Consider the following 144,179-nt stretch of genomic DNA (forward strand, 5'->3'; position numbering starts at 1 on the left):
AGTGTGAAACAAAGGGTTTGAACTAAATGTTTAAAGATAGATAGGTCAGTCTTTGTATTAAAAAAAGGTCTTTGTTTAAAAAAAGTGCAAGGCAGAGAAGTTGATTTGGGAAAGATGAAGGTCAGCAAAGCAACAGGTCCAAACATTAGAGATGAAGAGAAGGAATGCAGCAAGAAGAGGGGAGTGTTGAACAGCTGCCTGGGGGATCTTAAAAAGGATGCTCAGCATGCTCAAAATACTCTAATTTTGCCATAGTACATCTGCTTGTGCCAGATTCCCACACAGAAAAATCTCAGTGACATGAGACTGACCTGGCTATCATGGTTTTATTTCTCTTGCTTTTTTCACTGCAAACTGTGTTTAGCTTGTAAATACACAGCTTTTCTATTCTCAAGTATTTATTGCATTCTTCACAAATTAGTTTTGGGAGTTGGACAATATGAAGCTCATCCATGAAGTTACTATACAATTCCTGTTGGATTAAAGTTGGACATTTCTCTGTTTGTTGGTAAATTGCCAAATGCTGTTACAAGTAACACTTAATTGTAATAAAATTTTATTCAGGGTCCAAAGGTGCTCATTAAAGAGAGATGTATATATATACATATATATATATATATATACATATATATATATATATATATATACACACACACACATTAGTTAAGGCAACAAAAGAATCCCATGCTGCATAAGGCCTACTCAAAAGGCAAAATTTCCAATCTGGAGGGAATCTTGTTATTTCAACTTTCATTTCTATTCTAAAACAGGCCAAGAAATCAAAATATCAATGAAATAAATTGGTGGAACTCAAATATCAGTATAATTTAGGTTTGAAAATGTCAGTAGACAAAATGCTGATGGTTCCAATTGAAAATGTAATGGTCCCAGGCTGAAAAGTGCTGGAATCCTCTTCTCTCACATGGATAGAAATCGACAATATTCTTCTAGAAATCCATGAAGTTACATTGGTGGAAGCCTTCACATGGGTCATAAAAAATACTTAGAATTACAAGCATTTGGTAAAGCCAAGTGCTTTGGAAAGCTTTACCCTTTCAAGCTTCAGGGCATAAAGCAACCTAGGAATTGGGAGGAAAACTTCATGGCTGCTATGGTGGAGGCCAGGGAGTCACACTGCCCCACCAGGGAGGTGGAGAGCACGGCTGGTGGCTGCTCAGTCTGAATGCAGGAACATCTATATTCTCTTTGTTTAGCAAATCCTGGGGCTAGTGCATACAACTCGTGAATGGCAGGGTCCAAACTGTCTGCTGGGTTTCCCAGGCTGCTGATAGACTCAGGGAGGAGGCAGCAGCCTGCTCTGCAGTGGGAAACACTGGCTGTCAGAGGCAGCCAGGCAAGCTCTGGCAACATGCTCCCGAGGAAAGTGGAGACAAACTGTCTGCCCAGCACTCTGAATGCAGAAGTCTTGGACCCATGAGCAAAGAAACTCTCTTCAGATGCTTGACTCCTCTCCAGGGTTCAGGAAATTAGAATTTAGATATATTCATTGTGAGGGATACAAGGTGTCACTGAAGAAACCTGCTCTTCTGCTATCAACTGCTCCTTTTAGTGAAAACAACACAAAACAACTCCTCCTGTTTGGGTCTTTACTGTCTGGGTTTTTTTGAACAAGATTCTTTCAAAAGGCCATAACCTTCAGATCACAAGTTAATCTTTAGCCAGCTGCTTAATTTTTCTTAAAAACCTGGTACTGACCATTACTGGGAGGTGTCACTTTGGGGAAAAAAACACAGGCATTCCCACACAAAGCTCGTTTTGCAGAGGACCTGGAGACAACTTAAGTTCTGCATGAGACAGACATCAGCAAAATTCCCAGCTGACTTCTGATAAAAAAAAACAGAAATGGAAGCTGAGTGCTGCCATCTCTTCTAAGAGTGGGCCAAAGTGTGTAAGGACATTTCCACCACCTTCCCTGAAGGTGGTCACCACATCTGGAGCCACAGAATTACAGCGATGGGAAGCTGTGATCTGGTTACCATCAGGCTTCAAATCTAGCATGCAATAAATACTATAAAACTCATAGAGTTCAGAGCTGAGCATCCAAATTCTGTCCATTCGTTTGTCCCAAATCTAGTGAGTTTAATCTCTGAACATGACTACAGTTTGTGTTTGTAGAAGCTGGTTAGGAAAAGAAACAAGAGTGACATCTGCGGGCACTTACTTATGGTTCAGCATTTTTAAAAGTTTGAGATCACACAATTTGATAGTATGTCATGCAGGAATGCTCTAAGGATTAGACCACAAGGTGAAAAAAAAGACTTAAGGAAATTAATGGCCCAACTTTAAACTTGAGAATTTTTAGAGGTATTTAAAAAAATTAAAACCCCATTGCAGAAGAAGAAAAATTGTTTTTTCCAGAGAAACTAAAGTCACAGTCCAAGAAAGAATTCAGAATACACTGAACCAAGAGTTTTCTTGATAACTTCAGAACTAAGTTGAAAAAAAGCATGTTGATTTGTCCCCAGTTATTTATATTTAGTTAAGGGTAAATAATTTCAAAGACAAATTCAGTCACCATCTGAGTGAGACAATTCAAAGGAAGGGTCTGTCAAAAAGCATCCTGTAGAGTGACCTGCATTGTTCATTTCTGACTCATTCCCCAATTCCACCCCAGCAGTCAACCTCCCAACAAACTCCATCCTACAGTCTTCTCTAGCCTCCACAGTGATTTCATAGAGTCAGTCATAATGGAAGTGCAACAAAACTGAACTTCAGGTCATTGAACCCTCACACAAAATACGGACAGTTTTTTCCACATAATTCTACCAACATTTTCCAAGTCTCAGGCTAGGGTCTTGGCCATCGGATTGTCTGCCCAGCACTAAGAAACAGCATCCATTTCAGAATTATTGAGAAAGCTGGAAAATCTGGAATGAATGAAATAACTTGTGATCAGGACAGAAAGGAAAAAAACCCTCAACTTCAGAAATCAGCTGAATTGAGCCAAAATTCAAGGCAACTGTATTTATGGGGGAAAAAAGGAAAGCCTGATCTAATCTCTCACCCAAAACCCAACCACAGTGTCTGAATTCAACAGGGTCAGGTTATTTTCTCATAGTATCACAACCACAACTAGAAATAGTCAAAAGAAGCAACTGTCCAAAGAAACCACACATTTCATTAAGTTTCCAATACATCTCTCTGATCAAAGTGACAGTTACACTTCAGTAAAGTCTTTTGATCTTGTTGATGCTCAGCTGAATGGAATCATCACGTCCTCAGAGCTGTGCACAATGAGAACATAAATTCTGACTGTTCGTCGCTGAAAAGATTGCTTGCTATTTTTATTCTGGTAGTTTTTTTCTTTAAGAGAAAAGCTGAATTCTCTCTGTCAAAACCAACAGAAGGGTTGTTTAAAGGTATGGCAAGATGCACATTCATTTAATGGAATACATACAAGAGTCTTTACAATAACTTGATGAGTTCCAGAAGTGGACTGAATACTATAGAGCAAAGTCAATCGTGCTGGTAGATACATTATGCCAAAAATGCAGAACTGCTTCAGAGGTAGATTTCAAGAATTAAAAAAAAAATCTCACCAGAAACACAAGGGAAGGGAAAAATATGAGGTGTGCATGGAGCAAATGGAGATAGCATTAGAGAATGAATGCAACACAAACCAGCTAATGGTTTAGGAAAAATTGGGAAAAATTGCAATTAGTCTTGCGCTGAAGTCTCCCAGCCAGCGGTTCCTGAGCTGTGATGTACAAACCACCCCTGGCCAACAAATCTTTGGTGGCTGACCACTGCCAACTGCCTGAGCATTGTCTTTCTTGTCCCAGATGTTACATAACACTGAAGATGCTGTTAATGGGTGTCAGACTAAACCAAGTCAGTGCTATCATTGCTACAGAGGCACTTGCAGAACTGCACATGGGAAATGAATCAGATCAAAGGGCAGAGAGTAAAACTTTATTTCACCCCTCTCTATACAGAGACACAGGGTAGTCCACATTAAAAAATCAAAACCTTCTTTTGCTGTTCAAAAATTTGCACCAGCCAGGTTGAGGGGTCAACAGTATAACAAACCACAGCTGATATATCAGTCAATACAAAGTTTAAAAGAGTTCACAAAGGAAAAAAGCAATTTTGACTCTTGACTTAACGAAATTCCTGGCAAAGGAAGAAACTATGCTCAACTCTCGAATAACCAAACACCCATCCACTGCATGTGGAAATTATTCTGCCACCATTTTACTATTCCAGCAGAGGTGGTGCATGGCCCTTTCGAAGCTTTGGCTCTTTTCAAAGGTTGTTATTTTAAATGTTTTAATACTGGGAACTGCATGGAGCTGGCAATTACGGAATTAGAGTGCAGAGTGGAGAATGTCACTTTGAAATCATTTCACTCAGTTCATTTCCTTTTCAAGCGCAATAGAAAGCAGATGGAGCAGGGAGGGCCAACGTGCCACAGAAGAACTCCCCAGGCCTTGGCCAGCACTGCCTTCCCCAGGTCTTACAGAAGGGTCACCAAAGCCCCATGGAGTTATTATTTTTTAGGAAAAACACATGCTAGAACTCAGCCAGGATCTTTGGAGCAAGTCGCTTCACTTCTAGGTTTGTGTTAAGCATCAAATGTTAGACCTAAGTTGCTAGCAAGGTCAACAGGGACACGAAGTTCACACCAGAAGAGCAGTGCAGGGAAGCCAGAGAGAGGCCAGTGGAGTACAGCAAGAAGATTAAGTGCTTTGCAAAAGAGAAGCCTTGATAGAGAGAAAGAGGCCTCCAAAGAGTTGTCCAATATGAAGGAAAGGCTGTTACCAAAAGAAATCTTTGCCATATGCAGCAAGAGTTGGCCAAGGAATTGTAATCTCGACTTGCAGCAAATATACACTGAGGTCAGGAGAACAAAAATAAATGAAGTGCAAGGTTAGTGAAGCATTGCAGCCTCAGTTTATAGTTGATGGTGCATCACTGGAGGTGTCGGGGAAGAGTTACAGGAATTTCTCCTAGGGACCATCTAGTTAAGTGTGATCTTGCCTCAGAACAAGGGGATGAATTCCAGGGATGCTCTCCTGTGCGACATCTCTTGGATAATTTAATAAATTCTGTTACAGCTTATTTCTTGTGTTTCTTATACAGAGAAAGAGGGATTCCCCAGATGAGAGTAATGTACAACAAGAGAAACAGATTCAACTGTTGGAGTTGCAGTAGGATCTAACAGAGACATTGGAACTTAGGAAGTCCAAATCCATTCCCTGTTAGTGTAACAGGACAGATATTCCTCTCTCAGTGTCAGTAATGCAGAGAGCCCAAGTCTCCCTGGCCAGGGTTACTTGCACCAAAGAGCAACCAGAGTGAGCCTCAACCTCTGAATCACCCCATGCGCAGCTCCAGTTTGACCCACACATCAAGCTCAACTCCTGTTTGCTCCACATCAATGCCAAGCATATTAAAGGTGGGCCAGGCTCTAAGCTTTCTGATATCCATTGTCCAACATGTAGGTGGCAGCAGCATCACCACTGTTCCCACTTGTTTCACCTCTGCTGAGCAAGTTGCTCATGCTCATCCCTACAGACCTTGCTTCTATCTCCCACCTAACAAAAGATCTGCCTTCTTAAAAACAGTCCGTTTGGTCAAGGCATTGTGTCAGATGGACAGACTTGTTCGGATGGACCTCCAAGGCATAGACAAGACTGATGCCAAAGATAGGGCAGTTATCCCAGGTTGATGGAACCAACATGGGACACAGTGTACCCTCTGCTTTTTGTGTCAGTCTCTTCATGCTCACTGGAGGTGAGGTCTAGAGACCATTCTCTCCTGGAAGAGCTTGTTCTTTGTATCTAGGATCACCCTCAGTGGAGGCAACACTTCATATATCAGACCAACTTCAGAGTTTCCTGCAGTTCCCCTTCTAGAAACCTGTAGTGAAAGAGAAAACTTCTGCAATTGCCTTAGAGGGATTTACCACTCAAAGTTCTCACCAGTTGCTGACAACCTGTTCAAGGCTGGCTATTACCGGTCATGGGCATGAGTGTGATAGAGGTCTGTGCGATTTGCCAGCTGGTCTGCTCGTGCAATATGTCCACTGAAAATACCAGAAGGCTGATACAAGTGTTTGCCCAATGTGCACTCTCCAGATATCCAAGCAAGCTAATGAAACTCCTTAGTATCTTCCAGAAATACCTCAAGCAAACAGATTTCCACTCTTCCCATTTCTGAGCCTTAAACAGAAGGCTCAGAGACAACCAGCAGCTGCACCAGACACCCGCAAAAGAGCAGCTATTTGAAACACTGCTCTGTGGTATGGGAGCTAGGGTTCTCTTCCTATCTCAGATACTGGCAACATAACACTTTTCGGCACGTGGGCAAACTCTACTTACAATCTCCTACAGAGATTCGGGCACTGTATCAATACAAGGATGGGTCTGGCTGCCTGCGAACTCTCAGCAGAGCATGTGTTCTGCTAGTTGACCTCAACATGACAAATCTGGGGCGACAGGCTGGACAGGTCATTGCGGCCTCTTGCATAACCCGTTCCAGGCCACCAGTAAGCCACCCATAAGCCAGGTCACCAATAAATCATTCTGGCAGTGTCTGTCTTTCTCTTCTCTCCCCACACACCCCTCAGAGGCAGTGTCTCTTTCCAGCACCACTGCCAGTCACACAGCATGTACAGAGGTTTCTTTCCACTTCTGTTCCAGCCACCGGGAGATTCAGTCCCTCTCCAGACCAGGGAGGTAGCTCCAAGACTATCAAGTATACTTGTATGTCTCCAGATCTCTAAATCAACACCATGGCTATTACTTCCTCACTTCTTTTCTGCCTACTCATCTCCTTCTCTGAAGTGTATCTCCATGTTCTCCCTCTCTTTTTTTAACCATTGCTACAAACAGCTATGCAGAAACCCCGGCCATGGAGTCAGAAAGCTTCCAGGGTGGGCTTGGATGGGAACGGCTGGCAGAGGGAGAGAGTGGAAGGTGTCCCCCAGAGAGCTGGGGCTGCAAGGATGTGAGCCAAGAGACCAGACTGCTGGACAGGGAGTAAATGCGTTAGGCTAACACTATCTCAGCCAAATAAACTTCCTCTCTGCTTGTCATGCTCACTTATTCCCACCTCTCCTACCTCTCCAAGGGATGGAGCTCATGGGAGAAAATGTACTCTCTCAAACATCACTTTAAGGAGCCACTGAGAGTAGTCTTTGTTGGATGCAAGAAGTCAAACTAGGTATTTCCTTCCTCACTGTGCCTCAGAAGAGGTTCCAGGAGACAACCCTGCTCTTGCACTTTGTTTTAAGAGAATCAATTGATTCAAAAGGGAGTTTAAAAGCAACATGGCAAAAGGACATATGACATAAGCAGTCAGTATAGTTTCACCCTCCCTCCACTGCCTCATCAAAATTAACATGACCTTCATGATGAGGAGGAATGGTGAAAAGGGTTAAAAAGAGGCAGGAAGGTGTTTGAACTCTAGGAGAATTATTAAAAATCTTTATTCCAACACATTAGTATTCATTAAGAGGCACAGACAATAATTATATGTTTTTTTCACTGAGTTATTTAAACATGAACAGAGTGCTTGGCAAATTAACATACAGAACAATACTGCTCTGGTAGCTCAAATGATAATGGGACCTAATAGGATTTCCCTATCCCTAATTCTGTTGAATCCAAGTAAGGCTGGTTTGAAAATTGTTAATGTGCAGTAGGTGGCTTCCGGGATAATAAAAAGCATGTCTGTTCTCTGTAAAACAAGCTCTGAGGATGTGACAACACATGAAAAAGTCCTTCAGCCATGCCTCTGCTCAGCACGGTTTGGGTGAGCTGAGGCTGCCCTAGTGGCAGATTTGTCATATCTTGCTTCATTTCCATATGCATTCTGCTCCTGTGGCTTTCTTGGCAGCTCCCTCTCAGCTGGTACTGCACCCCATTGCATCCACACACACAGAGCGAGTTCCTGGACTGATGAACTTGGAGAGAACAGGCATCGCTGTCAGGAGGCACTGGAAGAAATGTCCCTGCCCGGGGCAGCTCATGGGCTTGATCTCAGCAGGCTGCACAGTGTTTGAGGCAGGCACGCAGGGAGGATGGAGAGGAATGGGCAAGTGAAAAGTAAATAAGAAGTAAGGAAAAAGCTCAGCCAGCAGAGACACGGCTCAGCTAAGTCTCCTGAAAATTCCTCAGAAAATTAGAAAAACATCGCTTCACAGTACCAAAGGAACACACATGCTGGCAGGGACATGCACATGTGAAGACAAGTGTAGCTGTGGAGAGGGCTCGAATGTGTGAGTACACTTGTCTGAACAGCAATAACCTCCTAGTTCCATTTTAATGCCACATCAAAAGTAAAGCAGGTGATGGAATACATGGGTCTGTGTGTGGGAACCAGCACAACAGAATGAATCTGCACAGGCTCTCTGCAACTCCTCACGTCCAGAGAAGGTATTAGATTGGACAGAGATAGATGCAAGTTTAGAAATACAACAGACAGAAGCACTGAACAGTTTTCAGCCAAATCCCCACTCATGTAAAATGCCAGCATCCTGGACTAAATACCTTTGTTAGAAGTGATTGAATCCCTAACAGCTGTGACAAAATTACTTCACTTGTGGTCATTATTGGTGAATAAGCAAAATTATCTTGCTATTGTTGCTATTTTTAGCAGCACCCATAACACTAGCTGCTTTCCAAACAGATTTCTCTCCAGTGAGCCTGCGACAACTGTTATGTGCATGTGGACACAAAATTATTGTCTTCTGTAGTACAAGTTGCTCACTTGGCTCAAAATTCACTTAGACTCACTCAGACTTCAAAGTTCAAATAGCATCATGGTGGGTGAAACTGGAGTTAAACAACTCAAAGACTGTAACTGTATAAGGGATATAAGAGCAATGCCCTCACTACAAGCACCATTTATCCTCTGAACAATAAGATTTTTAATGTTGAAAAGTATGTTTGATTTTAAATTCATACTTAAATTCATAAGAAAACACTGTGTTACTCTATTTTTGAACTAACAATTTTGTTTTATCACTGTTAAAATTTTATTGACAGTAAAATCATCAAATACTTCTGGGAATAAAAAGTAATAAGTGAAAGCTTAGAGATTTAGAGAATAATATTTCAGGAATTTTGCCTCAAATAACCAGGTCTTTTATTTTTGTTGGTGCACTTGTATGCATGAGAAAAAACAGTGGTGTTCTGTCAAATAAAAAGAAACATCTTTCTCATTAGGACTGTGTTTATCACGCTTTCAAATGTTCTACAAACCAATGCCCCTATTTGTCACTGTAATTCAATATAATAAAAGCTGTCAAAACTGCTCACTTTGCTCACTAGAGACAAATTTGCTGAAGTTTTGCAGCACGAGCCAAATAACACAGCACCAGATCCTCCAGCTTTTATTTCACTCTGCTCTAGGCAGTATTCATACTGGTTTCTGTGCAATTTTTGCAAAAGTAAGGGCTGAAAGTTTCAGTTTTGAAAATGAGACTTTTCTAGAAATAAACAGTCACAGAAATCCCATTTACAAAGCATGTTGGGTGACTGGAATGGTACTGCTTGTGAGTTCTATCTCTGAAATACCAAGCTTATTTCCTTCAGATTATTGCAAAATACAGACTAAGTACATCCTTGATGAAACTCCCTCGAGGTCCATGAGGTCACCCCCAGGATTAAACACTGCCTGACCTTTTGCATACAGAGCTCAGAAGCACTGTATTTTGACGCCTACTACGCCTTCAGAGATGTTAGTCTGTTCCACTAAAAACAAAGATTATAGATCTCATCCCTCGTGGGAAGAGCTTTGATGAAGCAACTCTCTGTTACTACCTTGTCCAGAGACTCTGCAGGACCACACTGTGTCCTTCTGGCAATAGACAAAATAGATAGAGCTATCACTCAAGGGCAGCCTTGACTAGTGCTACATTTTCCATGGTTCAAAAAGAACATTTTGATGCATTAAATAAAAAAAACCACATTGAGAGCTTTGTGATGGGAATTGGTAGAGCGGCAGGCCATGTGAAAAGCAGCTGGGACAGTGCAAAGGATTAGAGTCAGCTGCTCTTTTTAGTCTTCCCCACACTACCGACTTGTCCTGAGTTATGGAGAAGACTTTTATGGTAAAATCTATAAATTAGAGTCCTTCTGAATTGTCTTTCTGCATCTGTACAGACTGTAGCAGTTTATCATGTGAAAACACTTTTACAGGCTCAGATAAAAGCTGCTAACTATTAACAGCTGTGGTGACCAGCAAATGCCTTTTTACCTCTTTTTGAACATGTGCCCAAAGACTGTTTGATGAAGACGTGTTCTACACCTGTAAAGAAACAGATTTCTGTGTAGACAGTGGGGCCTGGTTAGACCAGAGAACATGAAAAACAAAATTATATCTACTGATGACTGCAGCTCCTCTGACTGAATCTTTTATTGCAGCTGCGTGGACAGACCCCTCCCTGAGTTTTTACTCCAGCCATTATTCCTAACTTGGCATCCAGAAGTCAGCCTTGGCTTCCAACCTGGAAAAAAAATTCAGATAGTTTTAGGCTAACACACAGTAGCCTCCATTAAACATTCAGGGTATTGTGCATGTGATAAAGGGTTGAATAAAACAGTGGCAAAAGTCTGTTATCTTCCAAGGCTCAGGAAAATAAACCACAAAGACAATCCAACAAAGTCCTCTTTGTTCCTGAATAGAATCAACAAAATGAAAGGAATCTGGTTGAAGAGAGAAGGCAAGAAAGAGGTCTGCTGCAGGGAGCAAGTACAGACAGAATCACTCTTTGCCGGTTCCTCTGACAGAGCAAGTGCATGATTATCACATGAGCCTCACAAAGACTGGAATTAAAGGGGCTGACTCGGCTGTCACATCGCTTAAGCTGCACTGAGGTCATAGGAGTTCGGACTAACCGAGGTCAACCACACACAGCCGGGGAAGTAGAGGTCTCCTTTTCTAAGCAACAATTGCTCAGGTTGATAAAAATAGAGCCCATGATGGCTTATACACAAATGTATAATCTGGTGTCCCTTTACACCAGATCCCCACAAAGCATATAATCAATAGCTCTCTGAAAAGAATAGAACCTCAATGAAGGTGGTCAGGTGGTCACTAGAAACAAATGTAAAGGGCAAAACACACAAGAGAAGTCACCATCTGTGCTACCTGCTACAAGACCAAGGGAAAAGCTATTAAGTCTGACATACTGGCACACAAGTACAATAAAATCCAAATGCAAACAGGTGTCAGTGGCATGGCCATAGGGGAGCCTGATATTTGCAGGTCTCCACATGTCTTCTGCATATTGTTTTGTGAATCATGTTCCCAACAGAGACTTCTTCCCGCAGATTTCCAGTTATACCAGGGCTACTGATAAATGTCTCTCTGCTAAAAATAGTACCTATTCTCTCACATGCCCTCTGTCCCCTTTCAGCTTCCACTTCACATGATTCAGCTCCAAGAGAGGGGCACTGACCTCGTCTCACCAGGAATATCAAACATCTCCACAGCCTTGATGAACCTTTTCATGAGAATGGAAAAAGGAGAAATGTACACATCAATTGTGTAGTCATGTGCTGGATGGGTCTGTATACACCCTGAGATTCATGTTTAAAAGCAAAACCAATATACATCTGCCTTGGTATGCAAGCATAGAAAAGCACCTTTTGTTTCTGTGTGGTTTTGTGGGGTATTTTTTCTGGAGGCTCCAGTAGTGTTTGGACTGGGTCCACAGAAAAATCTACTATTTTTTTCATAGACATAGAACTATATCATGTTTTCCATTATCATCACTTCTCCATATTAACCATGCTTAGGATGCTAGTGGGCTCGTTGCTCCACAACATGGATTAAGTATGTGTCTCTGCCCAAAACACTCATATTCACCTTTGAATCCTGGTTTGTGAATCAGGATTTTCCATCTTGATGTTATTTGTGGTAACATGCCAAATTTTTAAAATACTTTCTACAAATAAAGTCTGTGTCCCCTTCATTCCTCAAGTCATAACACTGGGGCTTCCTGGTAAACAAACTAGATCTGCTGTGACACCAACAGAGTGAACAGAGCCAGGTTTTCAAACATCCACTCTGTCACATCTATTTGTGGACAGGTAACTTGCTAAAACAAATTCTGAAGAGCAAGACAAAGAGGGCAAAATGCATGACCTGCAGGGGATCTTCACAGATGGGCTCAAGTTGATAGTGCAGGATGAACCTGAGCAAACAAGTCCTTGGGTAAGCTCAGTTCTCCTTTACAACCTGACTGTTAATGACTATGTGTTTACCTGTCCTTGAGGAAAGAGCCTCTATTGTGGCTTATCAAACCCAGAAGGATTCCCAGTGTCCTCAGGGAGGTCTGGGTCAGAAGTTAAACTGATAACTCCGAATGCACTATCTGTGCTTTATCATTTGACAAACTTCAGACTGGAAATACTGTTCAGTGTCCAGTGCTGTAACAGCAGAGAACTGCAGGTTTTTTTTTCATTTCTGCTCTTTTAATCCAGTTCTATTGCACATTTTCTGCTCTGTTGCAAGGCTTGAGACAGTGTTGGTGCTGTGCCCCTGAGGTGAGAATCACCCTACAGAACGATATGCCAATGCCTGTTGTTTGGGGGGGGGGGGTATGTGTTTAGGCCAGGAGAAGGACAACTGTCTCCACTGATGCTGCCTTACAGGATCCTCAAGGAAGCCACACAGAGTGAACCACCAAAGCCAGCACCTTCAGTGCTAGTGAAGGGAATGGGTAAATCCTTGGACCACGGAATTTGGACTTTCTGACACAGCTGGCAAACCAATTGAGAAGAGGATGAGAAGCAAGCACTCCAATCTTGTGCATCCTGGGCAAGGTGAGGGGCTTGTGTTTAGGGACCTGGAAGTGTTCACTCCTGATCTGCTGGACACTGGGAAGGCTGTGATCCACCAAACAGTAGGACTCTCTCTTGAGCATTCTCCACTGAAAATGTTCTGGTTTTGTCTGTAAGGAAGTTTATTCTTGTATCTCCAAAGCGATGGGAAGTAATGCCAATTTCTCTTTCTGTGTTGTCACCAACTCCTCAACTCAGCATGTCTTGCTGGTAACTTATCCATCCATTGCAATAAACCAGCCTTGGTCTTTCACACCATGTTAAAGAAAATAACCAACAGAGTACTTAAACCAGGCTTGGCTTGACTGCAGATTTCAATTGAGTTCAGCAGTAAAAGGAAACCCTAGTAGTACTACTTCCCCACAGCTAGGCTTGCTCAATGCTCAGTGTTAAGATAAATTATGTTCTTCAGTGTGTAGGATGAAATAAGAGTAGCTGTCACAGCAGGATGAATTTGTCGAACATTTCTTATATCAGGCAGCAAACTTTTGTTCCCATACAAGGAAAAATTTTGAAAATAGATAACCAAGCTGATACTGGAGATGTATCACATGGGGCCATAATTCATGATCTATGTAGACTCACTTAGTGCAAAGTATATCATTTTCTCTAGCAGCCTTTAAAAGGGACTTTGACAGAACTATTATTTTCTTCTGAATGATGTATAAACAAATTCACTTCTACAACTTCATTTCCAGTCATCTCTGTTCATTGTTCTTCTATTGCAAGTATTCCTTGGCATGGTTTAAAAACTACTGAAGTATTTAATAGCAGTTTAAAAGTAACAGCTATTACTACTTAGACTAGACATAAATAGAAGACAACTAACTGGGTCATTACCTGTACAAGTAGAGTGTTTATGGAGGAGGATTTGAGAGAAATGGAATTATAAATTCAACTACTCCGCGATTCTCCGTGTTTTAAATGAGAAAGCAAAATGCATTTGCAAAGTTAAGTACAGGATAAGACTATTCTGAGTCTAATAAAAATATGAAGATACTGTTAGAGAGAATTTTCCAGTTGCTTAGCCCTTGGAGAGCCACTTCTAGGGCTGCTTAAGTAGAGATTCTTGGCTCTAACATCCCAAGTATGATCAACATTTTGCTTTACTTCTCAGTCACTAAAGGACACCAGTTGTGAACAAGAATGTATTTTCCATTCAGATGGAAAAAGGAGAAAGAAAGGTATAAGATGGAGCATCTCTTTTCTCTTGAGATCTATCCAAGATCTAAAAAAATCAACAGAAATCTTTCTGTAGAGTTCAGCACACTCTGGATCACATCCTTACAAAGCTCACTTTGTGGTCAAGTCCATTCCTTCTTCCCTGCTCTGTTGCTCAATGTGCTTTCTGCTGTTAAGATCATTTTGCAAATATTAATAAATCTGTATAATGGTTGGCCTTTAGCTGAGTCTTTTTTCTGTGGCACCCTGTTGCACTCTATGCATGACTGCACGGATGAGGGTTGCTCTGGAAATTACTCATAAAAATTAATTGTCTGGTAATACCACAGTTGTCAATATGTGTAGATTGCAGCATTCCCCCTGTGGACTATTGTAGAAGATCATAAAACTTCATTTCCAGGAAAGTTTCAAAACTTTTATTTTCTAGGCAACATTAATTATCAGAGTCCAGATGACCTGTTCCATTTCTCCATTCACTTCCTCTTTTTTCCCTCATCCGACATAGTAATTTGAAGGCAACTGGCAACAGATCACGTCAGGCTCCTGGTTTTATGCCTTGGTTTCATATCAATGTCAGCTGAAGTGTTTAAAAGCAGCCAGACTCATAAGCCTAATCCCCAAACCAATGTTTGTATGTGACCATTTCCCTATTGTTAAACTTTTGTACCAACATCTGATTTACAAGTCTGACACTTATGCAGACATGCTTTGGCATTCTGCAGGCTTCCTGAGACTCATGCCCTCCAGCACTGCTTGTTGACCATTCCTTCAAACACAGGACATTGATGGATCATCACAGTGGACAAACCACTCTGAACCTACAAAGTCGTGAAAACTCTGGTCATGTCCCCATTGGAGTTTACAGTGACACATTTTTTCACTGAGAAATTATATTCTCCTGAGATCAGACTTTTTGCAAGTACTTACAATTCCTTATGAAGCTTTTACCTGGGAAAGATTCTCATGCCTAAGATGAAATACATCAAAGAGCAAGAAAACTGCCAGTCCTCCTAGATAATCATCCTATGATCAGGGCACTGTCTGGTGGCAGTCTGCATTTCAAGTTTCTGTTCTGCAGGATGTCTGAGTATCAGACAAGCTTTCTGACCACCAATATATCAAGTTATTCTGAAGAACAGCTCCCACTGAACCTCTTTCACTTTGTATAAATAATTAAACATTGCTTGGAACAAGGGCTTGAACTTGGACTGCCCATTGAACTTTTGTATTGGTCTTTCCCCAGGCCAGCGAACAGCTAACTATTTGTAAGCACTTAGGAAGTTGCAGAGCAAAAGAGGTAGCTGAGGGAATCCCAAAAACTCAATAAAGACAAAGAAAAACTTGTGGTAAAGTCATTTAGTAGAGTGTGAAACACCTGGTTTTCAGTCCTTGACCTGAATGAGGAAGAACAAGGACTACTAGCTATTCTAGGTGAGGCTTTGTCAAAGCATCTCCAAAAGTCATGGCTCCACCAAATTTTGAAAAGAAATAATATTTAAAAGTCGTACTTTTTTTCTTTCTGAAGTGCAAAAAAAGCTTGTAGCTAAATGATCCTCTAACAAACCTCTTGTGTTAGGATGAATGTGTTAAGTATCTTTAGCATCATGATAGCTTGATTCTTAAAGTTTCTGGAACCTCTGCCCCAGACATGAAGAAGGATGTCGCTGTTACAGTTCCAAGTGGAGTGAATTCTTCTCCTGACACTCTATTCAGCTTTGCTGGCATTTTTAAAATGAAAGTTTAAGTCTATTATTTACAAACTGTTTTCACATAACAAATATGACATTTAGTCATATTTAGTCATACAGAAAGATAAATAAAAGCAAGAGGGAAAATTCAGTGATTAGTGCAACATTACTGTAACAGACCATATAAAACATAAGATAAGAACTGGAGAGGTTGAGTCCTAATTCTCTCACCTAGCCTCTAGATAACATTCCATAATAACTTTAATGATTATATTTGGTGGTCAAAAATATTTATTTTCAAGCAGCTCTTTGATAAGGAACTTCGATTAAGACCTTTGATTAGGAACTAAAATCCATGTTTTAGTCAGATTCACTTCTTTATAAGCATTTGATATCAACAAGCTAGTATTTCTGTAGACCATGCAAGGTTCTGTTTTTTCTTTAATGTCATATAATCATTCTCATAAGCACTTTCATAAATTCAGTTAAGAGTTAACCAACTAAAATATACAAATATGCGGGAGGTTTTATGAAGAACTCCAACTTCAAAAGGAGTTGGTTTAGGAGTCATGACCTTATTTTTTGCAATAACTTATGCATCATGAACTTACGTAATTGGCAGCAGATAACGTATCACATTCTTAGTTTATGTCCTTGGTTTGACAACAGTGTCAATTGAAGTATTTGCTAACTGCAGAACAAATGGAGCCTCATAGCTGAAAATGTTTTCATTCCAAAACTGCTGTTTGTACCAAAACATTCTCCCTTTATTGTTCTTTTTTAACATTACTGAATTCAGTACCAGAAATGGGTAGAGGTATACAGATGATTTTGTACATCCAAAAGTACCTCTGAATACTATTTGTCCTAGCAAAATGAAAATATCTGAGAAAGTATATATTTTTCTAATATCATCAGAAAGCACAAAAACACACATATGAAACAGCCTTGGAGCTCTAAATCTTTGTTATCTTTAGAGCAGGAGTCAGTTTTAAGATAAATTATTGGGAAATGAGTGACCTGGATTTTAAAACACTTTAGTTTAGTAGGGCAGGTTTAAGTCTACTTTTTCCTTTTCCCAGAGACTGCATTAAACAGCAGCCAAGAGGCAAGGCCAGACTGTTCCTCTATGTCGAAACTGGACACCTGTACCATCCACTTAAAAGGCCAGTTCTCTTGGGACACTGGAATCTTTGTAAGCTACAGCAGAAAATGCATAAAGCAGCAAATCATTAGACAGAAGGGAGGGATTTGAAAGGAACCTTAGTGACTTAAGGTCTTAATATCCATTTAAGTTCAATGACAGAGAAGCCCAAATTTAATGAGTTTCTTTTTGACTGATCTGAGGCTTAAGAGTGGGACTTGTTTGGGGTTGACTCTGAAATGTGTATTTTGTGGGGTGCAGTTCTCTTTCCAAACACTTCTTTCTCAACATTGAGCATATTGATACATACAATATTGAATATAATTCACAACAGTGTACAACATATAGAAAGAGAATGGTGGCAATTTTGTTAATTTGAAGTTTTCCGCTTGACCAAATAACAATTGAATGTTGGGAAACAGTTATAAGCCATCAGTTTAGTAAAGCATTTGCTGTTATTTCTGATCTGAATCTGAATGTAAACTGAAAGACAACCAGATATGTGTTTTGAAATCTGGCTCATAGTAGATTATCACCTACGATGTATACTACTTGGTAGACTTATTTTTGAGTCAACTTTATTAAAAACTTTTGGTATCTGGGAGAGTAAATTGCTATCAATTAAACTCCATGATGTAGCTAAACTAGGAGAAGTTATAAATAACAGACAAGGAAAAGAAAATAATTATAATGAATAGCAGGAGGAAGGACAGAAAATTTAAAAACTGGAAGAAATGAAATTGATATGCATAAGAAAAAGGGGCACCCATTATAGAATCATATAGTTGTGTAGGTTTGAAAAGGCCTCCAAGATCATTGAGTCCCACCACTAAACCATGTTCCCATACACCAAATCTACGTGTCTTATAAATGCTCCCAGGGATGGTGATTACACCACTTCCCTGGGCAGCCTCTTCCAGTGCTTGACTGAAGCACAATCTGCCTTTCATGAACCCATGTTGGTTGGGCCTGGTCCCCTGGCTGTCTGCACATGCCATGTGATGGCACTCCAGATGTTCTGCTCCATAAGCTTTCCCAACATTCCACATTCATTAGGCGGAAGAAATGCAAGGAGTTGCAATTCTGACAGAAACAACAAGTACAGTATGAGGGACTGCACTGTCACACAGCAAGAAAACAAAGCCCTTTGGAGCTGTCTATGCAAAGGTCTATGTAAACTCCAGTACAGATATGGTGGTGCACGTCAGAATCATAGGGGAAATTTGGCTTGAAGGGTTATCATAAACTGACCAAATCCATTTCTGTTTCTTTATGCAAGAACAATAATATCTTTCTTCTTAGTAAATTATTTTTTGTTCAGTCTTTTCTTAGAAACCTCTCATCATGGATTTTATTCAACTTCCATAGTGCTTCACTGCCCTTATCATTACAAACATTTTCCTGATGTCTGACTCAAATCTCTCTTATTGATATATAACGTTGCATTCAGCTCTGGACAACACGTGCTCAAAAAGATCTGGATTGTATCTGCACCAGCATTTAAGTTCATCCTTACTCATTACACTCTAGTTCACACAACAAAACAAACTCATACTCACAGACTTTTAGACAAAACTAAATCTGAAAATGCATTCCAGAAGCACATATAATGATCTCCAAACAGTACATACATCCAGTTTGAGGGACCAGCCAGAACTATTCCAAAACCTTAAAACATTCATGATTGTGGATGTTAAGCCCTCAGCACCAACCATTTTACTCTGTAGGTCCTGGTTTGCTTTCACTCCACACTGTCATAAAGCCACCCTACTTACTACAGTAGATATAGCTGCTGGTAAACATTCACTGAAGAGAAGCAAAGCTGTGATGGGATAGAGAAACTGATTTATTAGGAAAGAGGATGCCGGATGCACAAAGGTGGCAAAAGGAGTTTTGTAGCCATCATCTGTCCTGGCCCCTGTCACATAGAATAATTATGGTCATGCAGACTTACAGCCCTTTTCCTCAAGGTGACCAACACCCTGGGCTGGTCGGCTTGAAAACACATAGATTGTAAGACCCAACAACTATATTGGCTTTAAGAATGTCAGATTTTAATTTGGTATCTCAGAACATAATCAAGGATAAGATGTAATTAAGATAAGAAAAAAATAAATACTTAATTTCAGAAGACAATGTACTGGCATGACATCTTTTAAACAATGGAACAGTCTCCCAGACTCTTCCCAGTAATGGATCCTGTTGTTTGGTGCTTTTATAGCCAAATTGGCAAATGCTAGAAAACAGCCTGCAGGATATAATCTTGTTTTGGCAAGAGATTGGGCTGGATGATCATTTCCATCTAAGCTTCCTCTGAATTCAGGCTAGAGTTCTGGAAGCAGGATCTCTTTCTTACTTTGTATTTGCAATATGAAACCATATTTCGGCTGGAGCTCATAGGTATAACACTTAGCCACAACAAATTCCAGTTAGAGCTCTTGGGATACGATGCAAACCTCCTTAGAGACAACCAGACTGCTTCCAATGCTTTGGGAATCCCTCAGAACAAGCCTTTGATACTCACAAAAATGGATGCATGTCTGTGAATGTGTGAGAAGTCAGAGCCACTCTTTCCTTTATGTTACCCAAGCTGGCAAGAAGCAACTCAGCATTAGCAGAAACATTGTGCAGCACCGTGAACAGGTGACTTTGCCTGAGCTACTATTTCCTGCTAAACAGTGGAATGCTGACACAGTGACACAGTTTCTGAGTTCAAGCTGACTTGTACCTTGTCAGTCTACTCTGCACTCAGAGGAAGATTTCACCTGCTCTCATAGGAATGTCTTTACTTAATCTCTATGTTAGCAAGAAAAAAAATCCTGAAATAACAAAACAACTTCTCCCCTTTAACTCCTTCCATGTGCCTCACTTCTTTAATACCTGTCACCAGACTGTCAGTACACTGAATCATGAATCACTACTATTTAATGTCTAATACAGAATCAAGCAATCAAGCATCTTGACCCAACAAAAGCAACAGAAAGCAAGGGAACTGCACTGCACTCATAGGGACCATTTGAGAGTTTTGCTGGTCCTTTGGCGCCAGATTGTCCTGTTAAAATTTCCGTAATGTTGAACTTTCTTCTCTAAAATTTTTTTTCTTAAAAATATCCCAGTTTAGCCACTCATAAATGGGTCATCTAAGCCTTACCAGTAATTTTGAAAAATTACAGTCGCATTCTTGAATGGAAAGGCCACATTTTTGTTTCAGCAACATGGATATAAATTAGAATTACTCCTTCTCTCTTTCTTAAAATAAAGAGTAATGTTCTTTACTCGGCTATTTACTGTACCCCTTCAACACAAATACATGCACACTAAGACCAAGACCACCAACAGCAAATGCAGAATTATTTATTGCCATTTGAAAGATAAGTATGCACAACAGAGCAAATAGAAACAAAAAATCAAGACGAGTTTTAAAATTAAGATTACAGAGCAGAAATAACAGGAGAAGAACTTAAACATGTTGCTGTCCCAAGCGGATGTGAATTTCAATGGAAAATAACTACCAAATGTTTCCAAAGCCAACCACAAAAAATGAAATAAGACTTAACTTAAATGCAATTTATTCTGACGATTTTGTTATTATAGAGTCACATATGCATGTAGTATTCATGGTTATTTCTCAAAAATTAAACTCTTCTGGGCTCAAATTTGTGTAACACCAAAAAAGGATTTTAAAAAGAGAAATCCCTCTATTCTGTGAAACAATTTCTGGGAACTTTCCTGGAAATCCCAGCAAGACAAGCCAAAGAAAATTATCTATGGGGAATTGTGATTGTTGCAGCAAATGTGTGCTTATACTCTGATTCATTTAATTAAGCCCTTCAAGTGAATAATGGGATACAAAACAAGGGGCATACTGAAGATGAGTAATCAATCTGTAACAAGATCTCTCCAGTTATTAACTGTACATTACACAAACCTAAATCCAGATCAGCAAAAAAAAGGCCTACCACACTTACATATGATGATTTTTCAATAGAAGCTTTAAAGTAGCATTTGTCAATGGTGTTAATTTTAAATTATATGGCTAGTGACAATACTGTATACCACCCAAGATTTCAACATGCTGGAAAAATCTCATTTCTCTTTTGAAGTTACATTTCGAAAAACCCAATCATTTGAAGAGTATTAATGAGTATGGAGTGAGAGAAGAAAACACACAGTGAAGAAGTTAAAAAAAAAAATAGATGTATAAGAGACATATTATACATCCAGATTCCAAAGCCTGAGACTTTTCATCTCTATTTCAATTTAAATGAATAGTAATGTGTGATAATTGTACTAGGAAAATAGAAACTGTTCTCTCATAAGCAGTACTGCTGTTTCCAAACAACAACTCCACTGTTAACACATTCATTTGTATTGTACTGTATTACTAATAGTCAAAATTTTTTATGAACTTGTGGTTATTGAGTGAAGTGCATTGATAGCCCCAGTGAGTTCCTTTTGGACAAGCACATAAGACACTCAGCAACTATGGATCTGTGGCTATTATTAGAATTGTCTTTGAGTAGGTCTGCAGTTACATTTGGGTGAAGACTGGTCTCCAGTGGTCCACAAGCAGATGTACATCTACCCATGCTTATTGTGTTACAGTTTGGAGAAGTGCCACTTTGGAGAAATGATATTAAATCCTGGGAAGAATGTGTAACAGGAAGAAGTGCAATACTCAGAGATGGAGACTGAGATGCTGCTAAGCTATAACTGATGTTGATAACCTTTTAATGAAGCACAGCAACACAGATGAAAAGAGACACACGTTTTATATTTGTCTCTCCAATTTCTGATGCATCATTCATAACACCACCAAAATCAGGGCATGTCAGCTTGGACCAGGACTTCCAACAGTCTTTTAAAAAAGTATGTTGTCTATCAGTATGGCCTTGAAATTTTGTCTTACTTACACCTTGTGCTTCAGATTACTCATAGATTCCTGTGACGTTTTTATGTTCAAGTTGGGAGAGATCGAACAGGCCAGCTGAACAAATTTAATGCACTTAATTTTTCCTACTAAAAAAATCAAACCAAACAAACAAACAAATAAAAAACCCACCAGACATATTTTAAAAAGAAGAGTTGTATTTTGGGTGTTCATAACACTATCCAGTTACAAATACAGGAAATTGTAGGGCAGTTTTACACAGTTTAATTAGAGCAGAGAAGGAAGCAAAAATTTGCAACCCACACTTCAAATGCACATGGGCAGAGGAATTCTGCATTTGCATAAGCTCTGTCTTATGAGGAAGAGTGTGACTTTACCCCCAACACACAACATATCTGAACCAGCAAAAAGCTGCTAGCAACCTATTTAGTGCTGTCATCCTCATGTACCTCAGGATACACGTGCCCAGCCTGAACTCCAAAATTACATTGTTCGGCACTCAAGTGGCAAAAACCCATCCAGAATTAAAAAACGGTGCACCAAATTAACGTGCAGTAAGTAATGAATTTTGCAGTCCTTACTTAGCAGAACAGTTTCCTCGCGTTACCTTTCCAAGAAAGTGAAGGCTGCGGCATAATACGTGGTGCTAAATTAAACCTCACACAAACATCACTGACATGCACAAGTCAAGTGCTTACTCATCGAATGTGATTCGAACAAATGGCAAGTTATTGGCGGTCAAGGGCAAGCATTACATGAGGATTTTTCAGCTATTCAGAGCTGTGAATCAAAGGTGATGTATTGTTAAATTCAATATCCATACAAGAGGGCTGTGGTTACGGAATTTTATGGCAATGAGCGCTGTACTGAATATAAATGTCACCTTATTTACCATTCTGTATTATTTTTAGAATGTTCACTGCTAGGAAATATACTTATGCAACTTTATACTAGAAAGCTCTGTATAAGAGAAAAAAGTTGAATCCAGAACTTTTCAGAAAAAAAATATTTTCAGTTTCTATAGTTCCCACAGCTGTGAAAATAAGCACCTTTTCAACTACAGTCAATAACAGTATTCATCATAACAGGTAATTTTAGGAAACTTCCATGAAGATGTTTAATAGATTATGGTTTGATGTCCTAATGGAAAAAAATAATGCATCAAACACCAAATACAGTAAATCATTTTTGCACACAGAACGCAGGATAAATGTTTTATAAAGTCCTTCTCTGACTGATTATAGCCTAGAAATGAGAAAAAGTTCCAAACACCTTCAAAAGTAATTCATTAAATGCTGGTGGCTGCATCACTGCCTCCTATTGCCACATGCTCAAATTTCATCATCTCCTGTCAAAGACCAACTGGCCAAAGTGATGGTGTCACCCACTAGTTAAGCAACTTCTGTCCTGATTGCCCAGATGATCTGCTGCTCTCTCACCCAAAACAAGGCTGCTCAGTACAGGATCCCTTCCTGTTTTCTCAGCACACCTGCTTTTCCAATCTGGTTCCCCCCTAAAATGGTTTCATATCCATGGAGCCAGCTAAGCCTAAGTTTGGGTGGTTCTTGACAAGAGGTAGATAGATATTAGCATCAAAATATTCCCATTAAATCAGCCAGATCTAGGATCCTCCCCTCCTTGCTTCTTAATTGTCACCATGACAATGTCAACACTTCAATCATCAGTACTGAACATATGCGAGATGTGTCCCCGACTCTTGGAGTCGTTACCTAGGCTGCTTTCAGATGCACTACTGCATTTGGGTTATAATCTTCAGTTTTCTTCACAGCCATAAAGCTGGAGAAAGTGGATGGGAACTAGACAGCCTTTGTGGCATAGAGATATAGCAATGTAATGCCCAGTTCTTATGCTAACAGAACGAAACTGTTTTAAAGGCCAACTTCAAGGCCACTGCTGAAAGGGATGGATGTCAGGACTGATTGTTGCAATATCCCTCTGGTATCTCACTCATGAAAGAGGTGCATTTTTTGTCACAACAGCTGGGGTCATTATAAGTCATAAGAGGAGCAGCTGAGGGAGCTGGGGTTGTTTAGCCCAGGAGAAAAGGAGACTCAGGGGAGACCTTACAGCTTTCAACACCTACCTGAAAGGAGGTTGTAGCAAGGTGGAGGTCAACCTCTTCTCCCATGCCACCAGCAATAGCACAAGAGGAAATGGCCTCAAGGTGTGAGAGGGGAAATTCAGGTTACTTCACTGAAAGGGTTATCAAGCATTGAAATGGACTTCCCAGGGAAGTGGTGGAGTCACCATCCCTGGAGGTGTTCAAGAAACAACTGGACATGGCACTTAGTGCTATGGTTTAGTTTGCATGGTGGTGGTCAGTCAAAGGTTGGACTCAACAATGTTTCAGGTCTTTTCCAACCTGAATGATTGTGATTCTCTGATCGGTAAACAAGGGGAAACATTTCTAACAACGGAAATCTAAACCTTTAATATTGTAGCACCTTCAGTATTATGTTACACCCTTAGTGTTAATTTGGTCTAAGAGTAACTGTTTCATAAGCGCAGTTGTATTTTTAAGCAAAGCTTTTGGAATTCTTTTTAAAGTATGTTTCCAGTAGCTAAAGAAAGATCAAATTTTAAAGGTACATTTCTAATTACGTTCTGGCAGTACCTTAGCTGGGAACACTACCAGCACTATTTTCACAGCAAAAGCTATGACAGTTTACATCAGCTAAGGTTGTCTGCTGTATGCTGAGTTTCAAAGTACAGTACAAGAATATGGTCAACAGAGATGACATAGAACACTGGGGAGCAAAAATTGGGAATAAACTTATGAAATCTATGAGTGTACAGAACAGGACTGGGGTATTTCACTGGAAGAACTAAATGACTTCTAGGACTGAAGCAGTACAAACAGATGAAATCCAGAACTGCCTAGCTCGAACTCATGAAGCTGGCAGCAAAAAATATCACAATAAACTGGGCACTTGCCAGCTGCACGTGGAGGAGAAAACTAGATGGTTCAGTCAAATTCAAGGCTAGCACGAGCCCCTAAAGAAATGCAGCAATGGTAAACAACTACAATTCAAAAACACATTGGGTGTTTCCAGCAGTGAGGGGTGTGCTGGTCACACATCACTAGAATATTGTGTAAAATTTAGGTCACTCCTTTCAAGGACAGACACAGCTGTGTTCCATATGGGGGACATCCACAGCCACAGCCCTGTCGCACGGCCCCCTGAGCATGTGCCTGGGCTCCCATGGCTGTGTCTGGGAAATCCCATGCCATGCACTGCATGAGCAGGAAATCCACCCTGTGGGAAACGGGAATGACACAGATGGCCAGCGAGTGCACAATCCGTCTGATGCTCTTTGGTCACACCGGGCTCACCAAAATGGGTTGACTCTATGTTGTGTTGGCTGATACAACAAGAGAGGTTCCAGAACTACTGTACACAAACTGTTCATTTGTCGTTTGGGTTTCAGGTAGGTCCAAGCCATATTGTACAGCAGCACTCAAAAAACACAGCACATGTAGGGCACACCCAGCATGACCTCAACATGCCACGCTCCTTGCCCAGGTGTTCAGCTGTCAAGCTGCATCTGTGTTTGTCTGTGACTTCCAGATGTCAACCAGACTGATGAGAATGATTGTGCTGAACCAGTGACCGTATGCTGTGCCAAACAATGCTAATGCAAGGAAAAGGAGGGTAGGAGCCATCTCTTGTTCTCCAATTAATTTCTTCCTATATGATGCAGGAAAATAGACTTGACATGAAACAGGTGCAGGAAATTGCTTCTAGAAGGATAAGAGAAATGGAAAATCCATCTCATGAGAGCAGACTGTGAATACATCTGAACAAACAGGTGCAGACCAATGTGAGCCTCAGTTGGCCTCATGCTGTCCCAGAATCCACATGGTCTGAATTAGTTCAGTGCTAATGAAGTCTCCAGCAGAACTCACGGGCTCAGGCTTAGCACTACACTGCCATAGCCCTACAGGCACCCTACAAGAGAGGGCCAATTCGCATCCCAGCTCACTCACATTGTTAGCAGAGAGCCTGAATCTGCCTGTCCCCATCAGTGCCAATACACCCCACAAGAGTTTGTCTTGTTAGTCTCAGTGGAGTGGTGCCCAAGGGGGTAGGACTGCCTTCTGTGATCTTAAAGGTCTTTTCCAATCTAAATGATTCTCTGATTCCTTAACTCACAGAGAAAGGGGAGGCAGGAAAACTACCTAAACAAAGAGACAATATTGGCACATGAACAAGTGGTGTAAATCTGCCATAGATATGTTTAAGCTGAAAATATGAATAATTCTATCCATCATGGCAGCAAGATCCTGGAACAGCTCTCTCAAGTAATGGGGGAAATGTGTAACTAATTTTGAGATGATGCTTGATGTTTCTGAACAGATGTCTGTAACACAGAGGTGTCTGAAATATTCCTAGATGCCCCATAAGACCCCACCCCGAAAATCCCTGTTAGCTGTAAAATGCAAACCAAAATCCAATTGAAATCAGAAATTTAATTAAAAGCTGCACTTCTGAGCCAGCTGCTGGCAGGCATTACACTGGTAAAAAGTGACAGCTGCTTCATTGGCAGTGCAATGTCAACGACTGTAGAAGAGGCCAAGGAATAGGCACAAGCTACAACTGCCCGAGGACCACCCCACTTTGAGAAAGGTATTTCTAAAAAAGCCTTCAGAGATTTCTGACTATGCTTTAATTTACATTTTGCTGCTGTCTTCCTTTTTTTTTTTTTTGGCTCAGTGTGAACATAATGCTAATTAAAATTAGTTAAGAAAGAAAATGTCGGGTTTTCCAAATACAACATAATTGTTCTTAAAAGATGTCCCCTCATTACCTAGTAAATTCAGGGTTTGTTTGCAATAAATGTGCATTTCAGAGCTCTTTGCCCTTTATACAAGTGGACTTAGATCACTTTGAATAATATACTTCCATTTTATTTGCATGTGTGAGTATATGGAAGTATATTATTCCCATTTAAAAAAGGGTTTATTAATACCTTTTCTAAAAGGTAGCATTTTCTTGTTTTAATAAATTCAAACTTAAGGTAAGACTGTGTAGCAAGAGATTAGTACTGTCACAAAATTAATTTTATTAAAATGTCCAAAATAAAAGTGTAGTTGGATTTCAGGAAAGGAATTGGCACATATGTTAATATTCAGAAGCAATTTGCAGGCCTGAAATTTAGTTTCACAGGGGAGCGTGGGCCCGTCCAGGTATCCAAAATAATTCAGGCATTGAAAAGAGTGAATTGGAATCCAAAATTTCATATCTAAGCTTAAAGTAACCATTTAATCTTTGTTTGTTTTTTTTCTGCCAGAGCTTCAGGTAGAAGTGATGGGCCCTCAGAAATGATGAGCTGTATCACACAGATATGCCTGTCACAGTTTTTCCCTGTGAAGAGACTGTATTGCTCAGTCTAAGAATAACTTTAAAATTCACAGAAAGCAAGAACAGTTGAGCAGTTAAAAATAAAAAGTCATAGGAGGACACACTGTTAGGCATAAACATTGAGACCCTTCGAATCAACTTGAGCTGTTGAGCTAACCTAAACATTTTGAGTCGGATCCTGATCCCAGTGAATTCAAAATTATTTGCAGTGATAACTAATGTTTCTCCTTCTATTTCTGTTTTCCTTCTAATGAGTATCAGATATAACATTGCAAGACTACTCTGTAAACAAAGTGGAAAATTAATCGTTTTCGAAGGAACACTTTATTCACAGTAGGCTGTTTAGGGAAGGAATTAAGCCTAAGTAAATAAATGATGAAAGTAAATAAGAATATACAGAGAAAGCAAAAATAAGAAAATGACAGTTAAAAAATTACTGGGTATAATGATAAAAGCAAAATATACTGCTTACGAGGAAAATTCAACAACGGAGTAAAATGCTGAGTTATTTCATCTGTGCGTTAAATTACTTCCAATTTCCTGAATAAAAGTAAAATATAGAACAGAAATTCAGGCCCTTGTTGTGCCAAAGATCTTTTCTTCATCCAAGAGCAGAGGAGCTAGAAGGTTTACACAATTTTATGTCAATTAAAATATTCCATATAAACAATGCATACTTGTCCAAACTAACTGACTTCCACTTCCAATTCTTTCTGGGCAAAGTCTGAGAAAAAAAAAATACTGCATTGCAATATAAAATAAGCAAATTTCATCTATTTTGGAACAAGTGAAGAATTACATGCAGTTCAGATACATCAAAATCTTTCTATCTGGCTGCAGAGGCCTATTATTAGGATGTGTTAAACCTGTCCAGAAACTTCTTTCTATTATCTATAAACAATCCACACATTAAATTAGGAGATTAAGACATGTATTCCTTCCAGTTCTTATGTGTGTTTGTCATTAATCCAAAACAACATTGCCAAACCTCGACCACAGAAATAGTAAAAATAAATACCAAAGGTCTGGGAAGAGAAATCCTGAGGTCACAAAGAGAAGGTAACTTCAAGGGAGTATCCTGGAAATTAAGTCTTATAAATCATCATGGGCTGAAAGAAACAAATTCAGCAATTGCATAATGCCATTTTACAGGGCTAAAAATAATAAGAGTCATGGGGTGAATGCCAGGAAAAAAAAATCACTGGAAAACTTCACAAACATTAATGTTCAAAGAAAAGGCTTCAAGCAAGAAAGTTATTTGATGAGAGCCTCAGTGCACAGCAATGGTTCCCTCTAGGATCCTGCTTGACATGCCACTTGCTTCGAACTGGTCAGTCACGCTTACAGCAATCATTTACACAAACCCAGACCTCACTATGTTCATAATATACATTTTAGTGATGTTGGGGATAAAAGGTCTGTAAAATAATCACCTCCATTCTATATTCAAAGCAGGTTGATACTCCTGCCTTTCTGGGTAAATTCCTCCATTCTTGCTAAAGTGTTTGTTCCTTCACTCTACAGCTTATTCAAAGCCATTAAACCACTGCTGGGTAAAACCATTATATTGTAGAAAATGAGGGTCACCCTGAAAAAGATTATCCTACACATGATCCTTACAGATTTTTCTTGAATAAATGGGTTTTTTAAATGCTATTTTTCCTCCCTCTGAGTCTGTTAGAGATTGAAAATCCAAACATGTGTATCAGTTCAGGCAGGGCAGATGCAATCTGCTTAAAACCTGAGAATTATTAAATCATATTATTTTTAAATTCTTGATATTTTACTGCACTTACTAAGGAAAGTGAGATGCAAATTGGACCCTGTGTCTTCAGACCTCCTTTTGTCTGTTATCATGCTACATGGCTTGGGCAAAATCGCAATCACAAGGAAGGCACCAGGAGCTTTGCTGCTGATCTTTCACAGCTTTCACCACACAGACCTTGGGGCTCTGAGAACCAGCCTGTGACAAAGACTGCCAGGCAGCAGTGAGACCCCTGCAAGGCAAGGGACCTCAAAGGAGTGGTGTTCCCTTTACCCTAACAGAGCCTGGAGCCTGTCTTTCAACTCAAAAGTATCCCCATAACGATTTGAGAAAATACCCTTGCCATGCTGCCTTTTAAAAGATGAAAAATAACCTGAGTTGTCAGCCTGCTGTGCTCATCTCTCTAAACAGTGTATTGAATTTTTATGTCATATGCTGAAACATATTCTGTTATAAAAACACTGCACATGGTGAATTTTGTTACAATCTTCTTAGAGGAGATTTAGATTCAAGCAAATTGCATCTCCTTATTCTCATCTACATCACACCTGAAACCAGTACTAACAAAGACAACAGAAGAAGTATTTTCTCTTTTCTGCCAAGGACTTCATCTGTATTCATTGTGTATAAAGTCACCACTTAAGTATAACTCTATGGGGTTCCACTTCTGGACTAGACTGTTGTCTTTGCTGCAGAGCAAACCATTCAGATGACTGTAATTATACCATGCTACCAGGGGGTCCAGCCTGAGCTCTTGAGCCACAGCAGCTTTCGAGCTGTTTGCTTGATGGGTAGCAGGGATATGCTTGGCACGGGGGTTTATGGATAATCTGATTTCCTACTGATGGAAGTGTGTTAGCAGCTGCTGCTGAAGTTGACATTGCTGGCTCACCCCAGAAGCCGGCTGTGCACCCCGTTTCAGCTACATTGCCCAGCAGGACCCTGTGACAGCCACTGTCATCTCCTGTACATCTCCTATGCTCTTCCACTACACAAAAGGCAAAGACTACATACATTTGCAGTGAAGCTTGTTCAGGAAATTTCTGCCCTTAACACATTCTCACTATGCAGTTCTACCCAGGGACAGATTGATAATATTGCTAAGGCAGTCTGACAGGATGGTCCTGTTAGCCCTGCCTTGGCTGCAGGCTGTGGCCATTTCTCTAGTGCCTCCCCTGTATCACAGGTGATCATTTCATTTTGTCATTAGCAAGTTTAGAGAACTAACCTGTCAGGAAATAACTCTTTTTTTCTAAAGTCAAGCTTCTCTGCCCCCTAGTCCCCAAAGCAGGTCACCACAGGTCACTGCAAGGTCACCCAAGACACAGTGCAAGCAGAAATGAGGAAGGATTAATGGGATGGAAATTCGCACTTTTTGTCATTCATCAAGTTGCACTGGAAGTTCTGCTGTTACACACTATTTTAGGGGTCTCAAAGTGAACTCAGTCACCAAAATCACCTGGGTTTAAAACCAGAATTTTGGTTATCTAGTTTCTACCCTAGCCTGATGGTCTGCTAGCACAACAGGGGCACTGGGGAGCAGCCATGTAGAGCCAGGTGCAGAAACCCATTAACACATGAGGGGAACTGTACACTTGGTCACACAGCAAAGCCTTGGTAAGTGACTCACAGATTCAAGAAGATGTTGATTTCCACTTACCCAGGGTGAGACCTGAGCGTTGCACTAACAGATCTGTGGCTGTGGAATCAGTCCTCCCTTCAAATTAAACAGGTCTTTTCTAATTCAACCCAGAGCCAGCAAGAAATGAGGGAAAAAAAGAATTATAAAGCTTCAGTGCAGGGAATCTCTTTGTCATATATGACAGACTTGTCTCATATTCAAAGGTGAGAGTGCCAGGGTCAGGTAGGAGATTCAAAGTCCATGTGTCTGCTAGTGATTTTGTAGACCAAGCTGCAGCACAGCACTTTTTTTCTTTCAGTACTCAAAGCTACTCCAAGCATTGGCTAGGTGCTTGGGTTTGCTTTTTTTTTTCTGAGTCATATATATATTATTTTAAAAAAATAATTAAAAAAAAAAGGCAGCAAAAGGGAGGAAAAGAAAAACAGGTGTCATCTAAAAGTGGTGAAAGATTAAGAGAGAGGTAGATCCAAAGACAGCCAGACCCATGCACAGACTCCAGCTTATGGTAACTTTTTTCCAGAGGTGTCACTACAAGCAAACAACTCCAAATGGAGTTTATCCACCTCCAATTTCAACAATATAACATTTACCCACTTCTTACAGATACCAGACAGGTGAGTAATTTACCACTGCCCCACTGCACCTCTCTTCAGTCAACGGGTAGCCACTTACATGAGTAGAAATTGTCCAGCTCTTATTTCAGGAAAGTCTTTTTCATTTCCTTCACATAAAGTTCTAACACATTAACGACATGTAGCTTAGATGACATGAGAGGTGGAACTCTTCCAAAATACATTTCGGTTCCTGTCAGAAAGTATTGCGTGCCTTTGTGCAGGAAATTATAAAATAGAAAATAAACATGTAAATATACCATTTCAACACATCCTCTACATCAAAGCAGGCCTGATGGTTTTAATTTTGGCTTTTTGAGGTTTTGTTTTTATAAGTTGTTGAATTTATTTTGTAGCTCCTGTTTATGAAAAGAACTTTAAAAGAGTTATAAACTACATTTATCAAATGAAGGAAAACTACAACTATAAAGTTCTCAGAAAAAAGGAAATAATGCAAACCGTGTATGTGCACTTGTGCAGGGACACACACATACAAACATATATTTTTGAGCTGGTGACTGCTGAACCACAGACCACATGCAGAAGAGTAAAAACCACCCATAACCAGATGTGCCACTGTAAATCCCATGGTTTAGGATATATTCTGAAATCCTTAGTGCTCAGGAAGATGTAAATTCCCACACTATTTGTATCAGTGATATGGATTCCTAGAAAGACCGACTACCTTCACATTTCTAAAAATAATCCAAGCTCCAACTGGGAGATACAACCCTTTTGAAGTAAAGAGGGGGGCTACCAGAGTGTAAACATGTGAATTGAAAATCATCCAGCACAACACAGAAGTGAGAACAGCAACAACACATCACTTCAAACCTTCCGAGAACCAAAGGGCTGCAGAAGGAATTCCACCCTTTCCCACAGAATTAATACCTGAGCGTTGTACCTCAACTGAGCATATCAGTGCATGGCTTGTAGAGCCATCATTTGTTAAACTGTGAAAAAAGTGGCCTCAGATTATACCTGAATTTTCCTATGGCAGGAAAGTGTAGCATTAGGCAGGTGGAGAAAAATGCTTCAGTTCTTTCTCTATCCACAGCTGAATAGGAAACCCCAACTCAAAGGTTTCCTTCAAGCTATAAAAATAAAGCAAGGTTGTTTCCACAGAATGGAGAAAAAGTCATTTCCAAAGTCCCTATCCATCTACAAATACAATATATAAGACCAAATAGCTTTTTTACCTTGGAATATCTCTCACTGATCTAGTAGAGCAAAGTTTGTTGATATTCAGGGTTGCAAACCCATCTGTTTACTCAGGCTTTTGTCTGTCAGCATAGTTTGAAGAGGTCGCTTTGAAAGATCAATTTTTTTTCCTGGGGGTTTCTTCAGAGCTACCACAATTTGTTATTGTATCTGTTTAGAGGCTTTAATTTGTGGTTTTTAAGATTGCATAACAGCACAGAGAGGTGGTGAGAGGCCCACATGAATAGTTCAAAATAAGTCTGACAATATAGCAAACATCTACTAATAATTTTCCCAGGACTGAACACCATGGAATGTCAAAGAAGTTATTAATCAGGCTGGTGTATGAACATGGCTTTATGAGGTCTGGGGCATATACTTCCATTCAGATGCTAAAATGCAGAATTACCTTCACTTGCTGTTGACACCTAGTAAAGACAATGCACCGTGAGGGCTGCAAACAAGGCATCTGATTGGATTGCTCTAAACCAGCCTATTCGAAACTAGATAAAAAAAAATAAAATGAGATTTTATTTTTGCCTTTTATTCAGAGTTCTCATAATAAGTTACATAAAAATGAACCAAGCTGCCTAGACTCCCATGAGGAGGCTCAGCACTCATTTTTCCATTTCACAGATGTTAGACGAGAGGCACAGACATGCACGGTCACTTTTGGAGAAGCACAGGCTACACCTGGGGGAGTTAGAGGTCCTCAGGCTCTCTGGGAATCTGCAGCCAGAGACCTGACACTGGCCACAGGCAGAAATGGGGTGCTCAGGACCCACTGGCACATTGAATGCTTGGGTCGCATGTCCCAGAGTCAGTGTGGCAGGCCACCTGCCTGAGTGGCAGCAGCAGCAGCTCAGGGATGCATGAGCTGCATTTGCATAGCAGAGGGCAGTGTTCAGCACTTTTGACAACTAATATCCCTTTCTGAGGAAGCTGGTGAGGAGATGATGTGCATGCTGCAAGCAGGGAACTCTGCAACAATGGAGGGGCAAGGTTGTGAGCAGAGACACCAAACTAGATTCAAGTTCTGTACCTCCGGGACAGGTCTCCATCTAGTTCAGCAGGAAGGAATCTACAGGCCATAAATTCCTCCTGATAGGTGAAGACTGAAGGTGGCCAGTCGGTGCTCAGCCCTTCGTACTGCAAGCACTTTGCTACTGATGCACAACCCCCCCAACCCCAAACCACTGTGTGGGCAGTACACAGGTCTACCTGGCCGTGCCCATGAGGTGACGCTTGAGCCATCTGTTTAAGGACTTTGCCAGACCTACTCCCATGAGAAGCTTGTGTTTATACGTCGCTTGACAGGTGTAGAAGAGCAGTGCTGGCTCCTCTTGGGACGCCGTAAAGGAGCGCCCGCGCTGACCTGCTGCTCACCTGGACGCAGCGGGACCCCGGTGAGCAGGGGGACACCGCAGACGCAGCGCTCCCTTAAGTGTCCCCCGTCCGCCCTGCCCACCCACCGTGGCACGCCCGGCAGCGGCGGCCCCGCGGCGCCCGCGGTGACCGTCCTTCCCTCGTTCCCTGGGAGGCTGAAGGCAGCAGGTGGGGCCGGCCGGGCCGTTGAGGCGCGGACACCCCGGGCCGGGGCGCGAGCCCCGCTTCCCGCCGCCGCCGCGCGGCTTCTCGGCCAACAGCCCCCTCGCGGCCGCCGCCGCGCGCGCCCCTCCTCCGCGCGGGCAGCGCCCGCCGCCCGGCCCACCGGGAGCCCCCCGCGCCGGGGCCGCCCGGGACGGCCCGCCGTCGCGGCCGGCGGTGCCGGCTGGCCGGGGCGGCGCTGGGGCAGCGCCCACCCCCGGCGGCCGCCGCGGAGGGTCGGCGCGGGCGGCGGACGGACTGGAGCCCGGGTTGCCCCTGGCGGCGCGGCGCGTGTGGCGGCCGGGCTGTGCCCGGGGGATACCGGTGCCGGGGCGGGAGGGAGAAGGAGCGCGGGAGGGACGCGGCGCGGGAGGCCTCCCTGTCACTGCAGGCGCTGCCGGGACGGCCCCGGCCCCGCTTGCCACCCCGGCCCCGCGTCCGTGCAACAGCCCGCGGGGAGCTGGGCCGGGGGCGGTCTGTGCCTGTTGCATTGTCCTTGGCGGGGCTGTCTGTGAGCGCCTGCCGCTATCTGCGGCCGGGGACCCCGGCGGTGCCCTGCCTCGGACTCTCTGCCGTGCCTGATATCGCCTGCACCCTGCTCCGTTGCACGTCCCTCGCGGCTCCCGCCGGGGCTCTCTCCCCTTTTGTCTGTGTATTTTTAGGTCATTAGAGTGGAGGGGTAGGTAATCCCCAGGCTCAAGTTCCAGAGGGGCGGGTTCTGGCCGGAGGTGGAGTCACTTTTCATTTAAATCCCTGACTATAAAATGGGCTTAAAGAGAAGCGGGATCTCAGCTGTGCTGCACAGACCCCGGCACGCAGGGTGCGTGGGGGCCCCCCGGCAGCCAGCGCCCTGCAGCACAAGCCGCTGCGATGCTCCACTCCCTCGGCGTTCACACCTTGCAGCTGCTCACCCAGGCGGCCGCCTGCATCCTCCTCTTCCCCCGCTTCCTGCTCACCGCCGTGATGCTCTGGCTCCTGGATTTTCTGTGCATTAGGAAGAAGATGCTGACGATGCCCACGGCGGAGGAGGCGGCCAGCACCAGCGAGGGGCCGCCCCCCGACGACCCCCCGGTCTGCGTGTCCGACTCCAACCGCATGTTCACGCTGGAGTCGCTGAAAGCCGTGTGGCATGGGCAGAAGCTGGACTTCTTCAAGTCGGCGCACGTGGGTTCCCTGGCCCCCAACCCCGAGGTGATCCAGCTGGACGGGCAGAAGAGACTCCGGATCCTGGACTTCGCCCGCGGCAAGAGACCCCTCATCCTCAACTTCGGTAGCTGCACCTGACCCCCGTTCATGGCCCGCCTGAGGTCCTTCCAGCGCCTGGCCGCGCACTTCGTGGACATTGCCGACTTCCTGCTGGTGTACATCGAAGAAGCACACCCCTCCGACGGCTGGGTCAGCTCGGACGCAGCCTACAACATCCCCAAGCACCAGTGCCTCCAGGACAGGCTGCGGGCAGCTCAGCTGATGAGGGAAGGGGCGCCCGATTGCCCCTTGGCCGTGGACACCATGGACAATGCTTCCAGCGCCGCCTACGGTGCCTACTTCGAGAGGCTCTACATCATCCAGGAGGAGAAGGTGATGTACCAGGGAGGCAGAGGACCAGAGGGCTACAAGATCTCGGAGCTGAGGAGCTGGCTAGACCAGTACAAAACCCGGCTCCAGAGCCCCAGCACGGTGGTCATCCAAGTGTAAAAAGGACCTGGCAAGAAGCGCAGGGGTGGAGAGGCGAGGGAGGGCGGGAGGAGAGGTGGGGAGGGAGAAGGCACTGCGTCGCGGATGGCAGGAGCTGTCTTCCCGCGGGGACACTCGAAGGAGGCTGCTGTGCGAGCTTTCGAGCAAGATGTGCCATAGTCCTTTCTCTATTCAAATCATGTTGATTTGCCAGCCACGCTCTGTCAATACTGTATTTCCATGTGCGTTTTGTAAATAACTCTTTTTTTTCTTTTTTTTTTTTTTTTGAAGCGTTTACTATTTTTTAAGGAGGCTCTCTTCCTACGGGATCTGTTCCCAGCTGCGTGTGTGCGCGGGTGTGTGTCTGAAAAGTTGTGTACAAGTGCTCCATGCTGCCTAGCAAGTGCTAACTGGGATTTCTAGTATTTCTTTGTGATGACCGATTTTGAAATGGATTTCTCTAATGCCAGGAAATCGCGTCTGATGTTGTCAAATACTAGAACTGCCAATAGCCAGAGCTGGACGGAATGTCCTATTTATGTGGGGGGGTTTTGTAAGACGGTCGTTCACCTTCCTTTTTTTTATGAATTTTTTTAAATAATAAAAGTTGAGTAAATACACGTCTAACCTTGACTGCCTTTCCCTGTCTTCAGACCGCTGCGTTGACTTTCACTCTTGCCTATCTCACACCACCCTCCCCCCAGCCGAGGAGGGGCAGGCGAAGCTGCAGGATGCGCTGCTGGGGGCCCGGGGGCGGCGAGTCCTCCCTCGGCGGTGGCAGGAGCGCGCACCGCCCGCGACCCGGCTGATAGTGAGAGTGCTGGGTGTCCCCAAAGGGAAATGAAAACCTCCCGGGCTCCCGGGGGAGGAGACCGACCAGGAGGACCGCGCGCTGCCTCTGTGACCTCGGCAGCCGCCTCGGAGTGCGAAGTGGGGCTGACCGGCGTCGGTGCAGGCAAGTGAGTCCCGGCCAAAAGCATAGGCCAGGAAAGCCGTCCTGCGCTGCATAGCCGCCCGCCGGAGACGCCCCGTCTCGGCACGCAGGCAGTGCCCAGACCGGAGCCCGGCTCGGGGCACGCGCGAACCTCCGCATCTGCGCAGCGGGGCTGCGGGGCGAGGGCAGGAGGGCAGCCCCCAGCCCGGCCGTGCGAGGCTCAGCCCCCTCCCCGGGGGCCGGCAGCTACGCTCCAAAGGGTGAGGAGTGAAGGACTTTGCTCCCTCGGAGCCCGAAAGGTGAGACCGGGCGTGGAGAGCATCCCGAAGCCGCCGCAGGAGCTGTGCAAAGCCACCCAGAAACAGCGGGTCTTTAAGGACCTCCCATGGCGCCTCCGAACGCCTCCTTGTTCTTCACAGCAGCGGGACGAGGCGCCCGAGCTGTTAAGCCCCTAAGTTTTGGAGAGGGGTGCACGGCCCGGAGGCAGCGCAAGCCGGAGACGCTGCTCTCCGCAGCTGGGCACCGAGTCGCGCCCGCAGCGCTAAACTAAACCTGCGGAAAGCTGTTTGTTAGGGCGTAATAGTCCCTGTCTTGACCGTGACAACGTTCCTCTGGACCCTCAGTGTTCCTGTCGCTCAACATTCACGGTTTAGACTAGCGTGCGTAACCGATCCCGCCGCCTCCCATAAGACGAGCAGCACAGGCTGGTCCCTCACAGAGAAACCCAGACGCTCACGACCCCCGCTCCCCCCTGCCACCTTTGCCCCAAAGCCCCCGCCCTGGGTGGAGGGGGAGCGCAGCGCCCCGCGAATCGGGCGCTCTGTTTAGAGTGTCAAAGGATGGCGCTCAGGTGCCCCGCTTACGCTTCCGACCGCCTGGCCACCTGCGCCTGCTCTGACGGCCTCTAAATCTATTCGCCCCTTCACTTCCCGCTGCCGCCTCAAGGCGGAAACCCCGGCACTGGGGCTCGGGGCTGTACGAGTTCCGCCGACTCGTGCGTCTCCGGTTGATGCTGGGGCGGTGGGACGAGAGCCCACCTTGAGGTGGGCTTGCTTCCCCTGGCTGCGCGCTGGGCGCCAAGCACAGATCCCTCCGGAGCGGAGGGGAGCCTCGGCGGCAGCCCCAGCAGCGCAGGGTGCGGCAGGGCATCCCCCTGCTCCTCCCGGCGCGGGCAGCGCCCGCCCAGGTCGCGGCCAAAGGAGCCAGTGCCTGGAGGCCGCTGCCAGCACGAGCCTCGGTGCCTCCCCGCCTTGGTGCACGGGCTCACCAGCCTCGGCTTCCTCCAGGCACCCTACGCGGGACGAACGAGTGCTCTTCCCTGGGGCCAGACTCCCCAGCACCAACAAACCTGGCCCTGCCCCGCTGCGGGACAGCACAGCCCCCGCTCTGCCCCGCTGCCCACGGCTCCCAGCGCGGCCCTGGCCCTGCCCCCGCAGCGCCTTTCCCAGCCCCACGCACGTCGTGCCTCCAAAACCAAAGGCAGAGGAGCAGCGGGTCTCCTCTCGGCTACAAGGGCAGCCTCTGTGTACGCGATTACTCTTTTTCTTTTTTTTTTTTTTTCCTAGAGCTTAGTTTTCCTCACTTTACAATAAAGCCATTCTTTGCTTTCTCACCTCGTTATCTCTTTCCCTTATCCGCTTTTGGCACGCTTTAGTTGTAATCCGAAGTTACGGGCAAACCCCTGGCACGTCCCCACCCCAGCCCGACCCCCAGGACATTTTACGGTCATACGGACTTCTGTGATCACTGTCCTTACGTGGGCTTTAATAGTAACAGAAACAGCCTCGTCTTTACTCTGTACTACTAGCAGATTTTGGTCAAAGGCTATCTGAGGTCAGGATTTTTTTCCTTTTTTTTTCCTAAATAAGTCAGCTTTCTAAAGCTACATTCCTCCTTTAAACCGAACACAGAGCTCTTATTTATCACTTTCTCTTTAATCACCAACAGAAGAAAAAATTGCTATGAATTCCTGGAATCCCTGAAAGAGATCACACTTTTCCTTTGCACAAATCAAAGTTATCTGCTCCTATTATATCCTTCACTTAAAATGAACCATAAGCCTCCATCCCACTGAGCTTTCTCGGGGATACTTGTTTAGCACAGACGAGAACAATACGCTGTAGATCTAAAGAGCCCAGGGCGGCAGAAGCCTCTCTGGCTGATACAAAGGATTGAGAAACGTCCTATCTCTAAAACGCATTTTTAGTGCCTTTCCACCTCCCTAGTGCACGACAAACAGAAGTCAGAGAGCAGGAAGATATTTATCAGAGAAAGATCTGAGTGGTGATTACGTGTCTGTCAATAATTAATTGAATTATGTCCTCATCATAATTACATACAGTCCTCTAGCCAGGAGGAGAAAAAAAAGAAGGAAGTTGTGGTGTGGTCGAAGGGGGATCTCAGGACATGGTTCCAGTCATTAAAAATGTGATGTAACATTGCAATCTGGTGTATTCTGAGGCACAAATGGGGAAACACAAACGAAACCAACTACTAAAATATTATTTGCTTTACAGCAGGGAGACAGAAAAAGCACTTGCCTTCATTAGTTGTTTTCATTACTACTCTCTGCTAGGGATTTAAAGGTATTTTACAATGCAAAAAACAGAGCTATTACTCATTTGATCTATGAACTATATGCTTTAGGGTTTGTATTGTTCACCACATGATGTCTGACTACACTGGATGTTTCTGATGTTTGAAATAAAAATTTTAATTGGTGCAGAAATTAAAATTAGTCCAGCAAGGCACCCTATATTCAATACCAATGTAGAAATGACACAGTCAAAGAATCTTGCAAGCAAATTCTTACTCTGACACTAATTTTTCTGTACTTCTTCCAGTCATAAGGGAGATCATAATATCATTATTAATTTATTATTTACTAAGAGCTGTTAGAGTACTCTTTTGGTACACAAATGCAAGCAAACAAAGAGCTCAATTCAGTTCTAACACAAGTTTTGCTCTGGTGTAACTTCAATGACACGGGTGTAGTCACTTCAGAACCACCTGGGTGTAATTATGATAAAAATCTGGGCTATTGCACTTCCTCTGCTTTTCTAATGGTTCAAAACCTCTCTTTTCCTACAGCATGCTGTGGAAGACAGACATCTGTTTGAATACAGAGCCCAAAAATCACTCTCAAGTTCCTCCTCACTGGCAATGCCAGTGTCCTATATCCTGCCAGAATTCAGGCATGTCAGCACATTTCCTCACTGCTCTGCACTCTCCCTACAGCATGAGAGTTGTAAACTCCATCGATATGTGTTTCCTTCCACTTGTTAAGGCACATCCTCCTGGTGTCTTGAGCTTTAGATCAGGTAGCTTTTCATTCTAATTGCTTTTCAGCATCCAGCTGCCAAGAGAAATTTGACACCTGCTTCCTTCTTCGCAAATTTCTCTTTTCAAACAAATGTTTGATGATGCCTCTTGAAATGGGGTTCATTTATGACCTTCACTTAATTGGCTAATTCATGTATTTTTCTCATCTACTTGGCCTTCCACCTGCTTCTTCAGGGATTTTGGAAGTGGTTTAGAGTGGTAAATGCACTAACAATCAACAGCCAAAAAATCTTAACTAGAACAGCAAACAGTATTCAGTACTCCCTGTGTGAAAATGCAATACAGGACAAGGTTAAAATCCTTCAGCTAATATGTTTTGTGTAAGAACCCTTCTCAGGGTATAATGCTTACCCCCTCAAATGTAAGGATCACTCAGTCTGGTCCATGGACTTCCTGTGCCCATCAAACTTAGAAGATCAGGCCTGTCTGATTTTTCTTCTCTCTTTTGCAAGTTAGTAGATCCATCCTGGCTTTTCTTATTCCCTTCCAAGTAATAAATATCCTCCATCTTAAAAGGACATTTAGGACATGGCCATATGGGGCAAGGTAGCTCAACCTCCTGCATGTCACTCCCCCAGTGCCCAGAATTACCCCAACAGAGGCGATCCCGGAATCTCTGATAAAGATATCCAAGAACTGTATTTTTTACTGAAGACTCCAAGAATGAACTGGCACATGGTCCCTGGAAGAAGGGCATTTCATTATGCATTATAGAGTAATGGGCACTATAAAAAAACTATAAACAGATTTAAAATTTACTGAAATCCTTAGCAATGAGGTTAAGAACCATGGCAAAGCCTTTGATATTTTCTGCCCATCTTTTCCCTCTCACCCTCTTAGGTTTATAAAGCAACTAGTGCTTGAGCAGTCTTCATTTGCCTGGACTTTCACATCCATTCTAAGGCATCCCAGTTGGATTTTTAGGGTCATATTTCTATTTTCTTGGTGTGTCTTGCTTTTTTTGCCTGAAGAGTCAGTCAGGTATTGTCTGTAGTAGAAAAAATTCAGTATAGTTATTTGATCACTACAGGTTATCAGGCAGAAGTCCTCAAATCATGTACCACAATGTGGAATTTAAATGAGGTGTCATAGCACAGAACCTCACTTTAAGTATCATAAACTCGAACATTTCTGATTCAAAACATGTTTCAGAGCTTTCTCTGAGTTCATATAACTTCACAAACATAATTATGCCAAAGATATCATTAGTGCCAAAGACCTGAGAGTAGAAATAATTTCTAAGAATAAAAAAATCATTTAGTAACCTCAGGATAAATTTTAAAATATGTTTATGAAAAAATATGTTTTATTATGTTTTCAATAAAATTTAAAGGTATATATTATGACTTTCAAGAATTGTTATAATGGAAGTGACCCTAAAAAAAAAACTATCGGACTGAGCTGAAGAAGTTCTGGAAGTTGCACAATTCAATGCAAGAAAAAAAATTAAGTTATTTGTTCACTTTCCATTTGCAATGAAGGACAAGAATGAAGGACAATCAGAAAAGAATAGGGCACAAGGCTGCTGTCAACTGGATTTGCAGCACATGCACACAGAGAACATACTGTGCCACACAGACACATGCATACAATGGCAGAGATCAAATTAGCCCAAAGTGGTTTTGGAACACTGAAAAGGGAGAGGCAGGGAGTTATGTATTTTATAAAATAAAATAGTTAATTCAAAAAGTGATAATTATACAAAAATTTAAACAAATTAACAAGTTCATTTCTATTTCTTCTCACTCAAAAGTGGAACACATCCACTGCACGTATGTCAGTGAACAATGAACAGTTCTGGGGAAACAGAAAATGCAGAACTCAGTTGTCTTGTTCTCTCTATTTCATTTAATCTTTCCTTTTCACTGTATATTGCCTTCTCTAGAAGGCATACCACTGGAATGATTATGCTGAGCTCTAGTCTTTTTGATGTTCATGCAGACCTATAGGTGTTTCAGTTGTGATGTATCTCTGATACAAAATAATCTACCACAACATCAAACTGAGTCAATAGTTCTATCTACCTAATTAGAGCAAAGGTCTGGTAAGCAAAACCAACAGAAGAATCTGGAACTGTTCCCCAAAACTGACCTGCAAGACCTCTCCTATTCCCATGAGATGTCTTCACTGCATTTATTCAGCCGAAATAATTTCCAGAAATTATCTATTGAGAGGAACAGAAAGGAAGAAAAAAGAGTAGATTGAGGAAGAAATGTCATGGATCTTGCTTTTCGTTTTTGCCTTTTTTTTTTACTGTCTGAACCTTAAAGTCTTCAACTGCATTCTCATGAACACAAATACAGGTTTGGAGGAACTCTGTAATGATTTACCAGTAGAACTGAAACAAATTGGTATGTACCACAGAAATGCATCTGTGTTTTCTTAAGTTGGATAGGAACCTATCAGAGAGATGCATATTAGTCCTTCCTGCAGACACTGCTGGAAACTGGAAAGATCTCCTTTGTCTCTTACCACATATTCCGTGCTACTATGAACTCACCCTGGAATTTTTTATCTGGTTAACAAATCTAATCCCTGGAAAAGAGACTTGACAAAAACGCATATCAGATTTTGTTTTGTCTTTGGAGTCACTGAACATGCCTGCTGACTCACGAGTCCTTTCTAGATCTGTCGAGCTTCTCTTGCTCAATGCAGTAAGACAATGGCTCATGGGCCAGACAATGGGGAAGAAGCCACTGAGCCTATGGGGTCTCCAGGAGAGACTGCAGCACTGTATTACAAATGCATGGGATAAGGCCCAAACTGTGGGACAGTGAAAAGAGGGAGATGGTTATCTATTTCCCATGCACAGCACTGACAATTGACAGATGTGCCCAGCTAAATATTGTCTGTGAAACCCAGTACTATTTTTAATACCAGGTGACCAATCAGGGCATTCATTGTAATGCCCAAGTCATTCGTTTTTAGGCACGGATGTGTCATCATTGCAAAATGGAATTTGGGGTTTTTTGGAAAAGAAATCAACACTTAAGCCATACTTTTGAGCAAGTCAAAAGACACCCAAGGGTATGATTGCCTTGTATGCTGCTCTTTTTAATAAGGCCAAGGAAAAGCATCACTGGATGGGATCATCATCATCTGCTGCTTTAATGCAGACAATCGAAGAAGGCTCCTTACTGATGGCTGTAAATTCATCATTATGGATACCACTCAGAGTCATTTGGCATGACATTTTTTATGCACAGAACAGAAAAGTGCAGTATTAGCTCCTGAGTGATTGGATGAGTTGTGCATCCATTAATGGGCATATCAGAAAATGTTTCCCAGCCCTGACTTATCTCCTACACAAATTGAGAAGATGCAGATTGTCTTGCAGTTGTTTACTCAAATTTTTGGTGCATTTTTTCATTTTGTCCAAAGTCTTGTTTATTTGAGAACCTACTATCATCATGCATTGCAGATTTTACTGCTGACTCTGAGATAATAACAGCCTGGCTGTGTACACTTACTATGAAATCTACTGGATGAGAGAAAACTAGTTGCACTAACCCCATAACAAATAAACATTTCTCTGTTCACTGCTTTGGGAAATGAAGGAATTGGTAGATCATAAGCCCAGGAAAGCTGGACAAATTTTTGACTGAATTTTTTATCCACCTATATTGGCATTTCAATCTGGTTAAAATCTGTGTTGTCCCTCTGAAAACTGCAAAATTATTTCAGCAAGAATTCAATATAACATAAAAACATTAAAAATAGAAAAAAACCACCCATGCTCATTTTCATAATAGATCACACTTTTCATTTAAGATGTTTCATTTCTAAATACAACTATATTTAATTTTCCAGAAAAAAATAAAATAAAATAAAAAATTTTAAAGTTTCATTTTCCATTTTGGCCAACTCAAAAATCTACATTTTCCTGTTATGCAAGGGAAATAACATACACATTATTCATATTCCCTGTTCTGTAGTCTTTCTTCCCATTCATGAATTGTTCAGGAACTGGTTATGATCTGTTAATTTATTCTTTAGCCACACACTTCATCGATCAAATTACATGAACAAATTTCAGTCAAGAATATATCAACTAATTGTTCACTTAGGATATTTATTTAACTGTGGTATATAACCATCACTTACACAAATGGTGTCATATTTGCTCCCCTGCTGATTTTATGACTTTTTTTTTTTCCACAGAGGAAATACAAAATATCAAGTCATGGCATTTCTCAGATGTAAATTATCAGATGAATAATCATTAAATGTTTAAAAGATATACAAAGTTTCTATCTAGACAGCACCATTATCCACATTTAAGCCATCAACACATTTTCAGAACTCTGAACCAACATGTTTTAATTAATAATATGCATAAACTATAGTTTATAGGAGAAACCTAGATACTAAGAATGCTCTTAAAAATAATAATAATAAAGCCTAGATTTCAGCATTGAGGCTTCCAGCATAAACAATACCTTTTCACCCTGTAAGCAATAGAGAGAAATCAATCCTACCTCAGCTGCCAGACAGGATACTCACTTAAAGGAGGATGTTCTGGTACAAGACCAGCCCATGTCCATGGATCTGAACCTGGAAAATTCATATCCTGGACAATGTGAAATACACAAACTGTTTTGTTGGAACTTTAGGGTTGATCAGCACTTGTGGGGGATGGTGGGAGGAAGACTGCTCACTTTCCTAGCAAAGCTACTTACTCAGGATATAACTCAGTTGTGTTACAGTATCAAGCAAAATATCAGGTACATGCCATAACTGTGAGGCTACTGTTTAATTCCAGATGATCATCATTCTTCTTTATTTTATTCTGACCAGAAATTCTATTCTGACTTGAGAAAGCTTCACAACATTTAGCCAATACACTCCCTCATAAAACAGCTGAATTTACCAGAAATTTGCACAAACTCCAAACAAAACTCCACAAAAAAACCCAAAAAAACACAAACAAATAAACAAACAAAAAAAAAAAAAAAGGAAAGTTTTACTCAAAACTTTTAGATCAGCTCTAGGACGGGCTTTGGGCTTTTGGACTTGTGTGTAACTCCTTTCATTGTCTAACTGGTCAAAACATGGTTACTTATCTCTCCCTGCTGTGCATATGACCAAGAACTGTGTAGGCAAGCATTCTGGCCAATAAAACCTCAAAAAGCAGTGAAACACTCCCATCAGTGCAAGCAACAGTTCTCAGTATAAATAATTGTCTTGTCATATCTCCCCAGGCCCACTCTCTTTCCTTTCTTTCCCTCTCGCCTGCATTTCCTCAGAGATGTTTTCTCCGTCAACATAGCCTCATGTTACTTCTCTGCAGCTCTGCTGCCCTCCATTCTAAAATCTGGCATTACAGTGAAACTTCCAAGAATTCCATTCTCTGAAGCATTATGAGTCACACTGTAGTCCTCAGCAATATTTTTAAAACACCAATGTTTTTTTAATCACTCTTGAGACCCACAGAAGAAAGTAAGGATATTATCTTGCTAACTTACAGTGGTGGTTGTTTTTTCTATTGCCACCCACACTCTCTCATCTTTCTCCAGATACTCTGCTCCAGTCTCTCAATAGTGCAGGCATATGGTGTTCAAGCATGCCAGAGTCTGACTTCAAGTTTTAGTCATTTTTCTTCCTGTAAAAAGGATGAAGGGACATTAAGCCTATGACCCTTTGAGAGCTTTCTTTATATAAAAGTTTCATTAGGGTTTATACTTTAAAAAAACTTATATGGCCTCCTGTAAAACTAACAGAGAAACATCAGGTCTGAGACATAATTCATCATACCTGAGTACCAGCAGTGCCAGGTGTCTGCTGTGTCAGAGGCAGCACAGAATTCCCTAGTGCAACAGTGAATATAGGAAGGGGAGAATTCATGCCTGCTCCTGGCAGTGATTTCCAAACAAGCATTTTAAGAGAGGAGATGGTTATCTTTAGGAGCTGTAGATGTAAATACTATCCCTGATAATAAAAATATAAATCTTTATTCTACTGTTTGACGAACTCTCCATTTTAATTAGAAAAAAAAGAAATCAACATTACTAAGCTATAGTAAAGTTATCAGTTCATTTTCGTTGTATGTTTCAATGCTTCCTCCTTTCTCTTGAGCACGAGGGATGAGGCAGTTTGTATTATGAAAGAGTTGTTTGCAGCTCAGGATCGAAGTTCCACAAATTGCTGTTATCTGCTCTGCAGATGCTCATGTGACACACTGAGTAAATATACCTTAAGGTAAGCACATAACACTGCACAATGGGCATTCAATAAAGAAGATTCCTAAAGACAACAGTTATCTGAATTCTGTAGAGATCAACTTCTTGCATGAAGCACTCAAGGATTATGAGGATGACAGGTTGCTCCACGATAGTCTCTGGAAAAAGCTGCCAGGAAAGAAGAGGACAAAGAGACCTAGATTTCAAATTACCAGCCGATCATGTTAAGAAAAGTACACTTGGGTCTCAAAAGTTACTGAAAAATGGTCAGTGAGCTTGCCTGTGCAAGAGATGGTTGAGAGAACTGTGAAAATAAACACATCATTGAGAAATGGAGGTAGGATGAGTGAGATTTACTTAAGAAAAGGTGAGAACAGTGTTAAGTGAAATAGAAAAGAATCCATATTAAATACTAGCATTAATGCAGTAAGCCAGGAAGCTACAAGTGATCAAGACTCCTCAAGAATCACTTGGGTGAGGGATTTTATACACACTTATAGATGTATTTATTTGGCAACATAAAATAAAACACAATCATACTGAAACTGCTCATTTTACATCCAGCTTCTATAGAGCTTTTCTGTCTCACTGCCTCATACCCACAAGTGTGGCAAAGCAATAAACTTGCCTTTCATTTTAGTAGGATTTTTCTTCTACTCTATGTGTCTTTAAGAAACCTTGACCAATTTTTTTAGTGTACCAATACTAAACTTTTTGAGGATTCTGTAACTCCTGGGCTGCATCAAAAGCAGCATGGCCAGCAGGTCAAGGGAGGTGGTTCTACCCCTCTGCTCTGCCCTTGTGAGACCCCACCTGGAGCACTGTGTCCAGCTCTGGGGTCCTCAGCACAAGAAAGACATGGACCTGTTAGAGCGAGTCCAGAGAAGGGCCACAAAAGTGATCAGAAGGCTGAAGCACCTTTCCTACCGAGACAGGCTGGGAGAGTTGGAGTTGTTCAGCCTGGAGAAGGGAAGGCTCCAGGGAGAATTCATTGTGGCCTTCTAGTACCTAAAGGGGTCTTGTAAAAAGTAGGGAGAGCAACTTTTTACACAGACAGTGATAGACATGGGGGGATGGTTTTAAACTAATAGAGGAGAGATTTAGATTAGATATAAGGAAGATATTCTTTACCCAGAGGGTAGTGAAACACAGGAATAGGCTGCCCAGAGAAGCTGTGGATACCCCATCTCTGGAAGTGTTCAAGGCCACATTGAACAGGCCTCAGAGCAACTTGGTATAGTGGAAGGTGGCAGGGAGTTTGGAACTAGATGAGCTTTCAGGTCCCTTCCAACCCAAACCATTCTATGATTCTATGATTCTAAGATGCTGTCACTAGCAGCCAAGATGTTTAAAAATTGCTTTACTCTTTGTGGGTGTTTTTTTATGATGAAAAAGAAAAATTTCTAGGAAATAGGGCCAAAATACTAGCACAATTATTATCCTAATGTTAAACTTTTAAATCCATGTTTGGTCTTCCAAGTCTCAATAAAGTTGTTACACCTCAGTGACCAATATCCACAAATCTCAGTGAATGGCTGTGAGGTACAACCTGGCTAAACATCACACTATCTATCAACTCATTATCATTATAGATTCAGGAACCTATTTAAATATGTCATCCAGTTTTGAACATTTGTCATAAGAGTGTAGCAGCGATCGGCTCAGATATTTGGTAACTGCTGACGCCATTGACCAGCTGTAGAGATTTCAATTTTTCACAGAAGCTATCAATACCAAAAAGGCACTTCCTTAAGCCCCTTCTATTTCCTTATTTCGTACTACTTCAAAGAAAAAGAATATCCTCACCCTCTCTGAACCCCCATCACTGTGATTTTGTGCCTTGGACAGGACACAGTGCAACAGACACTACAAACAACCTGTGGTCCGGGCAGCACACAGCGGGCTTAGCAAAGAGAATGTCATCAGTCAAAGAGCAATAGCTAAAGTTTCCAGGTTACTGTGAATCATACTCCTGAGTGACCCTTCATATTACCTCTTACTGGTTTTTCAGGAATAATTAGAAACAGGTGGCAGTTACACCATTTCTGTAAGTTTAAAGCAAGCTGAAAATCAGAATTGAGTTGCTTGTTGTTACATTTTCAACAGCATACACTGTCAACAGCACAGGCAATTTTTGTCTGAATGTACCAATGCTTTATTCAGTGCTTCACAGGCAGAAAAGCCAACTGACACAATAGGGAAATCTTGCACATACAAAGTATGAAGGCCTGAAAATGAAGACTGTTGTGAAATTTAGAAACGTGATACTGATGTGAATGTGCATGTCTCTAAAACAGTCTCTTCTGTTACAGATCTCAGATATGTATATGCCAGACATAGCTGAACAAAAGCCAAAGCCTAGATTAATTCACTTTCTATAAAAGTTGCCTACATATGTATGTGAAAATCAAAACACAGAAAGTAATATTAGAGAGCTCAAAAAGAAAGTCATATTTAATTAGTTACAGGTTAGTAACTAATTAGTACAGATTCAGGAACTTAACCTTGAAGGATTTTTTGTCTTGGTTTGGGGCTTTTTTATTCCATAAAATAAACTTCTGGAATTTGGTTTTCTTTATAAGCATTCTTTAATGAAGAACTGGTAATGATTTAGTCAGAAAAATACATGGTATTTTGTTCACTCTTACCTTCTTTTTCCACAAAATGTCCCCTTAATATCATTTATGAAAAAAAAAAAAGCAAAATACTACTTGGGGGAATCAAAGGTTAAGTATCCAAATAATTTAGAAGACAAAGGCCACATATTTTAACAAGCCTACCCTAGCATGGCAATATGATGGGAGTTACAGCTGTAACAGAGATTTTAACTGGGGAAGAATCAGTGCAGATTTCCTGATGGAAGTCATGTCTCAAAAATGTACTAGGCTTTTCTAAAGGAACACGTGGACAAGATGACCTGGTAACTGCAGTGTTGCAATTCCACATTTGGATACTCTGGTGCATGTGTCTTGGATTTCTATGAAGCTTTGGGAAAATTTACAGGTCTTTAAAAGAAAGAAGCTACTATGGCACAAGAGGAATGGTCCTCTTGAGTATTGTTAGCTTTTTTCAAGTTAGGAGAGAAAAGAAGGAATGAATGGTCAGTTGTCAAAGGGGAAAAAGGTTGTTCACAAGGTGTGCCAAGATCCCTGCTGGAATCTCTGCTGTTCAGGGTGCTCCTAAGTGATCTCAAACACAGAGTAAACAGAAACTTTATACATTTTGCTGATGACCTGAAATTATTCAGGATAGTCAAAAGTGAAGTTGTTTGAGGCAAAGTATAGAAGCACCTCGCAGTCCCAAAAGACTCGTAAAGAGACAGATGAAATTAAAAGCTATTTCTAAGTTAGGAAAAAAAGGTGTGTACACATTTTTGCACATAGGAGCCACCTGATGTAACTCTGAACAACAAAGTCTATGAAGATTTTAATGATTTAATGAAACTAACTATTAATTTATATCAGTGATTCAGAGTATTCCTGACAGTGCCTTTTAATTTCATTGAAAGTTGGTGTCTTTTAGACCACCACAGTATTTTTTATAATTCCATTTGGGGATTGATCTTTTCTGTCATTACACTACTTAAGAAATACAAACTAATTATCTTCACACTGTATGAGGTCGATAAACTGTATAACTCTCTCATGGAAAGAATATTGAGGTATTTTAGTTAAATTAATTGCACAAAGTGCTAAAAATGTGTCAAGTAACTCTCCAGTAGGGATTCATTTCCATTGAATCCCTTCCTAAAAGGAATTAAATTAAATTTAAGCTTTCCTTGAGAAGGTGGAAAACACTTCTAAAATGTAGATATATTTCAATCAGACATTTCTGGAAAAGAAAGGTTCAAATTTTCACATTACAAAAAATTACAAGTGTTTCATTGAATGTCTTTATTTTAGCCAAACACTACAGTTCAAACAACTTCAAGTAGTAATACACCGAATCTTTTTTTTTCCTGAAGATGTTCAAGAATTTGTCTTTTTTGTTCCTACTTGGGAGACTTTCTTTTACAAAGTATCTTTTTTTTTTTTTTTGAGAAACGAACAAGTTAATTCCCTGAACAAATCAGAATCCGTTTGTCCATTGCATGCCATCGGTTGACAACACCACAAAATCTACCTTTGAGGAATTTTTAATATCTTTTGTGTAGAAACAATATCTGTTTAGTAGTATCTCTTCATAGATTAAATTTTCTGGGTAGAGTATGTCCCTGTTGATTAACAGTACCTGAAACATCCTAGAAGTTTGTATGCATGTAGGGGATACTAAAACAAAACAGAAGTGTCCTGCCCCAGACACACCCAGGCTGAAACTAAAACTTATACTGAAAGATGAGGAAAAATACCAAAAAAATAACCTAATTGTAATAGAGAAATTTATATAAATTTTAAAGTTTTTTATAGTAACTGCACTGAACCATGATCTGAAAAGATAGGCTTCACCTGCTCAGTCAATCTGTAATTCTACATACAGCCCAGCTAAAGCTCCAGGCATATGAATAGATTGTATTAAGTAACTACCTGTTTTCAGATTTCTTCAGCTGCCAGTCTTTACCCTTGCAGGCTCTCTGTTACATATGACATAAAAATGTCTTAAAATAACCCCATGCACTAAAAAATGCTGGGAGAGGACCAGCTGGAAAGCAGCCTGGTAGAAAAGAAGCTGGGGTCCTGGCAGACACCAAGTTGAACATGAGCCAGAAGTGTGCCCTTGCTGCGAAGGTGGCCAAAGTTATCCCAGACTACATCAGGAGGAGTGTGGTGAGCAGGTCAAGGAATGTGATCCTTCCCCTCTACTCAGCACTGGTAAGGCCACACCTGCTGCACTGTGTCCAGTTCTGGGCTCCCCAGTACAAGGGGAGACACAGAGATACCCTGGTGAGGGTCCCACAAAGGGCCATTCAGAGGATTAAGGGACTAGAGCACCTCACATGATGAAAGGCTGAGAGAGCTGGGACTCTATAACCTGGAGAAAAGAAGGTTCTTAGTGTGAATAAATACCTGAAGGGAAGGTGTACAGAAGGTGGAGCCATGCTCTTTTCAGTGGTGCCCAGTGAATAGGACAAGAGGCAATGGGCATCAACTGAAACCTGGAAGTTTCCATCTGAACATCAGGAAACACTTTTTCCTATGAGGGTGACTGAGCAATGGCAGAGGTTTCTCAGAGAGGTTTGGAGTCTCCATCTGTGAACATACTCAAAAGCCATCTGGAGATGGATCTGGGTAACTCTCTCCCAGCAGACCTGCTTGAAGAAGTGGGTGGGATCAGATGACCTCCAGAGGTCCCTTCTAACCCCGACCATTCTCTGATCTGTGATTCTGTAAAATATTATTCAAATTGACAAAAGATTAAAGAGAAAAAAATGAAAAAATACAGGAATAATTGAAAAAATTAGTCTTTAACAAGCAACTAGAGCAGCAGAATCTTTCTGGTACATTTATTTATAACAAGTACTTAATAAAAAAGCTAGGAAAAAAAATATAAACCAGAAGGAGGACATACAAATCCACAGATGATAAAAGAATTATATAGCTAATTTATGAACCACTGACAATTAAAGTGGTATGCTAAGAGGAGAAGGTAATGAGAAATAAAAAAAATTCAAAAGGAAGAAATATGGTTTGCACTTGTCCCATGAAGTCCAAGGAATTCTAGCACTTGCTTTTCAGTATCTCTCACTTCTCCTTTTAGAAAAACAATTGAATATATGTTATTGGGGGAAAAAAAGTATGTACCCAAAGAGAGACCAAGAACATATTAGAACCATAAGCAATAGAAAACAAAAAAGAATAGGATCAAAAGATCACAGAATAATTCATGTTGGAAAGTACCCCTGAAGCTCATTCAGTCCAGCCTCCAGCTGAAAGCAGGGTCAGCTATGAGATATGACCAACTTATTCAGATGCAGCTTGGTCTTGAAAACTTTCAAGGACTGCACAACCTCTCTATTCTGATGGTTGACTGATGGCAGCATAAAAAGGTTTTTCCTTAAATCCAGTTTGACCTTGTCTTGTTTCAACATCTGTCCACTATCTCTTGTCATCCCATCACACAGCACCGTGAATAGCCTGGCTCCATCCTCCAAGGTCTCCCAAAATCCATATCTTCTCCATGTTGAACAAGCCTCTGCTTCTCCTCCTGAGGCAAATCCTTCAACCCACGACTGTCTTGGTGGCCCTCCACTAAACTCGCTCCAGTTTTAAATTTAAATGACAAATCCTGGGTAAGATAAATAGCACAATCACTTCAGAGATAACCATAATGCAGTGATGAATAGTCTTTTTAGAATAGTTTGGAATTTTGCATCTTAGAGAACTGATAATATACAAAAGACACAATTTGAATAGATCTCCCTATTCAGGAATGAAGACAAACTTTTGCTTAACTTTTATTGAGATCAAAGTCCCACTTAGACAATTATGTTTAAGAATCTACCTGCATTTCTTAACAGGGATAAACTTGAGCACATGTTAAAGCACTTTCCTGAATCTGGGCAAGAGAATGCAGAATATAACCTGTAACTGGACTTTGTATCTGATTACAGTGCCTTTCAAAACTTTACCCACAAATGATTCATATTTTCCCAAACCCTTACAAAACCTGATGAACTGCAAAGCAATTAAAAGACTGAAACAAAAGGTAATGGAAGAACATATACCAAGTCTGGAAAGAGGTGGTACAAGACACAACAGAGTTCATTTTGCATTACTAAAGATTTCCATTAACTACCCATGGTGACAGATAAATAGCACTTACACTTAGAAATGGCATTGTACCATTACAAATGGTAGTGAAAAGAGTGAAATACATTGCAAAGAAGTCTGAAAATATCAGACTATGGAAGCCAACACTGCTTGCCTTGCTTATACAAAATTCCCATTAAAACCATAAGGTGTGCAGAATTTGGCTCCTGGAAATAGGAAATAAAGGAACAAATCCAAAGCCCACTGAAGTCAATAGGAGACATTCTTCTGACCTCAATGGGCTTTGGACATCACCCAAAATGAGATTCACTCTGGAAAAACGCAAGCTGAAGGAAATAATCATTCAAAAAGTATCTGGGAGAGAGATGTTTGGAAAACCTGGAAATCAAAGAATACCTAGGAGACTTTATGTAATTTATGATACGTGACAAGAGCTTATGAACACAGTTACAAGACTGTACCTTTTCTAAAAGCTGATTAGTCTAGGAATGAAGACAGAATATAAGAGAGAAGGAAACAATCAATTCCATCCAGTTAGGGAGCAGAAGTCACAGGGATATCATATCACAGTGCACATAGGTTGTTTTGTATGGAATTTAAAATGTGCCAATCGTCAATTAAAAACACAGCACCAAATTATCCCATTTGTGAAATCCCTAATTTCTCAGCTCTTTTCCCAGATACAAGTCTGCATATAGGAATCCATAGTCAGACTTCAACATGATAGAAGTGTCATATTTTTCATTTGGTCCTCTTCTCATTTTAATGATGAAGGTCAACGGAGCCTTTTAAGATTCTGTCTTTCCCATTACACATGAATACCTCCTTCTTTAGTGGAAGGACACCCACTTTCTTTCTCCTGTGCACCTTGCTGCTGTCAGATGGAGAAAATTTTTCAGAAGTATACATACACCCAGTAAAATGAAGGTCCGACCTTATTCTCAAGATCAAATAGACTCAACATGCACACTATGAATTCTCAAGATACCTATCCTCAACTGGATAAGGACATCTGTAAGCACATGCTATAGAGCAGAAAATGATAAAGGTGGTTTCCCCTCATCTGGTCTTCTGCTGACAGAAGCACATGTCCATTTATTCAGTGAAAGAACCTACGAACTGAATAAACTGATTGTATTGAAGGCTCTGGCAGGCTGACTAACTCATCTACTGCAGTTCAGAATATCTTGATCCTTCTCTGCTGTCACTACTGTTGCTTCTGAGGAGAGGAAAACTTTATTTCTCACCAAAAAAAACCCCAAACAAGCGCCCCCAAACCTAAACTCCAATACAAACCATGTGTGGCTCAATAAATAAGATTCGTGAGTTTTTGCAATTTACTGCTTCATTGGTCCAGATCACCTCTATATAATTTTTGCTTGTAAGACATAGATAAGAAAAAGGTGAAGACAACCAGACATCCCTGAATAAATGTATTGGAATAAATAATTGTAAGATGATTATGATAACAATGACACAGCTACAGTTCATTTTAGGATGTCTTAAGGTTCATACACTGTAGATTATGTGCTATTTGTACCATCATTTTTGGTTTAAGATCTTTCTATTCTTAGATTTTAAAACAAGAATAATTATTTTTTTTGGAATTGTATAGCTGACCCTTCACAGAAAATGTTGGAAAACATTTTATTTTGAAATATTCATCTTTATGCTTCATAGATTTTTGGACGACTGTACATTTAAAGCTCATTGGCTTTTGCTAGAAAATCATGCCTCAACATGACTGTAATTCTTTCAGTGGGCTCAATCCTGTGAAATTCAGAGCACTAATTTCTATCAGTTCTCAGGTTTTCCCTGAATCTGATCTCTTGTGACATCATAAAATGTTCAATGGAATGAAATCACAAAGAAAGGATTAATTCTCATGGGTAGGAAGAAAAAGGAACACATGGATTTTAAAACACAAAGCTTGTAAAGAAAGTTCTTTAACAATAAAAAGGGAAAAGAGAAATTGCGGATAACATGATACACAAGAGAACCTTTCCTAGTAAATTGTATTGCAAAATCTTTTTATGAAGCTTCAGTAGGTTTTTAGAAAGTAGAACCCTATGCTCTTACACTAAATCCTCCATGATTTTATAACACTGATCCTGGAAAAATCAAATCTCTTGCCTGAAAGCTCTAGTTTCAATTAACAAGGATGTTAAGTATTTTTTTTTCAGATACATGAAAAGAGTGACAGGATTATAGACCACCAAATTGTTGGTATTTTAAGAATCTGACAGGCTCAGCACCATGTGCCATTCTAGCCTCTCTGTGTATCCTTTGTGGTTAAAACTCTTAAGCACTTTAAATTCTTTTGGTCAGTATTTTTTTCCTTTTAGGGCAGACAACTAGAAGCACATTCCAAGTAACCATTTATGGTGTACAGAAAATTATAAGATACTAAAATCACCTCTTTGAAGGTGTTTCCAGGCATTGGATAGTAAAACAAATATTTTATTTATAAAAAAAAAAAAGGTTGTTGTTTTAAATCTAGATTATCTATGTTCCAAATCAAATGAAAGACAGTAACAGCACAAAGACAGAGCAGAATAATACTTGTCAAATCCTAGAGTATTTACTTGGACAAATCTCCCATCAAGCTTTGGTGGCAGCTTTGCCTGACGAAATATAGCTAAGCCAGACCTGAAATAAGCAAAAATTTAAGAAGGTACACCACTGGAAATGGTTATGGAACAACAAATGAAATGTTTATTTTTTTGTCTGAAAAATAACAACAATCAATATAAAAGTGGAAGTCCACTAAAACAGTAGTTCTCAGATATATTTATCCAGTTACAAAAGAGGACCAAAAAGATGTTTGAAGAAACAGATGACTTTCCAGAATATTTGATACAGGCTGGAAGAAATATGCGAAGAAATTTTTCAAATCATCAAGCTTTGGCAAACAGAACTGACTGTAGCTTTGCATAACTTCATTTACAAGTGGCTCAGTTCTCTCATATTTCTTCTTTTCCAATGAATAAGACAAAACTGTGGACTGGTCCCGTGCAGGAGACGCATCTGCGTGTTGGGGCTCATGGTGGGGAAGAGGCCAAAGCTCCTGTGCTGCAGCCATGAAACCTGCCAGGAAGCAGGTTCCTTGGAGCCCAACACCCAGGGAAGAGCTGGTGGACATGCAGCCCAGCAGACTGTCCCACTCGGTGGACCAGCGCACCGGGAGGCAGGGGATGAGGGGAGCTGCCAACCACCTGCAGCTGGTATGTCAGGTCATGGAGTAGGAGAAAGATTCTGGCACTGTGCTAGGAAAGTCTGTAAGACATACCCCTATCTGTGGGGGTGCGTGGATGCTGGAGCCAAATCTGTGAGTCTCACACTCAGTGCACAAAAACTTAACAGCTCAGATGGATGGGTAAAATCTGTATCAGTGTAGAAACTGCATGGGATGAAAGCTTTACAGTTCTGCAGAGGAATCTGGTTCTGCTCTGTGCCATCTGTGCACCAATTGTGTGGATTGTTTGTTGAGCTTTGTTTGTTTCTTTTTCATTCAAGAAAGATATAGAAGTCAGTAGAAAGAATGCACTTCAGGTCAGTTTAACTCCTGAGCTATTCTTTTTTGCCCTCACCACTACTGATTATAGGTTCCAGTTCCATACAAGAATTAAAAAGAAGATTCATGCCTAATTACTGTTTTCTACAATTTACTTAATTTCAAAGACAACAAGTTAATTTCAAACTTTGTTCACATTACCAAGGGAAGTGGAGAAAACCTGGAAATACAGAAACGATAAGATTTGAGGTCCAATTTTCAATATTAGATCCTTACAGCTGACAGTATATTTGTATGTGCATGTAATACACACACAGTCTGTTTGGAACCTAATGACCATGTGATAGTAAACACCTGTCAGATCCAGACCTTGAAGTGGATGCTTTCATTAGATTTGTGCTAATACCAGTAATACCATGACTTGGTCTGCATGTATTCTTACAATATACATACAAATTAGACTGGATGGTTCTTAGAAACAAATGCAACAAGAGAAAATAATATAAGCTTATACATTAAACATTTATATAAAGATGCCCATTCTATGCACATAATAATAAACACATTTCAGTTTCTGAACATGCAATAAACGCATTTCAGATGAAGATTTAAAATCTCAATGTTCACAGGCCCTGCAAACTTGCTGTGGCAGTCATGGAGTGAAATCTGAGACTACTAAAAACAAATAGAAGCCTTACTTAATCAGGGCTCTGCAGACTGCAGAAGTCCAGAGAGGCACCCAAGAGAATCCTTGAGGAATATGACAGCACGGTGAAAAAAAGGCATGTCTTATCTGCTTCTCCACAAGCTTCTCTTGACTTAGAGGAAACATAGCTCTCAATTACACAGGAAACTGTATGCTCTCAATCAACAGAAAGCAACAGTGGAAGAGATGGACTAAGACTTGCATAACATTGGTAAATGTCTTACAGGAATGTTTTTTAAAATCTTGATGTTCTTTTCTGGCTTCTGGGGTTTTGGCAGGAACTCTAGGCCCATTTCTGTGTACACACTTTAATGATGGGCTTGATTAAGAGACAGTAATTCCCTAGAGGTTTAGCTATCTTATTTATTGACACGAACACGAGTACAATGCCAAAATCAAATGGTTACTTCCCAAACCATTGGAAAATCACAATGCAAACCCATGATGGATTCTTCATTTTCCAGGTTTCATGTATTTCTACCATTTTCCGCTGTACACAAGCTTTATTATCTAAGCAAAAGCCAACCTGGCCATGCAAGAGACAACCTTCTGCCAAACAACAAGCAGTAGCAGAAACATCAGCCTACATCTGCCCATGAGGGAATTACATTGAGGTTCAGTTATATTTGTCCCAGTAACTCTGTCTGCCAAGTGAGCCAGTTTCCTTCAAATGACGATTTAAAGGAAGAACACAGATGTTGGCTCTGGGATAAACTACGACTGCTAAAGAAAATTTTAGACAATGAACTCTGTTACCGGGTAGTTCAGGAGTCAGCCTGAAAGGAAAACAAGGCAATGAGTTTATAAAAATTAACTTGCTGACCTCTAGTCTTTTCCTACACGGGATTCCAAATTTCCAACAAGGTCAATAGGATTTGCAGGCATACAATACATCTCAGGACAGGACTTTATGTGCAAAGCTTACCTTATCTCCATGAAGTGCAACCATTTCTGAGATGACACGTGGCACTAATACAGTAGCAAGAGAACAAAAAACTAAGGCATCTAGCAAAGCAAAATGTGGGCAAGGAAGTGAGCTTAGTACTTATGAAAAGTACTCAGGAATCATTGCTGATCACAAATTCTATATTTCTTTGAGAGTATTTAAAGACATACATAAAAATACATTCAGGAATAAAAGCAAGGCTTTTCATAACTGAAACACAATATGAAGAAAACATCCTTGCCATACCCTGTAGTATACTAATGGCATTGAACTTCAGACTAACTGATAATTTTCTTCTTTCTCTCCCTGTCAGACTCAAGGAGAAGAACCCTTTCCTATGGTTCCACATTCCAAAAAAATTCAGTCTCCTGAAGTCTTCTCTCTTGCAGGAGAAAGTGGAGATGATCCACATCTTGCAATTCTACCATATATTCTTTTACTAGAATAAGAAATGTTTCTTGATCAACAACTTAAGAAGCCAATGGAGTATCTGTGTGCCAACATTGAAGTCTCTTTTCATCTGTGAGAATTCCATGCTTTTTAAAAGCCTTGCCTTCTCATAGGAAGATGGCCAAAATCTCACAGAAATAGGAGTTTGTGGCAGAAATCTACAAGTTTTGATCACTAATTACATTATTTCTGCTTTTGAATATATCTCAGTGTACATGTATACATTACTCTGCATGTCTTCATTTCTGTTTTATTATTTTCTTTAGTTTGACTTTGATCTGCATTTCAGTTTATCATGAAATTGTGAATGTTTTATTTTTCATTCTTCTTCAGTCTTGTGGTTGTCCTCATTCTGGCATTTAGTGACTTTTCCCTTCACTTGTTCCCTTGTATTTCTTTAAGGCAATAAGCCATTCTTGTGGTGCTGGATGGAGATGGGGAAAGTTGCCAGCAAAATTTTTCGTGCACGTGCAGTAAAAGTCCTCTCCCCACCAATTCAGGCTTGTAAAAGGTAATTCGAGGTGGAGTTTCTACAAACAATGGTACATTCTATTCAGAGGTAATTGTAAAGCCTTAATTTGTCTAAATTACTTATATATATTATATGCATATATATTTTTCGCATATGATATTGTAACAAGTACTTATGCATATTAAAAATATGAATATGAGTGCAAGCATAACATTGTTCAATATTCCAAGCAGCACTATGAATTCCTAAACAGCCTGGTGCTTGCAAACACTATTACATGAACAGAACAAAAAACAGCTGTCAATCAATTAAAAACATTCATGTACAATAAAACATTATTTTTTTTTAACTGATTGACAGCTATATATAACTTATAACTTTAGAAAAATTTTAGACAATGATATTTCTCATGTAAAAATACTTTCATCGAATCTACCTATATGAAATTTGATATTCCATTTGCTGTAGTAGAAACTCAACAGTGTGATAATCTTAAAGAACCAAATAGTGAAATTAATTAGATACAGAAAATCTTCACTTTCTGTTTCATTATTATGACAAACTGCGAAACCCAAATATTGAATCTGAGAAATATAAATTCTGTTGTACTTAACATAAGTGTGGTGCAAAACTCACTGATATCTTTGGAAAACAAATGAGTCTCACAACTTACACAGAAAGCCATCAAACTGAGAATCTAGTACAACAGGGAAAATAGCTGAAAAACAGCATAAACTGTGTAAAGGTTAGTGATGGTGCAATGAATTTTTGACTATTGTGTCCAATGCCTCTTCAAGAGATGTTTAGCTGAAAGAGAAAGGTGTCAAAGACAAGTAATGAAAATGTGGTTACAGGCAAAATATGACCCTATTATAAGAAGAAACTGCAATGAATAAGTGATAATATGACACAGGCATCAGATAATTAAATTTTGGCAGTAAATGCCAAGAACACAGTTATGTCCACAGTGTTATTTGACAGGAATTCTCAGCAAAGAAACACATAAAGGAAACTTCATGGTTTTGATCACTACTGTAAATATAACAAAGAAAGAAAATGGAGGGGCTCAGTCACAACCTTCAAATGACTGCCAAAGTAAACAAGAAGGCGTTTGATTTTCAGCCAATAAAGATGAAGTGAAATATGAAAGTGGGAAAGTTCTGGGTAGAGCTTTTTCTGGTAGAGAAAGACAGGCAGATGTGCATGATATTTTATTTATGGCTTTGGTAGAAAACAAATTATTGGGAAAAAATGAAGTATTTTTAAAAAATATTAAAAATTAGAAAGTATTAGTTCTTCAGACTTGTGCTGAAGATGTTAAAAAAGGTATAGAAAACTTTAGCAAAGTGGAAATTCAATTGGAAAAGCGCACTTTTCATTATCAATGCTGTTTCCCATGGAAGCTGAACTCAGCTATGGGATTGAGCTTCCATATGGATTACCAGATTACTAAAGATACATTTTTCAGGACAAGGCTACCAGAGACCACTGATGGATGAGGAAGAGCCAGTAAGACAGACATGAAATATTTCTGGAATTAATCCCTTGTACAACAGGATATAAAACTGCAAAGTAATAAATTCTGCAAAATAATTTTTAAGAAGTTTCACAAGATGCTAATTCATATTTGCCACAGATGCCTGACAAAAGTAATGGCACTTTCCATTTTGGCCATCACACAACTCCCTCAGCTTGGTTTCACAGTTAGCCCTCCCACTGCCTCTGCACATGGATAAATGATCAGTGTTTCCTCCAACTTTGGATGGGGATATGGCAGTCACACCACTGCATGCAAAGTATACTTGTTCTGAAATCAAAAAATTAAGGTAACCAGCCATAGTTCAATGCTGGAAAGGTATTTTTTCTAAAATAATTCACCATTTAAAGGCCATTCTGAGGCAGAAGTCAACAGTCCCCAGCCCAACAAGACTGTACTACATTGTATAGCAGGAGAGATACACTGTTCATAATCAGCCTGCTGTTTGCCCATCTCTTTCCCTATTTCCTACCTGGTTTTCCCCTTTATTTAATGATTTCTTTGACATCCCTTATTGGCAGAAAGGTAGCAGATGACTGTTCATTGTTAAAAGTGATAAAGCCAGCAGTGATCATTTCCTCTTGTTTTAGAGAAAAAGATATGGTCCATAGGTAGTTGTCTTATTAAATTCTTTTGACTGTTTGACACCATGACACATTGACTGCAAATACTCCCAGACATTTTGTCTCCTAGCCAAGGACAAAACTTAACACATTACTTCATGTCAGAATTGAAAGGTAGAAAACTGGAAGATGCAGAGTGAATGGAGAACTATTGCAAGACTGTCTTACATTCTCCACCGTGCTTGGTATCATATCAATTAAAACATGCTTATCAAGAGACTTTCTATATCTTTTCACTAAGTAACTATACCATATGAGATGGCATACTTAGGTCACCTATGAGATGACCTAAGAAAGCACAAGACACTAAATTACAAGGAAAGCCAAGATGAAGAAATTATGGAAAGAAAACACTTAAATAAGCAACATTCATCACCAGAGAATCTAGAGAAAGAACCAGAAATTATGACCACCAGAAATCCTACAACTATTCAAGAAGAAGTATTTAAAAATAATTTTTAAAACATTTTACAGTGGCACGTATTTATCTTCCACATATTGAACACAGTGACAAACAAGTGTAATACAAGAAACAAAGCCAATTCTAAGAAAAAAAAAATGTTTGCTATTCAAGCCATGGATCTGGTGACAGATGGAAATTGAACCTTTTAGGCTGTTCTTACCATAATGACTACTTGGAGAACTTACTAGTCCAATTATAGCCACAATTAGCACTTTTTAAGGACATAGATGTATAAACCACTGAGAGAGATCTAACAGCAAAATAAAGTACCCTGTTTTTTGTCATATTGGCTTATCAGACTCCGCAACTGGAAAAGGATTCATCTTTTTCACCACTTCCCCAGATTTCCCCAGTGTCCTGGCTTCCACAGAATGGGTTTGTCTTCGTGATTTTTAGTGACACCTTCAGTTCTGTAAGAAAAATGCAGTAAGCAATTTTTTCCCCATGGTGCAACCCCAGTATAGTGCCCTCTATCCCGTTTATCCACCACTAACAAGGCACTGGGCACGATCGGAGGGCACAAAATGAGATTTTCCAGTGGCTGTTATACCAGCCCACGGGGGCCATAGGCAGTTAGCCTTCCTTGGGACTTGGACCAACTCAGAGCACTCTTTTACTATCAGAGAACTTAAGCAGAAGTCTCTTCCTTTTCCCTTTGGCTGCACCACAACATATCCCACTTGCAGCTCAAGGTCTACCAGTGTCTCCTAAGCTATGACAATACAGCCAGAATCCTCGTGCTGTTTAGTGATTCACTTACCAACACACTGACCAAATCCTAATGTAACTTTCTACACCTCCTTCTCATAGAATTTCTCACTATGCCATTTATAGATACATATTTTAGTAATTGTTAAACATTATCTGGACAAGAGTTATTGATCCACAAAGCAGAGACTGAATGACTCGTAAAAAAAAGAACATCTGACATCAACAGGTTGTAATGGTGTTGCTGCCTATCACACACAATTATTGTTTATTTAAAGAGCTTCTGAGAAACTGTGAGAAGGCTCATTGCTGTTTATCCCAAAGCATGGATGTTAGCCTGGAGCTGGAATGGAAACAGACTAATGTTTCCAATGAAAAAAACCCTTCTAGCCAAATTTTAATTGAAGTTAGATAGCAAATAAAACATTTTTTCTCCCCTGGGAAATAGAAGACTCTGAAAACAAAATTGTATCAATGAATTTGGGATTATTTTTATACCAGAAGTCTAAACAATACAAATGATATACAGAAAAGTATTTAGAAAGTCTTTAGCGAATAAAGAAAAGCCAAAACTTTTTTCCAGAAAACACTGAGGTGGATACTGGCGTGTTTTTCCAATGTAAAGATACTTATCTATTAGCAATCTGATATCCCCTGCTCTGCCTGTTCATGATCATAGACTAATTCTCAAAATTAATCCTTATGATTTTCATTCCATAGTTTTAAACTGTCTCCATGTGTTCTGAAGGTTTTATTGTCTCTGAGAATTTCACATTAGTCATTAAACAATCACCTTTCATTTTATACACTGTGTACCACTCATAGCAATATTTATCTTTAATAGATGATGGTCCAATGAACATTCTGGAACAGATTAATTGTTCATCACTACAACTCATTGACTTGATTAGTAATGAAGAGATACTGCTATTCTGTAATTTGGTAAAATAAAAATATAAGCCACACAAATATGCAATTATTGTCTTTTTGTGTGTTTACAGACTAAAATTTATTCAGTAAAGCAGTTTGGAGTCATTAATTCTTCTGGAAAATACTTCTAGGAAAGCTTTGTACAGAAGCTTCTTCTGTAATTCATACTTACATTCATCTATACACCTTACTAAATCTTAGCTAAATAGTCTGGATCAAGACCATAGTTGCAGCATTCTGTAAACAAGGATTGTCTGGAAAAATTACCCTTACAATGTTTAGATCTCCAGAAAATATCAGAACTAGTTACTTTAAAGTTTGCATAAAACCTGAGATTATGGTGAAATTAAAATGTAGTCAGTAGCTATGCAAAAAAGTTGTGGAGGCTCGGATGGGAAACTTACATTTGTGTCTTAGCATCTTAGCACTGCCCAGACCACAGACATTATTCAGGAATTCCATCATGTTTAAAAGAGAAGAAGATCACGAGCCCTGAAGAACTATTTTCTAAGGGTTAACAGTAATGCCATAGAGTATTGCCATTAGGCACTACCATCTACCCCTTTCAGTAATTAATTAATTCTGATAAAAGCCAGTTTGTTCATTCTGAAATACTGGTTCACTTCCTCTCTCAAGTACTTTGATTGCTGGACATGCCCAAGCCAGCATGTCTAGCTCACCAGTTTTCTCAATAATCTCTTTTAGTAGCCAGATACTCCACCCAAAATCTGAGTACACAGTGTAGAAAATAGGGGGATCCTGCAAGTTCCTTGTCTGGAAGGATACATAAATCAAGGACCTAAAATGAATAAGGCATGGCCAAGGCCTACAGTCTTCAAAGCCTTTGGAGGCACAGACCATCTAATATTAGTAATTAGTAAAACATTGTTCCCTTTGCAACAGAAGACTCCTGGCAACCAGAACTGGTCTAAGAATTCTTTAGACTTTAGAGTGGAGTTTAATTCCGGAAATGAAAATGAAGGAATGATTAGACACCAAATTCTCAACAAGTATTGTATGTCCTAAAGGGACCAGCGCTCTGTAACTATGTAAATCACCACCACTGAACAGGTAACACAATAGAAAGTGAAATTATGTCTGCCATATCAAGAACAGTCTGGAGTGATGTCATGGCTGAGAGACCATCTGGCCTTCATTATAAAAAGAAAAGAAATATTAGGACAAAAGAACACAGAGAAGAAGCCATTTGAATCCGTGTCTAGAAAACTAAGCCAAATAGTTGAGCAGCCAACACTGCAATGATGTTGAGAAATAAGCAAGCCCACTTGGACTGATGAGAGGGGAGATTGATCCACATAAGCCAGTTCATGAAGCAGGCAGCCTTGGAGTAAAACACATATATACCACTGGGTAGGGACATGGAGAATTTAGGCTCCTTGGCATAAGCTCTTCTTTTAGTAATTAGAGAGAAGATGAAAATACAAAAGCCTTCTTAAGTCATGAGAAGAAAACTTCAGAGTCTTGCTGTCTTTTGCACCACCACACAACCACCAAAGCGAAAACCTCCGAGAAATGTGGTCCTACTTGAGAAAGCCAAGGTACCCCACATAGGCTTGGTCATGGGATGTAACCTTTGCTTGTTCTGCAAAACTGAAATGAGGTTTTGGACTAAATCCTCAATGCAGAAGAGGCAAAAGGCAATATACTGATTGCAAAAGATCTGCAAAGCATTCCCTTTCAACAAGAGAACTTCCCTGTATGCCATATGCTGAGTATTGTTACTCAGCATGTTTTGGAAAGGACCAATAGAACCAACAGGACACTTCTATTAATAGTGCAAAGACAAAATCTTGGATCTTGAGTGCCTGTGCTGTAGCAAACCCATTATAATAGCTAACATGGACCCATTTCAAGAACTTGTGGTTCGAGGACAGATATTGGTTAAGATCAGAGGGCATATCTGGGACTTCACTTTTTTCCCCAGCAACAATAACCTTTGAAGAAAGAGTCTCTAAAGAGGTTGATCAGGTAGTAAATGGAAACAGCAGGGCTAAATATGAAAGGCATTTTTGGGGGTCTGTTTCTTCAAATAAATATAGATTTAGGGCAGGTGCCAGACTTAGAGGGGATAACAGAAAACTGGGGACTGTTCCTCATCAAAGACATTATCAATAATAGGGAAATACCAGGAGAATCCTCTTCCCACAAGGTAAACTGCATGTCTGTTCTTTCCTTAAGCCACAACCAACATACCATGCCTAAAATATGAAGTTGTTCAAAGGAATAATGACACATTCTTGTTGCACACAATATCACCCTTAAAACTGTGCAACACCAATGTATGTTAGGAATTCAGCACTTAAATAACACTGAAAGTGTAAGTAGTGCTACAGGTTTTATCTCTGTACTTGATCACACAAAAAAACACCCCAGTTAACTTTTTATCTTTCAATGTGTCCAGCTACACATTGGTGTCCAAGGTCCTGCTCCTTAGAAACAAGGTCAAAGCAGAAACTCATTAATTTCAAAAATGCAGGATCTGATTCTACACGTAACACTAGATAAGAGGCTGTCATATTTTCAGGCAGATTATTAGTCAAAGACCAGTTGCTTAAGTACAGTATTTTTTGCAATCTACTTTTTGCAATATTGCAAACTGTTTTGCAATACCGTGTGGACATAATAGAGGGTTAAGTAGAAAGATTTTAAATCAAAACACTTATCAGTTCTTTCCACTTTTATCCCTATTCATATCATAACTCCTCCAAAATAGTGAATTATTTAAACTGTTGCAGCTGCTACAGAATGCATTTGGAATACCCATGAATTTCTCCAGCTTCATCAGCAGCATGCTTTGGCTTAAACAGTCAAAGGATGCCTCAAATTGCATTAATCTCTTCCTCAAATTAGTGTTTTCTACCTTGTGTGAAAAAAAAAGTCAAAACAAGCCAAACAAGCCAAACAAGCCAAAGTAGGAAATTAAACAGTTTGAGATTTAAGAAAAAACATAAGCTACATTTGACCTGAGAAAAAAAGAATGAAATGATCAATTAATTGAGGTTCTACAAGAACTTAAAAGTCTGATGAACACTAATTGGCTTTATTATTTCAATTAAGTCTAACAGTATATGGACAGAATAGGAGAAAGTATTATTGGTGATAAAAATCAGCCAGGACAGTCAAATCTAAAACTTACTCCTAGCATTTGCAGGAGAATTCTGCAGGAGTACTTCCTGTACTGAGCACGGGAAGTAAAATTCATTAACTACAACAACGGTATCTCTGACTTTGGAATTTCCTGAACTGCAAACTGCTGGAGCTGAGGAGAATATTCTGACAAAGTAACAATACATGATTGCCCTGTTCTAACTTTTTTTTCAACAGCATTTATTTTAGCTAGTGGTAAAGACAGGAAAGTCATTGAGGTGCTGGAGTGTGTCCAGAGAAGGACAATGGAGCTGGGGAAGGGTCTGGAGCACAGGTCTGATGAGGAGCAACCAAGGAAGCTGGAGGTGTTTAGCCTGGAGAAAAGGAGGCTCAGGGGGCACCTTATCGATCAACTACCTGAAAGGAAGTTGGAGCCAGGTAGAGGTTGGTCTCTCCTCCCAGGTAGCAAGTGATAGTACAAGAGGAAGGGGCCTCAAGTGGTGCCAGTGGATGTTTACATTGGATATTAGGAAAAATTTCTTCATGGAAAGGGTGATCAAGCATTGGAACAGACTGCCCAGGGCAGTGGTGGAATCACCATCCCTAGAAGTGTACAAAAAAACAAGTAGATGTGGTGCTTAGGGACATGGTTTAATGGTGGGCCTGGCAGTGTTAGGTTAATGGTTGAACACAATGACCTTAGTAGTCTTTTCTAACTTTAATGATTTTATGTTTCTGTGAAAAGAAAAACAAAACACACCAAGATACTTCACTTTAAAAAAAATCCAGAAGATTGAAAGAAAAAGATAACTAATATTAACATTGACACAACTAAGGTCATTAATGCAACTAAAGAGGCCAAGAGAGAAAAAGAATCTGGTTTTTGTTGCTCTGCAAATAGTAAGGTTCACCAACAAAATTCTCACATAGCAGGTGAGAAGCAATATTAAGCCAGATGGACCCTTAGTCTCATTTCATGTGATTGATCTGATAGTTTGAATTACATGAAGTAAATGAGGTCAAGAACTTGTATGTAAATATTCATATGGAAATAATATAAATAGGGTTGATGCTTACAATTATTATGTTTATTTGTATTTATTTTTATGGAAAGAGATACTAAAAGTTTAATCAGATTAGCAATTACAGTTCAGGAAAATGAGCCACAGTAGCTTCCTGTACATTTTTACACCTTCTTTTGAAAGCACAAATGTATCAGCAATTTTCAGAGATGGGATATAGGACCAGATGGATTTCTCATATTCAGATGAACATAAAGTACAAGCCTTTGAAGTTCTGATTTTTCACAATTTCTGAATAATTTTCATCTCACAGAGCAACATATTATTCCAGGCAATGCATTTATGAGGTCTTGTTTATTGTTCTGTATTGCTGGTGTTTCTCAAACCTATATCCCAGGACTATTTCTTTTAAAATGTACTACTTGTCATGTCCCACTGCCCAAGCATACCCATGTTTTATTTTTTCTTTTAAATTCCAAAAAGACTTAGGCACACTGAGTAAACAGATTTAATAAGCTGAACTCAATCGTGACTTCTCCACTTACATTTTTTGGCAGAAAATGCCTTTCTGAGTTTCTATTTCAGTAAGATTCACTTAATACATCCAAAGCTGAGTAGGCTTTGATCCACAATTACAAAGTTAATATATATGGAGAAAGAATAATGCTGGGAAAATGCTCTCTTGGCAAATAGAAGCTAGAACAAATTAATCCCACAAATTTCCCACCTTTAATGAGTTCAAATCTTGCCATTATTAATAATACTGAAATAGTTATTAACATTTATATAAATATAATGAGAGAAGGTCTTTGGACCTGCCAGTAGGATCGAAAGCTATTGGAACTTCTATCACATGAGCGAGATCAAAACCAAAGCAGCTATACTCCTTTTTTTCTTTTGCTTTAAGTAACTCCATAGCCCAAGCATCTGACTATCGTCTTGACTTAAAGTACTTGGCTACAGCCCAAAGACAGGTTCAAATAAGGTTCTTTGATTCCACACACATGCACATACACACGTTCTTTCAATCCACTCTCCTTGCATGCAGGAGTCAACAGGACTGGAGGGCAGCACTTCAAAACATGCTCAGCACTTTGCAGGATGTGGCCTTTTATCCTTATTTGCCCCCTTGTGCTTGCTCAGTTCTCTTTTTACCAGTTCTACTAATGATGTTCCTCTGCAGCAAAAAATAGAGTCCAAACCCCATTGATGCCTATTGCCATCTTTCCTTGAAGGCCTACACAGTCTCTCTCTCCTAGTCCCTACACTCCATATCATCAATCTTAGAGACTAAAATAATTCTGAAAAACAAGGCAATAAAATTCTCACTAAAATTTGCAAGGTTGGAAAATTCTTCAGTAAATACAGTCCTTATTTTTCCCTGAGATATTGTTCTATTGTAAGTCTGTAAGGAGATCTATTTATTTTTAAAGATATTAGGACTGAATTCTCATGGCTCATGATCCTAAAATGTGGATTAGAGTATACCCTTGTCATCCAGCTATTCTAATTTTGTTCAGACCAGAAAACTGTCTAAGTTGAAAATTTTCTGCCTGTATCTTTAGGTTCCCATTCAACACAAATAACAGCATTAGATCAACGGGAGAGAGGAAGGATGTACTCCTAGAGCTTGTTCTGACAGTCACTTAGGATGCACGTCTGTATCCAGGAGCCCACAGACACCACAGTTAAATTCAGCAGATTCTGCACAACGGTTCTACAAAATTAGTAGTGATGAGTACTTAGAAAATTCATGAGTCTTCTGGACTTGGATCATCAAATGGACTATTAAAATTTACAGCAAATCAGCCACTAGTGCCCAAAGGCTGCATTCCTAAATACATGTTTAGATACCAAAATAGAAGTGACTTGAACATTTTGAAAGACAGTCATCATCGAGTTGGTTGTTTGCGAGCCTGCAGTGATGTTAAGGAGTCACATTTTAGCACCTAAGCTTTCAAATACGAGTTCAAATGTTTTGTACTTTATTCTTAGAGATCATAGTGCATTTAACTGCATAAACATTTGACTTACTAATTCCTTAAAATGTATGTTTATATTATTAAGATATATTAGATGATTCCTGTATATGTTTGTCACAAAAAGTTATGGTGTGCACAACAAATCAGACATTACAGATGTTGGGTGACATTACAATATTCCAGTATATTGTATTAAACAAAGTCTAGAAAATGAACTAAAATAAAAATATGAGTTGCAATATCCTGTATAAGCACTATTTTCCCTGTCTTTTATACTACAATTATTTTCTATTTTTAAGTATATTTTAAGAAATATAATTCTACAACCTGTTTTAAAGGAATTAAAAGACATATATTAACGATGTTCATTAGAGAGTTCTGGAATCACCAAAGCCTTTGGAGGCAAATAGTAAACCTGAATGGTCTAACAGTTTTTTTTAATCAAGAAGTTAATGTTCTTATCCCATGCATGCACTGCATTTTAACATACTCCACAGCTCATTCCTTCCATTCCTTCTCATTCCTTCCAATGAATTAGCGATAGGAATCCTAAAAAGTGATGACCACACTCTTCTCAAATTTGATAATGTTGCACTACTGCTGATCTCAAAACATGCAATTGATTCACCTTGATACAAACATACTTTTCATTTTTACCATGTAAAGACATTATTGACAAGTCACATATCTGTCACTAGTTTTGGAGTATTTAAATGTAATTAGTTCCCAAACAAAAGGCTATATTCACACTCAAACACACACAAAAATTAATCCAAAGCAATTAGAAGAAAATAAAAATAAAACTACCTCAATCTGGAACAAACCCCATCATGTTACATAAGTTATAGGCACACATATCCAAAATACATAAAGTTATTAGCATACATAATTACATAATTACATAAAGTTAATAGCAGATATTCTTTAATTCATCACTTCCCTCATTCTTGATACCACTCAGTTTTCAGAATTATTCTTGTGATATGAAATTAATTTTTCTGTTTCACTGAAATCAGTAAGGAATTCAAAAAATGAAGAGGCAATTGAGGAAAAAAACACAACCCTTGCATTTACATAATCTTCAAATTATATTAAACTGACAAAAATAAAGTGACAAAAATTTTAAGCAGTTAAATAAATATTAGGGGAAGTTAAAACATCAACATTCAAGAAAAAATTAAGTTGTAACTGAGACTCCAAAAAGCACACGATTCTTCATTTGCAGACTGGTTGCATGTACTGAAAATTCGCAAAGATAACAAAACCAGGAGTGGAAGGTTAAAGAAAGCACGGTAAGAACCAAATCTTGGGCTCTTCATCCAGGTGTTTTTCTTCTACTGATAAAACTGAACGGAACAGACAATCTCCTTTAACTAGTCAGCTACTCTAAGTCACCTTTGGGGGCACATTTTGTAATTCAGTCTGTTCTCATGACACTGCTTGAACAAAAGAAAAAAAGAAAGACTGGATACCTCTCCAGATAGAATTCTCTGATCCCAAAAATCATTCCCAGTTGGCTGGTATCCAGTATAACCAACTCCTACAGTGTAAGTTAGCAACTAGATGATCTTTAAGGTCCCTTTCAAACCAAATCATTCCATGATTCTATGAACTGGGAAGCAAGCACAGAACACGAGCAGAACAGTTCCAGCTGGTGGACTGCCTCATGTGGATCATAACTAAGGTGAGGAGTGTGAGTGTCCTTTTTTTGTAATGCTGCAAGATCTGACGTAAAAGTGAATTTAAAATCTGAAAATTATTAGGTTCTCCCTGCTGGTCCTTTGCCACAAAACCCAGACCCTTATTATCACATACTGTAAATCTTCAATCAACACTTTCATCCTACAGTTCTTACACAGGCAACGCTTACAAATACAGTTGGTTATTTACAGTAGTGAAGCACAGACAACTAAAATCCTACCCTTGGTCCCCACCCAGGCATCCCCTACTATAACATAGTAGTGATTAACAATTCCAAAGTTTTTTGTGCAGCTCTTACATGCATTAGTAAATAACAAAAAAAAAGCGCTGTCTCTGTAAGCAACGGGAGCACTGTTCTACAAATCTCAAATCTCAATACTTTTTTAGAATGATTTGATAAATCTGTCAATGCCAACGAGAATTCTGATTCTGCAAAGACAGCCACATCATGGACTAGTCAGGAATATGGAAAAAGCAGAGTACTGTGACTAATATTGTTAACGCCTCTTTACACAAGATTACAGAGTCACATTCTCAAATCCTGAGGGGAATTTGGCTTAGTAGCTCACTCTCTCTGATACTTTTAAAGAACAGAATGTAAGGTGCTAAAAACATTTATTTGGCAAGAAAATAATCTGAGACACTCTTAAGGGTAAAATAATTTCACAGTAGGTGGGTCCAGGCACACGAAGCAGTTTGGAAGGTAACGAAGAAACTGAAGAGTGTTATGATTAAGAGACACAATAACATTATGGAGTCATGTTCTTCATTGCTCAAAAGAAATGTGATTGATAAAAATCTTGATGCATGACATCTCTCAAAGTATCCATTTAACTTATTTCTTTTAAGCAGTAAATTAGTTTTAAAAGTGGTATTATAAACAACAGACATTTAATGAAAGAATGGTTAGAATGTTGAATCCTGTGGGATTTTTTTAAATGCTGTAAAAAATATTAGTATCAATGAGTTAGTTTTATAAGCTAATTAAACAAGCAAAAAAACCACACAACATATAAGATTAGTATTTAGTTAAATGTTTCCAAAAATACATTTGATTAATGTTGCTAATTCCTCTATCCACAAGTTTGTATTCTCAAATTGTAAAGAAGAATGTAGAATTTAATGATTCTTTTTAAAGATAATGTCAATGAATAATAGGTATTCTGTCCTGAAGAGAACAGGAACTGACATAATTACTCAGACAAAATTTAAAAATTAATATTATTTTAGATTATTATAACAACACTACAGCACTATTTCAGTTAGGCAAAATGCTTATTATTCTTAAAGCACTTAGTCCTGTTACACTCAGTTACCAACAATTTTTCTAGCTTGTTTTCCGAGGAGAGACCTGCTGAAATACAGAAAAAAGCACTCCCTGGAAAAGCTGTGTGACTCCTCTGTCTTGTAGCACTTTGGTTATACAATATTTTGACCAAAACATTTAAAACCCTTGCATAATTTAATTTTTTTTTTTGCTTCTGTTTGATTTGTTAACTTATTCAAATATAAAAACATGATCTCCCATCCCAAACCTGATGACTTTAGTACCATGTCCTTCAGTGGCTCCCATAGTCAGCAACTCAGATTTCAGAGAAAGCCAATTAAAAAATAAGCACCTGGAAATGGTGTCACCTTCAACTTGAAGAATCAACTCCCCCCTCACATCTAAAGGTTCTCAGCTGTAAAACATAAGGCACCAAATTTGATAGCTAATGGCTCCCAGAGCCAGATTATGAATAGTTTTCCTTTTTCACAATGATTTTCCTTTTTCACTTATTGCCTTACATAGTCCCAGTACAATAAATAGGACTACTAATTGTTTATTTAAGTGGCCACATTCTGGCCTTCTGTTTTACTTGGTAACAAACCAGTAGTTTTGTCATTTCATGCTACTGACAATATGAAATATCATTAAAAAATGAGAAGTAGGGACATAGTTTCTTTGTCAATATCACCAGTCAACTTCTCTTTTTCTCATATGAGGTTTGAAATCTCTTCATCAGCATATACCTGCCTGTGACCTACATCTGTGTTGAATCCAAGGAGGAGCTATGCCTCTCACAAGCCAAATTCTGATTTATACCATATCTAGAGACATTTATTTGAAAGACTGCAAAGTGAAAAAATACGTGGGTTTTTTCCCTCACAAATTACACAAAGGTGTACATTGAAAACACTTTAATTTTCAAAAATTATAGTAAATTAATTGGTATGAAAAATATACCATCGTATAGTAAAGTATTTAGTTACAAAATAGCCTTTCTTAGTAAACACACTTTTTTCTGACTTCATATTATGGGTAATCATAAGGCTCTTTTATTCTATAAAGATTAATCAGTTGATGAAGAGCCTAACTGAGCAGAGGATTCTGCTCTCTGTAGTTCTACAGTAGAAAAACTACTTTACAGCTACCCTTCATTGTACTTTAGTGTTTAATTTTTTTGAGGCTCTTATGTAGCCTATTCAGTTCAAATAAATTCTCAGCACATGCTTATATGATCTGTCCATTCAATTTATATTAAAAAGTAATTCTTAATACTTTCCAGCTATTTAGCTTGGGCAGAAATACACATCAGAGCAAGTTGATACTTATAAAGTTTTGCATCAAATGTAAATGACAGCAACTGAAATCAGTGAAGACAGATTTTCAGATTTGTTGTCATAGCTCTGCCACATAGAGTTGGTCTGCTTTCTCTAATTTAAGATCTCAATGCCCTTTTTTAAGACTGATTGCTTCCACATGTATGGGATAGTCTCAGTGGAGAGAAAGTGAAGGCATAATTCCCACTGATGTAATTGAAATTGCAGTGAAAAGCAGCCTCAGCAAATCAAAGTCAATCCCTTCAATGTATTTGTTTACCCTGTCCTATGTTACATGCTCAATTTTTCTTTCTTACATTTTCAGTCAAACACCAGAAAAAGAGAGACATTTTACCTGCACAGTTTCTTAGCCATAGGACTGTGTTTCCTGCCCTATTTGGGGTGAGACTATATCTTTATTCACTGAAGAACACCTGTCCTAAAGAATTGAATTCAGTGAAGCCGTTTGTAAAGTGACACATTCACCCCATGGCAGAGCTAATATTCTAAGTACTGCATTGTGATACTGTAACGGGCTGGTTCATGGGGTTAGTAGTGGAAACAGAGCATAACTCTGCTAGACTGCGAAGTTCACATTCTCCAAATCATTGATATGTAACTATACCTGCACATGATGTTGTAGCTCTTCGGTGACCTGCAAGAAATACATACGATGATTTTATTTCCTGTATTTCTTTACAGATTTCTAACAGAAGAGAACACTCTGCCATTATTGGACTCTTTTTCGTGTAAATGAGCAAGCAGCCCAAATTTTAAATGGGCAGACAAAATGAACCATCTTGTAGGTCAACAGAGAAGGCTATTATCCAGGGAATTTGGGCTATTTTTCCTCTGTTGTCTGCCCTACTAATTGAGTTCTGCAGACCTAGCAGTCAAGACCCATTTGAAAATATGGTATTAGATAAGAAAGTCTGTGTTTATTACAGAGTTCTTCTAATGTCTAGTCTAGAGTTCAACAAAACACTGAGAAAAACACTGGACTAGAATTCTAAACAATAAAGCATAAAACTGTAGTGCTTCATAGCCAAATATAATGTTTTCAAAGGTTTCAGAATAATTCTTATATTCCTATATTTGTATTTAAGGCAAGATTCTTGTAATTATGAATATATGAAACTGTAAATCGTAGTAATTTGTTTTTATTGTACTTCTTATTACATAAACACAGTATTATTATTCTTTTTCCCAGAAGAAAAATGAAAGCATTGGTAAGCCAAGTATGAGGTCCTCTAACTGGACATGATAAGACAAGTGAGCTGGCTGTGTGTTGAATGGTCTTTGAAAGTAAAATCAGAACAACGGAAATATCAACATGTTCATTCCTCTCTCTTCTGCTCCTCACTTGCAGTAATCACTCCATATCAAAAGCTAAAGTTGTGTCTTCAACTGGGTCTTCTCTGTTTCCTGCTTTCACTTTGCCTTGGATTTACGTGAGGCACACATGAACAGGAAGCATCAAAACCTCTTTATTCCCAAAATACATTATGGAATATTTAGATAAAATGTCTCCAAAATGTGTCAGAATATCAAAAACAAAACAAACCATAAACAAAAACAAAAAATCAAAATAAACAAATAAAAAAACCAGCCACCACACACACACACAAAAAGATTACACAGGATTTTAAACACAGACAAATTTCAAAACTTCCAGAGTAGGAACATTTTTAGGAGATGAGTGAGAAATAATTTAATTCTTCACATCTATCTTCACAGTAACATCTATCTTCACAGTAAGTAAATACACTTTCAGCCTAGACCAGACCTTTTAGTGGGTGAGTTTAAAAAGTCTAATGCATTGAAATCTTGGAGTTTATTTTCTTACACCAATTTTTTCCTTGCACTGGGTTTTTGAAATTTCAAACTGAAAAAAAGAAATTAAGGCTATTTCATGTGTTTATGGATAACAATGTCTAGAGACACTCTCACTGTGAGAGTTAGATTTTAATACCAAAGTTCAAGAGAAGACTAAAAACCAACTAGTGGTCCAACCATGCTAAACACCATACAACCATAAAAAGCAACCACAGTAGATTACAACTGTGAAAGTTCAATAGTCTGGAAAATCATAAGAAATCATATATATATGCTCTGATAGTCACATATGTAGTGCAGCTAATACTGGTGGTTGAAGCATGTATGCATTGTATGCAGCATTTGGTTAATTATTCCTTGTTATCTAAATCAAACCTCTGAATTTATAAATTATAACAAGCCCAACACACCATCTTTTCAACACACATAAGCCAGTTCCCATTGATGTAGATTGAACCTTGTGTTAACACATACTGCCACTAGAGGATAGTGTTGTCATATTACTATGCACACACATTAAGTACATGAAATTACTGCAACATTCAAGTTACTTATTTTCTAAAGCCAGAAAAAAATAATGTATTTCAATAAAGAAATACTTTCTTTGTGACAAACCCTGAAGCCTGTTTTTTTGAATAAATAAAAATTAGAGAGCAAAATCACATGGCATAATTGCTTATTAGTTTATATTTACTAACAATGTTTAATATGCTATTCGTTTTCAAGTAAGTGGAATTAATGTATCTCAGACAGAGTGTGCTACCTGGGAATCTCCTGGAAGGAGACAGGCCTTGTGCAAGGGTCTGACATACAGCAGATAACTGAATTTTATTCTGGTGGTACTGGATATTTGAGGGAGTGACAGGTATCGGACTTGTAAATTGACTGACAGCCTACTGAGGATTAGGAACCAGATCAGACCAAGCTCAAGAACACTCACTTATGGCGACAACAGGGAACAAGAAACTCACTCCTGTAATCCATTACTTATACCCTCACTTCAGCAAAGTAGAGATAAATAAACTGCAGACTTCAATTAAAACATGCAGACTGAATGTGGGAAAAAAACCTGCACAAGTTTGAAGAGTACACTGTATCAAATAAAAAGCCATGAAAAATTGCTGTCATCAGGAACAAGAAAGGAAAGGAGGAGAAACTGTCCCAGTCACCCCCCCCCAGCTCCACCTGATGCAGTATAGCTGTAAGTTTCTCCATGTTCAAAATAAAAATTCTAATTTCTGGGAAAAAATAAAAATCTAACTTTAGTCTGGTGTTGATGTGGATATTATCATTCTATTGAGAGAGCCAGAATATATTTTACACACTTGTTTTCAGATGGAAATCTACAGTGGAAGACAGTGAACTCATTTAGACCTAGGATGACCTTATAACCTTATTTGACCCATTGAACACCACACTCTTCAGAACTAGAGAGCATTTTTCCTTAATGTTTACTATGTGCTTACATTACTAACATGAAAATACTTAAATTAAGGTGTGTATTTACTGAGTTTTTTTTGATTGCTTTAATTTAAAAAGTCAATAGGTTTAGTAATTGTTAGTATTTAGAGAAGAAAATAACAGTAAATGTGGCTTAGAAAATGAGATTTATAAGTGAAGAATCTGAAAGAGTGCAAGATTTGTTCATTCTCTTTATACATGTAAGATAGTTATAAAAAGATGATCACCTACTGCTAGGATATCCACTAGAAGGAGGACTAGAAGAAGTACAGGAAATATTAATTAAATAGTACATTGAGAAGAATTAAAAAAATTATGATGATCATTCTGCCAAGGAACAGACCCACTAAGAAGGCTGTAAAACCTTCTTTACCATTTGCAGTCTTACTAAAAATCAATGCTAAGTGGGAAAATGGCATTGTACCTGAGTGGTTCACTCATTTTATTAGTAATAGTAATATGACATTTTTAGGAAAAGGGATCTGAATTAGGTATATACTAGCTGTTAATAATTAAGAAAAAAATCTGTCTCCATTATTGGTGTTTTTTTTCAGTTGTAAACACATACACTTAGCACACTTCTCTATCCTCTTGTGCAAAAATCACCATGTAAATAATTCTCTTCTCTTTTCCTAGCTATCAGTTCATCAATAATATCAGACAACTCCAAATCTTGGGAACTCTGCTACCAATTTCTGAAAGTTTGTTTACAGTACTGAAACCAGTTACTAGAAAAAGGAACTAGTAGTTACTAAAAACAAAAGAACCTCAGATTCTTCAGCTTTGTCACCCCACAACAGAAGCATTAGTCTTCCAAACAGAGTTATTTAAATTCAGTTAGAGTGATACCTTTATTAAATTTTATTAGGTCATCTTTTTAAAAATGAATGGAATATGAGTAATTTTGAACCCAGGAAACTCCAAAAACATTTTGCAAGGATTTTCCTGTGAGCTGCTTCTTTATGCCTTACACTTGTACAGATGACATCACTTTACTATGGTTGTTTTCATAAACATATTTTACTCCCATTTTAGTAGACTTTTGTATTAACATATGTTAATATTACAGCATTACACTTTGCTGTTTGCAGATGATATTTAAGCAATAAAATTCTGTATGTGATGCCTGCATTCTGAAGAAATCCACCAAACCCATCAGACCTTCTATAGTATGAAATGCTTCATTCAGATAAGGGTTTGGGTTTTTGTCTATGACTGCTGAAACTTGTTTTAAGTTGTAGTTCTCATTTCCTTACAAATTAATTTCATTTTCCTTGAAACATTTACAACAGCTCTTTAATTGCATATAATGTCAGAACATGTGTCCTGGGTTGTTCAGTCAAGTCATTGTTATTATTATTACATAATATTATTATATCTGCACCAACAAGGCTCTTGGCTGAAGGTATATGTGTTCGGGCACATTCAGTTTTGTTTTTAAATGCACATGATTAAGCAACTGTGAAAAGATAACTGCTGGCAGATGATCTTTACAGAAATGGCCAACAGCTTTCACAAAAAGAAGTCTAAATACATTGTTAACAGAGATACTAAACTCTGATCTATAAAATATTTTAACCAGCATTAATTGGGGGGGGGGGGGCAGGTGATGACAAGGAGAACTGAAACTGAACTTCAGGTTCTGGACCATGACCAGTCACACATTACCCAGGACATCAGTTCAATTTTTCTTTAAATTTAATCAGCAAGTTGCAGAGATATTAAGAAATAATTTTCTCCTGTATTTCACCTTTCAATCTCTTGGCTTTTGTTATACTGCTATGAAACATGTCCTCAAATTGCCAGTGACTATGGAGCACCTGGATTTTTAATGTCAGGGTTGCAACCGGCTTTCCCTAATTCACATACTCTTAGCATAACCTAAGTAAAAGAAACAAGAATGCTTCATATCCCACCTTAATCCCCATCTCATTTTTTATATAAAAACTATGTCTGAGGTTGAGTTTGACTTCAGACAATAAGGGTTGTGAAAAACACCCTGCTGAATGAGCTAGTTGAGGTGGTAAAAGTGCTACAGTAGATGTAGCAACACTGATACTAGCAAAAATGAGACACAATTTGTCTCACTTGAAGAATTACAATAAATACAACTGCAAAAAAATCCCCATCTAAACCAGTCTAGGACCCATCTGTACCTGTTTATCTATATAACCTCTTCAGACTTTCTTACAGAAAGTTGAATACTAGGAACAGAAAAAGCCTTGATGCTGGTCCTTGTCCTGAAGGTCAAAGCCAAAATGAGCAGTCAGACCAGCAGGGAGACTGGTGTGCAGCAAATCCTTAGAGATCCTGTAATTTATGCTGTCAGTTACCTACCAGGCACTGGTTGCCATAGCTATAGCTCCTCAGTCCCTCTGTACTGCAGTAACACAACATTTAAGTCACAAAGGCATGAAAACTACAGAGATCTGTAGAGATAAACAGCCAAGCTTTTGGTGGTTTTGGCCAGTTCGTGCTACTTGATATTAAAACAAATATTTTTTGAAAAAATCATAGACAAAAAAGAACTTTTATTTTGCAAATGTTTTGGATCAAGGATGAAACCTGTGTGCCATTTTCTTCCAGGCACATAATTATTTTTCCAGTGTATAGAAACCACCCTTTCTAAGGAAAAAGAATTAATACTTCACAAAAAAGCAAGACTTTCAGACACATTAAGAACTTAACAGCTAATACCACCTTGTTTTGGCTGCAGGCTTTCATCTGACAATTTTTCAAATCATATTGTTCCACAATATAAAAACAAAACAACTCCCCACATGATAAGACTCTAAATTACAGGTTTGAATGGCTTGAGTTCTAATGCAATAATTGTAATGTATCTGGTGAAACCATTAATTAAAAATGTTAAAATGCTGTTCAAAACAAACAAATTCTCTAGATATTTTTGGCTATTTTACTAGCACTGACATTTCCTCTGACAGAACTGCAGCAATCTACGTAAGCATTTGGCTTCTTAAGTCCAAAACATTACATTACTCGTTTCATAGCATCAAGCAATTTGTATTATCAAGTACTAAATTAGTTATTAATTAACTTATTAATGTAGCATAGGTTCTTATGAAAACACTAAGCAACCTCATATTCATGGACCAATTCTATTGTTACACCATGTGTTTTAATTCTTTTTATCCCCTAAACCAGAAAATACCATGAAACTTGCCATGGCTACTAAGGAGATGCTAGAGCTCAGAAGATAAATAATGCTGGGCTAGCTCATGCTGGAAGAACTAATAGCAACATAAAACCTAGAGTACAATCTCTAAATACATTATTAATGATGTTTTCTTCTCCAATCAGCAGATGGACACTGAACAGCTCAAGTGACTGGTAATGGGATACACAGCTTTTCATCTCAAAGTATCTGCTTCAGGTCTGCCTCATGTGGATTATGACAGTTACTGTTTGACAGGTATTCAATAACCAAAATGTAATAACTAGTCCCAGTCTAGCTTTTCCTGTGCAATCTGGTTAACAAAGTTGGCATGTTGTTTTCAAACTCGGGGCTGAGTAGGCCAGGAGACTTGATTATCCTTTTAGGTCTAAAGGTTCAGTCCTTCAAAACAAATTTGAAACCCAGGTGCAAACAGGACAATGGACCTAGTGGTCACTTTCCATTAGTGTCCATCAGGTGTTTTTTCAATGACTAAATTAACTTTTAAACACATAAACAACAACAACAAAACCAGATAGAAGAAAATCAACCTGAGATGAATGGAAAAAAAGTTACTGTAATGAGACAGACTACTTTTTACATAAAGCTTGGCATGAAGGACATGATGTATTCCTTCTTTTACATGTACAAGGGGCAAGAATTTTTAGTATGGATACAAACATATAGTATGCAAGTAAAACATCTGTACTGTCCAAAAAGAATTAGTAAATTGATAAAAATCAACTGATCGTAACTCCCTTTTGCAGGAAGCCTGGTAGCTGCTTTTCTCAACAAAACTTACCATGAGCTTTGAATTTTTTGTAGGTTTTTTTTCATGTTTACCCAACACACCAATCACACTTATGTTTTCACTGAATCCAACCAAAATTAGGAGTATTTCAAACTAGATCCAAAGGCTGCCTACATCACCTGGAATCTGATAGCAAAATTAGTCATAATGTAGAAGAACTACCCCTGTGAAAAGAAAATTTCCATCAGGGTATATTTGGAGTAAGCCTAGCAATAGCCATCTCAGACATAATTAATCAGTAAATTTCAAACATAAGGTCAATATCATACGAAAGCTTTTTTAATGAGAATATTTTTGCAAATGTATCAGGCATGAAAGGGAATTATACATGTAAAAGTGCTGCAGACATCTAGTAGTAGGTCATATGTTGAATCAGAATTGTTAAAAATACAACCATGTTACCTCCTTGACATCCATGGCCATTATCTTCAAGTTTTATCTTCTCTCAGCTCAGTGCAGAACATGAAGATAGATGCTAAAGACAGCTCTCCAATAGGATTAAATTCTTTAGGTTAAAGATGGCTGAACACGTAATTTAAATCTGGATCTCTGTTTATCTACACAAATCCATTACAATCATACTTCAGTAGAATGATTGAAACTCAGTTTGTATTTAAAGTTACTTGTTATCACCATTATTAGAATCGCAGTCCAGATTGCCTTCTTCCTTATTCTAGGCACTGTAGAGACAAATTGCAGTAAAGGTAGACTAGAGAGATAAAAGATGTGAAACAGAAACAGAAACATAGAGATTAACTTGCCAAAATCACACTGCAAATCAATGGTCACATTAAGAATAGAATCCAGATCATTCAAACCCCAGTCCTTCGCTGAGCTCACAGAATGCTCCCTTGGGCATCTTTATTAGCCATCAGTGTTTACCATTAGTAATTAAAGTTAGACCATAAAAAGATCTTTTAAACACAAAGCATCTGAACTTACCATCCCTCTGTAATGTTTACAGAATAATCAAAAGTTGACTAAGAGGCTCCTGAATATACCTGCTGTACCATGTATATTCAAGGTTCACTCAGGCCTATTGGGATACAGTGAACAGCATGCACAGGAATACAAGGGTGAGCATCAAGTGGTGAACTTTATCCCTTCAGGCCAAATTACACTGACCTATACACAGCTGAGCAGCCTGGAAATGCACAGTCAAAGGTTGAACACACTCACCTGAGTGACTAGCAAGCCTTTCTATCCTTAAGAAATGTATACCTAATAAATTTTACTTTTTAATTGCTCAGCTTTTGACAATTTTCCTCTCAACTCTGGCTTCAAGCCCACAACTTATGCATATAGTTAATTTAGCATTTCACTGAATAATCCTATATATGAAGAATACTGTTTAGGAAGTACATAGCAAAACCAGATTTTACTGTGAAAAGGACATTTCCTTACCAGTATTTCGTGTACAGTGCTGTAATACTTCAGTCTTCAATTAAAACCTTTGGTTGGTTCCATAATACAGGTAAATTTTAAAAAAAACTCTTAAAAGATTAGCTATTAGTTCATCTAGTTTCTGACATTTTAGATAAATACTAAAATGCCTTCACATATTTAGTAGAACTAAAATTCAAATCCAACTTACTACAGTCAGAAAAAATCTAATTAACTTGGGGTGATGAGTAGGATTTCTATATAAATGTATGTAAAGAAATCTTACTTATGTATCTTACATACCTTATCTTGTTTCTGTACACATTTTGTTTACCTTACTGCCATTATCCTCTTTACATATAAGAAAGAAGCTTTAAATGTAAAGTACCATGAGAATTATGAACAGGCACTTACCAATCTGCTTCTTTTGTATGCTAATAACAGGGATTTTTCATTTCAATTTATTTTGAAAAGCAGGTAACTTTCAAATGACTGCTAATTCTTTCTCTGAAACAAAAATAAAGGAGTCCATAAAGAAATCTGGGCATTTAGTCTGTAAATTAGAAAACACAATATAGACAATGGGCTGCCCATAGAACTACCTTGGTAGCCACAGTGAAGGGAAAAATAGATCTCACAATTGAGAATGGAGAATAGATCTCACAATTCTTGTATCAATGTCACATGTATAAGGACACTTCTCTAAACAGCCAACAAACGTATGAACTGAGAGTCTTCTGACAAAGTTGAAAAGAAACATGTAGGATTGCAATAAAAACAAGAGCAGATACATACAGCATGCTGGAGACAGGAGCTGATTTGTGAAATTAAACTCTATAAGAACAGTTGTGGTTAATCAGCTCTGCTGACATCAACATACACACTATTTTCACAGACAGTAAAAAACTGTGGACAGCAAGAAAAGAGCATAAAGTTAAAACACCCATGAACCTCTGTAAAGGAAACGTGTCATGTATAAAGATTATGTGCTATGCTTCTATGGAATGCATGCAGGCAAAAAATCTGTGTCAAAGGCCTTGTTTTTTGACATCTCAGTAACTGTCCACACATATTATTTTCTGTCAGTACTTTTATTCACCTGCCTGGTGTTCAAAAGACATTCTAGCGTATCTAAGAAATTATGATAAAATGTAAATACAACTCACGACTATGCAGAATTTCTAAAATAAATACTGAACACAAGATGCAAACAAATTTAAGTCTAGGGCAAAATCTGTAAGGGCATACCAGATAGACAGAACACACCATGATATAAATACAGATGGAAGAGAAATCTGCAGTTATGTTGCCCTAACACCTCCTATTGTAAGGTTCTAGTTTGAAATGCTTATAAACTTTGCCAATGTTTAATTGCTGCATCTAAATATTTTCAGAGTATCTGATTTTTTTAAACCTTCAGTAAAAATGGAGCTGACACCTTCTAAAATGTGACTAAGCAAAAATATTCTGATTTGCCAAAGTGGACAAATTCTTATAACACTTATAGTGAAACACTGAATTTAGAATGATGAACTCCTCAGTACAAGAGAGACATGGAGCTCCTAGAGTAAGACCAGCAGAGAGCTACAAAGATGATTTCAGGACTGGAGCATCCCTCTCACAAGGAAAGGCTGAGGGAGTTGGGCCTGTTCAGTCTTAAGAAGAGACAAATGAGAGGGGACTTCATCAATATGTACAAGTATTCAAAGGGAAGGTGTCAGCAGGATGGAGCCAGGCTCTTTTCAGTGATAGGACAACAGGACAAGAGGCAGCAGGCAGAAAGTGATGCACAGCAAGTTCCACCAGAACATGAGGAAGAACTTCTTTACTGCGCAGTGACCGAGCACTGGAACAGACAGACCAGAGAGGGTGTGGGGTCTCCTTCACTGGAGATATCCAAGAACTGTCTGGATGCAATCCTGTGCCATGTGCTCTGGGGTGACCCTGGGTGAGCAGGGAGGTTGGACCAGATGATCCACTGTGGTACCTTCCAGCCTGACCCATTCTGTGACTCAGGAGTTTTGCCATCCAGTAGAATCTACAGCTGAATTACAGACCAAGGCTTCCAACATAGCACATAAGGAGATTTTGACTATACCTATACTATCATGTTGAATCATCACCTGTTTGGTTCCAAAGTCTTCTTTATTAGCACTCAGTCTGTGCACATGCTTGATTATTCCTGGAATACCCTCTGAAGCAAAATAACAAGGTTTCCTCTTAGACAAAATCTAGAAGCCATTCAGTAGCTAGATAGCTCTAGGAAATGGTTTGAGTACAAAGTCTCTCTGCACTTGATCCAATCCTCCAACATCATCCTTGCAAGCCTTTTGCCTGGCATGACCCCATAACACATCTCTCTGATAACATGTTTCAGTAGCAGATAAGTGGTGTGCGCAAGCACTTCTCCTTTTATCTTGGGCAAACAAAATAGGGTTTCGTTATTAAAGAACCTTTCAAAATTGTTCAGATGTCTCATATGAAAACATAGACTTTAAAGTGCCAAGAGGGAGCCGGTGTGGCAGAGGACTCTATCACAGTTTTTGAAGATAAAGGACCCTGACTACCAAAACAGACGTGGTAGGACAGCTTGATGCTGAGGGGTTTCAGTGTAGCCCCAGGCAACGATATTTAAAAACAAGCTTCACCCATCTTAAAGTACACAGTAAGAAATGGCCTGATCACAGGATGTGAGCACAGTAGAGGAGCGATATCTGTGCTGTGCACGCAGAAAGGCTGTGGAAAGGCCTGCAGAAGCCTACAAGACTCCTGCAAATCCTGCACGGTGTAGCAGCAGGCAGCCTGCCCTAGGGGGAGCAAGCCAAAAGCTCTGTTGATGGAAGCTACTCCTCGCATTCTGACAAGGAAGCACGGATTGCTCCTGAAAATCAGAAATGCAGCGTATTCATCAGCTGAGAAGATGGACACTTCTGAGCATACATAGAAGCAGCCCCTCATGCACAAACCCATGGTACTTCCAGGGTTAAGTCCTGAGTGTGCCTTCTGAGTGTGTCTTTCAACTCTTCCCACACTGAGATAAAAATATACAGCTATATTAGCTATGACAAATCCTAAAAAAGGCAGAAAAAAAATATGAAGTGTTGAAAGAGAAAATCTTGTACGGCATCAACAGGAGGTACAATTAATTGGATCTCTTCATTCATTCTATAAATATCAACTTAAGTATGATAAAAATGAAAATGTAGGAGTCTTAGCTGCAGTCACCTTTATGTTACTAGTCTCACTCATCTGATACAAAATTAATCTTCCCTTTGATATCATGTGGGAAGAAGGAATCCTAGTACATGTATGGGAACATTGTACTTAACGCAGCAAAAACCCAGAATGAACAAAGACTGCTAAAAATTGCATCAAAATACACCATAAAAATACTCAATTTGGATATGAAAAAGAGAAGAATTATCAAAAATAAACATGTCCCTGCCACCCCCTAAATTTATTGGCACAGCCAATAAATGTTAAACAGATTATTATATCAAATTTTCAAGTATCTCTTAACTCATTACAAATGCAAAAAATAAACCGACAAAAATAATGAAAATGTGACAACAGACATCCTGGTTCATATATGTTACCAACAGAGTTGCACCTCTCTGAGTTTATTCTCACAGAAAGATTCAACTCCATGACATGCAGCAAAGTCTTGCTTTTACGATCCTTTTATTTGCTTCACTGAGACAGAAGAACACCAAGCGATTTGTACGAAGTGTTTTAATGTTACTATTTTTGTAATTCCCATCTCTATGGAATTTGGGTACCAGCACACAAATGCAGGCACTTCTCATTGGAATTGGCATTCTGGATAAGACAAATGGTTCATCCGGCTTAATAGCCTGTCTTTTACTTTGATCATCATCTGAATTCCCACATGTAGGTCATTTTAATACTTAATAACCACTGTGCAAACTGTGGCCACAAGCAGATAAAAATGTTTTAACTGTCATTAGATAATATTAGATATTTTTGTTATATATAATTTGTCCAGGATATTACTGAACCTCAGTAGTGATGCCTGCCATGTAGTTTAACCCCCGTAGGCAGCTAAGCACCACAAAGCTGCTCGCTCACTTATCCCCAGTGGGATGGGGGTGAGAATCAGCAGGGTAAAAGTGTGAAATTTCATAGGTTGAGAAAAAGACTGTTTAATAATTAAAAAAGAGAGAGAATAAAAAAGAAATATGCAAAAAACCCCCAAACAATTGCTCACCACCAGTCAACTGATGCCCAGCCAGTCCCCATGCAATGACAACCCCTGCCAACCTCCCCATCCCTCCATCCAGCTTTACTGCTGAGCAAGACAACATACACTATGGAATACCTCTTGGGTCAGCAGGGGTCAGCTGTCCCAGCTGTGTCCCCTCTCAATCTCTTGTGCACCCCCAGCCTCCTCACTGGTGTGAGGAACAGAAAAGGCCTTGAGGTTGTCTAATCACTGCTCAGCCATAACAAAACCATTCTTATGTTAGTAACAGTGTTTTCGTCCCAAATCCAAAGCACAGCTAGCCCCACTAGAAGCTACTGTGAAGAAATGTAACTCTATCCCAGCTAAAACCAGTACAATGCCTTAGTAACATTCTGCGTGAGTTTTCCATACTCATTATTTATGTTTTTTCACATTCATTTTAAAATTAAGTTGGCCCAGACAGAAATCCAGAACCCACGTGTTAATTAACATGGACAATGGTTACTGGCATGCAACAGCAGGCCAGTTACCAGTCATATGTAACAGTATTTCCAAGTGGTCCAGGAGCTCTGTTTAAGCTCTGGCCTGTGCACCCAAACCTGGCCCACTTTGTCCGAGCTGTATCTACATCCAGCCCTGACTCTTTCCAGCAGGGCTTACTGACTGAACTTCCTAGGTGGACCTCAGGTGCACACTGCAGGTACCCCATTCTCTCTGGCCCTGGTCTCCTGGATGAACCATAAACCTGTGTTATAATAGTCCTCTCTCTGGGCTTGTCTCCTTGAAGCTCAGATCTGTGTTATAGGAAGTCATGTCTCCATTTTGGTCTTTGGTCTCCTGTTTTTCCTTAGTGGATTTCTTGGATAGACCGCTGACTTTTTACCTTGCCTTGTCTCAGAGTGGTGACTATCACTATCCTGACCCCACTGAGATGGTACCCTGGTCAGAGAGGACCTTGTCTTTGCTGTAGCCATGTTCTTTTCCGAACTCTTTCTCTCTCGTGGAACAACTCTTGCTGCTCCCCAGTAGAAGATAAGCAAGGTGACTTCTGGTTTTGCCAATAAGCCTCTGGGAGCTTACTGAAAAGGGTGTGCAACATGAGTTTCACTACTTACCTGAAGGAAGGAGAGTCATGATTTTATTTTTTTTTAAAGTGAAAAGTCTCATAGCAAACCTTTTCTGTAATGCTATCATTGCCTAAATAATTGACAATGTTGTTCACTACATTCAAATGAAATCTTATCAATTGTTTTAAACATAAGAGGCAAGGAAGAGAGTGAAATGAATTAAGACCAGACAAAACTCAAAGCAATCTGTATTTCAATGTAATAATTCCATGGTCATTGAAAAGTCATAAAGTTGAGATTTAGATAGCATAATTAAATATCCATGAGCATTTTTTTTAATTTTTAACAGTACAAACTTTACAAAAATATGCATCAGTATTACAGCTAGAGGGTATCCAATACTGACACTACTACACATACATACGATTAATTATGGTTCTGAATGTGCATCTCTAGTTCTGTGTTAAGTGATGCCATTTGTAACCATGTGGTCACACATAGACCTAAAATATCACGCTGTCTACATGCATGAAGCTCCAAATTTGACCCGTTATTCATTACTTCAAAAGAGTCTGACTTTTATACAGCTTTGACTAAATTGTTTTGCAACCTTTACAACACTGCAGATTGTGACAGCAGGGCATCCAACACTAATGGATTTTAAAAGAGTTGAGAATTAAAGCCATACAGTTTAGATTGAGAACAGCACAAGAATTATTTACTGTAATTTAGGGTAAGCAGAATGAATCCATGCTAGTGGAGAAAGTTCCTGAAAGATGTTTAAGCTTTTTTTGGGAGTTGAACATACTGGTTTTGCAGCTTTTGATGCTAGGCTGCATAGAAGCAGAGACTATTGCAGGTGCTGATGAAGTAGTTTATTCCCTCAGTTAGTTCCTTCAGACATAATCTGGCAATCACTTGCTCCTGACAGGAAAGTTACCTTAAATAGTAGTTTGACCTGCACAAGCATGAAAAAAAAATTTGTTTAAATTTCAAGCCATCTATTCCAGCCTTCTTACTGGCAGTGGTGCTTCCATTTTCAATTCTCTCTTTACATCTGACACAGAGCCCCAGAAAGCAAGAGATCTGCTTCAGTCAGTGAAGAGATGTTTGGAGAAACAGCCTGACAATGTTTGACAACTATGTATAATGATGACAGTTCATTGGCTTTTCAAACCTTGTCCACAAGTGCAGTTGCATAGTTTCAGTTGAGCCAAATTAACAGCTTCCTAGTAAAAGGTCTCCTTGTCTCCTGTCTCACAGTTCAGTTAGTTTTCTGCCATTTTAACAAGCTGAACTGTCATACCACCCAATTAAACTAGAGACAGTGCATGGGAAGCAGTAAAGTCATGCACCTGGGGATGGAAGATGTTATCCATCACAGTGACAGTGATCTGTTCAATAAACTCAGGCCAGAGTATGACAACAAAACAAATGAAAAGCAAACAAACAAAAAAGAATATCCAATACTTCTGGAAAAGACTAACTATGTAAATATTCCCCTTTCATTGGCACCCTGGACACTTGGCCCAGTTTCAAGCTATTAAATATTATCCAGGTGTTTTACACAATACTTGACATTATCTGGTGATTTAAGTTTTGCAAGTTTAGACAATTTAATCACTACAGCAAAAAATGTAAATTGGAAGCTATGCTGTATGCATTAGTTTTTGACATTTTAATTACAGAGATAGTTCTGAATCTGTTCTCATTTTTGAAAACAGCTAGTTTGCATGAAACGTTCAGAAGTTAATGCAAATATTAACACAGCCATATTCACACTCATATTACATCACCTTATTTACATAGTTAATTCTGCTCTGTAGCAGAATAATTAGGCCCACAGTGACGTACCATTGTAGTAAAAATAAGATTTTATCATGTAAGTCACTTGCCTTATTCTCATGTTTTATGAAGACACTGGAGCATACAGATGGAACTATTTTTCTTGTAAACCTCCTCCACCCACTGAGTATTTCATCTAATACAGCAGGCCTTGAAAAACAATTGCTTTCTGTTACTGGTGAATTGGACTCTGCAGCAAGTGCAGTGAGGGGGAGTCAAGTTTTCCCAAGAGTTTCTACATCTGTGGTCACAAAGAAAACCTCCTAAATGTTAACTGAGTCAGCACCATCTTTTGAACCTGTATTCAGTCCAACGTATCGATTCAAGGTTTCCCAACTAACTGCAAAATAAGGACAGACGATTTTTGCTGATGCTATTCAGAAGCACTTGGGTAACATCGATACTGACAGAGTTTTTCCATTATTTGGAAAAACTATGAGCACTAGCAAGCACAAAGGAGGCCAAGAGCCAATGAGAAACTCATTAAGCTGCTTAAACCGATCTAAATCTAGGCTGTTGAGGTCACATCCCGCCCCCGCCACATATTTCCACCCCCTTCCTTCAGCCAATGCTAGTGTTTACAGAAGCAGGTGGTGGTGTGCCAGTTCAAGAAAAAAAAAAAAAAAAAAAGGCAAAAAACAAACCAAACCAAAATCAAACCAATACATTGCTTTGGGAGGACAGTTTTCAACCTAATCAATTCTGTGAACAGGTTTAGGGAGCTGCACAGTACCAGCATCAGTGCAGAGGAGGGAGATAGGAGCACAACAGCTGGGAATTAAGAGTAGTTTAAGCTTCTATGAAACTGAAACCTAACAAAAAACTGGAAGCTCTTGAGTTTATTCTTAGCTGTCCAAACCCTTTCACACACTGATCAAACTCCAGACTACAGATGGAGGTAGATTTCTTTTCTTTACTGTCGCTCAATATGTTCAAAATCCATTTATTCTGTCGGTGAGAAATCTCATTTATTAGTCGTAACTCATTCATGACTGGCTATTAACAGAGGCACAATAGTGATAACTGCACTGCATTTATAAACCCTCAAACCAGAGAAGATTAAGGAAAGGATAAGAGGCAGACATAATTTGTTTTCCAGCACTTAAGAAGCAGGAAAGGAAGAGGGCTGATGTAAGAGGAAACAGCTCTCCATAGTGAGTAGACTTCTTTGCAGTGCCTGGAAAAGGGAAAGTTTCTGTGTCCTTTTGCCACAGCAAAAGCAATGATAAAATATAATGGATACAAGCTGATGTTAAGAGACCATCCCTTCAGACACAAGTGGTTATTAGAAATCCCACTTCCCAGAAAGGAGAACATAGCTGTTTGCTCATGCTGGCTTTGATACTTACAGGTTGGGTAAGGAAGGAGACCAATTGCACTTTTATGCTGTATTTATTAAGCTGTAATTTTTCTATCCTTTAGCAGTACAGCACAATTAGAATTTAACAAGTATGCCCAACCTAAATTTTAAATGCTTTATGTCCTGGCATTATTATGAGTATTAAGGTCCCCTGCACATTTTACTCAACTAACAGTAATTTGGGGCTTAATCTGGCAGTGCGAGAAATACAATTTGCAGATTTTGCAGATGAAGTATCTGCACATTTCTTTTGTCCAAGATTGTTCTGATTTTTTTGCATTCTGCCTTTGAGAGATTAAAAAGCGATTTGTTAATTGATAATTTAAAAAATTATCTCTGGTTCAGGCGGTCACCGTGAAAACACACAGACACCTGCACCCAAGCTTTTAAAAGGTAACAAGGGATAAAAATACTATCAGGAAACCAGGCTGCAACTTTGCAAAGCTCACCTTTTCCTCACGCACCACACACTGCAAGCATGCTCTGAAGTCCTCACACTGATGATAGGCACACTGGGTTTGTACCAGAGAGCCAGCGTGAGTCAGGTATGCTCTGTTGGTTTTTTTGGTTTTGTTTTTTTTTTTCCTTAGCATTTCCGCTCTCCAGTGACAGGCGCCCGGAGCCACTCACTACCCAGAGCGGCTCAGGGCGGGGGGTGCAGCGATCACTCGCTTCCCACGGGCTGAGGAAGAGCCTACTGGAGGCTCGGGGCGCTGAGGACACCTCGTCTCGCACCGCTGTCCCCGCTCAGCCCGCGGGGCCACCTGGAGACGAAGCTGGAGCCCGGGAAGACCGGCCGGGATCACCACACGATCCGCGGCGGGAGCGCCCCGGACGCGCTACGGAATTACGAGGGGGGGCCGGGCGGGGGCGCCCTCACCCGCCCGCACGGGTTTGACGCGGCGCGAGGCGCGGCCCACGTGAACGCGCGCAAGCCAATGGGCGGGCGCGCCGTCCCCGCGGCGGGGAAGGAAGGGGGGGGCGCGAGCCGCCGCGGAGCGGGGGAGCGGGCAGCGGCAGCGCGGGCGGGCGCGGGCGCGGGGCCGAGCGGGGCCGGCGGGGGCTGCGCCTACCGAACATGCCGAATAAAAAACAAGAAAGGAGAAGTGAGTAAGCGGCGGGGTCCGCAGGCGGGGAGGAAGGGGGCGGGGGGCGGAGCCCGCGGGAGGCTGTGGGGCGCAGCCCCGCGGGGAAGAGGAGGAGGGGCCTGGGCGGGGGGCGCAGAGGCGAGCGGAGCGCGGCTCCGCTCCCCGGTGCAGCGGCAGAGCCGGGCGAGGGGTACCCTCCTCCCTCACCGCTGTGTGCCGTGCCGCCCGCCTCCTCCCAGAGCCGGCGCGTGGAAGGGGCTAGCTCCCGCGGGGCCTAGGCCGGGGGTGCCGAGGCGGGTCCCGATGTCGCCTCGGTGGGGGCGGCCGCGGGGTTCGGCGTGCGGGGGAGTGCGGGAGGGAGGGGATGAGAAACGTGTCCTGCTCAGTCCGCGGCTGGTCGGAGGCTGAGTGGGAAGAGGAGGTCTCGCTGAGGGGCCGGGGGTGCTGGGGGAGCGGGAAGGAGTGTTTTCCAGGCAGGGCTGCGTGGGGGGTCTTTCCCCACGGCTGCTCGCCCGCGCCCCGTCCCGGGAAGTTTGGCTGCTGCGTAGCTCAGGCTGCGGTGGGAGTTGTGCTTGGGGGATCTCCTTAAGTATCCCAGGAGCCCTGATCGCCTCTCGGGAGTCTTTCGGCTCCTTTTCCTGACAATAGGAGAGGATCTTTGGCCCCACTTCGCCTCAGGCTCCACCGGCGCTCCCGGGAGGGATTTGTCTGGCGGCCACGAGAGGGGCTTGCACAAGTAATGATGGCAGAAAACTTGTAAATCCAGCAGGAAGTTCGCTGGATCGCACTCTGTTTTGTGAGAGGCAATTAGCCATGTGAGTGGAAGTCAGAGACAGCGAAGTGTGCTGTCTGCCTCATCCAGCTGCCGGCCCTCCCGACCGCTCCTGTTTGGTGGATCCTGTTTGTCTTTTAGTTTGTCAACATGACTTTAAAATGAGATGTGGGGAAATTGGATGTTGTGGTTTTGGGGGGTTTGTTCGCTTTAATTTTTTTTCCAATATCCTTGGCACCTTTGACGTTTAAAAACATTGAAACTTTCCTTCACTTTTCTGAGAGTAACGAATGTCAAAAGTATGCCGCGAGTGAAGGATGCAAGTTAAGTAGGATGCTGTGAGGGAGAAAATTGAGTTGTGGGCCTACTTCTAGTACGAGACTTTCTAGTCCCTAGAACAGACAAAATAATGAAGTGTAAAATGTGTACTATACTCATGCTGGTTTCAAAGCTAAACTAAATATAAATATATCTGAAGCTATAAAGGGAGGAGAGCAAGGTCATAGACATCGTTCAAATCACTTGCATTCTTTGTCTCTGCCTGCTCACCTGTGTGAAAGCTTATCTTTATAGGTGAATTTTGAGGCATAAATAAAATTCCAAAGCCTTTCTACAGATAAAAATGTTTAAGGCAGCTTTGTGAAGACCGATAGTTCAGTATTAAGATCTTCCAATAAAACAGTATCATTTTCGTTTTGTCAATTTTATTACTTTTAGTGAGTGTCTAAATAAACCTGATTTCTTGACTTGAAAATCTGTCTAGATCTCCTTTTCAGAAAAACTGAGACTGCAAAATTATTTTTTTTTAAGGAACCTACAAAATCAGTCAAGAGTGGAAAAAGTGGCAAAGATGGACAAGATAACCAAGACCATGAGGTAAATATTATTAAAATATGTAGAGTTTTTCCATGCTAATTTGTCATGACTTTTAAAGAGTGCTTTAAGTTTATCTAGATTGTTATAATTTTGATGTGATAGGTGGTTTTGAGGGATAATGGTTGTGGAACAACTGCCTTGGTATTTGACAGGATAAGAGAAGAAACTTTTAAGGAAGTCAATTTTATTTAGAGTAAATAAATATTTACTTGCTACAATCTTAAATGCTCATCTATTTCCTTTTTTGGTCATGAGATGTGCATCTGTCTTATTTTCTAGTGTTATTGTGAGGGTTTGGGCTTGTCTTCCAGTTGCTCACCGTAGTTTTTATCATTCTCTGTAATTCCCAGAGGTCCCTTCTCTCAGACTGTCGATGTTGGCATGTCAGTTAAGTGTCAGTAGCCTGTTATACTGTCAGGAGACCTTAGGCTTAATCACAGGCTGCCAGCTGTTTTGTTGTGTGGTTTCTTTTTATAGGTATACAATGGAGTGATCCATTTTTGACTGATTATTCTGTTGTAGATGCTGATTTTTTTCCTTCTGCGTTGCTCTCTGTTTTGTCCACCAGCAAGGCACAGCAACTGGAAAGGGGTCAATTAAATCATTATTCACTTCCTTTCCCATATTAATCCAGAAACTCAGAATTAGTAGTTCTTCTGCATTTGGAATCCACTGTTCAGGTGGATTTCTTGACATTTTCTTTCAAATGTTCATATTAGCTTGAATGTAAAGTGCTGTACTGAAAAGCTTATGTATTTCAGCCTCTAAACTGCATGTCTTGATGCCAACAGATAATGTTTGAGAACAAAATACTCATCCAGCTTTCCTGTTTTTCCCGCTCAGAAATGACTGTCAGGGATAGGTGGGTGGGAATATTTATTATATGCTTTCTGATGCATTTCAGTGAGTTCTCATTTCTATGTTGAGGAGAAAGATTTGTGCTACTGTCATAAATTAATAAGATTATTAAAACTTGTAAACTATGGGTCAAAGCATTTTGGCAAATTTCAGTAAGAGTGATTGAGTTTTGGTGGAGGGAACCTCGGTGCTAGAAGGGATCTTACCTACTATGGAAGCTCATAGAATGAAATGGGAAATATATCAGTGTAGATGTTTATAATAACATATTGTCAGATGTTCTGTCTTTACAGTATATTGCTGTGATTTTAAAAAGTGTCACTTCTTGACCATAATTTTAATTCCTGTGCAGTTATAAGGATCATCCTTATCAGCATCTTTGCTAGATATTTGTTGATTACTTATTTTCTCAAGCTTCTGAATGAGAAGTTGCTGAGAGCAAGACTGATTTTCTTATTCCTTCTTGGTGCTCCAGGACAGAGTATAAAGCTCCCATAGTTAATAAGCAAAGAACTTTAAATGTTAGCTGAAAGTGTGTATGTGGGTTTGTTTGGCATTTCTTTCTGTGTTTGCGGATCTGGCTTTTTATTTTTTGAACTTAAAATGTGAGAGAGATGAGTCTCAATAGGAGAATATGTTTCAGTGTTCATCCACTGTTTTTTTTGTCCTTCTGGGTAGAATTCCCAGTGACCAGTACAGTTTACTTGTCTGTGATACTTAATCATATGAGAATAGGGGTAGAATGGGAAAGGAACTGGGAATGTGACTGGCACATGTAGTACGTTTGTAATTCCCAGTGGACATTAGTCTCCATACAATTCTGAACACCTCAGTGCTTGACTCATTAACTTAATTAATAGAGTAATTGCACACAAATAGTAATGTAGACTTTGCATTCTAACGTGGCTGGCTGTAATCATGATGTATGTTAGCTGGGGCTTATATGAGCATAAAGGAAGCTATTTGTTAACATAGTGAAGATTAGTAAATATAGAGAGAATCTGGAGCACACTCTAATACATTTTTACATTTCTTTATTCTTTAAAGAAGGTTTTCTTCTGTTTCCTTGCACATATGTTTTAGCATGGCTTTTTAGAAATCCTCTTCTAGACTATGAGTAGGTTTGGAATTATGCTGGTTCATTTCAGCTTTTTGTTTCTCAGAATGCATTTGATGCATATGCATTTGATGCAAATGAATTTAATGCAAATGGCAGATTGTAAAGACTAGAAACCGTCTGCTATTCAAAGAACAGGGACAACACAAGCAGCAGCATCCCACAAATACTTTATTTATAGGCACTTTTATAGCACTCAACAAAATTCATGATGCCTGGAACTTCTATAGATAAAAAAGTACAACAGATCTTAATATTTACAAAAATGAACACGTGTTTTTCCTGTCTTGCAGTCAGGGAAATGAGATTTCAGTTGATTGAAGCTGTAGAGCAAGTTTGAAAAGGGATTGAAGTGATTCCTGGTACGCTGGGTCAGAATGCTCATGCTGAAAGAGGGTGAAAATGCCTTAAACTGAGGGTTCTTGCATTGGCTGTGCCTTGGTTACTTGATGTAATACTAAGAAAGCCTTGCAACATGTGAAGCATGTTGCATGGACCTCTCTTCTTATTTGCTGTGTGGACAGCAGTAAATGCTGAAGGGGAGAGATTCAGAAACAGTAAATGTGTGGTCTTCCATTCTGGTGTACTTTTCTTTAAGCTGGTACGTGGCTTAGAAGGTTGCTTAACTGAGTGTTGTGTAAAATTGATTTCATATTATTAATGATGTAATTGACTTTTTTAATATTGTTATATTTAGATATTCCCCCCCAAAACCCTGCTTAATCTCCCCTAGATGGGAAGACCTCTGTTACTTTGATTGTCCTTCTCTGTTTCCATCCTCTGTTCTCTTTTTTGTGACAGAAATACCGGAAATGCACTTGCCTCATGGATAAGCTTTGGTGTAGAGTTCTGTTTTGTCACAGGAGTGTGGAGGTCTCCTTTTGAGTTAAGGCAGGAATAACTTATGGACTGTCTAATTTCTAAAGAAAGAGGTGGCTTGGTAATAGTTAATGATTGTTGAGAAACATCACCTTTTTCTATCTCTAGCAAAACCCTAACACTTATAATAATTCAAGGGCAGTACTTTAGCAGTGGTTTTCAAATACTGCCACAGGGGAAGAAAGTTAAAATTTGAACCCTATATACTCTTAGTTCTGCAGGAAGGTGTGTGCTAAATCTTGCATTTTCACCAGTCACTGAAATGGTCCAGGAGCACTTGGACAACTAATTCACTGCTGTGAGTCCCCTGGAGGATGGAAGGGCCAGAAGTAGCTGGTAACCTTTCATACAGGACAACAGTATGTGTTGTGATGATGCCATCACTCCAGGTGACTGGGAGTGATGGCATCTTTTAGGTCTGGCTGGACTGGCTTTAGAAGGCGTGAAACTTCTAAATTTAAAATTGTATTAATTTAGCTTCTGAGTAGTCTGTAGAAGGGAAAGAGTATTTTTGTTGTTTAAGAAAGTATCAGCTTGTTGACTTTCAACAAATGAGAACAGGAATCGTTACTCATTCTTCGGCCGTGCAGAGCAGCAAACGGAAGACTGATGTGGTTTTGAGGAGCATATGTGTGTTTGTGTATTCTCATTGTTTCCATGTGCTGCTCTGGTTGCTTCTTTCTACTCTAAAGGTATTTTGTTGTGGTTTTTTTAATACAGACAAATCAAAATTAATTAAATACAAAAAAGTCATTGGCCTTTTTTCTTGCTGTGCAAGAAACAGCTTGATTTATTGATAGCATGTTTTGCTCATGTTGGACTGTAATCACTATTGAAACCAATTTTAAAAAAATTCTGCCGTGCCACTGTCTCACAGCCATCACTTTTCAACAGGTGTACTAAACATTGTTAATAGCTTGCAGTGCAGCAATTTTGTCAGGCTTTGTTTTCAGAGGTTTTTCTTCCCTGCTTTTTGAAGCCCTTTTTATTTAAAAGTTAATTTCTGAAGCTATTCAACATAATGGTAATATTTTTTGGTAATAAAATTGCCAAATAATTAAAGAAATCTCTCTTTAATGGGCCATCTTCAAAATACTTCAGCAGAAGTAAGGATTTTTGTCTTTCTGAAAGAACCTTGAGAGGTGTCTATTCAGTCTTCCATCATCTTTCCTGTATTAGCCAGCACTTGGTGGGGAAAGACTATCAGTATTCTTGCTACTACTTTTACTGATTCCTGATTCCATGAGCACTTGTGATTGTCACTTTCCTTAAAAATAGGAAACTGCAAAAGGGATGGGGAAGCAGAGTCAATGGGTTTACTGGAGTTTCTTAGCAGAGATCATATGTAGAAATATCCTAAGATTTAAACGAAAACAACTAATAGACAAAAGCAATAAATTCGGCATTTTTGTGTTAACAGGTTTCTGTGATCATCAGCAGCAAGCTATTTAGAAAGTTGACTCAATATCTTCTATATACTATTGCTTATTTTTGTCATGTTTACTGTTTGTATTTTTCACTGTGGTGCTATTTACCCTGAGAAACAAATGTATCTGATCTTGAAGATGTTGCATGGAGACTGTTATACAGTGTCCAGCTTGTGGCTAGGTTTTTCTACTTCAAAATTTTTTAAGTTATACTTGAAAGTCTTGGCACAAGTAAGTACTAATTAGGTAGCTCATTAGGGACCACAGCAGAGGAGCTTGAGGTTTGGGGATTGGAGAGGGGAGAATACCTTTCCAAAAGTTCTGGCGTTGTTTTGTGTTAGGACTACTCCTACATAATTTCTGGAAATACCTTCTTGTCACAGATACATATTTATTACGATTTATATAAAGCATCCATCATTTAGCTCTTTTCAATTACTGTTTTTCATTCACAGAATGGTTTGGGTTGGAAGGGAGCTTAAAGGTCATCTAGTTCCAGCATCCCTGCCATGGCCGGACACCTTCTGCTGGACCAGGTTGCTCAAAGCCCCATCCAGTCTGACCTTGAACACTGCCAGGGATGGGCATCCACAGCTTCTCTGGGCAACCCATTTCAGTGTCTCACCACCCTTGCAGTCAAGAACTTCCTGATATGTAATCTAAACCTACTCTCAGTTTAAAGCCATTCCCCCTTGTCTGGTCAGTACATGCTCTTGTAAAACACCTCTGTATATCTTTCTTATAGGCTCCCTTCAGGTACTGGAAGGCTGCAGTTAGGTCACCCCAAAGCCTTCTCTTCTCCAGGCTGAACAAACCCAATTCTCTCATCCTTTCTTCATAGGAGAGGTGCTCCATCCCTCTCATCATCTTGGTGGCCTCCTCTGGGCTCACTCCAACAGGTCCATGTCCTTCCTGTGCCGGGGGCTCCAGAGCTGGATGCAGCACTCCAGGTGGGGTCTCACCAGAGCAGAGTAGAGGATCAGAATCCCCTCCCTGGCCCTACTGCCCACACTGCTTTTGATTCAGCCCAGGACACAATTGGCTTTCTGGGCTGTGAGTGCACATGGCCAGCTCACATCAGCCTGTCACCCACCAGCACCCCCCAGTCCTTCTTGGCAGGGCTGCTCTCAATCTGTTCATCCCCCAGTCTGAGTTGATAACTGGAGTTGCCCTGACGGAGATGCAGCACTTGGTCTTGCTAAACCTCATGAGATTCTTGTCAAGCTTGTCCAGGTTCCCCTGGATGGCATCCTGCCCTTCAGGTGTGTCAACCTCACACCAGTTAGGTGTTCTCTGTCACTCAGTGGCACAGCATTTTTGGATACATTGCATTCAGCATCTTTGAGGTGTACTTGTTCTTCATAGAAGCTGGTGTCCTTTACTGAGAGATGTATTTAGCATAGACTGGATTTATATCTTTTAATTAATGCCTGAAGTTAAGTATTAATTTATTTATAGCTTAAAACAGTGTATTAAGGATTTTAATAGTACTCCCTACACACTCTCAGTTTGAGTTATGTAGCTCTCTAGATCAGGAATGGCTGATAGCCTGTAATAAAACCTCCCCAAACTGCCAAGTTTTCAGTGGACCAAATCGCTGTGCTGTGTTTGTCTGGTGTATTCATCACTTACCAACCCTGGCTGAACCCTCACTGTTTCTTCAGTATGTGTTCAGTGGAATGCCCCAGCTGGACCGACAGGAAGAATAGCCAGTGCTGTCATGAGTCAGTCCCATGCAGTAGATAAAGCTGATTTGAAAACTGGTGGTCTTTCACTTGGAAGGAAAGATACATTATGAAATAAAATTGAAATTTTTAACAACTAATCCTCTCAAGTTTGAATCACAGAAAGATTATAATTGGACAGCACTAGACCTTCTGTTTTGTGAAGCTTTCTGAGTATATAGTTCTGGAATTTCACTTCTAACATTAGCAAAACAGGACTCGAAACCAAAACTGCATATAAAGTTGGAATGGATTGTCTCTTGTATCAGTTACATAGCTGATGGGAAATAAAGTCTGTGGGCTTTGGAGTGGGTTTGTTTGGTTTTCAACTGGTGTGCCAACTTCTTGAAAAAATTAATTTGAAAACTAATTTTTGGTCACAGCTCGCAGTTCTGATTTTCTTTCCTAGAGAAATTATTTTAATGGGTTGATATAACTATTAAAAAATACTTAAATGTAGCAACTGAATGCACCCTTAGTACTAAGTGAGGTGCTGTTTGCTGACTAGAAAGATGCACTATGTGTTACTTTTACAGCCTCTATGCAACTTTTTGTTTGTATTTAACTCCTGTAATTTCCTATTTCCAATTTTTATTGACATATTATTCCTTTTTTGGTGTTGGAAACTGGAATTTCCTTCTGTATTCAAAGCAAACACACCTCAATACTGACTAGTGGAGAAGGGTACCTTAACAGTGCTTGTCATGTAACTTTAATATTATGCTTTTAAAATTAATGGAAATATTAAAATGTACCAAACACTGCTGCATACAAGTATTTTGTTACCTAAAATGAGATGCTTCTGAAAACAGGATCCTATGCCCTTCTACTTCTTACACAAGACTGACAACTACTTGTGTAACATATGAGGTGTGAGGACTGTGTGGTTGGTTTTAGTACTTGCTATCCTCTGCTTTCCAGTCATGTTTTCAAACGCTCTGAATCCTTCCTGAGTAGAAGCACAGCAATAAAGGCAAAGGCTATTCTAATCAAAAGCAGCAAAGTGACTTTTAAAAGTAGATATCAGCATTTTGTAAACTGAAAGCATCCTTTTCATCCTTTTTTTTCAAATTATTTCTCTTAAGTTTTTTTGTAAAGGCCTACCACTCCTTAGAGAGGACTCAGGTGTACATTAATGCTTGTGTAATACAGAATTATTGATGTAGTTATCCCAAAGAGTATTACAAATAGTAAGAAAAACCAGGTAACTTTTGAATCCACCCATATGTTCAGACTTTAAAAACATTATATCTTGTATTTCCTTCCCCCCCCCTAAATTTCATTTGAAACCAGAATAAATTTGTAATTCTAGAAGTGGGATGATAAGTTTTGGTTATTTTTGTTTGTGTGTTGTTCCCCCACAACAGGCTTTCAGGGCCATTGGAAAAAAAAAAATTAAAAAATAACAACCTAGGAAAAAAAAAATCTTGGCCTATTCCAGAATGTACTTTTTAAAGGATTAGAAGATGACTGCCAAATATTATAATTTGCTATACCTTTATAGTGACTTTCCTATACTTCCTCATCACTGCTTAATTTAGAGGTCTGAAATACTGACAGGTAAGCTTTTGCAATGACATGTAAAATAAAAGCATGACATGAGCCAAAGATAAAATGATTTGGTATAACAGTTCTGTAGAAGTGGTTAAGGTTGTTATTCATAGACTCAGAATGGTCTGGGTTGGAAGGGACCTTAAAGATCATCCAGTTCCAACTCTCCTGCCATGGGCAGGGACACCTTCCACTGGGTCTGGTTACTTGTCATGGGCTGTAACTCTCTTAGCTCTCTAATACAAATACCAAATTGGTGGGCAGGAGGCAAAGGAAAAAATATTTCAGCATGAGTGTGTCAAGTGAGAAGCTTCTATGAATGGATCAGGGAGCACAAGAATAGACATCAGTGGTAAAGCCACACATACAGGAGCCTTAGCTTATCAGTAGCTTTATATAATTAACATTTACAGGAGGGTACAGGAGTTGGTGACTAAAGCAAAAGAGCGTGTGTGTGCTTTCCTTCAAATGTGGGAGCCTTTTATATGTGTGTGTGTGTATAAAGAAGCACAAAGGTAGTTTTTGTTGGGTTGGGGGGTTTTTGGTTTTTGTTTTGTTTTGCTTTGGTTTTTGAAAGTAAAAGGGTGTCTCAGGTTGATGAGAGAGAAATTACAAATGAAAATAAAGAAATAAAGTAATTTAAGCCAGACCATCATTTATTCAGATTTGTCATCCCTGTATTTATGTAAAGATTTTGAAATAATACATAGGACATGATCTGGTTTAAATCACATTTAATTAGCTAACCCGTGGTTGCAGGTAACAATTTTTTTTTCTAGGGCCATTTGTTACTTTGAAGTTTCATTATAGAAGATACACTAGGAAACAAATGTTGCATTGCTGTCTGTGTTTGTGAAGTACCAGATGCTCACTGATGGTGGTGTTTCAGCAAACGCAAAGCAGGGTGAATCCTCTTACAGCCTGAGCCTGGGTACCCTCTCATCTTTGCCAGTGCTCTGCAACCTCAGGCTGCAGATCTGATCTCTGACTGAAATGAGTCAAATATTGGTTTGTTCCTGGAGTAAACTAGTTAGAATAAAATTAAGTTTACAAGAAGCAAATGGAAAACAAGCCTTATGCTACTGATATTTAATTATGAATGTAAAATTATAGTGCATTTATGTCAAGGATGCAGCATGCATCAGATTGGTTTGGTGTGTTGCAAGTCAAGTCTGTTACACAAAGCTGTGATGATACAATTCTTTAGAAGATAAAATTGGAGCCCTGTGTATAAGCAGCTAACAGGAAATACAAGCAATGCTTTGTGTTATGAAAAATAAACAGCAACAAGAAAGGCAGAAGAGTTTCAGCAAGTTGTAGATCAATCTTCTAAAGTGGTTTGTGACTAAAGTTTCCTGTGGGCGCTCCACAGTGTGGAGGCCTTCACTGCTTATAGGGCATGTCCCAGTCATTGATGCAATTCAACATGCTCCATGCTGTCTGGGACAAAACACTGATGGAACTCTGTTGTTAGACATCAGGAATAGCCAGCAGTAGCATTGCTGTATGTAAAATGCCAAATCACAGTTGCTAAACAAGTACTACAACATAAATCCACAGATGCTGATTACAGTGTGCTAAAATATAAAAACTTTGTCATCATCACCCTGCTGAAAGGTTAATCTTTTTACTTATCATTATAACAACATGGATCCTCAAAGCTTTAGGATGCAGTTCTTGATGTAATAAAAACATAGTAAGTGCTGCTGAGACTACCACTGGACTATCCAGTGTATGTCAGCTACTGAGACAGTCTTTAACAATAGTAAGTATATTTGCTGGAAGGTCAGCTGAAAAGATCGTTCCAGCAGACAATCCAGGTATCATTCTGGCAAATGATTTTGTTGAGGAAAAACAATAAACATCTAAAGTACCATTTGTGTGAAACCAGCCAAAGCCTTTAGCACCATAAGCTGCATCTCCAGACTCCTCCCTAGGCTGTCTGTCCAAACAGTCTTGTGGTGGTAAAACTGGTGAACAATAATGGCATTCTAGCAAAAATCTTCAACAGAGAACCTCAGAAACATTTGCCATCCAAAATGGTACCCAACAAGCATGTCATTCCCCTGCTTTTTTTAACTGTGTTGTTTATGGATCAGTGCTTCTTTTTGTTACTGACTCCATATCAAGCTTTGTATAGTTGGCACTGAGTGTAGATTGAAAATACTGATGCTAAGGATCATGGCTAATTGCTCCATAACAAACTTCTTACTGGTGGTTGGACACCTGCATGAACTAGAAGTGCTGTAGACTGTCTGGATAGCTCTGTCAGGCCTACCTTTAATACCATTAATAACAATAGTTTATTCTGATGTTAACCTCTTGGAAGGCATGTTGAACAGCTGCTATTAACAATGTGGCATTGAAATCAGCTGACAAATAGTGCTCTCCTGGTAGTGTCTGCCTTGAACAACTTGCCTTGGTCCCAACTGCTGATCTAACACCACCAGCCCACCTCCTGCAGGTATGCTGTGGATGTATTTACCAGGTTGATGGCACCTGGGCCATATGCCAGATAGGATCTGTCCTTGTTCCCACCCCCAAAACAGTAAATGAAGATCTGCAAAGAAGAGAGCTCCATGGTAGTGTTCAAGATTCCTGGACTGTTCAGAGATTATCACACTACTTTGAAGTTACTGCAGTGGGAAAAATACTGCATGGAAGGCTCTTTAACTGCTCTCCACCCATTTTGACTCCTTGATCTTTGATTTCAGTTCTCATCTTAAGAAATGAAATTAAATTCAGCTTCTCAGCCTAATTACATTGATTATGTATTAGGCCTCAACCTGTTAGCCAAATTATTTTGATTACATACTGGGCCCTCATACAGTTCTGAAAATCAAGTTGTTAATGTCCCTTTCATGTTTTCTCACGATCTTTGTTTAGTTTCAGTAAACTGTATTTCAGTTTCATTGTTAGTATGTTTTAGATGTAATCCAGAATGCTTTCATAGCATTTTGAGTCTGCCTTGGCAAGAGATGTGCTCTTCTGGGTGCTATAGATCAGACCTCTGTTTATCTTAATGAAAAATAAGTCCATGGAGGCTACTTACTATACGAAAAGGAAAAGAAGGAAGGGATTAAATCTGCATTAAAATAAGCATTTTTCCTCTCTTTCAGATTCAGACTGATGATTCTTTTAAAGTATTCTGTGTGTTTGCTCTGTGTACTTGCATTTCACAGGGAATCTTAATCATGTGTTAATTACTGCAAGGTTCAGCTATCCAGATTTCATATTTCGGAGTTTTTTCTCAAGTTTTTGCTGATATTTGGCTTGCTGCTGCCATTGTGGTATGGTAATACCACAGTGATATAAACTTGAAATCCCTCATTAGAGGGAAGACATTTGCAGATTAGTGTTAGACTGACCTGTGTGGAGAAACACCATCCAGGGTGCTGCCTAGCACCATGTCTTCTTCAGGCAGAGACTCTCTCTTGCCTTGTCCTTATATTGTCACTAATAAACCATGCAGTTTTTTAAATCTTTTAATGACACAGGGATCCAAGTGGTTTTACCGTCGTCTTCAAATCCTCACCCTGCTCTGACCAGTTTATCTTAGAAAGCAACATGCAAGCTTGCTGCATCATTATAGGGTTGATACCACTCTAGGCTTGGCTTGGCTTTTGATTTTGTGGAGCAGAAGGCTTTGTGTGCTTTGCTCTCATTCAGTTATTAGCAAGGGTGTTTGGAAAGGTAAGGTCAGACAGAGTTCTTCTGGTTGCCCTTGTTTGTCAAGGTAGCTTGAACACCATTTTGGGGGGACTGTCAGAAAGGCAAGGAGAGGGTCTTCTAACTTATTGACATAGATGGGATGAGGGTGGACCCTCCTTACAGGTCCTGGTATGGTCTCTTATGTCTTAGCTAGTCAGCCAGAAGTAAAAGTTGCATTCTGAGATGCTTGATGATGATCAGTTTAATTTTACAGTTTAAAAAGAAAAATTGGCCGTAGATGTGCTTGGCCTTTGTTTCCCTGGTTGCAAACTTAGCATTGTGCTCTGACTTGTCCTTATCTGTGTACTTGTCAGGGGGTGAAGGATCCAACTTCACTCAAAAAAGTGATGTTGAGACAAAAAATGTACCACATCATGCCTGATTGATGCAGGATAACTCAAGGGATGCAAGGGCAATCTACCTTGAACTGTTGTGACTGGCAGGAAACCTTCTCCCCTCCCTGTCTTTCACTCTCTTGGATTAATTTTAAGCTTAGTCAAAGGCACTGGTGAACATAAACCATATACTTTTGATTGTTAAAAACAATTTAAAAGTTGGAATCACACTGTTACTGATTGTCTTAATGTTCAATGAAGTATGTAAAGCTCTGATTTTTAAAAATAAATTGATGAGAAAAACTGAGGGTTGTGCTTTAATCATGATCTGAAGAAACACATTCTTAATCTGACATTTTTCAAAGTAGTTTGAACACATTTTTAGAGGTTTATCAGCACTTTTGGAATTGAATGTGTCTGTCAATATACAGACATTTGGGTAGGAGGGAGCCTTTGCTAGAACAAGGGGAAGAATAGGTATTTCCCATTCTAGTCACAGGAAGAGAACTGATAAAAACATACCTGTAGTTTGACTGTTCTGGTGTCAAATACATTGAATTGTTCACTGATGTAGCAGAATATCCATTACTTATTGTTAGGAGTTGTGGTTTCTGAAGTAGTTTGGTTTGTTACTGGGAGTAGGAAGCTGAGCACTGAGCTTGGATCTTTGATCTGAACTAGCAAGCGCTGTACCTTTCATGAAAAGTGTGTTACCTTGAAATCTTTAGCAGATGAATATACAAAATTGTTAGTCTAAATTTATTTGGCTTTTTTTAAAGGTTTGGTTAAAATTGCTGAGCTGTGTGGCTTAAGTTGACTTAACTCATTTTCTCCAGTTGCCCTTCTATCCAAGGGTTGGCTGGCTGCAAACTCTGGAGGCCAGTTCTCTTGTGGTAGCACCATAGTGCCACTTGCAGAGGTCATGGAGTAGGGCTGTGTGGCTTTGAAGTAGTAATAATGACTTAGAAACTGTTTTGGCAACCTTCTGGTATGTGCTGGCTGACTAGAGCATGACTGAAACACAGGGATGATCATGCTTGATGGTGGGAAGGAGGAGGAAATCTGCTGGATAAATGGCCAGTGATTCAGGGCTAGAATTACTCTGGAGTCATCATTTCTAGATGGGAGGTTGCCATAGCAACAAAAAATGCTTTCTTTCAACATTTCTAATTAGAAATGGTACCCATCCTCTTAAATAACCATTTTGGCTAATTTTAGAATTTATCTGCAGTTTAGAATACTTGCCTTCCTGAGGTATGTGCTACCTTAGGATACCATAGTGTGTGCATGTGTGCAGGCACATGTGAGCACCTGTTAATCTGAAATTGAGAATTTGTTTGGGAATAGAGGAAACAGGAAAATGGCTCTTCCTGTTCCAAGTAATGAACAAAATGCAGGTGGCAGTGGAAGGTAGCCACAGAAAAATACCATTAGGCTCAAGCACAATATTGAGAGTACAGAATCCTGTGCAGTAATAGTGTTTATAATGAATCCTAATAGCATTTTTTTTCAATACATGGGAAGTCATTGCTTCCTAATTCTTAGATTTTCTTTCTGCTTAGTCTATTAGCATTTTTATTTGTAATGCATTTTTTGAAATTTCAGTTAGTAGATAGAAATTACCTTGCAGATCACCTGTATTTCAGCAAAAACACTTTTAAGCATTTAGTGCTTGGGATTAAAAAGTGAAATAGTCTGAAAAATGTGATGTAACAGGTAATGCTGTGATGTACAGAAATGCTTTTAACTTGCTCATATATGCCATTTTTATTGAAACAAGTTCTAGAGTGTTTTTGGTAACTGAGACTTGTAATATTCAGTGTACTGTCTCCCCTTATTTGTTCTATAAGGCTGTAAGGGGGTTTTATGATATGAAATTTTCAAAATGGGCATCTTAAATCTGTTTAATGAAAACTAAATGTTACTTTCAGTTGCTTTCTTTGATATCTTAAGTACCGTGTGTATAATACCATACAACACAATTGTTAATCTATTCTTGAAACATATTATTTCCCAGTTATGCTGCTAGGACAAAATCTGAATAAAATTAATGTCTTGGAGACTCTAAAGGTAGATAAATTTATGTATGGTAACATTTCAATGTGCACTGAATGTGTACACTCCCAGACTATGCAAATTGCTGATGAATAAGCTTTTCTGGAAATCCTTTCTAGAACCTAAAGAAAATTGGTTTCTCTTATTTTAGCAATAGCCCTGTGAAAATGCCACTGATGTTATTTCAAGCAGGAGGGAAGCACTGCTTTTATACCTATTATACTTAACAAAATTCTAATTAAATCAATTCAAACTGCTGAAGTACCAGCATTACAACTTGATTTGCATCATGAATTTCATTCCCATATGATTTTTTTCCTGTTTCTTATCTTGTGGGCACTTTCTGAGAATATGGTTTTTCTTGTGAGGAAAAAAAAAAGCCAAGGTATATTTTAAGATCTGTGTGCTTCTAGCTTGCAAATTTGAGAGACTTCTACAGCAAATTAAGGGCCTGCAGAATGAATTGCAATATTGCAGTAAGATGTCTTGATCAGCTGTTCCTATACTTTTAGTGTAGATCACTCCTAGATGGTTTATCATTCTTGTAAAAAATGTCATGACATTATTCATATTTTAAAAGTTAACTATTGCCTACTTTAAACCTGCTTTTCCTCCTTCAAAAAAAAAAGGAATGAGAAAGGCAGCATTACAAGTTCTGACAGGCTTTTGTTAATGATGCATTTTATTCAGCTTGAGAGAGAGCACTGTCAAGTGTAGTCTGGGAAATAACACCAAGCTGGAAACCTATAGTGGGAACCATTTTTCTGGTTTTATGTTATAAACTTCATGCAGAGGAACAGTGACAGTCTGATAAAGACTATTACAGTAAAAGCAACTTGCTCTGAGTAGGCAGTAAACTGCTACACATCTTCATGTGTGTTTTAGAAGCTGTTGAAGCTACTGCAATAGTAAGACACTCCTTCTAACTTTATATCAAAGCCTGAATGCCCCAGCCAAACTTGGGACTCTGGCAGCAAGGTACAGGACAAATAGGCAGTGAAAGGTTCAGCTGGTGTAAATAGACAAGTTCCTGTGATCCCTTTGAAGCTGATGTTGGATACCTTGGAGACCTGGAACTTCTCAGAGGGTAGAAGGTGAGAGTAGCTAAGGAACTACATTATTTGAAAATTTCTTTTCAGTTGGCTGGTAACTTCAAATAAATGGGCTAGTGCATGTGCCAGGGTGATCTATTCCCATCTGTGTGAGGGCTATGGTACAGGAATGGACACTGAAAAGATAAGCAGAAGAAAAGGTGACTATACATTCAGAGGATGATGAATACAGTAATTTAATTAAGAGCTTATTTTGCTTCAATCGTTTCTGTAACAAAAATCACTTTTTATAAGATTTTCTCCCCAAGTTCAGCTGCAATTAACTGTTTTAATTTCTTTCTAAACAGGTGTCAAACAAAAAATCAAATAGCACTCCTCCCCCAGCACAACTATCTAAAATCAAAGTACCAGCACCACAGACAGTAGTGAAGAAGGAAAAACGGCAGAGTTCTTCAAGGTTTAATGTTAGCAATAACAGGGAGCTTCAGAAACTGCCAGCTTTAAAAGGTATGTCTTTCTAAACTAGAATTACTCTTGTGGGGAAACTTGTGCATGAGACTGAGGAGCATTTCAGCTATTATACTTACATCTGGACAGCATACATAATATATTGTGTATGCACCTGTGCAAATGGCACATACTTGCACTGGGGTGGGTTTTTTTGTTTTGTTTTGCTTGATATTTGAGGATTTCCAGTGTGTTGCTTTCTTGGCAATCACTATAGGCAATGTCTGTGTGACAGCATATTCACTCATCTCATGTAAAAGCAGAATATTTGGGCACTATAAGCAAAATATTAGGCGTCTGTCCTCAGTGCAGCATGCTCTGAGCAAAACTCTGCTTTGTTTGTGCTAAAATTTCTCTTGGCATTATGAGAAGACCTGGCCTATGACTATTTGTGGGTCTAGTTTTCCTGAGCCTGGGTCAGAATGGCATCTTTTAGTGAATATGAATTTTTCCTTTGTCGATTTTAAGGCTTTGTGATATCTCAGAATTCTATTTACTGCCATCCGTGATGAAAAGATGATGATAATTGGTGTGTCTTCTATTACACAGCTTTTATCTTTATTTTAGCTACTACCTGTTGGGTAGATACATGTTTGCATAGTGTGCTGTGGTAGCTTGTAGTACCATGTGTTAGGGTAGAGTTTTCCAGGTGGGGTGAGAGGTACTGATCTATTGGTTATGAGCTACTAGATTTGCTCTGAAGGTTTATTTAGAGAAAAAAAAAAGCTGTTTTGAAGTGCAGTCTGTACTGCTTTCCAGTGTTCAAAGTTGGCAGTGAAAACCTAATTGATCACTGAAATGTTGAGTAGTACTGGTGTAGGCAACGTGAAAATATTGGGGATAAAACTTCTTTCCTCCAGTCATTGGTTTCTTATTATAATGCATTACTGTTTCTTGGAAATAAACTCAGCTTCTCAGACCATCTGAATTATGCTGCTTTTCATACAAGATCAAATTAGTTTGCAAGATTCTTCTCTTCACACAGATATTGCTTTTACAAAAAGAATCTGAAATACTCTCCATCATGTCAGTATAGCAGCCTATATATACAACATGCTGTTAAAGTTTTTCAAGACTCAACTGCTTAGTTAGTTAATTTCAATCTATTTATTAAGTTTGTTAATAAGAATATTTAGCACCACAGAATATGATTAACATATGTACACATATGAATAAGATATTCTGTCTTTTAAACTGACATAGTGGGTTCATGCACAAGCTGTGACATCGAGGGCATGAGTGACATGAGCAAATGACACTGAATGAAACTGGTGATTTTTATAAGAAGTTAGGCATACAGACACCTTGATTGGAGTAACCTTTTGTTCAAAGATTCAGCCACAAAGAAAAACCTTAGTTACTTTGTCCTATTTTAAATACAGTGTTTCTGGTCGTGCCTGGGACTGCAGCTCAGGGAGACCAGAACTGAGCAGAGTGAACAGTGAGCTGCAAATGGGAAAATGAGTGCAGGTGAGAGAGGGGGGAAGGAATCCATCTTGCAGTGAGTGAGGTGAAGTTTTAGATCTGTTTCCACCTTGACTGTGTGTCAGTTTAAACTAGTAGGCCAGTGAAGGGCAGAGGAATACCTGCTTAGGCTTAGAGAGGGAAGAATTAAAAAAAAAAAAAAAAGTCTTAAAAACCATCTAAGGTGTTTTCTGAGAGCATTCCAGCATTTTTGACACAGTGTACTTAGATGTGAAGAAATGGTAGGAGTGTTGTTATGCATGTGCACTGTATTTGCCTTTCAGTCTGCAATCACTCCCCTGACTCTCAGGTGAAATGAAAGAAAAGATCTGCAACTTCTCACTGGTGGATGCCTGGTGCTGTGTGTATGTCCCCAGGCTGTCAAGGATCACACTGGTGCAATTGCTGATCTAGTGATGGGTAGTAATTGCTACCTTTTATTAGTAAAGGTAGTAATAGCTTTATTAGTAAGCTGTGTCCAGTCTCATGGATCACAGCAGGTGTCTGTATAATTGCTCTGCTCACTGCATGTGCTTACTCCTGACATAATTCCAGCCTGTTATTGCTGAGAATACTTTTGGCCAGTGAAGCTGTTCCTCTAACATGTGCAAAGATACTTGTCTTGATGTGCATTTAGTGGGTCAAGTGAACCTGAGAAACTTTCTTTTTGGACAGCTTTAAGTGTGTTGTTTAATGCTTGTGTCTGGACAGGAGTTAAATTGGACTGGCAGGCTTTAATTTAAAGGGCTGAGATTATTAAGGCAGGTTTCACTTCTATGAAGTGCTGGGAAGAACATAGTGTTTCTTCAGGTTAACTGTGTTTAACCAGCTTTCAAACTCCTGTAATTTGTAACAGGTGGCTGTATTTCTACAGCTACAGGAAATCTTTCTTTTGTCTATAGTAGACCAAGAGATGTGTATTTTCATATAAATGTTGCATTGACTACTATGTGGTGTGATGTACTTTACCTGAGACTGTATTTTAAGCACAACAGTAGAATGGTGTTGTCTTTGCATGCTTTAAGGTCCATATTAGATATGTGAAAGCTTTTAACTAGTAAGTTCTAAATGACCTGCAGCATTGCTGAGATAACCACCTTTCTTTTGTGCCATAGGGCTGGAGATGAGGTCAGCAGATCACTTGAAATAGTGAGAAGGGAAAGGAGGAGCTGCCAGAGTGGGTTTTCATCAAGATTTCATATTTAGGAAATACTTTTTTGGTCTTCAGGCATGCTGCAAACTTTCTCTTGGGCGTTGCACAAAAGTGCTGATGATAAGCTTCTGGAAATACCAGCATATTTGCCCTGGTGTCTGGTATTAATGTGGTATGATTTGTGTTCATTGGAGCAATTTACAATTAACATTGTGCACCCTCAGATTATACAGGAAATGGAGGAGCAGGACAGCTCAGATAATGCACAAAGAAAAGGAAATAGATTACGAATCAAGAGGCTCTAAGAATAGAGCTGAACATAGAAAAGAGAAGTCTCTGCAATTTGTTTGTGGAATATCAAGATCTATATATTAGTAAAACTACAACCTAGTGAAGCTCCCTGCAGCACAGTGCAATGCAGTGTGATTTAGTTTAGGTAGAACAGGTAGCTTGTCTGCCCACAGATAACCCAGAAGTATCTCTGGAGAAGTGCCTTCAGGATGGTGTCAAACATCTTGAAAAGATCTTACCTATTTTCATCAAAAAGATAAATTCTGTGCCAATAAGCTTGTGCTATGTTGATTTCTGCTTACCCAGTTTCCTTTGTAGCTAACATTTATAGTATGGGTACTTCAGTTACAGAAAGTTGAGTTTTGTTTTAAGTTGTTTATTGGAAAAAATTACTTATTGGACTTAAAGGTGTGTTTTATTTGATTGTGATGTGAAAGCTTGGAGATTAATGCTTTGGTTTTATCAAATATAAATGGCAAAGGGTGCTTTGGCCTTCAGACACTTACCAGTTTCTTCATTTTTGGTTTCCTAAGAAAGCAGTTTGTAATTTAGGATAGATTAAAATTGTTTAAAAATTTATGAATACGTTCTGTATGAGATAAGCGGCATAGGTGTTCAGTATTGATATTTTATAAATATGTTTGAAAAATACTATATCCAAGCTCATATGTACCTGACCACTAAGACACTGAAGGAGTTTGTGTTCATTGCAACTGATAAAGTCAGATTTATGCAAGAAACTTGAGTTCATTGTTACATTATGGATAATTTTTTCATTGTAAATTAGCAAACGGTTCCACAGTGTCTGGGATTTAGTTTGTCGTGTGCTGCAGTTTATTTCTGTTGATGTTGATGGGTCATCTTCATTTCAATGCTTGATTCCAGGTTACTTCCATGAACCCAAATAGATCATATACTGGAAAAAGCTCTAGAGCTTGAATCTGAGGGATGTGTGTGCTACTCATCCTGCCGTGTGACTGTGTTATGTTATGAATTGCATGCTCTTTGCTTGGGCACTTGACAGCTGCAATAATACATTTTCCCTTCAGCTCTCATGGAGTTAGTATCGACACCATCATACTGATCAAAGTCTAAAAATTCTAAACAAAAAAATGGCCTGAATTTAATGCTGAGGGAAAGGAAGGGTATGGGTTTTTTCTTTTTTTTTTTTCCTAGGTTTGATTTGGGATTTTTTATTTTTTTTTTTAGTTTGTTATGAAGTAATTGCATTTACTTTCAGATTTTTTTTTCTTCCCTTACATGCACATTAAGAAAACTTTACCACTTAAACATTTGTAAATTCTACTCACTTAGTTTGCTATCTAAACCTTTAGGAGATCAACTTCATGTTTTCTGAATTTTTCCAGGAGCGTTTTTTGTAACCATTTTTCATTGTTGTGGTTTTCTGGTTTGTTTTGGGTTTTTTAATTAAAAAATAAAATTCTGGTTTTGCCCTCTGATTTTACTGAGAATGTAATTGTCCCTTACCACATGAGAGTAGTGAGTGAATTTCAGCATCTGCACATCTGCAGGACTTACATTGCTGCTGTGATGGACTTGCTGAATAATTGACCAAGATCCAAAAGGACCATTTCACAACTGGTTAAGTAGCAACCTAAATGTTAATGTATTTCAGTTCAATTCAAGAATATTAATATGGAAAAGCAAAATTTAAGTTTAATGCTTCAAAAATGTACGTGTTATTAAAAATGAGAATTAATATTCATAAAAATTTATCATTTTACTAATACTTCCATTGCAGTTTGGCATGCATTTTTCTCCATGGTGCAATTTTGCTAATTTTGTGTTTCTAAGATGCTCCCTTACCCATTATCTACATTTAGTTTATATGCTACAAGAGATTTTTAGCTGTGCAAACAGGTTAATGTACTTGTATTTGTACATGTTATTTTGCAAGAGTGTGCTAATTGCAGTAAACAGTAAATGTAGTAAACTGTAAAATAGAGAACTTGTCCAGAGTGGTGAGTTTTCTAAGGATGTGGTCTGAATCTTTACAGTATGTAAAAAAAATGTTGCAATGAGAATTCTTAAATGCAATATTAAAACACCCCAACTGGGATAAAATGTCTTATACAGTTGTGTCACAAATCTAACTTTAACCTACGAGTAATAGTCATTAAAAGAATGTTCTCTGTCAGTCCTAGAATAACAAATTTGATGCTTAATATTCTCAAGTGCTGCAAACTTTCCCAGTGAACATATGATAGTCATGCATATGTAAATTTGGGCATGATTCAAAAATATGCTTTTTTGTAGCATTTCTGCATATACTTTTTTAAAGCTGGGTAAAATCCTTTTATAACCATGTGGAGGACTCCTGGGATTCCAGTGTCGTGATTCAGTTCATGAGTTTGGGTTTTTTGTTTGGTTTGGTTTGGTTTTCTGGTTTGGTTGGGTTTTTTTCAGATAAAAGTGAATGTTGTATGATATAATCTTAAAGCTAGTGATTGCAGTTCAGCTTTTATTTTCTAATACAGTTCTGAATATTTTAAAAATTACTGTTTACCTCCTGGAGTTGGATTTTTATTCTCAAAAATGTGGATACAATATTCATATAAATGTAAATATTGAGGCAGGAAGAAATGAGTTCCATTGACAGCCTGTGGACATACATACTGACTTTTAGTGCTGGGAAGTATAAATTGTTTTCTTAATGTAGAATAACTGCATGTAATATGATTAAACAGATTCTGGTATTCTGTTGTTGAAGATCTTGCCATGCATGTTGATCAGTCCTGGTTTTGATCTGCTGGTGGAGATGCCAGTTTCTGCCTTAGAATGGTTTCAACATTAAAAGTACTATCAGTCATATCTATTAAAAAAAACCAAACAAAACAACCAAAAAAAAAACAACAAAAGGGGGGGAAGAAATAATGAACATGACAAGTCATTTTTCTGAGCACATTTCATGCAGAAAGCATGGCTCCTTTTTTTTTTCTTTTTCAGGCAGAGACTTCATAGCTGTGCCAAATTCTGACTCTGTTCTGTGTAAAAGAACATCAGGGTAGTGTCTCAACTTGTCTGCCTGTGATACAGAACTCTGATAGGCAGGCAAGCATTATTAAAGCTTTCCTAATGTTTTTAAGCCATAAATGGCTGTCTAGGAGATAGCTCTGTTTTCATTATCTGTACAATATTAAAGTCTGATGAATCAAAGTTGTAGAAGAGGTGATTCTAGTTTGAGTCTGATACCTAAAAAAAAAAATAACAATTGAAACAAATTTTGATTGCTAAAACTGTTGAAACCACGAGAAAGGAGGAAAAAGTGAGAATTTCTCAAGAGGTCAGAAATATAAGATTATGTGTTTTTCTCAGTTGCAGAGTAAAGATAAGTAAGCAAAACTGATATCAAGTAAAGGAAAAAGCAGATCAAGTATTGTTCTCTGTGCTGCAGAGAAATTCAGCCATATATGTTGATAATTTCCACAAACTCTTCTTGGAATATGTTTAAACTTAAGCAGAGTGTGTTACCTGTTCATTTGAAACCAACATCTGTTTTCATGATACAAAAGAGACTGACTGGACATGTGCAATGTAATTAAATTTATGGGAATCATGGTGCTAATGGACTGCTTTGGGATTTTGAGGAACATTTTTCTTCTGTTGGGAATGGAGATCTCAATGTTTAATATCACTTTGATTGCAGAAACCTACTCCTGCCACTTGTAATTTCTGTAGAGAACAAAGATGCAGTACTTTGGCCTTTCTGGATTAGTCATGCTTCTTGTGGGCCTGTGTGGCAATTAAGGAATTGTGTCCAGCTGCAAGGTGGTTGCATGACTGTTTAGATAAAAGTATTTTATGCAAAGTAAGATGGTAGATTAAACAAGATAATGCTACCATAAAAGATCATTTGACCTAATTCATAAGGCATTTAAAAGGCAAAACACTGAGGCAAAACAAATTCATTCTCATGCAAAACATCAATGAATGCAGTTTTGTGAAACAGATTATTCTCTTCTCTCCTGTACCTGAACTACATTGGACTAACTCAGTCTGCTAAGTGCTGTCCTGATCCTGACTCTGTTCGAGCTTTTAAAGGTTTTTTTGGCAGCCCAGTATTTAATTTATTAAAACAAAAAGTCCATAGTGGAAAACACTGCAGAAACTTGTTCTTTCCTACATCAGTATGGTTAAGTGTATGGGTTGAATCATGTGGAGGAACTGTGGAGGCTCTTTGTCCTGTTACTTTGTCAACTTTGTCCTTGAACTGTGATCTTAAAAGCATTATCAGTGTTGCCTAAACATACGTTCCTGTATTTATTTTTCTTTTGAATGTTAGAATAATTATTAAAATGTGTGCAGTAAGCATATACATTTCTAAAAGCAAAACCTGGAAATTGTTTAGTGTTCATACAGGAAAATTAGATCTCCCAAATGAGCAAATATTTTAATAATAATGATTTTTAAATAATATTAAAATAGTTAGAAATTATCCAGTCCAAATTGCTACATACCATTTTAAAGATTAAGAAACACGATAGCTAGTGAATGAAGAACTACCAAAAACAGGTTGTAGAGAAAAATACTTTGCTTGAGTGTGTGAATTTTTTTTTCCCTTAGCTAGTTTTACATGAAATCATAGGCTTGGACTAATGAACCATTTTCATTTCAACTGCCCTATCAAACACCTACTCATTAGTCAGCAGCTGAAAGTGTTAGAAGAATGTGCTACATCTGTCACTGGCAGCATTTCCTACCAAACTTGTTTCTACTGAAGCTTGGATAAAATCCATAAAAACAGGATTTAAAATGTGATATTGTCTTATTTTCTGTATTCTGACCTGTCTCTGAATTCAGTTTAAATCTCTCTTAAAATGTCTTTTATTATGCCCTTGTTTACAAAAAGAATATTTTGTTCATTGTATAGATCTCCTTATAGTCAAACCTACACATTTTTGCTGCTGCACTGAACTTCTCTCTTCTTAAGACCTCTACAGATCAAACATTGAATGCAATATGTAAATGTAAATACATGTAAATGTAAATCAGTGTTTGTTGGATAACTAGCATGCTCTCAAATTTTTACTCCTAAATGCAGTTTTTTATGCTTAATTTCTTGAAAGTGCCTTGTGTGATCTATGTAATAAGGCCACAGACAGGAGTGAGTTTGGTGGTATTTTGGTGGAGTTTTCACAGGGCTTGGTTAAAATAGTGTGCCAGTACTTGAAATGAGCTTCTGCAATCTGCCCTGGGAATTATGTTTTTGTACCAGATGCTATTTTTAAAATACATTTCTTTTAAGATAATAATTTTTTTGTGTTGTACAGCTTTCTGTACTCAACCAATATCTACTGATTTCTCTCCCTACCCCCCACTTGCAAAACCTTTCAAGTATACAAGATAAGCTGAAGGAAAACTTGGCACTGTTGAGCCTATGTGCTACAGTGACCATGCAAATATTGGGAAATCCAGATAGTGACAAATCCAGTCACAGGCAGCTGTTTGTTAATTCCACTTTTAACCAATTTTAGCTGTACTAGAAGGAGTAAGTACTATCAGTTTCGCCGTGCTTCAGTCTTGAGAATTCTTTAAGGAAGCTGCATGATAGTTCATACCCCTTTCATTTATCATCCAGGTAAGGATTTTTTCCTTATCTGTTTTCTTTTGATAGCTTGATATTAATATGGTGTTGATTGCCTCTGTTTTCTTGAAGAATTTCTTCTTGGCTGTCTTTTGGAATTGAATCAGAACCCCGTAGGACAAGCCCAGCATCATTTCTATTTCTATGTTTTTTTCCTCCAGAATGTGTAGTATCCAGTACCTTTTCTCCTTTAAAACAAAGTTATTCTCTTTGAGTTCAGGGTTGTGATGAGACCCTTATTTTCTACAGCCTGTCATCATTTGTGAGAACAGTAAGTTTTGCGTAGGCTGTAATTGGAGGGGGGGAAGTAAACTACATTGCTCCTACCAGAGAAAACAAGTCATGTTTATTCCTATCCCTTTTTTGGGTTGCTGTCTGGTGGGCCAGATAATGGAATCAACATGGCTCAAACTCACTGTTTTTCTTCTCATTTTAACTCTGCTCAGGATCCCTAATCTGGTTCGACCATGCAGCTGCACAAGCCGTCGTGCAGCAACTCCAGGCAGTTGTGCACCTGTGCCTCAGAAGAGATGGGATGGCAGCAGTAGCTCATATAGGTTTAGCTCAGCTTAGACTGCCATGGAACACAGTCTAACTAACCTGACAATAAAGTAGCTTTCTGTTGGCTTAGTGGACTGCACCAACTCAGCTGTGGGTCTAATGGCAACTGAAGCAAATGAGAAAATAATATTTTCAAATATAAGGAGAGGAATGCAGGAAAGGGCCTGAAGCAGTCTGCAACAGGGCTGGCTTAGGTTGCTGAGGAATAGCAACTTCAGCAATTGTGGAGCTATGCCTTTAGTAACCTTAGAGCTCAGACTAAATACCCTCCCCTCCTCTCTCAATCAGAACATGAAAACTCCTCCTACAGTCTGAAAGGTAACCAGCCAAGGTGTCTTAATGTCAATACAAGTTCATGCAATTTTAATTATCTTATGTTGTTGATTCTGTCACTCTCAGTTAGAATAGCAGCTGGTTTAGAATGGAAATAAAGGCAACCTTTGGGCAGGTGAATTCGTTGTGTGTTGTAGGGGGATGGAAAGGGGGGGAGGAGGGTTGTTTTCAAAATCACAACCCAAATGGAGTGTTTGTTTTTTTAAAAGTGCTACATAGCCTTCAAGTGTAAAGAGTATTCACCAGCTGTAGTGCTGCATGCTAGATGATCTTTAAGGTCCCTTCCAACCCAAACAATTCTACGATTCTATAAATGTGACACATTAAATTACATCCTGAGAACTTTATAGGAATTTTCCTTCATTCCCATCATCAGAAAGTTGGAAGCAATGAGCAGGGTTGAGAGGAAACCTGTAATTGCTAGTTTCACTATACCATCAATGTTTTTTCATTCATTTAATTCTAAAAAATGGATAGCTGAAGTTAATACAGTTTTTCATTCTCTCGCAACACAAGTGTCTTCATAAATTTGTTAAAGTAAGCTCTTTTTCCTCCCATTGATAGTCACTAGCTCTGTTCCATTTGCACTGTGATATTCTTTCCCTTCCCATTAGTATGTCAATTCCTAACTCAGTTTTCTTTGCAATTTTTTCCCAAATGAAGTTGCTCAAAATAATTCAGCTTAAGTAAATATTTTCCTTTGGTGGCAAATCAAATATTTTAAGGCTGAAACAAAGGGAGGGTATACAAACCTCCTGAGCAAAATGTACCTCTCGATCTGTAGGACTGGTGAGAAGATTGCAGATGTTGTTAACAAGTAAAAGGTCTTGTAAAGATAAAAACACTTCAGCTCCACTGATGTCCTGTCAGAATTACACCAGAAATACACTGAATTATGGCTCTTGTAACCAGTTTCTTGGTGGTTTACTAAGTACTGGCCTCAGTTCTAACACAGTCCTTCAAAGAGGAAGAAATGGGAACAGGGTATGTGGTTCTTGCAAAAGAAAACTTACTGAATGTGACTTGGTGTTCTGCCAGTACGACTGCTGGCACCACAAATGTCACATTTACTCTCTCTAGTGAAGAACACTGGAGGGGGGTTGAGTCTTAAACCATTACCTAAAATTTTCTAATGAACCTCCAACTTTGAAAGGCATGCTTTTGTATGAAATGGGAAATGAATGGCACTGAAACTAAAGCAATATTCCCTTTCTGCTCTGTTGTTGTGTCCCATTGGACCAGTAGTCTTCACAGCCGTTTAATCTGTGCAGGGAGTTTGAGAGAGATACACAAGCAGCAGCTGACCATTAAAGTAGAGAGGAGGAGTGATAGAGCAGCTGCTCTTAAAGATATGGTTACCAGATAAGCTGGAATTTTAAACCTAATTTTTTGCCATTTTATACTGCAGTTTATCACTATGGAACGATCTTGTTGTACTTTAAGATGGGGAAAAGAAACAGAATTTGCCACAAGATTCTACATGTGAAAATATTTCAAGAAATTACTTGAGTTGTTCAGTTTTCTCCTTCATCCATCAAAATCTTGTAGAAAAGCTTGTTTGAGGTCAGTCTTGGTTTTGGTTTTAAATCTAGGGGTTTTTAAAGGCTATGGTAGCTTTTTGTTTCATAAGACTAAAGCTCCACATTGAAGGTTGTACTTGATGATCTTAAACGTCTCTTCCAACCTTGATTCTGTGATTCTAAGGTATACCCAGGGGATATACAGATAAGAGCCTGACATTTTTGAGAATACACCTTCCCTGATTTTGCCCAGACTGGAAGCATAAAGGATTTGAATCTCTGTAGTCTTAGGGAAAAGGTTTAAAAAGGCATCAGAAATTCATGTAGTCTATTTTGATGATCTCAAAAGCAGGATCAATTACGTATACATCACTCATTATGTTTGGCCATTTTTTAAATTATTAGAAAGTATACAGTCTTTTATTTTGTTTCAGTATGCTAACTGTGAGAAGATTTCCTTTAATTTCTAACCTGATCTTCCTTGGTGGAGGATGCATTTACTGTTTGTACTGAATGTAGAAAAACTAATTCCTTCCACCTCCATAATTACTCTTTAAAATACTTGGATGTTCTCAGTCAAGTCCTTTCTATTAAAAAACAAACAAACAAACAACCACATCAAAATCTCAGAGGAGCTGAAGTTTTTTTAACTAAGTAATATTTTCAAGTTTTGTTGTCTTTCTCATTTGGAAGGTACTACTTTACCCAGGAGGTACTACTTCAAATTGGGCCTTGTCAGCAATCACTAAATCCAATTGATTTCTTTGTGTCTTATGGGTGATGTTCCTCTTTTTTGTATTGCAGTTAATCTTTTCCCTTCATCCAGTTGAATAATATTCAGAACAACTCTAAATCACCTTTGACAGTGTATTATTGTAGTGCAATATAATTTTCCTAACCAGGTATGTATATGCCCTATAATTTGTTTTTATTTCAAATTTTCATCAGCAAATTACCTAAATGAAAAGTGTCTTATTTTCTGATGTATTCCATTTTTTTGGAGCAGATATGAGTTAGGACAGTGTGATAGAATAAGTAATCTAAATGCTTATTAAAACCAGTATGTCCCATACAGTATTTGGGGAGAAGCACAGATTAGATTTGGAGATGGTACAAGTGTAACAGTACCAGTTTCTCTGCACATCACTCCCAGGGGTGCAGTACCTAGGAGACAAAATGGTCCTTCAAATAGCTCCCTGTAAAAATAAATGTGCAAGTCTCATATGATAAAGAAAAGGTTCCTTACAGTTTTGTTCCAAATATCTTAAGTAATTGAACTAACAAGTTTAGGAATTGTTGTGCTGTGCTTTTTTTTTTTTTATTTCTGGGATTATGAAGCAAAACTGTTTTCATATGCTTATATATTGGTTCTTAGTCCTCCAAGACTGTAGTTTTTAATAATAATCTAAAAAGTTACTTATAATTACTGACCTTTCTAGAAAGGAAAACCAGTGTTTTTCAATATCCAAGTTTGACAGCATAATCTTAAGGTAGTTCCTTTTTTAGACTGAAAGAAATATTCAGGTGCAATTTTACATTGAGGTTTACATTTCTGGATTGAAAGAAATATTCAGGTCCATTTCTAGATTGAAAGATATATTAAGCATGGAACATGAGGTTTTCATCTCCTGCTTGTAATGTGGACATATTTTTATGAATAAGGTACATAGTAGCAACCGGTGATAAAACAGTTTATGGAATGCTTGTGAGGTTTTGTATTTCTAAATCATCAATAATAACAATTGAAAGACCTGTATCTGACTGCCAACTGCCTTTTATTATGGCCCTTGAGAGGTAAACTTGTAGATGTTGCCCTTAACGCTGTGATTTTTCACGGTTAAATTGAACTCCGATTTGGTAATCCTGGGCAACCTCGCTGAAGGAAAGGTTAAGGAGAGAGGGGCGGGGGGCTGGGAAAAAGGCATGCGCTCTTTCTAGCAGGTGCTACTGAATATCCTCGCGGGGGCGGGGATGTAACAGCAGCAATGAGATCATCCTGGTTTAACAAAAAAAATAAAAAACTAAATACCCCCCCCAACCACAGGCAGCGGCCCCGTCATCTCCGCAGCCGCTCGGGGGCGCGGGTTGCGGGGAGCCCGCACCGGCCGCCGCTCATTCGCGGCCTCCTCGGTGTCATTTGAAGTTGCTGCCGTCGGCCAATGGGGCTCCTCCCGCCCGCTGACATCACTCCCCAGCCAGTTCCCTCCAGCTGCAGAGCGCTTCAGTTTCTGTCTTTTTTTAAACTAAAATGGAGGCTGGTTTCTTGCCTTAAGGAATACAGTGCTGTGCCTGCTGGAGCCTAGATGTTGACATGTAACAGAGCTGGCAGCAGGATGGTGGTTGACGCAGCCAATTCCAATGGGCCGTTCCAGCCCGTGGCCCTTTTGCATATTAGAGGTGAGTTATTGTGCGGGTGAGAGTGATTCGCGACCCTCTGACGAGCGAATAAATGGCTATTGTGGAGCTCGGAGAAGGGGAGCAGGAAGTCCTTTGTAGCCCGGTCCCTCTCGGTTTGTTACAGCCGCAGTAAAACCGGCGGAGAGCAAAGCCCGTTTTGCATTAACCGTGTTTGGGGAAGGTTTAAGAATTCGGGAAGGCATTGCTTACATAGTTAAAAGCAGGTTTTACTGCTTTCTGCCGTAACTCTCCCATCCCCCTTTCAAGCTGTGCTGATGTCAAAGGATGTGAAGTCACTACCCCAGAAAGGTACTGAGTGGGGGAGGGAAAAGCCAAGTTATCCCTATACCGTTTCTGTAGAAGAAGGGCAAACCTTTGGTGTGCTGCGAAGCCTTTTTTTTGTGTGTGAATCGTTCAGACAGAGCCCCTTTAAAGTGCTCTGCAGCTTGTAAAAGAATTGGAAGTGTTGTCGAGGAGGAAGGGGGAAAAAGATGTGACATTCATTATGAAAATATCCTTTATGTATTCAGAAGGCATTTCCCAGAAGAGATGCATTTCGGCTTTAACAAGGAACCTCTTATGTGCCTATTGCGTTGTGCAGTTCTGAATGTTCAGTTTCTTCACGGAATATGTTCTTTTGGGTTTATAGAATTTGTGCATTGCAATTCTACATTTTATATCATTTGTTGGGAAAATACACGTTGGTATGACACTTCTGTGTAACACTGTGTATCTCTTGTTCTGAATTTTTTTTGCTTACTAAAATTTTGCATTGTTTTGGGTGTTTTTGATGTGTTTTTTTAGCTGCTTTTTTTTTAATGCCTTCCTTAGGGTCGTTTTGCTTTAGAACTTTATGAAAGCAGAACATGTATTAGCTGGGATCAGCACACCTTGAACAATGGCATTTATATTCGAGAAACACAGCTGATACCATTCTCAATTACCTTTGCTTCTCAGCTTTCACCAGTGTAGGCTAAATGTTAGTACTGGAAAGAATATTTCTTTCATTAATATTCCATACACTGAAAAAATTTTGCTTTGAAAGTTTATAAAACCCCAACTGTTCAGAAGTCTGCTCCTTTAAGTAGTAGCCCTGGTCTTTGTGTATTAAAAAATTTTACTTTACCTTTTAAAAGAGCCATATCCTTCTCTGTCTGAAGTGGGACTGGGTAAATTCTAGAAGGCTCTCATTTTGGTCTGTGACTGGGGAGGAAATGCAATAAAATTCTCTTGATTTGGAGTAAGGACTGTGCTTGTTGTCAAGGGTATATAAATGCAACTGCGTGACCTATGGACAGGCCATCGCTTTTCATCCTGCACAAATCACCTTAATTCTCAAATAGATGCTGCTTTTTGGAAGGGGAAAAGCACCATCTTTTAAAGATGCAAGTCAGGAAAACAAACCAAGGTTGGAATCAGAATGATGAAGTGTTGTAATGATTGACCTTAATCATCCTTCGTCTCAATATGATAACAAGGTTCTTGTCACTGGACTTCTTATCCCTGTTGCTGCTCCAGTGAAATACGTAACTGTGGAAACAATGGATTTTAAGAAACTATTCTGAAATTTCCTTTCCTAACACCTACATTTTTGGTACACTGGACAGTATAATAGTAAAGTAGAGGTTAAAGGGGGTTTATGATTTGGGTATTTTTTGGGTGGTGTGGTTTTTTTCTGTTTGTTTGGTTTCATTTTTTTAAGTAGATTATGAGAGTAGACTTTCTTATAAGCAATTAAAGAATAACTGGGAGATTGTTTTTCATTTTTCAGGTGGTAGGAAATAAGATGGGTCTCTGTAATTATAGCCCAGAGGAGTTTCTTGACATTGGGAGAGCAAAATCTTCTCTTCCATACACACATGTATACAGAAGTTGCTTTAGGTTTTTTGTGTGTACCTTATCTTCTCATCAGCTGCAGTGATGCTACCAGTAGTGGTGCTTCCAAAAGGAAGCCTGTTAGAACAATATATACAAAATTAATGGCGGTAAAAATTAAGTGGTAATTCTGAACCCTAATGACACATTATTACCATTTGTCCCTATGCATGCTTCTTCTACAGTTGTCCTTTTGCTTCATCTGTTGCATTATAAGATTAAATTTCTAGTAGAAGTGCTCCTCTTGGCAATTGTAAGAGCTAAAACTTCAAGGTCAAGGACCAGTGGTAGGGGCACATGCCCCGCAGGTGTTTTTGGTGGATCTAGTTGGTTGAAATAGAAAAGATATTTCTTTATCACCAATTTCATACAATCTTTAAAGTTTTGAGATGGTGTAGTTACCATATTTGACCTTAATGTTACTTCTAAAATAATATGTGAAGCATTGTAGACTACACTGTCAGTACTTCTTTGAAAATAAAAATTGCAGTCTTGCTTTTAAAGTTAATTCTAAAACATTCTCCGTACCTGGATCATAAGGACTATGTGATGTTTGCAGAATAAAAAGGAAATATTCAGCAAACTCCTGTCCCATGCCAGATCAGAACCTTTCTCCTGCCCATCCTGAGCTGTAGACAGCTTCGTTGGCTGGGTTGCTTACAGCTTTGCTGAAAAGAAGTAGGAAAAACAGATGCAGGTGTTTTTTAAAAATGATGTTAAATTCTTGTGAATAGGAAATAAAGGTGTCAGAATTTTACTGACTGCTGTTGCTGACACCAGTTATCTGCATCATTGCCAAAAGAAGGAACAGTAGGTATTTGTAGGATAGGAGGTGTCAGGGCCCAAATACCCCATCTTCCAGCAGTTTATTTGGCTGCCGGTGCTCAAGTTGATCTTGGATGTGGTGCAGCCATTTAATCCTGATTCGAACTGCTCTGGAAAGAGCTGTGAGAAGTCTTGTCAGGGTTCCCCTTTGCTTCAGGAGATGTCTTTAAGCTCAGGCCTTTGGCCTTGGTTGTTGCCTCAGCGAGGTTGCAGCTGTGTGGTTGTCCAGTCACATGCCTCGCTGATGTGGATCCCGATGTTTTGGCTCCCAGTTTGCTGTGCTGCTTCACCGTGCGCTTGTTCAGCAACCACGGGACTGTCGACTGCCCCTGATTGCTGTCACACACCTGCTCTCCCTTCTTCATTCAGGTACTCTGAGACTGTGCCCTTTGTCACAACCATAGACTGTTGGCAGCTGTTCAAGACCAGTGTGTAGAAATCAGATCTGCAAAAAGTGACTTTTGACCCATCACCGGAAAAAAACAAACATCAAAAGAGACTAATCCATGCTGAACGCAAGTGGTGTGGCACCATTGCTGTACATTATTTGCTTGTGCTGAAAGCACTGGCTGAGAGAGTGTTTTGCCTTCTGGGTAGTGAGCCCTTGGTCATTGCACCTGCCACAGGCTTTCCTGGATATCCGAGTAGTGCTACTACTGTATTGATCTTTCTGGAGTGCAGAGATAGTGCATAATGGTCGACTGAGTTGCTTGTCACTGATTTTCAGTGACATGAACCGAAAACTTAGTTGTATTGGAATGATACAAAGCTTCCAGAAAAATTACAGTTTCACTTTGAGCAGCTGTTATGGCCTTGGAATAACAACTGTGGTTTGTGATCATGGGTAGGGACTTGAGCTTGTGAAACAAATGGTGTAGCTAAAGGAACTTCTCATGGGATATTTGTGTGAAGAGCTCCTTTAGGATCTTTGTGCATCGACAGGTCACCAGCCATGAAAATGACATTAGGACAGCACAGAGGGTTATTAGGTATCAGGAATTTTAACATTTTTGCAAAAAGGAAGGAAGCAGACCTGGATGGATGCATCTTCCTCTTTATAGAGCTCTTCTGGCAGCTAAAGCCCTACCTAGGGTGATGGAAGTGCACTCAAGGTCCTGACTGGAGAATCCACATTAATGAGATGAAGCTTCAGGAAGGGAATCAAGACCTTTTGATTTCCATCTCAGCACTTCAAGCAAAGCAAGCAGTTGTAAAAGCAGCATGGATTAGGACAAAGAGTAAACTAGACTTAGGAGTTACCAGTTCATATTTTCTGTTGACAGTTGGCCTGCTCAAAGCCATAACTGTATGTACAGAATGCAGTTACAGGTAGAAAATAATTGTATTTCATTCTGTTAGGCAGAATATGAATATTCATGGCTGGGCAAACATTTTTCATTAGGAATACAGTTTGATGTTGATAAGAAAATCTCCTAATATTGTTTTGTCAGTGCATAGAAGTAGCCCAGATGCCAGTGTTTTCATGAACTCAAGTCACACATTTGAACAAAACTCTGCTCTGACCTGGCAAAGTTAGCAGAATATAAAAGTTACTTTAATGGATTAGTTGCTGACTGGCTGGGACTGGTAATGTCTGTTCATGCTTTTCAAAAATTATTTTGAAGTTGTTTTGCAAGACATACTGAAAGTTGTGTGGGAAGAAGGGTGAGAACACCCTGATATTATGTTAACTCAAACTGATGCTTCCTGTAGGCTGTAACCTGTATCAAATCTCTCATTGTCCATCCTTCTCCTCTATCTTCCAGGGCAGCAAATGTTTTTTGTTTTGTAACTTCAACTTGTCATTATTGAAGTTACTTTAGATTTTGTGAAAGATGCTTTGACTTTTTTTTTTTCAAAGGTGATGTGAACTTATTCCATTCTTTCTGTGTACTCCTTGTACATATTCATCTTGAATAAGGGATCATGGAAGGTTCCATCTTTGCATCGTTCTCTTCTTCAGGGCTAAAAATGTCAGTAGTAATGTTGTTGTGATGCAAGTATCTGAGTGTTTAGATAGAAATTTGCGTGCTCCTCAAAGGTGGTGAAAAATTGCTGTTTTGTTGGGCAATTTATTTCTTAAATGAGAAAAGCTCAGCACTTTCATTTTAGAAAGAACTCAGGATGTGGCAGTAGCCATTCATCTCATGATGTACAAAGGAGGCTGAAAGGCCTGAGTTTGTTTGGCCTGGAGAAGGGAAGGTTGGTGGGAGATCTCATTTCGAGTAACTGTTTGGAGGGTTTACAGCACAGAGCCAGGCTCTTCTCAGAGATCCACGGGGACTGAGTGAGAAGGAACTGCTGTGAGTGGCAACACCAGAGATGGCAGTTGTACACAAGGAGAAAAAATTGTCACCGTAGAAGTGGTTAAACACTGGAACGCGGTTCCAAAAGGGGCTGTGAAATCTCTGTGGTTGGAGGTACTTTGAGTGGACAATGCCATGAGCAGCCAGGGTTTTGTAGCTCACCCTGCTTTAAGTGGGGGGTTAGACTAGCAGAAATGACTGTCTCTTCTGGTGAAAATGATTCTATGATTCTGTCACTCTTTGGTGCATATGAATCCAAAAAAATGACTGGACTTGCTGTCACTTAAAATATTACGATATCAATTTTAGTGTATTTTTTAAAAAAAAGTCAAACAGCAATATTATTATTGTAAACAGGTTTCTTCCCCTTCTTTTCTCTTTAGTTACTAAGGCAGACTTTTTAATATGTTTGGTGGTGGGTGTGCCTATTACTTTTACCTCTGTTAACTCTAAATTTTTTGTGTTAATGGTGTTTTAAATGATTTTAAATTATTTTTACCATGTTTCAGCAAACTGTTAAAGATGGGTGACTTGAACCATGTGCAGTATTAAAAATATTGGCACACTAAAAGGATGTTTTGTTCATTTCTAAATCTTTTGTTAGGAGCTCAGCAGTAGTAAAAAATGTAGCAGGTATGTGTTTTTCAGAACAACCATAACTCTTCTGAATAAGCTTGAATTCATAAATGTACACAGCTATCTCACATTTCTTTACATTTATCAGCTTTTGGAAAGTTCTAATCAATTGAATTACTTTGGTTCAGTACTGTGAGATTTTTCTGTAGCTCTTTTTAACAAGCTTTAAGCTGACAATGATACAGCTTTTAACAAGCTGTGTGACCTTGCTATTCATCTTCTGTGTGTTTATGAAAATGTTGAACAGTGTAATTTCTAACACAGAATCTTACAACATGTTTCTGGTAATCTTCCTGCATTATGAAAACATGATGTTAAACATATAAAAATCCCAGAATAATTGTCACCAACTTTCTAATACTTTCCAAGAACTCGATACCTTTCAAGCATAGTTTCCTTTTTACATGCTCAGTTTGCCTTTTTTGGTGTTAATATTTTATTATAGTCTGAAATTGGCCTATGCTGATTATAAAAGCATACCTAAAAATCGTAAAGTCACTTTTCATGCTACTGATTTTTTGCTGTTACTGTGTTCTGCAGTGGAAAATGAATTTGGTTTATTCCTTCTGTATTTTCTGTATAACTATAATCTTCACCTTCACGTGCGTCTTGCACTTTCCACATAAGTAGGTTATTTTAAGGATGGTAAACTTAACTGGTCTGAGCATATATGTTTATTTAAATATTAATTTCCTTTAATTCTTTAGCACATTTAAATGTAGTAAAAAGTCTCTCTGTCGTGAGAAGTGAGCAAAGTCTTCCTGGGAAAAAAGATACATAGAGAGTCATCTTAATTTTTTTTTGGAGGCGCTTCCATTGCAGTGATGAATCATGTTAATTCTCTTTGAGTGAATTTAAATTTTGAAATTTAAGGCTTGTTTATATCTTTGTGGAAATAGGCCTGTGCAGAAGACTTTTAAAACTTTTTTTCACCCCCGCCAATCAAATAAATGGGATTTCCCATGGCCAGCATGCAACCTCTGTACTGTTTGTGGGTCCTAGCTGTTGTTGGTTGTGGACCTAATGGATAAACTGCAGCTGAGATTTAAAGGAGATAAAAATGCTTGTTCTTCCCTTTTCTCCCCTATGAGCCAGTTATAATTTGGTAACTTGAAGGGGTGAGAACAGGTATCAACCCTGTGTTTGGACTGTTATTTTCCTTCCAAGCCACCTGGACTTCACTGGTACTCAGCCTGACTCCTGGAGCTCATAGTCACCCATCTTGCTGAAAGTTTCTGATATCTCATAGGAAGTTCTCAGCCACTGCTGCTCTTTGGCCTCCTTAATGACTTGTATGGAATTGTCAGCTTTGAAACCCAGCCACTGTTCCTTTAGATGAGCGTTGCCTCAAAAAGGAGAAACAAGACCATCTTCCTCAAGGACAAGCAGCAGTTCTCTTCTTAGTGAACCCAGGCCTCTTGTATATATAAAATTGTGAAATGTTTCATCAATTAGTATTAGCTAATCACCTGCATTGTCAAAGGACTGATATTGGTACGACTGACTCTGCAACTGTATTACTTCTGGTACAGTTTTGCTGGATTTTTTCAAAGGACATTCAGACATTGACTGATGGACTTTTAATGTATCTACCCAAGAAGCTCATGGAGAGTGTTTTTAGTGCTTGACCAAGAGCAGATTTAAAGGAGATTGCTTAGTTATCTCTCTGTCCTGCTGTGTTTGACACGGGGATGTGCTTATTAACTCTCCACTTACCGTGCATAGCTTTGTGTCAGAGGATGTCTTTTACCTTGTTACTGCCTTTACTCTTTGTTCTCTGTCACTCTTTTTTGACTTTGTTGGGTTGCTTTTACCTTTGTGTAGACCCTTTGCCTGTGTAGAGAGTGTAGGTAGAGGTTCTACTGCTGGAAACAATGAGACTGTTAAGTGTTCATACTGCATGTAAAATATCTAAGTCAAAACTATAATATGTTTCTAGAGGGGACTTTTTGTTGAGCTGAAAATTCCATAAAATTATAGGAAGGTAGTCAGCTGGAATTTTTCCATTGCATTTACTGACTCATGGGGTAACTTGCATGCCCTTTCAAGGAAGCAGAATTGTACTGGCATAAATGCATGTGTCCTCCAGTTTTTACTCATAATGTTTTGTGATTTTTGCTATGAAATACATTTTAAGGGTAAAATTAAGCATCATCTGTTTCTGAGCAAAATTTTTATCTCCATTTTTGTTCAAAGCTTTTAATAATTAATTTAAACTTCTGTAAAATCAGCTAATTTGTGCCTTGTACTATCAAATACTGTTAGCTACTAAAACCACACTGTAAACCACTCAGATTAAGTGAGCACCAGAAATGTTTAATGGATTATTTACACCTTATGCAGACGAGATGTTCATCTGGTAGAGGTGGCCTTTATGCTCTAACCTTTATGCCAGAGGTGAACACCTTGTACCAGGGAAAGCAGAGTCTTGTCAGCCTGAGGGGCTGGTGCTTGTCCTCTCCCTGCACCATTTTGTGTGCACGTTGAGCGTGGGGTGTTTTAAAGGCACATCTGCACATCTTTCAATCAATTCCACTTAATTCACATACAAATCACATGGTACCATTGCTGCTATAGCTTGCAATTAAGTTCTGGTTTTCACATGCAGTTAAACTTAGAGGTGGGGTCTGACTCTGGGTTGTTATCAGTACTGGAAGTGACAGTCTGTGTCAAGTTTTGTAATTTCTACTGGTAGCGATCTGAATTTTATGAAGTAAATATTTTCTTCGTAAGGTACACAAAATAAAAATTGTACATGAAATGTTAATTGTAAAACTGAATTAAAAAATTGTTCATTTTGGACTTTTCTAGTTGTTTGCAGCAGCCTACTAATTTGAAACACTTTTTTATTTTGAGAATTTTAGTGGAAGGCTTTTAATTTGCATTTTGGATTAAAGCTACCATCTGTGTGGCTTCACATAGCCTCTGGAACCAGATTCTGCTATTGCTTTTATATTTAAAGTGAACACATAACTATGTCAGTGATGTTTCAAAAGTATCCTCCCTTCATTCAAGTCATATTGGAAAGAAAACTTGAACAAAATTATCAAAGCCTGGGGGGGAAAAGTTTTCTGTCCTTTGGGTATAAGTTTTCTTTAAATTTTTTTCCAAACAAACTATAACTGTTCTAGCCATAACACTTTCTTTCTTTCTTTCTTTCTTCTGACTTATTCTCAGAATGTTTTTATACTTCTTGCTCCTGTTACATCCAATTTTCTCTGTAACGTGTCTTAAAACCCAAAACTTTATACACAGGGGTTCTTTGAGGACTGTCTGTTATTTGCATGCTATAAAAACTTCTGAGATGTTCTTGTCCCTGTAGGAAATTAAGATTTATTTTTTTTTTGAGCTTTGAATTGGAATAAATGCATTGTCTCAGAAGTAAAATTTTGCCTATATACTTCACTGCATAACTTTTCTCACTCCATATTGGAAACTCAATAATCATAAATGTAGCTTCAAGAATAAAGCACCCTAAAGCTTTTTTTTTAAATGGAAGAAATTAAAACAAATTGCTTTCATTGCACGTCTAAATCTTCATTTAAAAAGCAACAATGTAAATAAAATAATGAATATTTTGGGAAATGTGCTGGGAGTGAGATGTCCAAACATGTCTAGGACTTTTAGACATGCAGTAGTGGATCAGTTTTGGATTCATAGTTAATACAGCCAAGCATCTTGTTTGTGCCCTGTAAATTTACAGGTTTGTTGGAGGGTCCAATTTAAATGTGTTACATACTGCAAGTCACTCTGCAAGTCACTCTTTCTGCTGTGTGAGAGGGGTGGAAATTTGGTGGAAATTATTAGCAGAATGTCAGTTTTTCTGGCAGTTAAGGAATATACTCTGTTAGGGACGCTGTTGGCAAAGGTGCATTTTCTGTTCTTATTAGAATTCTCTTGTGAGACTGGAGATTAGTTTGTCCAGAGACTGGAGACATTTGTTTGAAGGAAATGTGTGCGTTTTCAGACAAATATGATATGAAGAAAATAATGTTGGATTGTGCAGGAATGATTTTTGGATCGAATGGGAAATTATTATGCACTTAATTCCTGACGAAGCGAGCAGGTATATTGTATCTTTAATCTTCTTAAAATATGATTATGTTGAAAGCAGGCATTTTAGTACATTTTAAAATGGGCATGATTGGCTTTCTACTGTATTTGAACCAAAACTTTCCTTGCTGAAAAGTAACTTTATTTCTGAAGAGGGAATTGCTTGTAAGTGCTGTTGGCATTTGACATGGCCAGCCAGCATTGGCTGCTAAGCAAGTTACTGACCTAGTTCTAAATATATTTCTTTTTCTTCCTCCCAAAACATTGTCGCTGTTGTGCTTGACCGTTTCTTTTACCTGTATCACCTGATACAGGGTACCTAAATTTCACAGGCATATTGGGACTAAGGAAGAGTTGCTTATGCCAAAAAATGTGGAAAACCATAAACCGAATTGGAAGATAGGTTTTTTTCCAGGGAATACAAAAAAAACAAACCCAAACAAAGGAAAACCAAGCAAACAAGAAAAAAAAAACCCACTAAGCCTCCCCAACAAACCTACCCCATCCCCCAAAGAAATCCAAAATACACACAAAAAAAACCCATACAGGGGATGTAACTTAGAATCTATTAAGTCCATTAAGAAATTGCTCTCAACAAAACCACAAAAGTCCTGGCGGTTTCCAGTGATACTTTTGCATATCTTGTAATGACTGCTGGAACTCTTAATGTTGTTTGGTGACTTGGGGTGATTTTAAATGTTCATCAGCCATTCAGGACCTTAGTTTGCACCTCAGCTCAGTGTGATCTGTTTGAGCTCCTGCTATGAACAGACGTTTCAAAAGGCCTATTCCCCGTCCTATTTCTAATATTGAAAAGAGTGGAGAATTTAGAAAGCGGATTCAAGGTTGTCATCAAGGAAGGAATATGGAAGTTTTTGTTAATTTGAAAATCAATGTTAGAGTTAGAGAAGCAGGAAAGTGCTCATAACCCAAGCTCGTAACTGCCCAGGGACTGGCCATTTGCTCTAGGTTGCATTGGGGTATGAAACACTTCATTTTGACTGTAGAGAACCAGCAGGGTGGCTTTTCTTCATGCTTTGTAATTTATTGTCATCTATTTCTAAGCCAACACATGACCCAGCTTGTGATATCTATTAGTGATTATTCTAAGTATCATCATTGAATGCACCTATTTTTTCATGGAGAAAGCAATCCCCAGGTTTAACATATGTACAGGGAGCGAGGAGAGGAGGAAGCAGGCTGATAGACTCTGGAGAGGGAACCAAGTTATTTTACGTTTTGGCAGTTTGTTGTTCCTTGAATGATATTTACCATGGATGTGTGACAGGTACCATTGATAAGTTATTCAAACTTGAGAGCAGTATCTGACTAGAATTAGGGGGTGGTGTGTGGAGTTTGGGTGTGTTTATAGCAGATGTTTAGGCTCGATTAGCTGATACTTATTTCATCCAAGTGTCCAAAGTGGCAGAGTTTATTCAGCGGTTCATGTTTTTCTTCAGTTTACTTAATGTAAATCTTCTGAGTTGCACCATGCCCTTCAGTTATGCTACAGAACAAAATTCAAGTCTGGCCTCACCACTGTAGTGGTTCATTTTTTTTCAGAGAGGTTGTTGCATATATTTTAAAACAATTTTAAAGTTTTCAAATGCAGTTGAAGATGTTGCATAACTATGTTTTTACGCTGTGAGAATGGATTGAAGTACACTCTAATGGCTAGGAAATGGAGGATTTTTCTCTCAGTATTTTGTGTTTAAAATGAGTTGTGCTGTCATATTAACACTGTATGTATGCTAGAAAGCTCTACTGTGAATTCGTTATGGGTTTGGTTTCTCTTCCCTGTTAAGACACTTTTTTCTTCCATTGTCTATTTGATTATCCTCCCTGTCATTTTTCTCCCTAATTTTCAGGTGGAACTTCCATTTCATTAGCTCAAGCCCATTTCGGCTTGTTTCACATGTCATTTCCTGTATAAGCATTCCTGGTTTTCCTCTTTATGCTTTGAAGTATTTATACAGTTATCACTTTTCACTTTCTATTTTTAAACATTTTAATATAGTCTAAAAATCCTTACGTCTTAAATATGATTACAAATATATTCTTAAGGGTTTTCTTTAATTTCTTATGGCTTCTAAGAAAATAGTTGACTTCTGATAAAGCTCTTTGTAAAGCCGGAACTTGGTGCAACATGGTGTTGGTGCACTTTTGAAAAATCATTAGATAATTTGATGCACATATTATTCACTGTTGTTCTACTTTTACCATCATTACACTTATGATGTACACCTGGAAAAAAGTTATTGGCAGTAATTTCAGTGCCTCAGGTCGTTTAATATGTAAAAATTATACCAAATAGTTTAAAATGACAGCAGGCTTTTTTCCTATTTCATTATCAGTCAGTCCTTAAAATCTCCCATCTTAAATCTTTGACAGTTAAATGTCATTACTTAGTTCCTCTATCCTCAAAACCACAGTGTAATCTTGGAGTTAGGAGATAGCTGCCACCAGCACTGGATTCCCCAAGGACTGGAGCTTTCAGGGGGGATTAGTATTGTAAAGCACCTGTTTTGAGCTCCACTCCAGGACTGACAAAACATGTGCTTCTCATTCCTTTCAGGCTCTCTTATTCCCTGGGTTTCTCGCAGTGGTGTCTTTTTTTTTTTCAGTTGCTGTTTAATTAGTCTGATAATGGCTCATTTGATTCTAACAGCCCTTGCCTTTTGGGTTGTTTTCCATTACGTGGAAAAAACATTACTTTAGAATTCTCATAATCCAACGAAAAGCCACTCTTTTGAATGAAAATTTAGCCAAGAGATTTCTTTATGTGGAAACCAGCAATGTTAAATGCTGTGTACCTTAATGAATTCCATGTTGCTCTTGCCTTCCCCCTCCCCACTTCTGTATCATACAATCATATCATAGAATGGGTTGGGTTGGAAGGAACTTTAAATATTATCCAGTTCCAAACCTCCTGCCATGGGTGGGGACACTTTCCACTAGATCAGGTTCCTTAAAGCCCCATCCAACCTGGCCTTGAACATTTCCAGGGATGGGCATTCACAACTTCTCTGGGCAACCAGTTCCAGTGCCTCACCACCCTCACAATAAAGAATTTCTTCCTAATATCTGATCTAAACCTGACCTCTGTCAGTTTAAGGCCCTTACCCTTGTCTTATCCCTACATGCTCTTGTAAGAAGTTCCTCTCCAGCTCTCTTGTAGCACATTTAGGTACTGGAAGATGCTATAAGGTCTCCCCAGGTTCTTGTTTTATCCAGAACAACCCCTGCTCTCTCTTCCTGTCTTCATAGATAAGATGTTCCAGCCCTCTAAGCATCTTCATCACCCTTCTCTGGGCTCACTCCAGCAGGTCCACATCCTTCCTGTGTTCGAGAGCCCAGATTTGGACACATGATAAGGATTAGTTTTTAAACCTTTTAAACAAAAGAGCTTTACTATGATAATAACTGGTTGGAATAGTGAGTGTTTTCTTGTAAACCTTATGGAAGCTCTAAGTACTTGTAAAATATTTTTAATTGCTGGTCAGGAGTTGTTTGGGAATCATGAGCTTGTTGTAGATCAGAATGAGTCTGTCTAATCTTCAGTGTCTTGTTTCCAATGGGAAATGTGCTGAGTGTTTAAAAAAAAAAAGGCATTGAGAGCTACTCTGTAGGAATGTTAACAGGTATCATACATGGTAATTGGAGAAGGACTTTAAACTTGCAGCTCAATTCTTCCAGAGTAAACCTGCATTCTTTAATGATGCTTTACTTCACTAACATGTGCATCCCTTTATCTTCAATAGTGAGCTAAAGAGTGGAAGTCTGTTCTTCTTCTGTACCACTAAAATTGTTTGTATGTGCTGCTCTCTTGAGACTAATACAGGGACTCTTTTTCCATGAGTGTTCCTGTGGCTTTGGTTGCTGTGGCCATTTCTCTTGTTTTAAGCATTTCTTTTGGCAAAGGAATGTTTCTGCAGGGTCAATAATGTTCCAAATAAAAGAATATAAACACCAGTGTGTTCTATGTATTCACTAGCCCAATGTATCCCTACAACATCTTGCCTGCATTGATTTATCTGCAGCCAAACTCCCACTGCTAGGGTAGCTAGTTATAGTATAAAATGTATTGTATATAATTATAGTACCTTCTTGTATTCCTTGAGTTTATTTTTATGTGCTGCTAGAAGTAATAGCTTTAATTAAAGTTATCTGTCCGTGAATTAGAAGTTTTCTTTCACGTGCCACCCACTTATTTCCAATATCACATATTAAGGTAGAATACTGTTAACTGGGAGAGTGTCATCTCTAACTAGTATTAATTATTGTCATCAAGATTTCAATAAAATCAGTGAAAACTGTAAAGACTTTGTCAAATAATAGAAATGCAGTGAAAATTATTCCTGAACAGTATTCCATGGTTTGAATCAGAATGGTAATTAAACCATTTCTAAATAAAGTAAATATTTTAAATGAGATTTTTATCAAATGTTAGACCAGCTTTTGTAGTATTTTTCTAGGTTTTTTTCTGATTTTTCTCATTTTTAAGGACTTGAGCACTAATTCTGGAAAAAGTGCTAATTCTGGTAAATCTATGTTTTGACAGATAATGTTGTTTTTTCTATACTTCTTAATTCCTCTGCCTTCTTGTCTGGCAATTTCCATTTCTCTTACCCAAGATACTGAGCCCTGTTCTGTGAAAAAATGCTGCCATGGTACTGTCAACTGAAATGTCTTAAGAGAACATTGCAAGATATTGGATTCCCCTTGTTGACATACAACTATACAGTGCAAATTACAAAGCTTCTCTAAAGCTTTAATGCTGGTTTTTTTGCCAATGAACATGAAATTTGAAATGCACTAATACTTTTGACCAGCAGAAGGGACCTGTTACCAATATATTTAGAGATACATTCTGAGTAGCACCACCACAGTAGATAATTAAAGGTTGTTTTTCCGTTATCATTAAAAATGTTAGTCCTTCATTAGGTTTGCAGACATGTTTCATAAGGTATATTGTCTACTTGCAAGTAAGAGTCATCTTACATGCTCAGACTCTTGCTCTACACCAGTGTCTTAAGGAAGCAGTTACTTTCAGCATATGATTTTTAGTTAGTCTCTTCTATGACCTTGTTTTTGCACATGCTCCTTCTCCTTTTTGTGGCAGTTTGTGTATTCTTTGACTTAAACTTCTGTGTGTGTTTCTGTGTTAAAAAATCTAACTGCCCACTCAAAATGAGAGGAGCTTTATTTACTGTGTGTGCACATAATCTGATTGGTAGCTGTGGGCATTTGATAGTTTTAAAGAAAAAAAGAGCTCATTTTCTTTCAAGGAAATGGGAACCTGTCAACCAAGCAAAACTGGTGCCTCTGCCAAGCCTTTATGTGTGAGCAAAAAAGTATTCACTCAACTGAGATGAATTTTCTCTTCTATGTGTATTTTCTGTAAATTATCAACCATGTCTCTTGTTTTCTGCTTTCAAAATGGTATAACATAGTGAGTTTTAATGACCACAAACTGTGGGTTTTGATAGAAATTATATCAACTGTTCTTTGTGTGAGGAATGACCTCAAACTTGAAATTTCTAGCTTTATTTCAGTTCCAATCTGTACTAGAAAACAGCTGTTTTGTGTGACATCTCTGGCTCATCTGCTTGTCCTGCTTTGCATTTTGACCTCCATCCAGCAACTGTTATCATAGAAAAATGGCCTTCAATGAAAAAGGTGGAGAGATCAATCACCAGTGCCCAGTGATGTCTCAATTACAACACAAAACTAAAAATCTAGTTTTTAGATTTGAAGGAACATAAAAAATGTTATTCAGAGAACAGTAAGTCTCTACAGTCCTACAATGCACAAATATTCATGTGTCATAGAATACTAAACATATGTTCAGGCACTTAAAGCCTGAACTTTGGTCTCTTCTCGTTTATTTTTACTTTTCCTACTTTTCTTAAACCAGACATAATTTGTTTTAATATGAAGACAGGGAAAATGATTTGTTAGAATATTAGCAATGCTTTAGTTCTTTAGCTAAGCTGTACATTACAAAAAAATGGTGCCTTCTCAGAGGGCTGTAGTTTGCTGGTAACTTCTGGGTGCAAAATGATGCCACATCCTGTGTGAGAAGCAAGTGAGGATGAGGAGAGTTACCTGAGTGAAGTCTGTTTGCAGGGAGGTCATTCACCTTTCCCTCGCAGTAGGAATGGCTGAAGGCATACCTGAAGCTTCCAAGGAATCTACTTCCATTCAAAGTTAAGTGTTTAAATTAAAGCTTTTCCAGCCAATCATTTGTGTTCTGCTAAGGCAGTCGGTAGCTGAGTACCTGATCTTTCCCTGACTGTTTCAAACAGCAGTATGGGCTGAAAGTGCTGCCTTTCAGAGTGAGACGCTGCTCTAGTTAGTCTGTTATAAAAGCACAGCTGGCATCAATGATACAGTGGAAAGTAACTTATTTTATACTCATCAGTATATAGACAAGTTCATGGCAAGACCATAGTTTAAGATGATGTAGAAAATTTTAAACTGAATAGCTATTTCTGTATCAATACTGTGTTAAAACAGAAGGGGTAGAACTTGCATCTCTGTAGATTGTGCAACCTGAAAAAATCTCTGAAAAACCCAAACAAGACAAAAAACTGATCCCTCAGTCCAGAGACTTATCTTGCTGTTGTAGTACCTCCCTTCTTTCAGTACTTTTTCCAGTGTATATTTCTGTCTTAGAAAAAGGACAGTAGGATAAAAGCTTAGGCATAAAATATGCCATAATAATATTTGTGTAGATCTGTGTTAGGAATTGCTGGACATTTAGTCCAAGTGTGAGACTGACCTCTCTTCTGAAGAGCTGTATTTCTGTTCCAGTAGAAGACCAGAAATGGTCCTCATTTGAAGTGTGAGTAGTGATAAGGGATAAGTGTTTGGAGTGAATAAAAAGTCTTAAGATTATTCTCGTGCTACTGTTTAGAAACAAGTGCTGTGAACATTATGTAAATAGTGGCTAGCAATTGGAGGGGAAGTGGAATATATGGGGATTTGATTTGATTGGGGGGGTGCTTGATTTGCTTGGGTTTGGTTTGGTTGGGTTTGTTGGTTTTTTTTTTTTTTAAAACATTGCTCAGTGAATAGCTCCAAATGTCAGTTTTGGTGTAATTTTAAGGAGTAGCTTCTACATAACTGTGGCCTTCCCATAGTCACTGGGGAATGGAGCACCAGAGTTGCACAAGTATGGAAATTTTTACCTGATGGCATTCTCTTCAAATATGTCAGTTAACTTAAGCACTTGGAAGTGAGGGGGTTTCGCTTAATTGAAATGAAAGGTGATTTGGAAATCACAATGCAATTAACTGAAAGAACATAACCAGATAGTCCCTGGCACATGGCTGAGGATAAATGGCTTGTCAGGGGGTCCCAGAGTTGCTCTGCAGTTGTGCATACATGTTCTACACAAAAATTATGGTCTACTCAACTCAGCTTCTTAACCACCTCCTGTTTTCTGTCATGCTGCTGTCATCCTTTCAAACCTGAAAAGTGAGGATGATCCTGTTTTCATGGCAAGTACTCCAGACAAGCAGCAGAAGAGATGTGAGGTCTGGACACTTGAAAGCTGTGTGTGAACACTCTTAGAGGAGGAGGATGTATCTCACCCATGTAAACAAAACACAGTTCCTTAGAAATACATGAGGTTTTCAGTCTGTATAAAGATCTCTCGAATGGAATAATGAGAATGACTGAGATATAACAACTTCAGAATAAATGGCAAGGGAGGTCTCTTGCCTTGTTGAGGGTGTTTCTTGACCCTTGTGGCTGTCAGTCTTTAACTTTCATGATTAGTGGTAGTTACATCTTTAATGCTTCCTCTCCTTTAAGGTTAGTGTACTGTAAATCACTGTAATTGTATGTCCATTACTTGTATAATTATAGTCTGTATTTAGGCTTTGGATTTTGTGGAGTATACATTCATAGCACAGGTATCCCTGTGTGTAACTGTTGTTACGCTTCAGGTTGAACCACTTTCCATTTTACAGTTAATTGGGAAAAGTTTACCACTCCAACCACTTTGCATGTCTGAGACTTTTTACATTCAGGTCAGGAATTTGGCTGGCTTTCAGTATGCAAACTGCTTGATTAAATACTTTTTGTTGTTGTTTTCTCAGGAGAAATTATTCATTACTATAGTTTTTAATCCAAATAAACAAAAGCATGTGTATTCAGATACAACATTCGTGTGTCTTTGTTCACAACACTAGGTAGGAATTCTAATTTATTTGTCAGAAAATTTTTGCTCTGTTTGGGGACATCTGTCATCTAGCACTTCCTTTCTACTTCTTGACGTCTGCACTGTCCAGGTGTCTTGCTGACACTGAAATCTGTAACTGATTGTGGTTTCTTTCATGTATGCTACATTTTTATTCTCTATGTTCTCCTGGGCTATTACTATAAGGTGGTTTTTTTAACTGGAATTAATCTTAAGAGTAATTCAGTGTGTGTAACTTAAAAAAAAAAAACAGCTGTTTTAAACCAAATACATCCTCCAGGTTTATTAAAACAAAAATACTTCTGAAAGCAACTCCTCTTGGGGAGAGAGGAGCTATTCCAGATTTTGTTATCATAAGGAGAAGTTTGTCAGGCACTTAAAAGGAGAGCAACTCGTATTTAACTAAACAACTGGACTGTAGATATGTTGCACATTGAGTTTATTAGATTGTACATACACGTGTTAGATCGTGTGTGCTTGTATTCAGTAACACCACTTGAAATACTTGATGGTAGCTCTTGCTGCTTGTGTAAGAAAATTTTAGCATTTTATGATACTCTAAGGAAAAAGAAAAGTCTTCAGCTGGAAGAAATGGGAGTAAAGTGCGGAACTATTTACAAAGTCAATCCAGTCCTACTCTTTTGTAACGTGCTATTACTGTCTTAGCAGTTCATATCTAACAATAAAAAAGTCATTATGCAGAAACGTAATATGTTCTACGGTGTAAATTTATGCAGACTTTCTGTGTTGTGTTCACATTTCATGTCTTAGTGCTGTAGTCAAGTGGCCATGGTAACTGGACACAAATTTTTGCTGCTGTCAAAATGTGGTACTGCTTTCTTTACCACTGGCCAGTTATTACAGTATTTCCTAAATATTGAAAATTTAGGTTCTGATCCTGAAAGTATTTCCTGTGTATAATCTTTAATTTCACATGCATCAGTCATTTTAACAGCTCATGGGATTACTTAAGCAAAAAACAAAGCACATGCAGGCATTTTTTTCAAGTGTGTATTTTTAACATGCAGTATCTATTTCTGGCAAGGGCAAGTATGCATCACTGTTGCAATTTTGTTAAATCATCCTGTCACCTACAGTGTGTTTCACTGGGGTTCGTGGTCTGGACCATTATATTCCTGAAAGTTGTGCAAAGATTTAGAAGGTTTGCTTGTATTCTTAAACACTGCTTTTCAGGAAGTAAAAATGGAGAGTCGAGTGAAATCCACTACAATGTAATTTATAACCAATTATTTTTACTTTTCAGATGTTCCTCCTGCGGATCAAGAAAAGCTCTTTATCCAGAAGTTACGACAATGTTGTGTACTTTTTGACTTTGTTTCTGATCCACTAAGTGACCTAAAGTGGAAGGAAGTAAAACGAGCAGCTTTAAGTGAAATGGTAGAATATATCACACACAATCGCAATGTGATTACAGAACCTATTTACCCTGAAGTAGTACATATGGTAAGTGATTTAACAATGAGAACTTCTTATTTTATAATGCAAGGTTGTTTCTTCAGCTGTATCAGTTTATCTCAAGAAATTTTATTGAAATCTTCATAAAAGATCAACTGTGTTTGCACATCTGCAAAATAAAAACAGGGCTTTGACATCCCATTGCCAGTGTTGATTCCTGTCTTTGCAAGATAGAAATTGGACACATGTATGAAGCAGAATTAGCTTATAGTTTAAGTTCATAAAAATTAAATCTTGTATTTTAAAAAATAGATATTGCTTTTCTTCCCCACAAATCTGTTTTAAAATAGATCTTAATGAAAATGGAGAGGGAAGTTAAATATATCTAGCTATTAAAAAAATGTAGATTGTAAAACTGAATATTTGAAAAAATTATAAGATTAGGAATAAGATCACCTTGACACTTAATCTTATGTAATCCTATTTGGAGATTGATTTTTTTCTTTTCTGTGTTCAGAGATGAAAATGAGTCAGACTTTATTAAATACACGGCAGATGAGGGTTCTGCTGGAACAAGCTATGTGAACCATTCAGACCTGCATTGTTTCTGCCTTCTCACTATCCAAATCCTAGCCAGCTAGACCTAGTTTATTTTTCTATCATGTGAAAGTCCACCCCAGAGGTGGCCATGAAGCTACAGCAGAGTCTTTCAGCTCTTGTTGTGCTGATGAGACACCAGTTGCCTGCAGTAGCAGTTGGATTGAGGTCTTGTAGCTGTTGTCTGCAGTACCCAGAGAACAGAAAGTATCTTTTGAAATTCCTGACTAATAAGCCTACAAGAAACTCTGCCCTGTGTAACATATTGTTTTTTCCTGAGAATTTAGAGCTTAGGATGACTTTTCAGGGGTTGAGAAAACAGTGCACCTCTAACATAAATATGAACTTAAACAAATTTAGGTGTCTTCCTGCAAATTAGAGACTTTGAAGCTTCTTCAAAGACTCCAAGGATTTATAGCATGAAAGATCTTGCTTATTCTGAAGATTGTTATCTAAATCAGCCATAAGTGTTTGCTGATACAGAAATTACTTTCATGAGAACTTCTGAGTATATGAGTCTTATGCATAACTCTGGATGCCAGCACCCAAAGCATTGAGGATGGTTAATGAGGAGATGTGGGATCATGGCTTTTCCCATGTTTTCATAGCTTATTTATATCTAGTTTTTTTGTAATTGATTGCTTGTTTTGGAATACTTGACACTGATGAAAGGAGAGATATGAAAGAGAATAAGCTTGCTGAGACTTCATTTGGGTAAAATGGAGTTCATGATGAGTTTTTGAATACCAATGGCAGACATTAGTGTTTGCTCTGAGCAGGAAGTCTTAATGCAGGCACAAGGGATGAAATACAGGCAGTTATCTTCCATCAAACAGTTATGGCCAGAGTATATTTGGCTGAGGACAATATATACTTTCTTTGCTTTCAGATGCAACTAGTGGTAATAAGTCTGCACTTTGGTCAGTTTAATAAATGTTGCAGCAGAATTTGGCTGCTACCTGAATTGCCAGGGTTTGGCTGGTAGCACACAGCGTCTGTTCTTTCAGTGAATTTAAAATGCTTTCTATGTGCAAGGTTCTAAAGGGTGTGGGGTGTGCTCACATGGGACTTACACAGTACTGTGAGAGACAGTGTCAGTAAAGGCATCTGGACTGGTATTTTCAGATGGTTAAATTCAGATAGGTGTTTTTTGTTTGTTCATCTGATGCAGCAACTGTATTCTTCCTGCAGTAATATTATCATTACCTTCCTTTCAGGCATGTATGTGTAGACTGAGGTGTACATTTGCTAAGTTCTGGCCATACATTTGGATTGACAGTAGGGATTTTAAGGAAAAATAAACCTAATTTCCTTGTGTGCTTGAAGACTTTTCCAAGAGACATTGAAAAGTTATGTGCTGCTACTACCACTGAATTATGTTAAGGAATAGCATTTTTGGTAAAATCATGAGTGATTAAGAAATACTCAGAACTGAGAATGGTTCTCAGTTTGGAAAGTTTGTGGACTTGGTAGTTGGCATAGAAATTGGAACTTCACTGTGCCATTCTGCCAGTCTTCACAATTTGGAGGTTACTTGTTTGTGTCTGTATGTATGTGTACATTCTCTCTCTATATATATGCGTGTGTCTAAGTTCTGTTTGGTTTTGTTAACATATTATGTAGGCCAATCACTTAGGGCAATGAATTTCACAAGTTACCTCTTTAATAGTAATACTTGTATAATAATATGTTTCCTTTCCCAAAGCTTTAAATGTTCTTTCTTTCTTACAAGAGATCTTGTCTTTATAATCTGATTCTCTTTTATTCTTTATAATTCCTAGTGCTGGTGTCACGTCCTTTCACCCACCAATAAAGTCTTGTCTTTAAGTTATATATTCATTTACTGGCTTAGCTAATAATTTAATATTAAGCCTAAGTCTCCTTTACAAAAGTTATGGGAAATTGATTTCTAAAATGGATTTAATGTTACTCTCCAGAATGGATTCAAGAGTGTTTTCCTTTCTTCCTCAAAGAGCCAGCTGACATGTCCTTTTCAAGTTCTTTTTATATTTCTAAGCAATGATGTGATGAGAAAGGAAATGTTTTCATTAACTGTTTGTATAACAAGTTCCATTTCTCAGGTATAATATAAGTACTTCTTCTCAAAACTAAGCCATGTAGGCAAATGTCTGATTTTTTGATGAAAAGCATCCATTAAAAGTTCTTATTTGGAAAAGAAGATATGCTTTTTTTTTAAGTTGGCTTTTGAAGAAAACAGGGCTTTATGAGAATATTCTGTTGTGTACTAGCTTGTCAGAAGCACAGGATATTAGGATATTAGTTTTGTAGAACTTTGTGACAGTTGGTAATTGTGTCGAATACAGACTCAAATTAGTGCTGGTTTCCACCTC

General features: G+C 39.1%; 2 protein-coding genes and 1 long non-coding RNA gene across 3 annotated transcripts in view; 2 read left to right on the forward strand and 1 right to left on the reverse strand.

Annotated features, from left to right (window-relative positions):
• Positions 1-7,488: 7,488 nt before the first annotated feature.
• Positions 7,489-91,181, reverse strand: LOC108641384. Its single transcript, XR_001921973.1, has 3 exons — positions 91,085-91,181; positions 10,228-10,477; positions 7,489-8,014 (listed from the first exon to the last, which is right to left on the reverse strand). It is a non-coding gene; the product is annotated as an uncharacterized LOC108641384 (long non-coding RNA).
• DIO3 (iodothyronine deiodinase 3) lies at positions 34,700-36,206 on the forward strand. Its single transcript, XM_029964322.1, has one exon. It carries the CDS (start codon positions 34,783-34,785, stop codon positions 35,605-35,607), a length of 825 nt encoding a protein of 274 aa, XP_029820182.1. The 5' UTR covers positions 34,700-34,782; the 3' UTR covers positions 35,608-36,206.
• Positions 91,182-121,696: 30,515 nt separating the features above from the next.
• PPP2R5C (protein phosphatase 2 regulatory subunit B'gamma) overlaps positions 121,697-144,179 on the forward strand; it is a 49,449-nt gene continuing 26,966 nt past the window's right edge. Inside the window, exons 1-2 of the mRNA XM_008919474.3 lie at positions 121,697-121,911; positions 141,080-141,279. Coding sequence (XP_008917722.1) covers positions 121,818-121,911; positions 141,080-141,279 — 294 coding nt within the window. The 5' untranslated portion in view covers positions 121,697-121,817. The remainder of the gene's footprint in view (positions 121,912-141,079; positions 141,280-144,179) is intronic.

Source organism: Manacus vitellinus, unplaced genomic scaffold (genome assembly GCF_001715985.3).
Source record: "Manacus vitellinus isolate BGI_N305 unplaced genomic scaffold, ASM171598v3 scaffold_6_pilon, whole genome shotgun sequence".
NCBI classification, from domain to species: domain Eukaryota; kingdom Metazoa; phylum Chordata; class Aves; order Passeriformes; family Pipridae; genus Manacus; species Manacus vitellinus.